This window comes from Tauraco erythrolophus, chromosome 2 (genome assembly GCF_009769465.1).
Source record: "Tauraco erythrolophus isolate bTauEry1 chromosome 2, bTauEry1.pri, whole genome shotgun sequence".
Lineage (NCBI taxonomy): Eukaryota > Metazoa > Chordata > Aves > Musophagiformes > Musophagidae > Tauraco > Tauraco erythrolophus.
In genome coordinates this window covers 32,707,779-32,837,930 of record NC_141466.1, presented here as the reverse complement: position 1 = coordinate 32,837,930, position 130,152 = coordinate 32,707,779, and the positions used below count along the sequence as shown (strand labels likewise).

Sequence of the window (130,152 nt, the reverse complement as noted above, 5' to 3'; positions counted from 1 at the left end):
AAGGCACTGGCTTAATTACTGTGTTGACAGGCTCAAACAGGGAACTTGCATAGCAAATCGTTTATGGGGAAAAAGGGACATCTGCAGTCTCCCAGCATTTTGTTTAGAATGTATTCTTGGATAAACTCTTCATGTAATTCTTGTTACATAGCTGTAGATACGTATTTTGGGTAATTAGAACAGTAGTAGTTTGCCAAGAGACTCTTCATAAAATATTTGTCTGCACATGAGAAAGAGGAAAAATACAATAGTTAATATTATACAATATTCAGTGTTTATATTGTGTTTTGTTGTCGAAGACATGCAGATTGAAAGCCCAATTATACGTTGTAGTCCATGAGTAAGACTGCTTTATAGCTAGCTGCTGCACGCTGCTGATAATGAAAAGGGATGATAACTTGTAACAATTGTTTGCCAGTTGTATTTTTAAAACTCAGCTTCTTGGTTTTTGTTGTGTTTAATGAATGTGAGGAAGACTATTGCTTATAGGAAAGTTAAATTTGCAAATATATCAGTTCTAGTTCTGGAATACTTAGGTATTTCAAAGACTGATTAAAACAAGGTCAGAGGAGCCAATGTGAGGTGTCGTAGTTGATAATTTCTCTGCTGCTGCTGCTCCTCAGGAAGATGTTTGTGTGTTCATTAAGAGACAATTGTTTATAGAAAAGCATCTTTAATAAAACCACCCAGCACATATAATGAATCTGAAGAATACGATCATTCAGTAGGTCCTCATTAACCAAAAAAATATTCTAATGTTTTGTTTACACAGTGTTTATTATTTCAGTGCATTGCTTGTTCCAGCTCTTCTGGAAGAGCTTCATAACAGAGTAAGGTGGAAAGACTTGCTATATTCTCTCCTCCCATGCATTTTTTTTCTGAGCAAAATTGATTTTTTGGAGAAGCCACAGAAACCTCCATGTAGCTGTATCTTTATCATACTAGCTGCTTTTCTAGAAAAAAATCCTGCATTACAAAACTGCAACACCCACCTTATTTTAAAAGATGGTCATAAATTTTATGTGTCAGTGACCTCTTAACTTCAGTGGCTCATGCTCCATACAGTTGAACTAGTTTGTTCTCCTCCCTCACAAGAGGGTACGTTACCAATATCCTGGAAATATTTTACCTCAGTCTTTTGCAGTTTTAAAAACGAACCAACCAAAACCAAACCCACCACACAGTTACAGAAGTTACAGACAGAAAATCTGCACATTAAATTACAAATTGAATGGGAATTTTCAGAAATAAACTATTTTTTATGAACTCATTATCTCATAAGATGCTGTTATAGAAGACTGATGTATTTCCCCGTCTCTCATTCTTCTCTAGCAGATGGGTCTGTAACATGGCTCTTTGAGCTGCATAGTTCGGAAAAAGGAGAGTAGTCCCCAAATGTTTTGATTCCAACTACAGTCTTCATTGCTCTGACCTTGTAATCATAGAATCATAGAAGGGTTAGGGTTGGAAGGGACCTCAAAGATCGTCTAGTTCCAACCCCCCTGCCATGGGCAGAGAAATCCTCCGCTACACCTCATCCAACCTGGCCTTGAACACCTCCAGGGATGGGGCATCCACAACTTCTCTGGGCAACCTGTTCCAGTGCCTCACCACCCTCAATGTAAAAAATTTCTTCTTTATATCTAATCGAAATCTGCCCTCTTTCAGTTAAAACCATTGCCCCTTGTCCTATCACTACACGCCCTTGTAAAAAGTCCCTCTCCAGCTTTCCTGTAGGCCCCCTTTAAGTACTGGAAAGCTGCTACAAGATCACCCCGGAGCCTTCTCTTCTCCAGGCTGAACAGCCCCAACTCTCTCAGCCTGTCTTCATAGCAGAGGTGTTCCAGCCTCAAATCATCTTCGTGGCCCTCCTCTGGACTCGCTCCAGCAGCTCCATGTCCTTCTTGTGTTGGGGACTCCAGAGCTGAACATAGTATTCTAGGTGGGGTCTCACAAGAGCAGAGTAGAGGGGCAGAATCACTTCCCTCGACCTGCTGGCCACGCTCCTTTTGATGCAGCCCAGGATACGATTTGCTTTCTGGGCTGCCAGTGCACATTGCCGGCTCATGTCAAGCTTCTCATCCACCAGCACTCCCAAGTCCTTTTCCTCAGGGCTGCTCTGAATCCATTCTCCGCCCTGCCTGTACTTGTGCATGGGATTGCCCCGACCCACATGCAGGTCCTTGCAGGACCTTGCACTTGGCCTTGTTGAACTTCATGAGGTTCACACAGGCCCACCTCTCCAGCCTGTCAAGGTCCCTCTGGATGGCATCCCTTCCCTCCAGTGTGTCCACAACACCACGCAACTTGGTGTCATCTGCAAACTTGCTGAGGGTGCACTCGATCCCACTGTCTATGTCTCCAACAAAGATGTTAAATAGCACTGGTCCCAGTACTGACCCCTGAGGAACACCACTCGTCACAGGCCTCCACGTGGACATTGAACCATTGACCATAACTCTTTGAGTGCGATCATCCAGCCAATTCCTTATCCACCGAGTGGTCCATCCATCAAAACCATGTCTTTCCAGTTTAGAGACAAGGATGTCGTGTGGGACAGTATCAAATGCTTTGGATAAGTCCAGGTAGATGATGTCAGTTGCTCTTCCCCTATCCATCAATGCTGTAACCTCATCAGAGAAGGCCACCAAATTAGTCAGGCAGGATTTGCCCTTAGTGAAATAATGGATGATATCCCTACAGTGATTCCTTCTAGACCACTTCAGGAGAACCTCTTTAAGCATGGCCTTCTACATTTCCAATTGCAGAAATACCTACTTAATCTTTTTTTTTTTTTTTTTGCAACAACTGAAATCCGCATCATGTCCAAGCATGTAGTTGAGAGCTGTCATACTTTGACATCTGTGGTGGAGTTAAGTGGAGGGACACTCGTTTCCAAGTTCTGAAGTGGGCTTTCTGGTGAGATGAGCGAGTTGCTTGATTCCCCCACAAGACAGGCTCTCAAAACTTCAGGCACTATTAGAATTTTTAAGATGTAATTTAGGATGAACTGTCGTACTTCTGAAAGCCTCTGATTTCCTTTGGAGTTTTGAATAGATCTGTTATTACTCATGACTTGATTTGCTCGAGTAGCTTAGCAACAAATGGCCGTTTGATATGAGTTCAACTTTTTAATCTAGATGTGATACTATTTGTCAAAAGTGGCTGAAGTGTAACTTTAAGTTTTACTTACATTGTTCTAGTGCTTGAAAGACTTGTTGCAGATTATAAATGCTTGAATGGATGGACATCACACTGAACATCTCAAATCAAGGCTAATTTATATTAACAAGTGAAAATGGTTTTTTGAAGGCAGTGATGCTCATGGTCTGCCTGTTTGCATTAGGTAGCGTCACAGCCTTGTGCAGCTGTTAAAACGGAGCTGCAGACAGTCTGGTTTTCTCTTTTAATTAACCTTTATTGCCGGTGATGTGATCAAACAGGCACAGTCCTGCAACTGTTCTGCGTTCCTGTGTGAGCTGGTGTTTATAAGGCATATTGCAAAGCAGCTTCTGTGACTGGTAAAACATGCCAGAGAAATAAAGTACTTCACATCTTCAGATGAATGCTTACAGCCCGATTCTTGAGTAGGATTCTGTGGAAGCTTTGGCTGGAAGAGTCTGCTGGGGAGGTGGTGCAGTCACTGCCCTCAGGGGCTTTCCAGACCTGACTGGATACAGCCCTGAGCAGCCTGGTCTGGACTAGAGACTTCCTGATGTTGCTTCACACCCAAATTACCCTTCGATTCTATAAATGCATACACTAAGTTACTTTTTCATGGTAATGATTCCTGTTAATCCATGGTTCAGTTTCATGCAGATTCTGTTGTTAGTACAACCCACCCATAGCGTTCTGAAGACCACATATCTCTGCTGTTTATCATAATTTTTTGCATCTGTATTCACTTAACCTGTTGTTTTGCAGTAAGGACAACAGCAGCAGCAGCTGTTTTTTTCTCCTTGAAGCATACAGTCATTGGAGTGTTGTAGCCGTATGTGTGTTTTTGTAATAAATAAGAAGCAACTTTGCCTACGGTGTTGGATTCCTGAACAAAATTTGTAAATTTGGATACTTGGCTATCCAGCACAATGTATTTTCTCCATAATGTCCCTTTACTTATGGTATGGTAGCTAGTTCTTAGGTAAAAAAGTATTTATAATAAGGAGGAATTCTTATGATTTAGAGTCGTATGGATATTCAGTGACTGTGTCTGGCTTTTTTAATGTGTCACTCTTTTTAATACCTGCAAATCAGATTAAGACTATGTATCATATGTAATGGTTTTAGAGGTAGAAATAGCTAATAGAAGGTAGAGAAGTATTCCTTAGGGATTTTTTTTCAAAAATAATTGATTTGCAATTTAAATAATTATGTCTTTGCTGAAAGTAATAGAATGCAGGTACTGTTTGTGTATGCTGATGACAGGTTTTTACAAAAGGAAATCCTAATAGTCCAGGACTGGAAGATGAGAGATTAGAGGTGAAAGCTGGCAGAGGCAGTAACAATCAAATAATATAGCCGGAAAGCAATGAGTTAGTTTATACTCATCTATTAAAAATAAGGGGGAGAAAAGTCTTATCAGTGAAGTCACCCGACTCAGCCGAACGGTTTTCCTTTGCTAAAGCAGTGAAGGATGAATCGTGTGCACCTCTAACGAGTAGGTCAAAGCGAAGACGACCGTGAGCAGGAGCCCAGGGCGATCAGCCGCAGCAAGGAGCTGCCGCCTGCGTTTCCTGGCGTGGCTGCGCTGAGCCTGTAGCTGGGTGCTGGGGGCAGGGGTGGTGCTGGCCCCCACGGCCCCTCCTGCGAGCTGTGGGCAACTCTGCTCAGTGAAGAGCCTTGAGGAGGTCCTTCAGCTCCTTAAAACTAGTGCTTTTTCATCTCTCTCTTGTTCTGGGTAAGTTCTTTACCACCTTGAATTGATTCAGCTTGCCAAGAGGAGTAAGACGAACATCAAGGCTGACACAAAGGGAAGCGCGAAGTACGTAGCTGGGATTGCTCAGATACTCATGGACAGTGTTTGTGAATGAAGAAAATGTAATTTAGTGGGAACATGACTCACGTTGGGGAATCACATCTTCCAGCCAGGACAGTCAGTTGCTGACTGGATGGCGACAAGTCTCTCTTGCAACGGGCTTTTTGGCAGCGTTACCGGCTGGACCAGGTAAGACTCTGAAAACTGGTTCTGCTCGGTTCTGGTAACCCATGGTCCTGCATGAACATTCCAGAAAGCACATGATGCATTGCTATTGTCTTCAGTACAGACAAAGCGTCTCTTACATGTCTTAACTATGCAGAAAAGACTGTCCTTGATCTTATATTACTCTTTCTGTAGGAATAACTTCTATTAACTATTTACAAATATCTTATCTCTGTACAAGGTGATCAGTTCTGTAGCAGGGACCACCCCTGGTGTTAACACATTTAAGCACACAGACTGGATGAGACACAATGGGAGCTGCCTGGGGGAATTTCAAAAACTGTCTCAAATTCCCATCCACTGAGCTCCTGTAACAATGAGTCAATTAATGGTGATGGTTCAGTTACAGAGGTTCAAGTGCACTGGGCGTGCACACAGGTACTGATACCCTGCTACACCACAACCGTAATTAAAAAGTAAACATTATTTTATGCTTAGAACTGATGTGCTGTAGCTCTTGCCACCCCCTGGTCAGGTAGAACCTGTCCTCTTGGCAGCAGCCAATTTTAGGCAAGATAACCCCATCACCAAGCTCGTCTGAGGCTTCCCTGCCCTAAGCTCCATGGTTAAAAGTCTGACCGGTTTGTCATGAGCCTAGGAAAAGTTTAATTCCAAAGGCAGCAGGAAAACTAGCAGCAGGCAAGCAAATGCAATAACATGTTCTGCTTTTCAATTGTGATCTAATCAATGGCTTTTTATGTGTGTGTGTGTGGGGGACATGTTCTGCAGTTAGAAACACACCAACATATGTTTTACACAGAAAACAATTATCTTGGCTGATAAAAGCACTAACTTGTAGCGATTTTTTTTTTCCTTTAGAGGATGATACTGAAAGTACCCTAACTGGTTTTGTCAAGAGTGTAGCTGTAGTCTGGGTGTATCTCTTTGGAGTCTTTCCATGACAATACTTGCAAAGTATTGTGAAATCAGGTTTAGATTTTTTTTTTTTGTAACTGTCTGCAAGGTAGATTTTTCCTGCACATTTATATTGTTTACAAAAATTCAATATACTACTAAAAGATTAAAAGTTTTATAGTTTTCCTAATCTTACCTTAAATGATCTTACTAACATACCTGTTTTCACGCAATCATTAGCAAGAATAATCTTGCTTTGTTTTATTCCTTTCTACAGCTATATAAATCTGCTCAGGGCAGGGCTATGTGATTTTCCTAAGCTGACAGCATAAATGTGGATAAATTTGGATTAAAAAAACCCAAACAAACAAAACTCTCCTTACCCCAGTCCTGTATTTCAACTTCTTAAGCAGATATTGTAAATATTAGAATTGTCAATAATGGGGTGGAAAAAACCCTCAATTTGTGTTTTTATAGAGCTGTCTTTGTGTGATTAGTGACTTAATGTTCTAGTCAGAGTCCAAATTTACTTAGTCCTGGGCCAGAATAGATACTCCCTTGCTGTCTCTCCATACAATCCTCGGCATATGCAATACAGATTCACTTCTTAATTACCTGCCTTTCATTCTTCGGTTTTCCTTTTATTGGCTAAATTTCATGTTTTCCCAAGATGAAGTGTCAGTTCAGGCCTGGATGCTTTGTTCCTATGGAAACAGATAACTGTCTTTTAACAAGCTGGCCATGCTGAGTTGCTGTGGCAACACAGGTAAGAAATTCTGGTAGGTGCAGAAAACTGTCAAGCTTGTGCCAGCTGCTAAGTCTGAGCATCTGGCATCTGCCAGGAGCTGGTGCTGGATGCTCCAGAAGGGAGTGTGAAGAGTTCCCTAGGATGCAGATAATGATATTAAACCTTAAAGCATCAGAATATTCCTCCCAGCTTGAACCCTTCAGCATTCAACTATGAAGAGCATGCTTGCCTGGCGTGTTTTGTAGCTTCCCAATGGATTTATTGCTTCTGTTATTGACAATTGGGCTTATAGAGGTCAAAAAGGAATGTCTGGCTTTTGTTGCCAATTTGCAAATGTTTCTAATTGAAATGTACATGCTGGCAATCCTGTCTATATCTATATCTGCAGGTAGAAAACAAGGTCCCATTGGAAGTATTTTCTCCTATTTGAAATAACTCATTTAAAAAGCACTGAGATAAGGTGAGGAAGGACGTAGTCATTGTGAATTTAAAAGCAAGTAAATGAAGAAGCTTGTGTCACTTGCAGAAGTTACTCAGCTATGTCTATATCCACCTGGCAGAAAATGGGGGTGGGAAAGAGACTCTAGGTTACGTGGCAGAGGAATAACTTCATACTGCTCAAAGTGACTAGACTGTCATGCACGAGAAGCTTTTGCCAATGCATGTTTAAAGTCAGGTTCTGTTAGTTAAAGCACATCATGATATGAACTTCCTCCTCACTAAATCAGAAGAAATGCCTGGCTCATCCCCCATAAAGATGCAAAAAAGTTGCTAAACCGATTGACCAGCTCAGGATGGGGAGAAGGGGATCGTCTTGCTTTCCCTTCTGGCCTTGTTGATCTCTGCTTTGAACTGTGTCCTTCTCGATCAAACGAAGGTCAGCGCAGAAGAATACAAAGCAAAATCTTGAGGCGAAGGGGAGACAAACCATTTTAGAAAGGAGTCATCTGCTTCAGTTAAAGTGGGGAAAACTACACCCCAAATGGTGATCATTGCAAGGAAAAGCATGCAGAAGGCTGGATGGTGCTCCCCTGATGCAGGCTCGTGGATGGTAAGGTAAGGGAGATGTGAGTGACAGCTCTAAATGTCAGCTGCTTGGGAGATGAGAGAAAAGAAATTCCAGAAAGGTTATAATCTAAGGGCTTCTGTATGCTATGAAATGGAAAAAAAAATCCCACTGTGTTGAATGTTCCATACAGTTATTAGTGGTCAAAATGATGAAAGGTCTCCACAGATGCTCTTAAACCACTGGGAGGACAGAGAGAGTATGTAAAACATAACTGTGTTAAGTTTTGAGGGCAAGACTTCTAAAAATTAAGAACCTGCAGGTAGGTACCTAAGTGCAGGGGCAGGAAAGCTAACTCTAAGAGGCACAAAGAGCAGCTGAGTGCCTCAGTGCCTACCAGCTTGAGTGATGTCTTAAGGAAGAGCCATCTCCTACCTCTGCAGCAGACTGAAGAACTGTTCAAAAGTGAATCCAATGCCTCCGATAGCTCAGGTTGTTCGGAGCAGCAGTGTGTGCTCCTAAATGCGAGTTTTAAGTAAGGTGGTCTTCATCTACTCTCTGCCCTTAGCCATTCAACAAAGATGAATAAATAAAAGCTGAGTAGGTTCTACATGGCAGTAGGTTTAAGTCAAAAAAAGTGTTTAAATAACCGTCTTAAACCCATCTACTGTCTCTTCAAGATTCTACACCATTCCTCCTAGGAAAAATAAGTCTATTAACAGGACTTCTCCAGTACACTTGCTAAATTAACAATGTTCTTTTTTGGTACAGAAAATCCTGAGACATTATTTTCTCATAGAGGATACTGAATTCTGAAATCTTAAATAATAGATTTCCTGGGTAGTAGAACTTACACGCAGAGATTCTTCTGCATATTTTGAAACTAGAGAAACAAGTTTAATAATTTAGTATCTTCCCTGTAGTTCTTTTCACAAACTGTAGAAAACTTGTCAGCAAAGCTTCAGAGTTCGCTTGCTGAATTACTGCTATATCCTCTTCTTGAGAAACAGCCAGGGACTTGACCAGCTCTCTCGAGCTTGCATCCTGGAAACCACGCAGCTCTGTGGAGGCTGCTTTGACTCTGTTCAGGCTCTCAGTGTGACAGATGCTGGTACTAGGGGACTGGTACTCCACTACCTTTGAACTTTTTGAATACAGTAAAGATGGACCCTGCCAAAATGCTTTTTCAAACCTTGCACTTCTTGCATCATACTGAAGAGTGGTCAGTTGCATGAGGAGAAGCAGAGGGCTCATCTCGCAGACCTCGAGGGCTGTAGACCAATAGTGGATACTGGAGAACACATGGAGTGTGCCAGCTCCTGCAGAGAGTCAGTTTGCAGAGCAGGTGTTTGGCCCACCATATGCTCTGGTTTAAGCAAACCACTCATCCCTCCAAAAGAGCAGACTTAGTGGATTTTGAGTCATATAACTTTGGTCTTCCTCTAATTAGAGTCAGTTTGTTCTTGCATTTCTCTTAGTTGGTGATGCAAGTAGCTACCAAGGTTTTGTCAAGTGTTTTACAGACATTTTAAAAAAAAAAAGTTGTTTTAAATATGAACTTATGAGGTTTCGGTTGCCTTTTGAACTCATCTCACAAGGACAACTTGAGAGATGTTTTACAAATCATACTGTTTACCCAATATTGTGACAAAATCTGGTTAATTTCAGTAGTAGTCTTTCTTGACTCCTTGCATATACAGGACTGAATTCTTTTAACCGGCTAAGCCCGTTTGAGGTAGGCACAAGTTGCTGAAAGGGTTTTACGTGCTGTGTGGGAGAGGAGGCACACTGGACCAGCTGGTTCTGGAGTTGTATCAATTCCCTTTCAGCAGGAAATTGTTTACCTTCTCTTTTTGCTGGACAGTAGCACTCAGTTGAAAGCATTTAAGATCTTCTCTGAGCTTTAGCTTGGATTGAAAGAATTTGTTTCTTTATATTTGAGACGTAGCCTCTCAAAAACTCCACTCAAGAAGACCTTTGATCAGGCCTTCGCAATGGTGTCCTGCAGAACCACAAACAGTCAATGAACAGGGACAAGGAAGGGAATTCTGCATCAAATAAGATAACCAGTTTCTGCTTATACAGGCTGTTAGGGTGAATTGATTTTCAGACTAGTTGTTTATACATCACTTTGTCCAGTGAGACTAATTTCTAGCTTAGCTTAGCTTACCTCATCACTACTGTTGTCTCAAAATGTGTCTCTGCACCTCCTCTCTCCAATTTAAAGGCTTCCAACCACCTCATTTACATGAATGTAGCTTATGTGCTCCGCGCACTAATGATTTGTGTGCAAGTCTCTGTCCCCTGTGACTAACAGGGTACTCACCGTTCCCCTCGGCAGCGCTCTCCTCTACCCCATGCTGCTCACTTTCCTTTCCTCTTCAGCTGAGTAATGGGTAAACAGAATCAGTTAAACTCGGATCAACTTCCTCAGACTTCAGTTTGAGGTCTCTTTCTACTTCAGATGTAAAGCTTGTGTGCCCTCTTTTTTTTTCCTATTTCAGTTTGTCTAAGAGAAGAAATAGCATCTCCCAGAAAAACAAGTCTTGTCAAGATTAAAAAAAGAAACCTGCATAACCCTTTAGCACAGCTTGAGGATGTAAGAACAAGGTGTCTTGCCTACTTAAGGGAGAGATTTGCCAATCTCTCTCTTGATAAGGCATTGTAATGAAGGTGTAATTTATTGCCATGGTTTAGCTGAAAGTGGCTAAACACCTCACCTCCTCCCCACCACCCCAGTGGGGTGGAGAGAAGAAAAGTGTAACAAAAGGCTCCACAGTGAAGATACTGAGATAAGAACAGGGAGGGATCAGTCACCAACCATGACCCCAGCCAAAACAGACTCTGCTTGGGGACAAATCAATTTCATCTGTTACCAGTCTCTTCAGAGAGGATAAGGAGAAACAAAGCCAGATCTTAAAAACACCTTCCCCCACCCTTCCCTTCTTCTTGGGCTTAACTGTGTTCCCGATTTCTCCACCCTCCTCCCTGCAGTGGTGCAGGGGGACAGGGAATTGGAGTTACAGGTCAGTTCATCACACATTGTTTCTGCTGCTCCTTCCTCTTCAGGGGGAGAACTCCTCACAGTCTTCCCCTGCTCCAGCATGGGGTTCCTTCCCATGGGAGACAGTTCTCCATGCACTTCTCCAAAGTGAGTCCTTCCCATGGAATGTAGTCCTTACCCATCAGCTTCAGAGCTCTCCAAGCCGCACCACTGCGGCCACCACCAGTGGAGTGAGGGTGGCCCAGCACAGGCAGCTGCCCACGCCCCTCCCACCTTCCTCCTCTCTTCACTGAAGGTTCTACATGGCGCAGGGCTTCTTTGTCCTCTCTTAAATAGGTTTTTCACAGAGGTGCTGCCTGGCTCCACCCTGGCCAGAGACTTGGAGCTGGGGAAGCTTCTCGCATCTCCTTACAGGGGCTGTTCCTGTAGCCCCTACCCCTTCTACTAAAACCCCACCACACAAACCCAGCACACTTATCTTGGTGAATACTCAAATCTGTGTAGCGTTACCTTGCATCCTCTTAGAAAAATAAGAGTACTTTTATAATAAAATGTGTCAGTGTATCTATGATTACTAAAGTGCTTTTCCCAGCCTAGAAAATACTTGCTTTGGAAAACAATTTCTTAAACATTCATAACTAATAAAGACCTGGCAACGAAACTTGTAAGTAGAGGCTGAACTTTTCTGTAGTCTCTTCCTGATTATTACTATGACTGCTTCAAAGTGGCTGCAAAGAGAAGTCAAGTGCGGCTCCTTTCCCTTTTCATTCTTTGTCAGAAACAAAGAAAGCCCATGAATCCTGGGCGCAATTGCTTATTTTTCAATTAGGAATTCTAATTTTGTCCATTCTTCAAGGTAGCAGAAAAATCAATGTGTTTTTTAATACCGCAAGCTAAGGATGATTAAAAGCAACTGAACTGCTTGAAATGCTCATGTTTTCTTTGGTTATTAACCTCTTAATGACTACTAGTACTACAAAGACACCCATTTCAGCTTCACCAGCCCATTGGTTACCACTGACAGAACTTACAGTGAACTCTACTTTGATATCCCAATGTGTCCTCCAGCAAAACTGGGCAGCAGAATTAATGCTCATGGTTTTGTCTGTGTTGCTTCATAGTATTTGGTTTTGTGGTGTCATTGAACTGTAGTTGTTACACCCAAAGCCATAAACTGAGACTGATGGACAGTTTGGATTATGCTCGAACACCTTAATCTATTAGAAGGCCAAACGGTGTATCAGAGCAGAACAGTGAGGTGTCTCGACCTGACAGGCGTGCTGTACACACCAGAGGTTTTTTTCAAGGTGTCTGGCTTTGATTCTAAGCATTAGTTTCTGTAGTTCAACCGTGAAACCAAGTTTATGCCATGAACCTGGAAAAGCCATATAGCCTTGCCTCTGCAAATGGCAGAGATCCCTTTGGCAACAGGGGATGTAGGTTTCTTGCCAGCTCCAGGGTGTTTTTTTTCCTTTTGCGGGTATGGCTATATAGAGATTCAGTAATTAGTGAATATTTATGGTCCCCAGAACAGATGTAGATATAGCAGTACAAGCAAGAGTTCCCCTGGATTTGAGGAAATTAAGAAATAATTACCAAAAGTGATTTGATACCCTAATGCTGGAACAACTGGATAGTTACCATAGTAATGAATATGTTGTTCAGCATAAGAGAGAAAATAGCTGGAACATGCCATGGGTGGTTCGGAACAACACTTAGTTCAGACAGCCCTCACTGGGAATGAAGCCAACAGAAGAATGTCATGTTTAATAAAACAGGACACTGCCAAGACCAGGGTATGTCTCAGGTGGGCAAAATCCTACAGAAAGAGGCACGGAATACAATTTTTGTCTGTATTCAGTGCACAGCTGTATTGCTAATGGCATGCAGTGGTTTTGGCAGTCCAGACGGCTTCCTAAGTGAAAGCGTGTTTGCTTTTATTTGCTCTTTCAAATAGACTGGTACCACGGCAGTGTTTGCAAATAAATTTTATGTACTCAAGAGAGCATGAGTGTGAGGCAAGTTCAGAATTTATATCCTCTTAAGCTGTGTACAGTGAAACCCAAAGACAATGAATTTTCACTTCATAAATAATGATTGCATACATTTTTTTAATGCAGCGGAATCCCCTCTTGGTAAAGCTATTAAGAGTTAATCTAATTCTGAGCATGGCAACAATGCTTGTGAATCGTGTATTGGGATGCTCACGCAACCTGAACACGAGAAAAAGGAGCTGACAGACCAAGACCCAGAGAAGTGGTGTTATATGGGAGTATCTCTTAATGTGTGCTCCTTGACAGGTGAGCATGCGCCTCGTGCAGGGTAAATCCATCGCTCAGGCACAGGGGTTTCTCCTTTCCTGTTATACTTTGGAGGTGTCTGATCCTGCAACCGCAAAAAGTCCCCTCGTTGCCTAGGCTGGGGCTCTCTGCACATTCAGCTCAATTCACATTGAGTCTAGGAAACAAGGATTATCCCCAATCTGATGGGGTTTTCTGACCTTGCTGGTGTTTTGTGAGGTCACAACATCAGCAGGACATGCCTCTTTCATCCTCAGTCCTGATCTTCTGCTCATATCTCAGATTCAAAGCTATGCTGAGAACTTGATTTAATGAAGATGCTTCAGTCTTCTCATACTTCCCTCATCAAATCAGCTGCTTGTTCCTCGTGAAATGGAAAACTGCTGGCCATCCCTCACCCAGCAGGTACTGGGGAGCTTTTCCAGGATGCCAAGAATGTAAGAGCCCTCTGACAGCATGCAGGGTCCTATGGGCTTAGCCTACTTCTACGTCTGCTAGTCATGCAGGGTGGGACCTGCATCCTGTCAGTGAACATTATGCAAACATCTTGGTAACCAGGCGCTAGGCAAAGATTTTAGTAGAAATAAGGTGGGTAGTCTCTTGGGAAGAGGGTCCTCAAAGACAGCCCTGTTGTAGAGAAGGCCTTTCCCCTGAGCTTGTTAAAGACTGCTTCTGTTAGCCTAAAGAAGATTAATGCTGTTGCTCAGCAAAGCTGCCTGTCCTGTTTCTGCTGGAAATAATCATTACTCAAGAATTTTGTAGGGCAGCTGTTGTACTCATTGCTCTATATGGTGGAAGATAAGGCTGACCCACACTTCTTCTTTGACACTGTTTTCAGAAAGGGATGATCCTGACCAAAAATGGATGCAGCCTATGTCTCGTGTACCTCAGCAGATACTTTGGCTTCAGACTCTTGTCCTATGAGGAGCGGCTGAGGGAGCTGGGACTGTTTAGTCTGGAGAAGAGGAGGCTCAGGGGGGACCTTATTGCTCTTTACAGTTACCTGAAAGGAAGTTGTATGAAGATGGGGGTTGGTCTCTTCTCCCACGTTATGAATGACAGGACGAGAGGGAATGGCCTCAAGTTACGCCAGGGGAAATTTAGGTTAGATATCAGGAAGAATTTCTTTACAGAGAGAGTTGTGAAGTATTGGAACAGGCTGCCCAGGGAGGTGGTGGAGTCCCCATCCCTGGAGGTGTTTAAAAACTGTGTGGATGTGGTGTTGAGCAACATGGTTTAGGGACCCTGACAGCGCAGGGTGAATGGTTGGACTCGATGATCTTGAAGGTCTCTTCCAACCAGACGATTCTATGATTCTATGATTTAAAAGCAAACTGAGGTACAATTGGTTCAGCCTACTTCCATGTCCACTAGTCACCCATCCCTTTGGAACTAAAAAATGCTCCTACTGTAAGGTTTAGTGAGTGAACTCTTCTTTCCAACTCAGGTTTGTGTGTTGCAAAGTTGAGAAAAGTTTTAGCAATGGTGGCACCAGCAACTAGAATGTGAACCCCTAGGCACTGGAAAAAAACTGCTTCTGGCTGATGCTGTGATAGTCTGTCCTAGGATTTATGAAACTGCTTAGTTTGAAAAACACTCCTTCTTTGGGGCAAGAAGCCTATTAGCCACTAGTAAGCAGGGCAGCATCCTTAAGTGTGGGAGACCTTCAGTCCCTTCTGCTTGTGGAGGAACAAGATAGGCTTGTCCTGCTTCTCAAAGCAGTTGTGGTCACTGAGCTGTAGGGCAGCAGTGACTACCCTGTGACCTTAAACCAGTCCAAGTGTGGCTTCTGTCCTGTGACTGTGCTGGCTTAGACGTGGAGAGCTACGTCCAGGTGAGGCACCATGTCTGGGAGTCCTTAGGGGATGCAATATTGCCTCATTTAGTGCCTTTTTGAGAGGGGCTGGCTCATGTGCGTCTATGGGATCATCAGCTAGCTCATTTCCTGCTGAGCACACCACTGATTTTGGTGAATCATTTTTGGAGAAACACAATTGACTGTATAGATGTCCGTGATGGGACTGAATGTACTACCCAGCACAGGTGGTAGTTAAAACTAGAATGAAACAGAAATGAGAGTGGCAGTGCTCTTATCTGAAGTTGACTTGGGCTCTTCAGTATCTGTCAGTTGTGAAAATATGGCCTTGAAAATGTGCCCACTGTCTTGTTACTAGCTTGGAATGACTTTGTGTGTTGGTCTCTTCCTCTCCCTCCTCAGCCTCCACTGAAGAGAAGGAAAGGCAGCATAATAGAGAAATACAGGTGTTGAGAAAAACATGAACAACCCCCAATTTCAGAGTGCCTCAGAGTATTGCTTGAAAAGATGCCAAGATAAATAACCAGAGAAAAGAGCTGAGCTAAATGTAAATGTTTTGACCAGTGAGTGTTATTTTGCTGACATGTTCACAAGGGTGTTTCGAGATGGGAATAAGATGCTCTAAGATGAAACTAGGCCCTGAATGCCTACGCTCTCGCTGTCACCAGGGCCTGCAGGGGACTCTTTTGATGAACATAAGCAGTAATTGTATTTTTTCTCCCTCCCCTCTTCCCATTGGGCAAAAAAATATATTTGGCATGACAGAATTTAATCAAATTGCTAATTCGTTTCAGATCTCCCCTGCTTCTTTTATGAGAATAGTGGGTTTTTCCAAGTCTAGGTTGCTGTTGAAAACAAACCTCAAAACTGTTTTTTAATAAAAACTATCTCATCTGTGAAAATAATGTCTTCTGTATTACTGAGGTATAATTGCCACAGACACTGTTAGAATGGCATAATTTAAGTGATTTATCTAAAGGAAGAAGCGCAACTAAAGATTGCAAGCATTCCCATTACTTAGGAAGTGCAGGTTTCTTAAACTATTTCAGTTCTTTGGTGGCGAGTGACTTCCCTCATCCCAAGGAGCAATGCAAAGTGTACACCCTTTGTACAAAGCATACTTGTCTGCGTGAACCCCTGGGAGATGTGGGTGCGGGGCCTTCGTTTCAGCTTTTATTGCAGGTAAGTACAGGGATCTGAATGTATATACGGTATTTGCAGAAAACAGGCTCTGTATACATCATCTTCTAAAGTGGCGTCTCTGCTAGTGCTCTGAGATCATAGTAAACCATGTTCTCCTGGAGCAGTGCCAGTAGGCAGTCTAGGGCCATAGCTGCCGGTAAGGCGTGTTTGGGCTGAGAGATGGAAGATTCGCTTCTATAATATGTTCCATCTTCCCTTCAAATCTGTTCTTGAATATTTTATTTTATTGCTGCTGCCAAGAAACTCTGATCCGTTCAAAGGGCGTGGAAGTCTGAGGTGAGCATCTTGTGTTTCCCGCCTGCCTATCATTGGTCGTTGGCCTCTGTGTCTCTCCGAGATCCAAAACGTCTTTATTCTGCCTTGCAGCTACACCTCCTGGAAAGCTGTCTTGTATTTACTGCAATTACTCTGTGTGTCTCTCTAACGCTCCTCACTCTCAGTAAGGTACTTAGCATAACAGAGCAAACGTGTCAAGACGGTGTTTAGGCTGCTCTTTGCTTCTACAACCTCTCATTGAAGAGTTGTCACTGACACTATGCACCTATTCTCGATGTCTGTACAAGCCACTTTCTAAAACATCTGGTAAATAAAATTACTTGGCTGGTATTGCCATTAGTTCTGTTCAAGAAACACCAGCTTGACATTTATATTTAAATTGTTATTTTACTTGCTGTGCAGCATGATACTCTTGTAAACCAAACTCTGGTAGCTTGCTGCTGAAGAATGACATCTGCAAGAAGTTTTCTTTTAGCTTATTTTTTCTGTCCTCTTTCAAGACAAGAATTTTTTTCCGAAGTGATCATTGTCCCGTATTGTAGACTAGTGAAAATGTCTTCATTGAGTCTTGCCAATCTGGAGCTCACTGTTCGGGTATTCTGTTCCTCAGTGAGCCTTCAGTGACGAGGCAAACCTTAGTTTGGGGTAGCTCTTCAACTGCCAAGGTTTTCCTGGAGCTGCTATCCCTTCTGATTTCTATGTTCCCTTCCATGCTGTAATTTTAACGACCTTCTCCAGAGTGAAGAGGGTGAGTACAGAACAGACCAGTCTGGACAAGGAGATGGGATGCAGGCAAGAAAAGGCTAAAGTAGTGAAAACATGCTGAATGCCAGGACACACACAACCTTTTTTCATCAGCTGGTTTTGATGTCTTCAAGACTTTTCTTATTTATTGTCAGTTGTATCCCCTAGTTATATCTAACATCTAACACGTAAACGTGCCATTGCTATTAAGTCAGGCAGTACCCAGACGCTGTCCATTAACTTGGTTGATAAATGATCCCATTCAGCAAGCAGATGAGTGGAAAACTGCTGTTTGTTATTAAATTGGATCAAAAATCTTCGTGTACGAATCTGCTAGCTGAAAAGCCCAAACTGTAAGATTTAAACATCTATGCATTAAATTTGGCATTGATGGATAGGCAAAAAAGATGCTTTTGCTGTAATAAAGCAAAGATCTAACAGAACTGCAGCTTCTTATTCTTTACGCTACAACTTAATAAAAATTTTCCCTCCCTTTGGGATGGAAAAATTGTAAGCTGTATAACATAGCCTGCTCCTTTTTAAGTGTTACGACATCCCTAACAGCAGGGGGGAAAAAAGGCTCATCCAGAAGCAAATCTAATATTACTCTCCCCTTCTGGGAGGGTAAGATTAGAACTTAAACATTTCTTCATCAGTTGCGTAGCAATGAAATCTGTTTGCTATCACATGGTGTGTGAGCCTGTGTTTTTCATTCAGCTTCTGATTACGAGTGCCCCAAAACTGGGACAATCATCACCATTAAGCATGCTGTAGGAAATGCAATTTCTTCTGCCCTACACATTCGCTTTTTTCAGTAATTGCCATTGGTTTTCTGCCTTCAAATAAAAGCATCAATGAACGGAATGCTGTTCTATCTTTATATGTAGCTGGGGGTGACAGAAAGGTGAGAGGCATGATTCATCTTCCTTAACTATCCAGAAGCCAAGTCTAGGGTGTTCAGCTCACTGCTGCTTATAGTCAGGGGGAGAAGGATGGGAAAGGGTGACTACAGAGCATGTTTCACCTGATTGCAGACAGACACGTTTCCACCAGGAAGTAAGTCCCATCTTTCCCTCCCCTTTCGCTGTAGGGCAAACCTAGATCAACTGTTCAACCAGATGCCTAAGTGTACTATTTAGATTAGCCCCTTCCAGAATACAGAACTGTAAGTTCTTGCTGAGATCATACCAGTGTTTCAGAAACATAGGCAACTCTATGCATCAAAAAAAAAGTTTTACATTTACCTACAACAACATTTTATTGTCTTCTTCTGTTCTTGTTAGGACACTATGGGGAAACAGAGGTTAGAGATACAGGGTATGGAGCATGGTGAGCTGAACAGATCTGGCATGGGAGCTCTTCTGGAAGCCTAATTTTAAACAGCATCTTTCCAACACAGGCCCCTCAAAGTAACATTCATCTCACATGGTGTACAGGTTCTGGCTGGAATGGACTCAGTTTTCTTCATAGCAGCTCATACGATGCTTTGTTTTGGATTTGTGACCAAAACAGTGTTGGTAACACACTAATGTTTCAGCTATTGATGAACAGTGTTTGCACAGTGTCAAGGCCTTCTTGGTTTCTCACTCTGCATATCCCCTCCAGACAGTGAACACACTGGAGGTGAGGAGGGGACACAACCAGGCAGATGATCCGAACTAGCCAAAGAGATATTCCATGCCATATAACATCATGCTTAGCAACAAAATGGACGAGAGGAGGTTTTGGGAGACAAGCCATCTTTTTTTTGCTCATGGCTGGGCATCGGTCCACCCGTGGGAGATGGTGAGTGATTGCTTTTGCATCACTTGTTTTGTTTTGTTTTCTTTCTCTCTTCTCCCACTTCTCCTTTGCTTATTAAACAATGTTTATCTTGACTCACAATTTTTCTTGCTTTTACTCTTCCTTTCTTCTTCCCCTGCCTCACTGAGGGTGAGAGGGGGAAGCAAGAGAGCAGTTGTGTGGTGCTTAGCTGCCTACTAGGGTTAACCCACAACACAACATTACTGCATTGAAAAGGCAGCTTCCACTTCAAATCAAGCTGTGTGAGTTTCTGGAGCCCTAGTTGTACATGCCTGTACAAGAATCAAAAAAAGTAGAAAGAGAAAAGAAGCTACCAGTGTTGACCCCAAGTTACAAGCCTCTATCAATATGTCTCCGCTGCCCACACTAAGCATTCTTCAGCTAGCACCAGCTGAGCTGGTAAGTACACAGAGCACTAGTTTATATCCCCAAAGCTGTGTCTGCATGGCACAGAAGTTGGCTCATTAGCCATGTCTCTTACTAAGGCTCACTATTGCTAACACAGAGCCACACCAGCAGGGCTGCAATGTTTTCATCTCACAGAGATAACTCATTCCACACCTAACAGTGTATGTTCTCCAAAGCATGGGGTAATATAGTAATCCTTAGCAGATCTTTGAAGCCATTGAAGCCCAAAGTCAGAGCTTCTGAAAATAAACAGGCCTGAGCATCTAGGCACATGAGTCTGGGTCCTATCCACAGCTGTAAACATTGACTTACAAAGCCCTGGTCTTCTTCTAGCACTAGCTGCTTTGAGATGACCAGTCTAGTCACGCCAGTATGTAGGCCGGAGTCATGCAGGAGCAAGAAAGAATGTTCTCAAGTATCAGCTGTTTTCAGCTTATGGTTTCTCAGGTACCAGCTGGTTTTGGCTCCTGGCTTAGCCATGAACTGCTTGGGCAAGATCCTTCAAATCTGTCTCTCAGCTCCACACCATCTGCTCCAGTGCTGTGACAGTGGCAGAGTGTCACAGAAAAGCTTATATCAGGCTCAAATAACCATATACATTGTGACTACAAATAATTTTCTCCTGTGCTTTGAAGCTGGCTTGCCCAAATTGCATGCTGAATGAAGGAGGATAGAGAGCTCTTTATCTCTTTTCCCCAGTCCAATGATAAATTTCCCCCCCTGTGGTTTCATTTTTAAATTGAGGCAATTTTAATCCATTGCACTTTCTCTGCACTTTTATTTCATTTTCATCCTCTTGGCATTTTCCTTTTACTCTTTTCTTCTTCAAAATTTGTCATGATTTTTACCATCTGATTAAATTTATTTAGGACTCCACCTATCACCTGTTTATTGCCTGACTCACTTGCTCCCTTTACTTTCCTACTATTTAATACTTTGTACTTAATACATTGTACTTCCCAGTTTAGGCAATCTTTTCTCCATCTTTCTTGGCTATTGTCCAGTATTTTGCTTATGAATAGATATCCTGATATAAATTCATGCCGATGTCATCCATCAATATTGAAAACCTTCCAGCCAGCTTCTCAGCCAAGAAGCAGACTTTGTGCCATCACTCCCCCAGTTTTCATTACTAGCTACTACTGTCGTGGCTGGTTCAGCCACCACATTTGTTTCTTTTCTGATACCAAATGCGAGGTTTGAAACAACTGTTCCCAAAGATATATATGTATCTCAAAAGCCGCAAGTAAGGAAAGTAAGTTCAAATCAGATCTCAGTGCAAGAGCATTTCAGTGGATTCTGTAACTGCCTGAACCCTTGCCGAATACAGATGATGTCTGGAGATGTCCTGAGAACTGTGAAAAGTCTCTGCTCTTGCAAACCAATGTATGGAGCCTCATCTATATCTTCTTACTGACAGATATGTCATCCTGCAGACTACATGTACTTGCTTAAGCTATATCTATGTTTTTCCTAAGAGATACTAGCTCATGTTCATTGATTTACTGTCATGGCCAAATAACTTCTGGTTGACTCAATGAACAGGCAGAATATTGGTCTTTTTGCACACAAAAAGCATGTGGACCTGTGTTTAACTGGCCTAATCTTCATGGTATGCATACTGGTTTTGGCTGGGGTAGAGTTAATATTCTTCATAGCAGCTCATATAATTCTATGGTTTGGATTTGTGACCAAAACAGTGTTGCTAATATAGGGATGCAATATAGGGATGCTTTCGTTATCGCTGAGCAGTGCTTACACAGCGTCAAGGACTTTTCTGCTTCTCGTGCTGCCCCATCAGCAAGTAGGCTGGGGGCGCACAAGAAAATGGGAGAGACACAGCTGGGACAGCTGACCCCAACTGACCAAAGGGACATTCCACACTATATGACATCATGTTCAGCATATAAAGTTGAGAGAAGAAGAAAGAAGGGGATAATGCTTGGAATGATGGTGTTTGTCTTCCCAAGTAAGTGTTATGTGTGATGAAGCCCTGCTTTCCTGGAGATGGCTGAACATCCGCTTGCTGATGGGAAGTAGTGAATGAAATCCTTATTTTGCCTCACTTGTGTTTGCAGCTCTTGCTTTTCAGTTAAACTGTCTTTATCTCGACCCATGAGTTTTCTCACTCCTACCCTTTCCCTTCTCTCCCTGATGCCACTTGGACAGAGTGAGCGAGTTGCTGTGTGGGACTTGGCTGCCTACCAGGGCTAACCCACAACATGTTGGCAGTGAAATTTCAAGTGAGCATTTGACAGATTAGCCAAAGCTTTCATGGTCTAAAGAGACTTTAAAGCGAGCTTGAAGCTATGTTTCAGACTTGGAGTGTAAATGTCAGTGATCTCAGGTTTGAGGTACTCAGGCTTCCTGTAACATCAGGCTTAGCTTGCAGCAAGGTCACCTTTTTGCATCATCATTTCAATGAGCCTGTTTGCTCCCAAAATCCAAGAAGTGTTCTTAACCATGAAATTGTGCTGGTATCTCCAGCCTTATATTCTCCCAACACATCGTGCTCTTGTGCCCTTGTTGCTTCTGTGAAGATGGTAAGAAAACAAAGTTTAAATGTTATATTCTTGTATTTGACTTGTTTTTTCTCCTGGAAAGTCACAGAACTACTTGATACCAGATGAAATCAGTCAGTGTAGCACAGTAACAGGATAAATCCACCAGCAATTTAACAGAGTTTACTTTCTCACTGCTAATGACAAACGATTTAATCATACTCACAAGGTAAGATTTGGGAACAGACTTTCTAGTGCATTTTTGTACTCCCTCCTTGGGATTGATGTCTGGGGTGTCTTTCCCTGGACACAAAGTGTAACTGTATTTTTCTACTTTGGGCTTCTCGTTCTCTCTTAGGCATGTTCCTATAACATTTCCCTCTGCGTTTGTCCCCCTGCCATTTAACCTCTACATGCTTCAGGACAGGGCGTGCCCTATTATATGGACTTGTACTATACTCCATACAATAAAACTTCAATATCTCAAGCTACTGCCAAGGCTTATGTTAAAAAAAAAAAAAAAAAAAAAAGGAAATAAAGAATTGAAGTTCTTTAACTTCATTTGGACTTCCTCAGCTCTCTTTTCTTGTATGTCAAGCTTTTCTCTTAATGTTGTACTCTACAAGCTCGGAGGACATTGGTCACTTTTCATTATCATAATGGAGTTATTAAAAGATGATAACTTGCTTACCAGAAACTTGAGTTATAAGAAAGATGTAGCGATATTACCAGTTTTGTTTTCATTTCCTTCCATGTAATCCAAAAACAATTCTTCTTGAAGATATGCAAAAGTGGCAAGAAGTTAATAATAAGCTCTTGCTGGCGAGAAGCATCTCAGCATTAATTATGTCTCTCATGAGGAGACTTCACACATATCACTTCCACCCACACTAATTATAAAAACAGTACTGTGAATTGTTTCACAGTTATATTCCTGACAAGCCAATGCCAATTTATGACTGTTATGTTCTTTTTAAGTACTAAAATCTTATTTTCTTTTGATGCATACAGATAAAACCTGTTAATTTTGTTACAAGACGTATACTATGATTCCATAAAGCTGCCTATTATTTATATTATTGAGCTGTTTGAACTTCATTCCTTTTTCAAAGACCAGCTAAGCATGAGTACTAGCCTACCAGGCCTATTGTCACTGGAGGGTCTTTTCATATTTGACAGTTTACATGTACCTGGTATTCAACTTTTAGTTTAGCTTTCTAAACCATGTGCTTGACTATATTATGTTCTTGTGGTACTGGGTTTTGTTTTACTCTTTCTTCAAAATGGTTGTCATGTGTTTGTCTGGAGTACATAGAGGGCTTAATGGTGCTGGAACCTGATGGCACCCACCTCTGTCTCTCGCTTTGCTGTCCCATTAAGTGCCATTTGAGAACAAGTTGCCAACGTGGATCTCAGTAACAGCGCTGACTTGGAAACACAGTGTTGCTTTTATTAGGTTTGGCAGAGTCAGTGGACTGAGTTTTTGACATAAGTGAGCTGAAGAGAGGTATTTTTTCCCCACCAAAGCAAGACCTTGGATGGATACAAAATCTCCTTATTGAGCATAGACTTATAAATGCCGTACTTGTATAGCCTCTGACACAAGAGACTTTTCACTGAAGTAAGGCTGCATGTTACCTATTGAGGTTTTCAACGCTGCAGAGCAAAACTTTTCCATACTGTGAAATAATCTTTGAACCATTGGATGATCCACGTGCCAGACCCTCAGTGAAGAAATGCCTGCATGTTAGCAAGTTCAGCCTTTTTGACTTACTAGCAAGCCCTCTATGATGGTGACAGCCTCCTTCAAAGCAGCAGGAATGAATACTCCTCGCTTAGTTGCTGGTAGAAAGTTCTGACCTCCCGTCCTTGTGCTGACCAGCAGGATTCCTGTATTGACCATCCTTGCTCTCCATGCTCTCCACGTGCAGAGATTGTTTGGCCTCTGGAGCATTTTAGTTCTCATCATACAGAAGATAAACCAGTTTGTGGTCTTCTCTCTGACACAGTTGGAAGCTTAAACGTACTCTGTTGAACTCAAGAGTCAGATTTGAAGCTGTCGAAAAATTCGAGGCCTCCAGGCGAAAGCACTTTGCCATTCAAATAGCACTTGCTTAAATATTAATAGCTATTCCTAAGCCCTATCCCAGTCCAAGCAGAAAGATTATTTCTTTGAAGAGTCATGACTCACAAAGATTAGAGGCTAAAAAAAATGGTTGTAGTGCAAACATATCTAGTTCTATCAAAGGGAAGTTTCCAAAGCTGAAGGTGGCGAAAAGCCAATATGTTACACGTAGACTTCAGTGAGCTGTGGTTTTATACCAACTGAGGATTGAAAATGAATTTTTTAAAAGAATTTTTTAAAGAGCAAAATTTTCATTGGACATTAAATGAGAGATGAGTTCTAAAGCTATGTTTGGTGTTTTAAGTGCCTAACAGAAATGGAAACTGTTAAAATTTTAGGAGTCTCTATCGATCACCTTGAGGGAGGGAGACAGTTCCTTCCCACCAAGGATCTAAATTTCTTTCACTTTAGATGGTGATTCACTCTTGATTGCTTATTTCTTCTGTACACCCACCAGTATTGGTGCGATGTGACAACTGCGTGTGTATCATAAACTGTTTTTTTTTTCTAATATAGTAAGCTGTATTTAAGGGGCTCCCCAAAAATGTGATGTGCTACTCTAGAGGAACATCCTTCTTCAATGAATGTTGTTGGTACTGTGACCATTCAGTATCTGTCCTGGTTATGTTGGACAGTTGCTGTTTCTGTAGAAGGGGGTGTGTTGGTCTATGAATTTTGAAGAAACCAAATTGCTGCTGTGCAATCAGCAGAGAATAAACACCTCCTTACTGTCATACTGTCAGCATTTTCAGAGAAGTGCTTCTTTCACCTCTCTCATGGCCGTCAAGGTACTTACCTTAACCAGCAGAGTCTGGTGACTATGGTTCATAACTGTACTGCATACTGAAAATCACAGACGGAAGAGAAAGCTGGTTTTCTGGTAGATACTGCTGCTTTCTTCCCACCCTTGGTTTACCCCTTACAGATCTACTCTGTAAGGAGTAAACGACTTCTCTCTCGTTTTTTGGAGCTACCAACCTTACAACCTTATGTCTTTCTAGTATCCACGTCTGTTTTAGAGGTATCAGCCACCTTTTCTTTCAAACCATTTAGTAGATCAACATAAACCAAGTTAAAATTTTGTTCAAATTGTACTTAGCTTTGAGGATGTAGCTTCTCCTTCAGACCAGAAGGGCTGTGTGCATTTTAACTTGCCTGACTGATTATACTGGTTTATCTAACTAAAGAAATTGTCTCTTGCAGCAAATGATGCCTGACAGAAAGCATTGTAATAATTTTTATGAAGAGTTCCGAGGTGGTTCAGTGATGCTATTTCTCAAGACGTGCAGCCCTGGCTGATCAAGATCCTCTATGTATAGACGTCCCTGCTGTAGCAGGGAACAAGTGACTGTGAATCTTCTAAGAGCAAACACATTTCTGGCAGAGAGTGACAACCACTGTAGGTAATGTGCTCTCCTCTACCAAGGAGGAGCCAGCAGGAAGGAAAATACTACAAATCCTAGGCTAAACTGAAGCTTCACAACCTGCCCTAAGGGTTGAGCATGAGATGACAGCCTTTGTATAGGGACCAGAGAATGAGTATCTGAATGTCATCTCTCTCATGCCTAAGGGAATGAGGAATTATTTTCATGTCCTGCCTTTGTGGTCTCCACCTCTCTGAGCACATGCCCATTTATTCTCCATAGGAGAGAAGGCACCACTCTCAGGCCCACCTGAGCTATGACTTGAGGACAGTCATAAATGGGAGATGATAAGGGAGAACATGGACTAAGCAGGACAGTGGGTGAAGTAAAGCCTATGACAATCTAAACTTCTGTGTCAATATCTGCTAGGCATGCCAATATTAATATGCTAGGCAGATCTTCCCATCAAAGTGAAGAATATGGATCTGTGAAAAGAGAACAGAACTGCTGCAGAGAGCGAGCTACCCTTCTTAGGAAGTCTGGGGATGCTTCCAGTGGAATGATTTCCTTCCCTCCAGCCTCAAAGCAGCCAGTTCCTTACAGAGGACACTTGAATTTCAGTGCAAGGGTCTGTGAGCATTTGTAAGCCTTATGTCTGAAGGCAGAACTGAACTTAGGGTCCTTCCTTCTGTTTCCATAGTGCCCCTGGAAAGACACAACTGCCTTGGCTTCCACTGCAGAACAGCTTCTCTGCGCAGCACAGAACCTGTACAGCACAAGCAAATTAGGTTTACCTGTTTCTCAGTCTGTAAAGTATATGTAACTTGGAACAGCTGCTGCTCAGGGCAGTTAGGCATACTCACAATTTCCACCAGTTGCTGTGGCTTATCAAGTACAGAAGGCGAACATGGGGCTCTGATAAGGCTTTGAACTACATGCTGTATGTAGTTCATCGAATTGCAGTGACACGGAGCAGGTTTTTGTGTTGTTACATACTGATGCTGGGCTTGGCAGGCACTGCGGATTATTTTGCTGAAGTATGACAGAACCGTAATCTGTAAAATAAACTAGGATGTAATGCCTGTGACTCACGAGTAGTTTTGCTGGAATAAAGCTGCTTTATATCCATCATAACATTTAGAAAACAATACCTGGAATTTATCAGAATGAAGTCTGCCTGTCCCTCTTCCTTTGCTTTGCATGCAAGAATGAGCTGGAAACCTTTGAAGGTTTCTTTTCCCCTCTACTCCTCTCAGAAACAGGAGCTGTTCCAGGAACAAGAAAAGACGCTCCATAAATGAGGGTGAAACATGATAGCTGAAAAGATTTTATTCTGTGATCAAAATACCAAGAAAAAGGGATGCTGTGCTAACATTAACAAAAGGACTAGACGAGAGGATCCGTATAGATATCTTGCCACAGGTGGGCAAAAGAGAATAGACTGGTACAGGATTAATCTAATAAATTAAAGCATGGACTACAAGTGTCGAAGGCAATTTATTATTTCTTTTCAGAGCTTAAAATGGACAGAGAGGTAACTGCAAGTGTTGTGGGGTGGGAATTGTCCAAGAATCCGATTACTATATTTGCTGGCTGTCAGAGCGAGGTCTTTGTTTTAACCACTGACAGTAAAAACAAGCATGGGTTTATTTGAAGCCTAATTATTACTTAGTATTTTAAAGGGAATTAGAGTATCTCTAACATTTATAAATCAGTTTTTAAATTAGATTACAAGTTTGGCTCATAAAAATAACCGCAAGTTACATGTAACATCTGCACTGTGTTCAGATAAGAAAATTAATCACATTAAAATGCCAATAAGCACGTATCAGATTGGGTAAGTGCTGGTTCAAACTTTAAACAGCTGTCAGTGGCGAGATGGCATAAGCATGAGCTTCTTGGATTTATTTTTTTGTATTATTAAAAGGTACTTCAGAACATTCAGTCTATAGAGAGAACACCACAGCCATAAAGAAAAGAGGAGTACATGCTAGAAATTTGTGATTCTGAAGAAGTTTTAAAGGACAAAACTGTCAGTAAAGGATGTAACTGCTGTTATGAAGGAGTTATGTCAGCTCTATGCCTCACTTAAAAGGAGAATACTAAGGATCAGTAAAGAGGTGATGTTTACCTCTTGTGTGGCTGATGCTGGAACAATGCCCAAGTTCTGATCGATCTTTATTGAAAAATTGAAATGGGTTACCAAAAGAAATCACTCTAAGAGATGGAGTGTTCAGGAATATGAACCTTACCCAAAGAATATTATAGAATCATGGAATCATAGAGTGATTAGGGTTGGAAGGGACCTCAAAGATCATCTAGTTCCAACCCCTCTTTCATGGGCAGGGAAATCCTCCACTACACCAGGTTGCTCAAAGCCTCATCCAACCTGGCCTTCAACACTTCCAGGGATGGGGCGTCCACAACTTCTCTGGGCAAACTGCTCCAGTGCCTCACCACCCTCTGAGTAAAAAATTTCTTCCTTATATCTAATCTAAATCTGCCCTCTTTCAGCTTAAATCCATTGCCCCTTGTCCTATCACTACACGCCCTTGTAAAAAGTCCCTCTCCAGCTTTCCTGTAGGCCCCCTTTAAGTACTGGAAGGCTGCTATAAGATCACCCCGGAGCCTTCTGTTCTCCAGGCTGAACAGCCCCAACTCTCTCAGCCTGTCTTCATAGCAGAGGTGCTCCAGCCCTCGGATCATCTTCGTGGCCCTCCTCTGGACCCACTCCAGCAGCTCCATGTCCTTCTTGTGTTGGGGACTCCAGAGCTGAACAAAATTACAATTAAACAATTACCATAAGAATATACCAGGAAACAACTTGCTTTTTAACACATGATGCTCAGAGCTTCGAATTCCAACTGGAAACGAGACAGCATTTTCAGTAGTTGAGCATAAGAGCACTGGAAGATGCTCCAATGGAGGAAGATGGATTCTCCTACCACTACTACGGGCAAGGAGGGTCTCTCAGTAGCTATTCCACTTGCACAACATGGAGGTTCCCCATAGTTTTTTTGCAACCTCAATTTAATATTAATTCCATCTTAAAAATTATCACTTGTGAAAGTGATATGGCTACAAGGTATGAACGTAGCTCCTTACTCACCAACTTTTTATTACTGTTATGTATATCTGTAGGTTTGCGTCCAACCTGCACGGGCGGCTTCTATTAAAACTTCACTCTCCTTTCATGGATGTTTTAGTTTTAACTTTTGTTTCATGCAGTAAGCTAGAAAAAACATGATTTCCCCTATAACATTATTTCTTTCAAAACATGACAAACAGAAGAACTCTGTTAACAGAGTTTGAGAGAAAATCAAAATCAATTTCTGGCGACTTCGAACCCCAAATTTGTAAGTACATTTGTCTGTCAACAGCACTGGGAAGCTGACTAGGGCAGCCTGCTCGTAGATCTGCAACCTTCAGAAGTTTTTTTGAGATCCTAGTACAGAAAAATGGTAAATTTGCTGAAGTTTGTTTCTTTGTACCATTTTTATTAACGTACAAATGCAACCAAACAACTTTATTCTTGTAACGTAATTCTACTTGTCATAAGTGGTGCAGGGAAGTCTCTCTGTTGCTTTCCATTTAAAGCACCACAGATCTGGAAGAACTGCAAAGCTCTTCAATCTGTAATAATGTTCCTTTTCAAGACTGCTTTTTTTTTTTTGTCAATTCTAACTCAGCTACAGTGAAGAGGGTTGTTTTTTTTCCCTTTGCTATTGCTTTCTAGATGGCTGCTAAACCCCAGGCAGCTACTAACTATACATGAATCTAAAGATCTGGCAAGTGAGAAGGACTTGCAGAATGAATTTCTGCGGAATTTGTGCTTTAATTGTAAATGGCAGTCTTTAGCCGTGTGTCACTAAACCCCGGGCTGATGCCGCAGCTGCTGAGCCATAAGAGGGCAGCTGCTGCAGATGAAGCTCCATCCTCATTCTGGTCAGCCAAAATGTGAATATCTGCGCTGCCTCTCCTCTTCCCTCAGCTGAATTCCTTTGCTTTTTAAAAATTCCCACTGCTGTCGTTATTAAGAGGAAGATATGCATGAAGAGACAGAAAATGAAATGACAGGAGGAACAGAAAAAAGATTGTGTAGCACTCTTATCTACACTTGGAGTTTGTGCACCTGAGTTCCACATCTCATCAGGAAAGAACACCACGTTTCTTCTGCTGCATTCTTGGCCATGTTGCTACTACTGAATAGTCATTAATTCTGCATTTTCATTAATAATGTTAGAAACGAAACTAAGAATCTCAAGAAAACACTACAATTCTCTTTCATTAGTCTAGCTGTGGTTTGGTTTTGTTTGGCCTCTTCTGCGTTTGATATAAAAGCTCTAAAATCTTTCCTTAAAGGACGAAGCACAGGAGGTGTGTTGGAAGTGGGGTACTGGCTACATGAGGCTTCTTTCTTTTAGAGAGAATTTGAATGTTTGGGGTTGGGTTTGCTTTTTTTTTTTTTTTTTTAAGGCTAAGAAAAATGAACAAAAGCCTGAGTCATTCTGCCTTTTCAACAGCAGTGGAATTAGCAGGAGATGGGAGGTTCCCGACTTGCCGTTGTGCTTATTCATTTTTCTGATCATAATCACAACAATGCATGAGCGTCAGGTCTGTATTTTTGAGATGAAGATGACAGCATTGATAGCTCTTATGACCGTGGCTGAAGAGAGACAGCACTGTCCAAGACCACAGTCCTGCCCAGAAAGAAACAGCTGAAAAACAGTGGTTTCACAGATGCTGTTACTTGCACACGACCTGCATTTGAGTGCAAGAAGACAAATGGATATGAACCACATAGAGAGGCTGATGCTAAAGAGTAAGTGCCAGAGCACGAGCAAGGATCCACCATAACATTTAAGGGTGGGTATTGCAGCAGGCCAGTGGCTTTGTTGAGCAGGTGAGTGAGACTTGTTTCCTTGCACTGGATTGCAAAGTCAAGTGATGTCATTCATTACAGCACTTACTGCCACGAAGATGATCAAAAGCCATGAAAATGGTGAAGGGACTGGAGCATGACGTAGGAGGAAAGACTAAGGGAGCTGTGATTGCTTAGCCTAGAGAAGGCTCAGGGTGCTCTTACCAATGTGTATAAATAACTGATGGTGGGAGTAAAGAAGGTGGAGTGAGATTCTTCTCAGTGGTGACCAGTGACAGGACAAGAGGCAATGGGCAAAAATTGCAGTAACAGGGAACTTTCATTAAACACGTGAAAAATGTTTATTTACAGTGAGGATGGTTGAACACCAGAACGGGTTGCCCAGACAGGCTGTGGAACCTCCATCCTTGGAGATACTGAAGATGCAACTCATGTCCTGAGCAATGTGCTCTGGCTGACCCTGCTTCAGCAGGCCTAGGCAATCTCTGGGTGTCATAGAATCATAGACTGGTTTGGGTTGGAAGGGACCTCAAAGATCATCTAGTTCCAACCCCCCTGCCATGGCCAGGGACACCCTCCACTACACCAGGTTGCCCAAAGCCTCATCCAACCTGGCCTTGAACACTGCGAGGGATGGGGCATCCACAACTTCTCTGGGCAACCTGTTCCAGTGCCTAGACGTGTGTGCTCCTGCGAGGCAAGTGACATGTTGGCTCCTGCCAACGGGCGCTCCGCCCCCGCCAGCAGCCGTGCAGCTCCCCGCTCCCTCCCCTCGACGCCCGCGGCCCCCGCTCCCGCCGGCCGGGTCGCCTCACGCCGCCTCACGCCGCCCGCTCCGCCGCCCGCACCTGCGGCCGCCCGCGGGGCCGCTCCCGCCCGCGCTGCCCATTGGCCCGGGCGCGTCACGTGGCCGCGCCACACCGCCCGGGCGGGCCGGGGCGCTGCGGCTGCTGCTGATTGGCTGTGGCGGGGCGCGGTCCGGCTCGCGCGGAGCCGGGAGGTGCGGCCGCTGCCGCCGCCCAGGCAGGTAGGAGGGCGGGGGCGGCTGTCACCTCCCGCCGGCTCCATCCCGCCCGGCTCCCCCTCGTCCCTGCCTCGTCCCTGCCTCGTCCCGGGGCGGCGGGGCGAGGACGGTCTCGGACTGCTGCGCTTTTCGCCCCAGACGGAGCGGCGCTTCGGGGTCTCACCGCGCCCGGGAGCGCGGGTGGACGTGCCCGGTGCGGGTAAGCGCGGTGAGGGGACGGCGCCGCGGCGGGGGGTGAGCGAGCGGAGGGCGGGGGGGACGGGACGGGGCGGTGCGGTGCTGCCTCGCCCTGCCCAGCCCTGCCCAGCCCATCCTATCCTCTCCCGCTCCGCTCCGCGCCGCCCCGCGGCGAGACCCGCCGCCGCGGCGGGAGGATCGCGGGCGGGTGGGCGCTCCCGGCCGGGCGGTGCGGAGAGCCCCGAGCGCGGCGCGGGGCGCCGCTGCCCCCGGTGCCCGTAGTTCAGCCCGCGTTAACAGACGGGATCGAAACGTGCACCTGCCGACTTTGGCAAGCCTTGGGGTCTGAAGCGCTCCTCTGATTTTACCGAAAATAACAAAACAAGCTTGAGGTGGCGCCGATCGTCTGGGTGGCGTGGGAAACGCCACATGCGGAAAGCTCGTGTCACGTTTCTGAATTTGTAACGGAGTGATTCCTTCTGGTGTTACGAAGCGTGTGTATTCAAAAGCAAAACAGCTAGAAAGCGCGTAGCTGTCTTGGAATACATGGAAAATTATTTTCAGTCCCTCAGATTGTTGTGTTGTGTTCTGCTCTGACTGCTGAGCATCGGGATGAACTTAAAAATTTAACCTAAAATGTTCTCCCCCCCCTTCCCCCCCCCCCCAAATGAGCAAGATAAGTTTGTAGTGTGTGTGTTGTAGTGTGATTTTTATTTTTTTTCTCTCCCTCTTCCCGATGACATGTCTATCTGTGCTTTCAGACTGGAGGGATGAACGTCTCTCCTCTGTGCAGCTTCAGATTACTTCTTCTATTCTCAGTCTTGCCTGCTTCCCTTTCCCCCATGTACTCGTCCCTAGTCGTCTGCTGATCCTCATGCTCCTTTTCCCCCCTCCTTTCCTTCTCCCTTAACAGTCTCTTTCTTAACAGTCATCTTCTTAACGGTCTGTTCCTCTGGTGAGCAGCCTCGGTTGACAGTGACTGGTATGACAGGCAGCTCAGGTCCCTCTCCTGAGCTGTCTGCCCTTCTTTCTGCTGGAGATGATCACCTCAATGACAAGCCGGCAAAACGTCCTTCCGAACAGTCCCTGTTCCCTGACGTTTGCCTTCCTCGTCCTGGCATATTGGCCTTGTCCAGCGCTTAATGCTGGACAGTGACTGGAAGCGTAGGCACACTGTTAGCTTGCCACTTCTGTGTCGGGCATAGTTGGTAGAGGGATGGGACAGCAGTCTTAAACTGCCTTAGCAAGGCTGGTCAGGCTTTGTTTGCGAGAACATTGAGGGACTTCTGTTTCCAGGTTTGTTTCCCAGCCTACTGCTCTGTTTTGGAGCCACTCCTGTCTGTTACTCTCATTTGAGCTCCCTGGAGGCTGTATACACGGGGATGCAGATGCACATAACTGCTGTGGGAATACATAAATGTTTTGGTTTCTGCTTGGAGATAAATCAGGTAATATTCTCAAATGCTGTTTGTTTTTTTCTTATCCATTTGGATTTCCTATTCAGGTTCCTAATCAGAGTCAAGATGTGAATAGATGGAAAGATGCTAGGGGAATGGCAACTCTCCATTGGTTGAGGACAGTCTGATCCCATTCCTGACGAAAACAATGTGACATTCTGGGTGTACTGATCACAACGAAAAATGTCTAAAATAAATGAAGCTATTGCAAGAGAATACCTTTTTTTTTTTAAAAAAAAAAAAAGGAAAAAAATATCCAGAATATTAAGAGCTGAACAAAGCAGTTTACTGCCTATTCTTTTGCTGGTTGTCCAGATACACTGTAGGGTGAAATAAGTTTTAAGGTGAAGCACAGATGATATTCTTGCAGCTTGTTCAACAAATTTCCAGTCTTTGAACCGATAATACAAGCTATTACTGGCAAAATTTTAGTACAAATTTTAGTATAAATAAATGAAGGCTTTATTCCACATGCGCATTGCAACGGGCCTTGGGTGTACTGCTTTAATGATGTCTCCTTGGTCTCTAGTTACTTGTTTATAGCCTGATGTAGCACAGAGACGTGGCAGGGATTAAGAATGGGAGAATTCCGATGTGTGCTTGTGAGTAGTGTACTGCTGTCTGATTTACCTGAAAAGAAATTTGTATTTGAGGTACTACAATAAATTGTTTGCTTCTTCAGCAGCACCGGAGGGAAGAATTAGATCTAAAGACAGGAAAAAAAAACAGTTCTGATTTGGAAGAATCCCAAACCAGTTTGACTTTTAATAAACGGCTTGCTTTCAGTGACTGAAATTCTCACTGAACTGATTAAGGCAAAATTTTTGCATTGTAGTGTACGCTAACTACAAAAGTTCGGAAAACGTTTGTCATTAAAGTGTGGAAGTCTTCAAGAAAAGCTGTAGTTTTTCATTTTATTTTATTAGTTCTTGAGGAAATGTTCTTGGTTCTCCTCCCCCTCTACTCTGCCTTGGTGAGGCCGCATCTGGAATGTTGTGTCCAGTTCTGGGCCCCTCGGTTCAAGAAGGACAAGGAACTGCTTGAGAGAGTCCAGCGCAGGGCCACAAAGATGATTAAGGGTGTGGAGCATCTCCCTTATGAGGAAAGGCTGAGAGAGCTGGGTCTCTTTAGCTTGGAGAAGAGGAGACTGAGGGGGGACCTCATTAATCTTTATAAATATGTGAAGGGTGACTGTCATGAGGATGGAGCCAGGCTCTTCTCACTGGCATCCAATGATAGGACAAGGGGAAATGGATATAAGCTGGAACACAGGAGGTTCCGCTTAAACATGAGGAAGAACTTCTTCCCAGTAAGGGTAACAGAACACTGGAACAGGCTGTCCAGAGAGGTTGTGGAGTCTTCTTCTCTGGAGATGTTCAAAACCCGCCTGGATGCGCTCTTGTGTGATCTGATCTAGGTGGTCCTGCTCAGGCAGGGGGATTGGACTAGATGATCCTTTGAGGTCCCTTCCCATCCCTAACATTCTGTGATTCTGTGTGAAATGTGATACATAAGTGACTTTTCAAACTGAAAAGCTCAAGCGTTACTTTGTGTCTCAGAGATTATGGTGTTACAGACCCTGTGTGGGTGAGAGCATAAACTGAAGATTTTTCCACCATAGCGCAGTCGAACCATGGCTGTGAGATACCCGAGTGTGGGAGTAACTCTGAACAAATGGTCTATAATACCTGGGTTGTTTGTGTTTGTGTTTTTTTTTCATCTTTGCCAATTTATCTTCTGCTGGCTTCAGCATAGACTAGGAATAAAATTATTTCTGCGAACAACTGAGAAGTGAAGAGGTGCTGTGAGAGGTGTGCTGTGGCCTGTGCTTCAGACCAGATGGACATTACGTGAAGATTAGAGTCTTTATTTTGTAATGGGAGAGGGGAAACTTACTCAGCCGCGCTGCTTGTCAGCCTCAGCGCTTTGGTGTTTTTTTTTCACTGATGCAAGACCAAAACGGAGCTACAAAATTAGGCCTGAACACCCTCATCTCATTTCTTGGCTGTGCAACCCTAAGAACAGCTGCTCTGCACTTAAACCCAGGGGCCGGCACGTCGCGACGGGGCGTCCTGCAGGTTTGGCGAGGGTAGCTTGTGCAGCAGCAGCACCTCGGCTGCGTGGCACGGGACGTCTTCAGGGCCAGGTAATTTTAGTCGTTAATCAGCGCAGAGTTTTGCAGAAACGATCCCGCAAGAGCAGTTTTTTCTTCAGCCTCACCCCTGTTAAAAATGGTCAGTTTAGGTGTGGTTATTTGAAATACTCCCAGGTGCCTCTTTTCTTGGATTCAGTTGTTCTTTTGGCTACACTGAGCACTGTGCTTCCAGTGTTTCCTCATGATTTGCGGATTAGCTGATTTGAGTAAATCCAGCCTAGTAACCCTATGCGTAGGGTAATGTGCATTGGCATAAATTCACAGGGAGATTTTGTTTTGGCTTTCAAATTTAATATCATCTTTTAGTTACAAAAAAGATGTAGTGTTTCTTCTGTCCCTACCACTGAAGCTGCATTTTTTTTTAATAGGTTCTTAACACAAATAGAAGGTATTTTGAAAGCAACTCTTATAGCTAACTCATCTTCTAATGGAGCCATTCCAGTTGACCTGCAGTGGGCAGATCAGTAAGAGTGTGGAGTGGGGAAGCTTTCCTTTCTCTCTACTAGGAATAAGGCATTGAATTAACAGACTTCAGGCTTAGCAAGGAAACCAAACCATCCCCATCTCAGGGCTGAGCTTTCTGTGGGAATAAAGCTAATAAACAGAGACATTTAATAAAATAAAAAAAATAAGACTACCTTGCCAAGCCAGGAAAATTCAGGAAGGTAGTGCAGGATGAAAGCAGAGGCATTCAGGGCAGGCCAGTTGCAAACTTGCTCTACAGTTTACTCTTACCTCATTAGTGGGTATGCCAGAGCTCTTTCATTTGAGGGTTTTCTATAACAAATCAGCCTGGGACCTCTGAAAGGTTGAAGGTTAAAAAATTTATAGTGTGAAAGGTTAAAATTGGCAGTAGTGTAACCAGCTGAGGGAAAGACAGTCTTTCTTTGGGAAAGTGTTGAATATACTTCCATGTACCATTGATGTCGGCATTTGTAGTGTTACAGGACTGCAAGGTCTCAGTACCTTAGTGCTTTCTGACAGGGTTTCTTCTAGTGTGGTTGGTCGTGAGGGAACGTGCCTTTTGAAGCTGCCTTATGTGCATGTCTGAGAGGAGGTTGACTTTTAGTGGGGAGAGGAAGATGGGCTGAGCAATGCCCAGAGCTCTCTCCTGCCCGCAGCCTGGCTGTGTCTGCAGCCGTGTCCGTGAGCCTGCTGCCCTCCAGAAGTAGGTTCAGTGGAGGTTCGGTAGGGGCATGTCTGGGAAAAGACTGTTGAAAGGACAATCTTCCCTCTTTAAAACGTGCTCGGAAATTTAAACCTGTTATTCAGATGCAGTTGTATCTCTTTCTTTTCTCTTTAGAAAAATAGACTTTTCTTTGCTTAAAAGGAAGGTTTAGTCTTGTTTTCTGCTGTGACTATAACAACTGTCAAGTTGTTTGGCGCTTTTTTTTTGTGTAGAGATGTATTATTTGGGTGGAAGGGTGAATTCTTGTAATATATCAGGTTTTGTCATCTGGAATGTCAAAATGAAATGTTTTCTGAGCTCAACTGAAGCTCAGCTTCATACAGATGATGCATTGATTTCTGCTCTAGCTACAAGATATAAATGGAATTATGGCTAATATCTCTTTATTATTTCTAGATAATACTGTCTCTTAAGACTGTATGTTCTGGCTGTAATTTTTAAGGCTTCGGTACTGGAGTTAAGCAAAGCTATTTGCTTCAGTGTGTTTTGGGAGCAAGTGGCAATAGCTCTACGCTAACTGTTCCATGTTCCTTTACTGTCAGTGCAGGAGTCAAACTTTTTAAGAGTGGGAGGAATGCATAGCTGCTTTGATGCCACGTTAGGCATAATTCAGCTGTCTTCTGAGACAAGGCTTATGAGTCAGTTTATATAATGTTTGCTTTATCTATTTTCAAATCTATACAGTTATCTGTGAACTCATAATACAGTGTGATTTCGAATTAGTTTCTGCTTAACTTCCAAGTGGCCCCTACTGAGATGAGCTGCTAAGCGGGTGTTAGTGCTTGTATATATCATTATTGTCTCTTGGGAAAATACTTGGCAAGCCATTTTGGTCTTTTATTTGTTAAATTTTACTTTAAAGTCGTAAAGTCATTGCTTTTAAATTAAGTACAAACAGTAGCGTTACTATTAGTATGCAAATTATATATGATGGTGTGGAGACCTCCTTTTACACTGCAGCACACGCAGTGCAAGGCATTAAGTGTTAGTACGTGGAAAATAAGACGTTTTCATGAGAATTTATATGCATGGTGTATAAGCAATTTATTGTTGGAGTCTAGTTTACATTGCATAGTCATAAGGATGATAAAATGTATGTTACATGATGTGTAATAGAGTGGTATGAGGCACAGGTGTCTGTAACTTTGTCATTTCTCATCCTTAGTTCCTAGGATAAGCAATGACTAAACTGGCATTTTTTTCTTACCATTGTTATAAAGTCCTTTGTGATGAATCCAGCATCATTCTTGCCATTTTAGTGCAATAGCTTATGCATATGATGCTGTTGGCGAGCATCAATCACGAACATAACTAATGTTAACAGTGGTACTTTCTTTTCTGTCCAAGAGAAGTGCCAGGTGTTATGCACTCACAGTTAGCATGTATGAATGGGCTGGTTTTGTTGTTTGGTTGGTTTTTTTTTTTTCAGTTGTACAGTCAGTTTTCAGTTATCTTTCTATTTTTCTTGCTAAATTTCACTTTTTTAGTATAGCTTGTTTTCCTCTGTTTTATTGCAGGCAGGAAGATTGGGTATTCCCCTGAAAAGACCACAAGTTTGATCTCAAATGCTGCACATCTACGATCTCGAGCATTAGCAAGGACCATTTGGTTAAGTATTTCCTGCAGACTCCTTTCTCTTCAGTGGTTGAGTGTGGCACATCTTATTCAAAGCAATAGCCATGTAGTAGGGTTTTATAAAGGTGGGGTCTGTATTACTTTTCAGCTCATGCAATGCAGAGTAAATGAGTTAGTGCTTGCTTTCCTTGTGGACTTCTTTCCCTCTGACCTCAACTCTTAGTTCTTGGGATGGAGTAAAAAGGAACGTAATGGTGGTGGGTGATTCCCTTCTTCCTCCATGCAGAATATTGTTGCTGGTATGGGGACTTACAGAGCATGGGAATAGCCTGAGTTGTTAACTTCTCATTGCTAGCAACTTCTGGGTTAATTGTACTGCCTAGCTGATGGAGCCGATGTGTCAGGGTGTAGCGCTCAGCTTTCTCAGGCTAGGACTTTTCAGTTTGCTACTTTTTTATCCTGTCTGGCTTTTGGGATTTTCACAGTTTGCAACAGGCCAAAAGTTTGTCCATTCAGTCTATGAAGACTGTAAAGTGCTTAGACTCTATGGCAGTAAGCAGAATGGAGTATGTAGAAAACAAATGTAGTTTTTGATTGAAAATTTATAAAGTTGGTTGTGTCTACCATATTGGTAGTTTCTTTTGCTCCAGAAATGAGCAGTACATTGACCAAATCATGTGGTTTTATTCTTGTGCAGGCAGGTCAGGTTTGGAGGTGGTTGTTGCTGGTTACATACAAGGCCAGTTCGAAATGAACCCAAACCCAGATTTGTCTTTGTGGCCCCAGTGGTGGTGTAAGCCATGATGTTGTGCTTCAGATACAGCGTGTGTCCAGTTTTGCCTTTACAGTGACTCAGTTTGAGAGGTAAGTGGCTGTAAGCATTGTGCAATGTGCTGATGATGTCCGGATTGAAACAAATAATCTAACTGCTGCAGTGTTTGATGCCCCACTGCTGCAGTTCAAAGATGTGGATTTTGTGCAAATATAGCCCAACAGTCAAACTGGCTTGCTCAGGTACTGCTGGCAGGCAAGCTGAGACCTTACAAACTTTCACATGGGTTAAAAATGAGTTCTCGTGAAGGTTTAATTCAACTCCAGGAGTTGCAGTCTTGTCTCCATGGGATATGTCTGCGTACCTGTTGACATCTCTTATCTGCAGAGACCAACCCAACGCTCCGGAAGGCAGCCATGAGCACTTGCCCTTTTTAGTTTCTGTGAGACTGACCTGCCTGAATCTCCCACTGAACACAGCCCTGCTTTGGGGTTTCTTGAGTGATCAAAAGGAAGCTTTTTGTTGCTTGCTTACTTGCTCCTGAAAGAAATGAACCAGGGTGAAGAAAGGCTGTCTGCATCTAAATGCATCAAAGTCAACAGAGGGGCTTTAGTGTTTCCCTTAAGTCCTGTGCCCCCCAAAAAAAACCTGCAACAGGTCAATTGCTTGGACTAATGCCTTGGAGCTGTAGGATGAATCAGTGCTGTCCACTCCTGGCAGAAAGAGTGCATCTCCTGGGAGAATTCCTTCCCAGAAGCCCTTATCTGGCACCCACAGTCCCTCCATGACCTGCTGCAGCCTAGCAGATACATGTGACAGGCTGCTAGTATGCCAGCTTATCCTGCTCTGCTCTTCTTTGGGAGATGCAAGGTCTTAATGTTCACTACTTTAGCTGTGCTGATCCTTGTTCCACCATGGGCTGGCTTCTTAAGTAGAAAAGGTTTACTTTAACATGTTTCAGGCTGAGGCTTTGGAGGCATTTGAACTGACAAAGCTTACAAGTGAGGTGCGAGCTAGTTTGGGGAAAAGTTTATGCTTAGCTGTACTGGATCATTTAGAGGTGTATGTTGTGTTTCCCACAAATCCTGAGGCAAAGGTTTAGCCTGAGAGCTGGTGACCTAGGTTTCAGTTAGCACACCTCTCCCTCTCATAGTGACTTGTCTACAATGGGAGTAAGTCTAGAAATGTATATAGTCAGTGGTGAAACACTGGAGCTAGTGTCTAGTGTAGTCCTAACCTAAGACTAAAACAGGACGTATTCTTTGTGCCCTAGAAGTGGCTATTCTCCCCATAAATCGTAAATAGACACTAGTGACTAGATCAGGAGAGAGATCTGCATGTGGCCCAATTAATCCAATTTGCCTGCGTTTGAGGTGGAAAAGGAAACATTTTTCAGACTGTTCATATACCCTATTCTGAAGTTTTCTGCCTGCAGATCACTGTTCAGCTCTTTTTATAATACTAAAAGCAAGGAGGTGACAATGAACATTGGTGATGCCATATGAGAAATATTTAAATGAATGACTTCTCTGGAAGGCTGTAAAAGAGAAAAGTAGTCCTTAAACAGGAATGTGTTGATAACATTTAGCAAGAGACACATCATCAACAAAACATTGAGGAGAAGGGAAAAAGATGGTGGGTACCCTGTGCAGCACCATGTAGTCTCTTAGGGCTCAGTCAGAAAATGAAACACAAAGTCTTGTAAGAGACAACTGATAGGGCTGAGATGGGACCAAACTGGGACAAGAATCTTAGGTTATTCTCTATGCCATTTGCTTTTCCCAGAAGGCAGCAGTTACCTTAGGTGATTAAACCCAAGAAAAACTCTGCCTAAAGCTTAATTAGACATTCTTTCTTTGCAGGAAATAAGAAGGTTTTCTAGTCACTGGGAAAGCAAAGGAGAAACTTTACTGATAACACAGTAATAAGTTAAGTCACACTTACCTCTTTCTGTCATGTTCTTTAAGGGTTGGAAGTAGAGGATGGGAAACATCCTCAGCCATGAACTGGGTTGTCTGTTACAACCATCTTTTTTTTTTCTTCTTCCTCTTCTATGCTTCAGGCTATTTATTCTCACTGGGAGCTTTGAGCGGCTAAAGGAGAGTGAGAGTAATGTGAAGCTCCTTATCTTAACCTAAGCAAATGGGGTTGGTCACTTCCCTTTCCCCCTTACTGTTGGCAAATTGCTCATTGTGAAAACTAAGTCGGTTTGAGTTGAGAAATAGCTCTGTTTCTTGTTTTAAAGCATTTATCACTTGCTAGTTAAGTTTTGGTATGGGTTTAAGGTTCTGAACATTTTAACTGTGTATGAAGTTTACTTTTTCAGGCATACTTCACTAGGTGTTTAAAATTGTTTTGAGACGTTGCTGCCAGCATTTACTCATGGTAAATTAGTTGCAGAAAGAACTTTTTTACAAATTTGAAAAGCTGTTCATGTTCCCTGGGTGAATGTGTTCCTCATTTTGTGCCTGATTCCTATTCTTTATGTATGGCTCTCCTAGCACTTGAATGATGTGCTTTACTTGCACAGCCTCAGCCAATCTAATTATCCTTGGGAAGGACTGAAGGTTCGGTTATTTTGAGTGACGTGGCTATTTAGGGCCCTTCTTTTCAAGAAATGTTATCTGGATTTCACTTTGTGCTCTGAGAGGTTTCATTGTCCACAGAACAACTAATTGCAATAGTTTTATGAACTGCATGAAGTCTTCACCCTGCTGGGTTTTAATCGAATACAAAACTACCCAAAGCTCAATTTGCTTTTACAAAAAGTATTTTGTAATGTGTTTCCAGTTGCATATCCTGACTCCAGCTGCTGCAGCAGACATTTTGCGCAGAGATTTGCTCTCTTTTGGTGTGCATAAAACTGTCTAATATTCTGAAAAAATTACTCTGCAAAATGCAAAACCTTAGTGCAGTGTTGTGGTAATGACAGAAATATCTATCAAGACGATTTAGTGATGCATAATGTTGCATTGTAGTTTTTGTTAATCCGTGGGGAAAATCAATCCTGCTTCATTTTCCTTCCACAGTGCCATATTGAAGCTCTTTGTTAGTACAGAGAAATTTAGGTTGGAAGGGACCTCTGGTGGTCATCTGGTCCAACCTCCTGCTCAAAGCATGTTCAACTAAATCAAGTAATTTTTTCCTTGTATCTAATTTAAATTTCCTGTTTCCCAATTTGCATCCGTTGCCTTGTGTCCTCTTACTCTGCACCTCTGAGATGAGTCTGGCTCCATCATCTCTGCACCTGTAGACTGTAACTGTAGATGGCACTAAGGTCTCACTGGAGTCTTCTCTTCTCCAGGCTGAACAAACCTAGTTCTCTTAGGCTCTCGTGCATCCTGTGCTTCAGCTCCCTGACCATCTTGGTGGCCCTCCACTGGACTTGCTCCAGTGTGTCTGTGCCTTTCTGTTATTGGGGATACCAAAACCAGATACAGTACCCCAGACACACTCTTAACCAGTAGAGAAGAATAAACACTTCTCTTGACCTGCTGGCTGCACTCTTGTTAATTCAGCCCAGTGTACACCTGGCATTCTTTTCTGCAAGGCATATTGCTGACTCATGTTCAGCTTGCTGTCCCTCGCAGGTCGTTCTCTGCAGAGCTGCTCCCCAGCGGTCAACCCCCAGCCTGTATTACTGCATCAGGTTATTCCCAACCAGATGCAGGACTTTGCATTTGCGCTGGTGATCCTCACAAGGTTCTTCTCACTCCCTTTCTCCAGCTTGTCCTCGTCCCTCTGAGTAGCAGTCTGCCCTCTGGCCTCTCGACTGTCTCCCACATAATCTGTGGAATCGCGACAAGTGCGCTCCATTTCACCATAATATCAGTTCCTGAAGGGTACCACTGATAACCAGCTGCCAGCTGGACTTGTGGATAATATAACCCTTTGAGTCTGGTAGTCTGGCCAGTTCTCCACCCAGATTTTCATGGCAGCATTCATCCTAAGCTGCTGAGGCTGGTGATCTTTGATATTTACTATTTTTGAGCTATAAAAGCAATATTCAATCTGAGAAGACTGGTTTTGATACTTCATATACTTACAGGCACCTCTGGAGGTGATTATAGGTTCTCTTCTTTCCATTGAAGAGAAGTTCTGCATTGACTGCTGGTTGGCCAGCCAAGACAGGGAAAGGAACGGGAGGGGATACGATAGCCTTGTCTGATGAGGCAGTGACACTGGATTTTAAAGAAACAGGTGAGAGAGGGCCTTTGTAAGCATGAGTGGCTGCTCTTGGGAGCAGCGAGGAGGAAGAGATCCCGTAAATAAGAAAGGTTTCTTTATCAAATCAAAAGATGCGCTTAGAAGTGTGTGTAGTCTCTATTAACGCATTTCGTATCCACAGGTATATATTTATTGAGGTGCAAGATGTCTGCCCTGAGGCTGATTTCTAACAGAACCTCCCAACAGGCCTTGTCGAACTCTGATTACACCTGGGAGTACGAGTACTATGAGTATGGACCAGTGTCGTTTGAAGGCCTGAAGGCTCATAAATGTAAGTTTGGTAGAGACATACTTTGTTGCAGCTGAGCTTCCCCGTCTTAAGGTTCCTGCTCTTCATTTGTAACTGATTATTGTACAAAAATACCCCTCTCAATTTTTTGGATTCTCTGCAATTAGAGCTATTACTCTGTTTATTAGATTATTACATTCGTTTATTGTTCTGTGTCTCTTTGTTGACTGCTTTTCTTGTGCATGAAAGAACTATGGATTTTTTGACTGTGGTAGAAATTTGTCAATACTGAGGAACATCACGCTATCAGGAACAGTTTATACCAGCAAATACAGCCACTGCTGCTTCTGGTGACTACTTGGTATCATCCGTGTTGCTTTGTTCTTGTTCCTGTTAATCCTAAAAAGGCATTGGCAGGCAGTGGTGGGCAGCCTTACTGCTTTTGTTTTTTCTTTGTAGAAAATAATTTTAAAGCTTTAAAAGATTTAAAACAAAAGAAGAAATTTCTCTTTCTGAAGAAACTTTCGTCATTGGGACTTTCTTCATAGAAAGAAAATTCAGCATTCTTCATGCTAAATTCAGCATTCTACTAATACTGGAGCTGTTTTACAGTAGCAGTAACAAGAGGAGGACAGGGATCAGAAATGAAAAATTAAGTAGGAATTAAGAGGAAATCTAACTAGGACAAGCTGGTACAGCTGGACTCACATTTATCTAAAATGGCTCTGACTTTTATGAAATGTCTTTCTTTTAGGGGAGATGGGTGTGAGTAAAAAAAAAAAAAAAGTAACAGAAACTCAGACTCCCTGGATGTGTTTTGCAAGGACTTTGCCAAAGAGAAGTAAACCATCTTGTTTCTTTGTGTGTGAGCTGAATATACTGTGAGAGGGTTTGAGCACCGGTCTTCAAAGTAGGGGGCAATGGTCTCCATCCAGTGCTGGAGTATCCAGAGTGGGATACATACTTTCTGCCTCATTCCTTGTGATGAGGATTCAGAGTGGGAAAGAGGAGTGCTTGCAGTGGGAATCAGTAGCCCAGAAAGGCTGATTTTCCTTGGCTCTGCACAGTCAGGAAGTTTTGTGGAGTTCTGTAAGGGTCAGAAGAAACTTGTTGAACTTCTTAATAACCTTTAGAAGAACTAAAGCAGAAGTTGCTTTTTAGCGTGAATTATACTTTACCTTTTTTTTCTCTCCAAAGTCTGATGATTACTGTCTGTATTTTTACACATTAGGTACTTGAAAAATGCAGGTTAGCTTTTATCATGTTTCTAATTTACATCCCATTCTTCCACTTAATCAGAGGCCAAACCTGATTACAAAGATTACTGATTACAGAGGTTAGCTGCAGTGTTATGTAAATGCCTTCTTTTTAGCTCAGTGTGTCAACAAGTGTGACGGGAGAAAGAAATATAAATGATAGTTAGCTCTGGATTGTGGAAGTTTCAGTGACAAAATGAGTCTTGGATTGCCAACGAAGTGATTGCCATGCTAAGCGTGGCAGCTCGGCTTCACTGTCTGGCTGTGCTGTCTGTAGAGCAGGAGGGTTCTGGACCACTCTTAAGAGAACGGGACAGAAGAAACAGCTGCTTTTCAGCTGGAACTTGATGTACTTATTGAGAGATTAACAGTAGTACGGAATCAGTGACCTAGGAGGTCCCTTCTGAGGTTTCAGGTTTTTTTTAACTGATAGATTGGAGTTGTTTCTGTTCACTCTGGTGTTCAGAGTGCATCCTCAGAGGGCTGAGTTTAACCTAGCAAAGGTACAGTCTGTGTCTTGTGTATGGCATGATATTTCTTGATATGTTTCTTGTTCTAGCTCTTTCCAACTGCGTTGAGACTGTTGAGGATTGTGGAGGCAATGGGGTCAGAGATTTAACTTCACTGAAATCCTAACCTGAGAAGGAAGGAGGAGAGATTACACTGGAGTTGTATTAAGAGGGAGACTGAATATTGACAAATCCTCGTTTTTTATTTATCGGCACTTTTTTTGGCCATGTAAAAAATCTTCACTTTCATAGCCTTTGGCACAGCTGCACGTAGGCTTAGTTTCAGCCTCTGCTGACAAAGATAAGTTTTGTAGAGGCAGATGTCACAAACAGTGAGGTTGTTGCTTTGTAGATGTATTACCACTTGGAAATACTCGATCTCCTTCAGGTATGTTCTTGTAACTTTTGTTGTAGTGGTGGAATTCAAATCAGTAATATAAACCGAGGTGAAAGCAATGAGAGGCTGCTTCAGTGATCTGGCTTACAATGTAAAGTTCAAATGGTGCCGTTGGCTCAGCCGTATGTTGTACAGTTGTGTTGTGAGCTGTAGTGAAGCCAAGGGGACAAATGGCCTGACCAGTTGTTGGGGAGGTGTGTGGTGCAGGGAGAAAATGTCAGTGGTACCACTGTGTTTAGAAAACACCAGCTCCTCCAGTCTAAGTACTGAAAATCAGAAGTGGCTGAGTAAGGCACTTCTTACGGCGCTGCTCTGAGAGCAGAAAGCACCTTTACGGTGGGATGGTCTTTGAATGCTGGTTGTTTTGTGTTGTGTTTTTTTGTTGTTGTTGTTTTCGTTTGTTTGTTTTTCCTTAGTTGATGATTTAAGTTTTGCAGCTTCATCAATATAATCTACGTGCATGTTTTTAAGACATCTTACTTGATCAGACTTTACATTCTGGCTGTTGATGCAGTTGCACGTCATTGAATCATGTCTGACTAATCGGAAGGTAATAGCTGTAAATGGTTAAATGGTGAATTTTTTAGCGGGAGTATTTCCTTTTAGATGCAATTTTGGGGTACTACAAAGTCTGGTAGGATGATAGACAGTCATGAGCTGTTGTGGATGAGTAAGGCCAACCACAAGATGCATCTTGAACTGCTGAATACAGGCTATACTTACAGAATGATACTGCAAATAATTTAGGGCTCATAATGCATGGAATTACAGAAATAAACTCATACCAGTGTGCTTTAAGCAAAAAGGAGTATTAAAAACTCTCCCCCTACCCTCCCCCATCATGGAGACCTATACTCGAACCACCCTCTAGTTAATTTTACAAAGGGTGTTGAGAGGGGGAGATGTGACAGAGAAGAGATGGAATAAACCTTGCAGTGAACAACTTGAAACTTAACCTCCTTAGCTTAACAGAGAAAGGGATTGAGGAGTGACTTAATTGTGATAAAGTATTTTCACAGGGAGAAAATCTCCAGTTGCAGCAGGTGCTTTGACTTCGCAGAGAAAGAACAAATGGTGTGAATTGATTTCCAGTTTCCAGATCTGCCTTTTAACATGAAAGATATTTCACAGTGGGAGTGTGATTAACTGTTGGGGTCAAGCACCAGGGAGCATAGCTGATTCCTTGTTTTCTGGTGTCTTTAGTCCTGTAGGAGACTCAACATGCTGCCTAAAGTTCTGTGCCGTGCTTGCTGCATTAGGTCAGAGAGATCATCACACAGCTCTACAGCCAGCGAGGATCTTTGAGGTTCAGTGGTAGCTGTGTAGTGAGGGGTTGCGGGTAGATCGGATACCTGTCCTGACCAAGACTTCCCTTTTGCATGTTTATATGTTGATTTTTTGAACTCTTACAGTGGAAGCTTTGAATATTTGCATTAAAAAAATGACTATCTGAAATGACAGGTTAAAAAGGACCGGTATACCATGGGTCCTGACCAGGTCATATTTTGGCTTGGTGCTCTGTAGCTTTGGACGATGCTTATCCATTGATTGTTGTCTGGAAATATGTTTGTCCCACTTGCACCTCTCAAGCTCAAATTGTGGATCAGCAGCAATTGCCGATCAATTTTGAAGTCATAAGTGGGCATAGGTTTGTTTTAAGTAGGACTGACAATTTATCTACAGGTCCATTTGCTATAAATGAGAAGAGTAGATACATTTTATGCACACAGGCAAAAAGCCACACTCTTCCCAATTGCTTCTATATTTGGCTATTGCATTGGTGTTTTCTTTGTAATTAACTCGTGGTTTGACATTTTTGTCCAAATCCATTTGACTCCTCTGACACTGTGTTGCAGTTTTCTGTATGCAAGTTGGAAACCCAAATTAAAAAAATATTCAAAAATGTCTTGTATATGTTGGTTGTTGATATTTGCTGAGGTAGCAGATAGTTTTGTCTGTGGTTCTGTTTATTTCAGAACCCTCTATCTTACCACTGAAAGAAAGCTAGAGCTTCCTAAACCGATGGTGTCAACGAAATCCATCAAAACACAGAAACCTAATGGTCTGGGGCAGAAATGATTTAAAATAGCAGGATTTCAGTTCTACAGGGACAGAGGTTATTGCTGAATATCAAATAATCCTCTCTTCTGAGTTGTAGCACAGAAGTTTTTTCCAAAGCAAAGCTTGGACATGGGCCAGGCATCACAAAGGGCGCTGCTTGTATTTTACTAATCAACAGAATTCAGTGTCTTCCCTCTTTCAGCTCGTTTCTGGTTTGTCCAGACATCAGTAAAACTTAGGCTAGAAATAAGAGCTTCAATGGCAGCTTTCTGTTTAAAAATAGATAAAGATAAATCTAATTGTCCTTCCTCTCTGCCATCCAGAAATAAGATGCAAAGACTTTTGGGATCTGCAGTCAATGCAGCATGTGGAAGGGAACTTTCTGCAAGTGCAGATGAAATACTGATCATCTTGTTTTCTCTTTTTCACCAGATTCCATTGTGATTGGATTTTGGGTTGGTCTCGCAGTTTTTGTTATCTTCATGTTTTTCGTCCTGACCCTGCTGACAAAGACAGGAGCACCACATCAAGAGTGAGTCTGAAAACTGGCATAAGAAATCCAGCCTGCTAAGTGGCGTGTTTGTTCTTTTGCAGCCCCCAGACAAGCAGTGACACTGCTGACATTTCACTGGCTCAGCACCATCCACTCCGTTCTTATGAAAGGGTGCCATCTATCTTTGTTTCAAGTAATCTTTCTTCCAAGCACTTCTAGAAGACCAATTCTGTAGAACTGTTATTAATGTGTTATTAATGTGTTATTAGAGGTGTTCCAGCCCTCGGATCATCCAGAGGAGGGCCACAAAGATGATCTGAGGGCTGGCACACCTCTGCTATGAAGACAGGCTGAGACAGTTGGGGCTGTTCAGCCTGGAGAAGAGAAGGCTCTTATTGCAGCCTTCCAGTACTTAAAGGGGGCCTACAGGAAAGCTGGAGCGGGACTTTTTACAAGGGTGTGTAGTGATGGGACAAGGGGCAATGGCTTTAAACTGAAAGAGGGCAGATTTAGATTAGATATAAGGAAGAAATTTTTCACTCAGAGGGTGGTGAGGAACCGGAACAGTTTGCCCAGAGCAGTTGTGGATGCCCATCCTTGGAAGTGTTCAAGGCCAGGTTGAATGAGGCTTTGGGCAACCTGGTGTAGTGGAGGGTTTCCCTGCCCATGGCAGGGGGGTTGAAACTAGATGATCTTTGAGGTCCCTTTGAACCCTAATCATTCTATGATTCTATGTATTATTATTATTATTAATGTATTTATATGTAATATTTATTAATGTAATATGAATGTAATATTAATATATTTAGCAGATATTCAGTAGGCATGCACTATGAGAAGGAAATAATAGCTGCACGTGTGCATTTTCATGCTAAAACGAAGTTGGTGGGTCGGCTGCCAAATAGGTGGCTTTAGATTACTTTTTTTCAAATAAATGGGGTCATTCTATGTAGGCTCATGTTATGAGGGCGTGGATCAGAGAAATGTGAATATTGACAGAGTATATACAAACAAAATGCAGTGCAGATGTTAAATTAAGGAAGTTAATTAAGAAAGTCTGGAGGGTTTCTGTGTGTTCAAGTCCAAAGGCAGATACTGGGAGGTAGATTCAGGTTGGATATTAGGAAAAGATTTTTTACCATGAGAGTTGTAGAACACTGGAACAGGTTGCCCAGAGAGGTGGTGGATGCTCCATCCCTGGAGACGTTCAAGGCCCGGTTGGATGAGGCCCTGAGCAACCTGATCTAGTTGGAGATGTCCCTGTTCCTTGCAGGGGGGTTGGACTAGATGGCCTTTGAAGGCCCCTTCCAGCCCTAACGATTCTATGATTCTATGCTTCTATGATTTACAAAATCTTCCCTTAACCCTGTAGCTCCCCTGCTGTCAGAGCGTCTTAGTTTCTGCTGAGAAATTCCAGTAGATGCTGAGGTACCGATCAGCCCACAGGTGTTTAACACCAGAGTCCCCTGAAAGTCACAAAGTAATCTTTTTTTTTTCCTCCTTGTTCTTTCCAGCTGATAAGCTTGTGCAGACCATGCCTTGCCTCAACTGTTTATCTGCATTTGCGCAGCACACAAGCTGTCAGTGTCCGTTCCTCTGAGAACGTTTGAACCCACATCTCCTCTCAGGCTTGTGCGCCGCAAAGTGGAAATAAAAAGCCTCTCTGGAGAGTGAGATTGCTTGCAGGCAGGTAGCAGTGATGAGAAGCTGATTGTGAAAGGCAGTTGTTAGTGCTTATCACTTCCGAAAGCAGCCTGCTTATCTCTGCTATTTAATCATGTGCAGACTGGCTCTGAAACTTCATGTAATAGCACATCTCTAGAGGTAGAGCTCTATTAGGGACGAGATGCATCTAGTGTGTACATATCGTGAGCCTCTCCTGCGCTCCTAAATCTTTGCTTCCAAGAGAAGGAAGCAGAGGCAGAAGAATTCAGCTTTCCAGAACTGACTTGCTGAATTTCATGGCTGGTATTTTTGCCTCCCTGCTCCCAAATTCAAGTCCTTGTAAGTGTTGGTGTGCTGCTTTTTTTCCCCGGAGATCTTGTTTCTTAGCTGAATCTGTATCCCATGTGAATAATATGAGAGGGGAAGAAGTGTTGAAGTCAAATGTACAACAAAGAGAATTTAATATGGAAATTTGTCAAAAGTTTGTACACTTGTGAAAACGTACTTTCAGGTAGCAGAGGGTTGTGGGCTATCTCCCACTGTTTCTGCTTTCTTCATTAATTTTCTTGGAACAGGTTGCCTAGAGAGTTTGTGAAACCTCCATCTTTGGTCTTCTACACCCAGATAACCTGATCTGAATTCAGAGTTGACCTTGCCTTCATCAGGGCATTAGGCTAAAGACCTCCAGAGGTCACTTCCAAACTGAATCTTGATATGATTTCTCTTCAGTTGCTGAAGAGAACCCAGTCATTTCCTTTAGGTGGTGTTTTGGTTTTTTTTTTTTAAACTTCCTGGCAGCTTTGGGAGCTGTGTGCTTGAATGCTTGCCCACTTACTATGTATGCTGAGTTGGCACCTTTAACAAATCTGAGCACTACTTTTTTTGAGATTTGGTAACTCCCTTTGTACAGTACTGGAAATAGAACATTCAGAAATATGCTAAGGGCAGTGAATACTGTTGTTTCCTCTTATTTTTGATACGCGTATATAAAAACTGGAGAACATAACTACCTGTAAAACCAGTGCAGATTGTGGTTTTAGTTTGCCTGCATCTTCTGTCTTTATCCCTGACTGGATTCTTCATGACTCATCATTTCATTAGAAATAGATCTTAATGGGGTTCCTAGGTTTTGGGAGAAAGCCAGCCTGATTGATGGATGTGTCTGACTTCAGTAAGTCAATTTGGCTGTTCTTCAAAGTACCATTAACGTGAGAGGTAAGTGTAACTGGGTTCAGATGGGTGAATCCAAAGTAGAATACTATGATTTTTCTAGTAGTGTGCTTTTCTTGGCTCAATATAAAGGGGTATGATAGCATGTACTTTTCAAAATTGTACAAGATGTTCAGAATTGGGCATGTTCTCAGATCAGAAGAAAAAGGTCATGATGGGGAAAGGTAGAAATTTAATTAGTTATGGGAATGATGCCCATTGCACTTTTGTTTGCTTGCATATTAGTATGTGTAGAACATTAGCTTGTGTGACAAAAAAATTTGTGTTGACCACCTTTCTGAATTTCTGCTTGAAAAGTACTCTCGTTCATTACTTGGGAGAAGATAGTACACTATGCTTCTTTCTGCTTTTTAAAAGGTCCTTAAAACCACGTTTGTGCAACAAATGCATGAGTCTGCTCATGTAACCTGTCTCTATACAAACTATTGGCTGGTGTAATCTCAAAGCTTCATGCAGCTATTGAGGCAGGTTGTACAACTACTTGCAGTAAAGGTGAAATGACAGGTTTTATTTTTTTAATATTATTTATTTATTTTTTAAGATATCAGTTGGTTTTGGTTAAGGATTCTGGGGTGAAATCCACTCAGAGAAATGCAGATCTACTGAAACAAAACATTCTACAGATAAGATGTATGTGTTTGCTGCAAACAGGAAGGTTTCTCAGGTTCAGGGTAGCACTTCTGGATTGGTGCTAAGGATCTGTTTAGATCCCCCAAATTCCCTTTGGGATGCCAAACCCTGCTATTTTGGAGGATTGGCTACTTTTTCCTTTCCATGGTTTGCCAACTACCCCAGGTCACTTCTGGGAGTGTTGAGAGAAGGGGTGTTTATAGAGGAATGCCAAGTGTCAGTCCCAAACCAGTATGCCCCTGTTAGAAAAATGGTCTGCACCCTGACGGTGCACTCAAGTCCAGTGTGCAGAGTCCAGAGCTTAATACTGAATCCAGAAGAACAAAGCCCAGCATCATAGGCTGGAAGATTCCTAGAAAAGGGAGTTGCAGTTAGTTCATTGGCAACTGCTTGTTTTGAGTGGTTTTCAGTATGTGTGATGCTCAAGGTGTCTGGCATTCACCTTCGTGCTCTCCTGTTGGCAGCTTCTGGGGCTCAGAGGGTCCTGTTGGCCCAAATATTGCAAAGGGGATTTGGTTGTCCAGGTGGCTGTGCTCCCTTCCACAGTAAAACTGGGGTTTCTGAGGCTGTTTCTCTTATTCTGAGTGTTCTGAAAAGAGAGGCACTATAAGGTATACTTGCATACTGTAATGAGGACTGTGCAAGTTTCTATTCTAGTTTAAAAAAGAATAATTCCTCCCCAAAATACAGAAAGATAGTGTTTGTGAAGTGTTAAGACTGTAAAGACTGGCAGTCTTTATAGTGGTTTTTAGTTCCAGCTCTTCTGATTTGGAAATCTGAATGTCATTGAGCGAAGTCAGTGGAAAAGACGGTCGGATGTCTGGACAACCAAGCACTCAAATTATGCCTTTAGTGACAGCAGTGTCTTAGAAAGATTTTCTCTATCAAAGGTTTTTCTCAAAGTGTTCTAAAAGCCATTTTTAAAAACTTGTTACTACTTGATACTACTTGATATCAAGAGGAAATGCTGAAGAGTATTTCTAAGCTCGTACAGTGAGCTGATTATTGAAGTATATTGATTACCAGAAGTGCCATTTAAGAGTGCTGGCATTGATAACTTATTCCCATGGAAAATTCTTACGACAAATCAAGACTTAAAATAGCTTCAGCAGAAAATAATAAACAGTGCTGGCTTTTAAGAGTCTGTTGTAGATAAACCGTAGAATTTCCTTTCTTCCTGATTGTAATGGTTACTGAAACCCAATTTGATGTTACGAACTCGAAAAGTTCTACTTTTGTGCTTACTGTGTTTTTCTTTTTCCTTCCCAGCAATGCAGAACCTTCTGAAAAAAGATTTCGAATGAATAGCTTTGTGGCAGATTTTGGAAGACCTCTAGAGTCGGAGAGGGTCTTTTCTCGTCAAATAGCTGAAGAATCCCGGTCACTTTTCCATTTCTGTATTAATGAAGTGGAACATTTGGACAAAGCGAAACAAAGTCAGAAAGGTCCAGGTCTGGAGAGTAATATCCACTTCCAGGAAGTTCCCAGGAGCAGTGGGCTGTTTGAGGAGGACCTAAATTGTCTTACAAAATTTAACATTCCTAACTTTGTGAACACTGAGCAGAACTCTTCACTATGTGAGGATGACCTCCTCATCTCAGAGCCACCAATCGTTTTAGAAAGCAAATCGGTCATGCAATCTTCCCATCGGATCCTTGACTGAAAAGTCTTTTACTTTGAGGTAAACATGCCTGTTACTGTCCAGTTAGAAGCCTTTCTTGGCCTTCTGGTATTTTGATAGAAGGTATTTCAGACCTGTGCTTTTTATTGTACATAAGACTGGCTGTGCTGACAAATCTCAGTTTAGACAAGAAGTGCAACACTGAATGTTTTACTCTGATGCCTTCCGTGGTCTAAACCTTTTGCCCAGCATTATTTTTGCTTCCCGTTTTGTTTTGTTCTTTGTTTTTAAATGGATGCTTATGTCCAGCTTCTGAAGGATACCATAATAATTTGTGGGGACTGTGAAGTCTGGAGCCTGGCACTGGGAGGTGTACGAAAACTCCTCAGCCCAGAAAAGTCTAAACCTCAAATTAAGACTAAAGTAAGGAATAAACAGGCAGCCCCTTGGGAGGTTCTGCAGTTTCTGCCTCTCCCAAAAAGACACCTGAAACTGAGCAGCACAAGGGATATCTGCTTGGCATGAACTTCAGCTTCTGTTTCCTACCTGCTTTTTGGTGCAGGTTAAACCCAACTTACAAAGCTTCCAGAGGGAATACCTTGCCTATGAAATTGTTTTGTCACAGTCTTTACAAAATGCTACCATCACCTGCTGCTGAGTAAAAGCAAATTGGTGCCTGTAATTACAGCACCTCTGGCAGCTGCCCAGTGATGACCTGGAATTAGTATTCTACACACAAACAGCTAAATCACAGGAAATCAGACAAAAACTATTCTTCTTTTGCCAACAGAGTTACTGTATGCAAATGGCGGTGGTGTGTTAAGCTAGTGTTATGCTTTGCTTGCAGGCTGAACCTTCCTATGCTTTTTGGCTCTATAAATGGCCCTTTTTTTGACCAGTGGGCCAGTGAAGGGCTAGCAGGCTCTGACTTGTTGAGAGGACCAGCTCCAAAAGCATAGCTGAGCTGTGCTTGCTCCATTTTCTTTTTGTACTCAGCTGGGATGGTGTTGCAAGCACAGCTGTTCTCCCAGGGAAAGGTTTGTTAAGGAATTGAATAGGTGTAATTTTAACCTTTATTTTTTGAGAGAAGGAACGAGGCTCTGAACCTTAACCGTTACTTAAATTACGTTTCAGCTTTCTTCGAGAGATGGGTAACTAATAGCCAAATGGTTTTAGAGCAAGCACATAGGATGCAGAGAAACCAGGTTCAAATCCTTTGCTGGATTTGGAGTAAGAGTGATCTGCAGGAAGTTCTTAACTGGAATGAAACTAGTGGATTCAAGATCCTGGGCCTAACTGGGTTTTCTTGAAACTAACCTGCTTTGTATACAACATGTTTGTGTCAGTGAAAATATAGCAATGCCCTGTTGTTAAATGTTCTTCAGCCTCTTAAATGCTGATGAATTCATTCTTCCTTCACCTGACAAATGGAAAAAACAGCTAAGGGGTTGTGCATTTAAAGAATACCAGGAGTGGGGGAAACCTCTTGTTTTCCTCTCCTGTGCCCTTAGTATAAACCACTTACATCTTAGATTTCCTGTTTTCAAATGTAATTCTCGCACTACTTCCTCATGTTTAAAGTAACAGGATTATACTTAAAAGAAAAGCAGAGACTGTTAAAAACTAGCAGATTGTTGTTGAAAATAGTTCCCAAGAGAAGGCTGAAGTGAACCCTTTTATAAATGAGCACAGTCGCATGGGCTGTGATGTAAAGTGTCCAGTATGCTGCTTCAGGTGCAGAGCAGGTCTCCTTTTACAGTATGTTCTTAACCAAAAGTATGAAGGCTGTAGCTGTGGACTTTCCTTTTCTCTTCCCAACTTCAGAAATTTGGGAAATCGGCCTTCTGAATGTGGCAACTGCTTCCTGCTGAGGCATCTCAAACAACTGTTAGCTACCTGATGGTCGAGCTTTGTCTGAACTGAAGCTTAATATTGCTCTTGCTAAGAAGCTCTGGGACTTCCACTAAATGGGGCTTTTATAGCCTGTTTCTGGATGAGTGAGCTGCCTTCAGTGGTGTTTGAGCTAGTCTTTTAAAATTTTTTTCCTTTGCCATGCTTGAAAACAGAATTGCTACTTAAACGAGGAGAAAATCTGTATAGAATCCCTCTCCTCTGCAATTGAGAAATGAAGTTTATTTTTAAAGCATTTAAAACTAGATTCAAAATAATGCAGGTCTGGTTTTAGAAAAGAAAAGTTTGCTACTTTCCATGGGCTAAACCTAAGCTTTTCTTCCACTACCTTAAATCTTTGTGGCTTTTCCTTCAGTGCCTAACTGCTACTTTGGGGAGAAAGGAGAAGTAAGTATCCATGTGTATGGATGCTGGTGACACTTAATGCCTAGATGAAAGTTATTTCATAAAATGATCAAGGGATAATGCCGTCTTACCTTACAACACATTTGAATTGTATTCTTAGTGTCCTTCTGAAGCATGTATTAATCCTGTAAAGGCATTTAAGTGTGTGGTTCCTGCTTCTGTTCCTCCCTGATGGTTCTACTTTTTCCATCTTACCTCCCTTCCATCTTTCAAGTCCTTCACACAGCTTTTTACAGAAAAACAACCTGGCAGTCCCCACTGCACAGCTCCCACGTGACTTCAGAAGCACTGTGGCAACAACACAGTCTCAATTCAGATTTTTGCTCTGCCTCTGCGTTAGAGCAGAGTCAAAGGTGAATGCAGAAACCTTCTGCAGTCTTCAAAAGCAGTTATTCTAAAGCTGTTCTTTATTTCTTTTTCCTTTTTAAGAACTAATAGACGTCATGTTTTGCCTCAAGGGAAAGGGGATTGGTATAATAACCAGCTTTACAGAACATGTTTAAAAAATTTATCTTTGTTTCACTGGGAAGTGAATAGAAAGTGTTTTGACCAGGGTAATCCTTCAAAATGAATAACTGGAATTTAATGGTTTGTTGAAAATGGAATTATTGCAAGTTTTCTTACTGCTTGAGCTGTTTCAGAGCCTCTTCTCAAAACTCACTATGAATGCATCACTTGTGCTGGATTTAACTTCATGGAGAGTTCCCCTAAGATAATTACATATGTTTCTTTGCATAAACATATACTGTATTCTGTAAGAAAACACTTACTCTGTCAAGTTACGTATTCCAGTTTTCAAAGGTGAATATTTGTGAAATGTTCTTCTGTGTAAACAACTTTTAGCTATGTACCTTTTTTTTAAAAAAAATAAATAAAAAAAAATGCCTGCTCACAGAGAAAAGAGAAAGATAAAACCATAAACTTCTCTACTGGAATCCAGTGATGTACAATCTCTGAGGCTAAAAGGTGAAGCAATGTGTATTTGTCATGCAATTTAGTATTTATGTGCCTGAGCTGCAGATCTTCAATACTTTAATACTGATGTTTTGTGCCACTCTGATTAAAAGAACTCCACAAACCCCTTCACAAGCTACTGGCAAAGGAGGAATTCAAGTGTACTTTTCCCCTTCTACTCTGCCCCATTGTCCTGGCAGTGAAAGATGACAAAGCTAAATAAATCAACTGGAGATACTGCAGAGCTGGACTGTACTTATTAGCCTCAGGTACTGACATGTAGCAACATGGCACAGAGTCTTTCACCACATGTTCTCCAACAGGAGAAAGAATTGGAGGCCTGTGCTTTCTTATTTTTGGACATGAGGTATGTAGTTAGCTGAATGAAAGGCTAAACGTTATGATTCAAAGAAGTCAGGGCAGCACTTGATGCTTGGCCACCCTTCCTTGCACAACTCCATTTGCACAGCAAGTGCTAGTATACAGATCTGTTTTCATTTTTTTTTCCTAGAATAATAGGTTAAATACTGGCTACAGTAACAGACTGCAAAATGTATTACGTACTATCAAGTAAAGTCTTCATCCATCAACCTATTTAATTTGTTACATGAACAATTGTGACATGTATTTCAGAAAACCTGAAACAGAACACACTGCTTGTCTCTGTCACAAATGCCATGATGAGATGTGATACTGTTCTGCACACCCTGTTTTATTCTCTTGAAGCAAATGTCTTCTCTGCAATCTAGGTCACTGAGCCACGCAGCCAGCTGCTCACTTGATTTCCTAAAAGCTTCAAACATGACAATTCAAATTACTATACTCCAGCTCCTTTGCTGTAAACAAATGAATTCCAGCTAAACATAAACATTATTTCTTTGAATCACTGACTTACAGTTCTTTTAATCCATTCATTATAATGGGTTCTGGAAATGCATGATGAAATAGTATGGCATAAGAAAAGGAAGAACACACAAGAGTGTATCACTCTATTAAAGATCCCACTGAAATCCTCAGTGGAATACAGTAAGAGGTAATGACCTCTTTTGTCAGCTTTTGCTGCATTTTGGGGTATTTTTCCCTTTCTGTACTGTTAAGACTGCTGGAAAGTCAAGAAGTAATAACTTTAGCAGAGAAGTTAAAACTTGGACCTTAGTTCTCCAAAAAGAACACAATTACTACAGCCACTGAAGACCAGAGATAGTCTGTTACTCCATGTAACTGAGTGTCCACTTCATGGTAAATGCCTAAAAACTGAAGATTGTGCTTCAGTGGACCTACAACTACATAAATATATTTGAGAACAAAATATAAACCATATTATAGCTTACAGTAATGGTAGATAATACTGTCCCTACTGAGTAAAATAGCCTCAAAGAGAGAATTTAATTTGAGATTCAATTCAAACTATGTGAGATACCACCATTTGCTGAGAACTGAATATAAGAATTTTAAAAGGTATTTGAATGAACTGCCTGAACACTAAGGCAACCCCCTCTTGGTGACCTAAGGGTTATAGGGAAGAGTTTCCAGCAACCAGAACTGCTTCCCCTAGGCTCTCCTGTCTAGGCAGTGCCCTAGCATACCTACATCCAAGACCTGGTCTCTCTGGGAATGCAAGGGTTACTGTAATTTAAAAAAATCTCACTTCAGGTCACACACTTGAACACAGTGTTACATGTATAGCAAATTGTACAGGAACTAAGTGGTAAGTTGGAATTATTAAATTTTATCCTTTTTATTTGCAGAACAGTCCCAAATCAAGAAAATACAGCATATTTACACAGAGCTGATATTTTATATACAAAGCACTATTGTATTTATACATTTCATGAATACAGAGTAATACTTCATTATTGGGGACAAAACATCCCTACTAAACCCACTGAAAAGATCTGAATATGAAACAGCCAGCCAAGATTACAATATTAATTGCCAACTGATGATTTTCTTTTTGTATCCTTATGTATGTGTATACACTGTCTCTCACTTTATGTTTGTGTGTGTGTGTATGCTCAAAAAAAAATAATCCTTGCACTGTTGATTACTGTCTGTGCCTGTATGGCAGAGTTTGTTACACTATTTTGTTCTTTATGCATGCTCAGTCACATGCTTGTATGAGCCAAAATGCATGTTGACTGCTGCTCTCTGAAGAAACACGATACATAAATACATATGACTTAACTGCTAGCTACAAAATAGTGTAACAAACTCTGCCATACAGGCACAGAATACAGTGTAGATTGTACAAAATTACAAGAGGGGACCTGAAGAGCACATTCTAGCTTTTATCTTCCTTTTGCCCTAAATAAATATAGCTGACTGAGCTACAATCTCAATATATGTGCTGTGGAATTCTTAAGGACTTGCAGTGCTGAGACTTCAGTAATTCACTGATTTCCTTGAAAACCTGTCCTTCCAGCCACTGAACAGCTATCTATCTAGAATTTTCTTTTCATGTGACTTAACTGCTTCTCCTTTTCCTATCCTTTTAGCAGCAGGTTTTTCTGCTTTTTTACAAAAAGTGTAATTATGACCCTCATCTTCCCTCCCCATTCTCGTCTCTGGAGCAAGGCAGCCCCTGGGGGTTCAGTGTTTCCTAAGGCAACATTTTCTAGACCACTAATTTTTCTTTTCCTTCCAGTTGGTCCAACATATCCCTGCAGTTGAGCTTTAGTACATTGTCTTCACGTTTAATTAGCCTCTTTATTCTGTAAAGATCATTTATGAAGATGGTACTCTGGCAAATCTGGGACAGCCCCTTGTGAAAATCTTACTCAATACAGCCTTCCCTTTAAAAGGGACACCAATAACTACCCTCACACTGTATTTTACAGCCTTTTTTCACATCTGCCCCATAACAATTCAGCGAGACCACTCTGCCATCATTCTTACCAGCACAGTTGGAAACATCTACAGAGTAAACAAAGAATAGATTAAATTTGAGCATCACCAGAGAACTCCTGCTCTGCTCGAGCCCCCCAGTCATTCACAAAGTTGAAAGAGGTCTTAAAGATAAGGGAAAGAACGTTTTATGAATTGGAAGGAGAGAAGCAAAAGGTAGGAAAAAGGATTTTCATGCCCTACCGAATTAAAATAACTCTAGACACTAAAAATAAAAGCCAAACAGCGTATTACTCAAATTGTTCACAAAGGAATCGCTATAAAACAAGTTATAAAAAAAAGTTACAAATATTCAGGCATGTTCTACAGTATCTGAAAAAGCATCATATGGAATTTTTCAATGGTAATTGAATTTATGGAATAACCTCAATATTCACAATATCTTTTAAAAATTGCACGTAACTTTATTACTAACAAAATATAAGACATACGAGTGGGCTGTTGCTCAATGCAAACCTACCTTTGGACCAGCAAGATTCCTGATAAATTGAATTACATTCTGATCTTACAATTGTTGCATAAATTATTTTCAATAGTATTTTCTATACATAACTTTGAATATTAAAATTCTGCTTCTCTAATCAACTCCTACCTAATCATGTCTTCCAACAGCTTTCTGGCATGCTGAATCCACCTGAATTAGGTGCAGGAATAACAACCCCTTGTTTCTGCAGTTCACGTAAAACATCTAATATCGAATCCAATTCCACTCGAAATTTCTCCAGTTCTTGATTCTTCCGCTGTGCCAGTCTTCGCCACTTCTCAACCTCATGGGTTTGCCTCGCTTCGCTGATATGTTGGGTTAGTTGGGTTGCCTGCAAATTAGAAGCAAGTTGACATTGTGACTTCCTAGTCAAATGCTCAGCCAATGCTGCCCTTCTGCAAAAATATGCCGCTCCATTTTATTTGACACTCCATCTCAAATCCCAAGGCTCACAGTAGGTGGAAACAATTTGTTCTGAATATTACAAGAACAATTCTGATAGCAATGAATTCCTTTAAGTAGTTGCTTTAATGACAGAAGGGTAGAATCCATTACTGACTAATGAGCCTCAGGGGAATCTAACTTATCCTCTCCAAAGCAACAATTAAAAGTTTGAATATTTAAGACAAAGCTGAGCATACAACATAAAACTCTCTGTAATCAAAACGAGCCTTCTGAATTGCCATTTAAACATGTTAATTAGAAGAACGCTCTGCAAGAGAAACAAACCAAATCTGAGTGACACATTGCATTGGGTTTGTGTGGCAGAGTTTTGGTAGCGGGGAAGGAGCTCCAGGGCTGGCTCCTGGGAGAAGCTGCGAGAAGTTTCCCAGGCTCCAAGTCAGACCTGCCTCTGGCCAAGGCTGAGCCAATCAACCATGATGGCAGCACCTCTGGGATAACATATTGAAGAAGAAAGGAAAAAAAAAAAACAAACCCCAAACCACTGGGGAAGCAGCAGCAGAGAGGGGGAAGGCACGGAACTGCCCTCAGCCTCCCGTAAGGTGGCCATCTGCGCTGGGCTGCGAGGCGCTGGACACAGCGGCGTAGCTGGTGTGCCTCGCATGCCTGCAAGCAGCCCCGGGCCTGGGAGGGGTTCCCTGCAGCCTGGCAGCATCAGCCAAGGGCCTTTGTTCCCCCTAAATCAAGACTTGGGGAGTGCTTCAAGGCTCCCTGCTCCCGGAGCACCCACTGGGCAGAGCTCATCCTGCCAGGGTTCATCGGGCCGGTTGAGCTCAGCACAGCAGTGGGGACAGTGCAGTGGGATGTGAGAGAAACTACTCTGCAGACACCAGGTCAGTGAAGAAGGAGCAGGAGGAGGTGTGCCAGAGCCAAGGTTCCCCTGCAGCCCGTGAGGAGACAGCAGGCAGCCCCCTGCCGCCCATGGAGATTAACGTTGGGGCAGAGATCCACCACAGCCTGTGGAGGACCCCACAATGGAGCAGGTGGCTGCGCCCAAAGAAGGCCAAGACTCCATGGGAAGCCCGCGCTGGAGCAGTCTGTTCCTGAAGAACTGCACCCTGTGGGAAGGACTGACACTGGAGAAGTTCATGGAGGACTGTGACTGTCACCTGTGGGAAGGGACCATGCTGGAGCAGCGGAAGAGTGTGAGAAGTCCTCCCTCTGAGGAGGAAGGAGCGGCAGAAAGTATGTGATGAACTGACCACAAGCACCATTCCCCCATCCCCCTGTGCTGCTGGCGGGGAGGAGGTGGAGAACTTGGGAGTAAAGTTGAGCCTGGGAAGAAAGGTGTTTTTAAGAGTTGGTTTTATTTCTCATTATCCTACTCTGATAATGTAGGATGTAGGTAACGAATTAAACTGTTTCGTCCCCAAGTCGAGTCCGTTTTGCCCGTAACTGGTGAGTGATCCCTCCCTGTCCTTGTCTCGGCCCTCGAAAGTTTTATTATGTTTTCTCCCGCCCATCGCACCGGAGGGACGACTGAGTGAGCGGCCGCGTGGTGCTTAGTTGCCAGCTGGGCCCAAACACGACACGTGTTCTGGGCTACTACTGTACTTTTAAAAACCACGAGTTCTATGAATTATCAGAAAGTATCCTGTAGTCACAAAGGTCTTAAGGTGCTGCAGATAAAAACTTGAATTAATTTTGACATGAATCCACATGCAATCCTATGAAATGGCCCAAAATAAAAAGTGTCACAAGATATCAAAATCTCCACACCACTATTAATTGTAACAGATTCTTTAAGGAATGCTCTGTGACTTAAAGGCCATAATTATCGTATTTGTAGTTTGATACTAAAGATAACCTGTTATTTCCTTGTTCGGCAATTAGTTTTTCTACATTGTTCATCTCGTTATCATTCATTTGGGGAACTGTTTGGTGCCTCACTGCACATGATTAAAAGTGCAAAACCAGGACAAACGAAACCCAAAGCTTAATACATAACAAAGCTAGCAGCACCAGGAAAGGTGAAATGACTTAGTAGTAATTGTTGCATATACTATTATTTCTATTTTTAAAAAATACATTACAAAACACCTTAGTAAATATAGGTTAGGCTATGAATTCAGTGGAGATAGGTCACAGACTAGGGAGTAGCAGACACTTCACAGAAATGGTAAAGAAATTCTCACATTTGTATACAAAAGCAAATAAATAGCATAAAAAAGTAACTATTACAGTTGCCTTTAGCAGGACAGAATGTGAACAAAAAAACCCAACTCATCAGTGGCAGCAGGGTTTATTCTTAATCCAGTGACTTGTTTTATGCATAGCTCTTTTTGAGAAGAAAATTAAATATTTGATGTAGAAATGTATGAGAATAAAACCTTCTACCACAAACAATTCTGTACATAAAAGTGTGTTCCTTGAGATCTAGTTTCAAAACTGTGGAACAAACTGCATGAACTAAGAACTACTACAGGCCTGATGATCTTGCACTTCAACTGCCTTTCTTTGACTTCATATATTTCAGTTAAAACATAAGTTAAAACACTAACAGAAGACAGTCATATATTTAAGTGTTCAGAAAAAAAATCTATATGAACTGGAAAACTGTTTCCAAATGATAGAAGCTCCCCAGATAGATGAAAAATCAGGATGGAGGCCATGACATAAAGTAAGATGAAAAAAATCAATGCAAAATTGTTTTACACATTCAAGGGATATAAATGTCAGATAGAAGAAGCTGTATCACAATGATCCAACCTTCAAAATGCTAAATTTTAATGCAGCTTTTCTAAATGGGACTTCTAGGACTAGAAAATAAAATTACAGTTCAGCTGAAGAATATATCATAGCCTAGCAAACTCTGCATTAAAAAGTCCTGTCAATTTTTCAATTGTGTAATTGAAATATGAGCTAACTGAATGATACAAGGGACTTGCAGATGTCATGTGGTCCAACCCTCTGCAAAAGCAAGGCCTCCTTAGATCAGGTTGTGAGGAAGTTACACACCTGATACGCGAGTCATGCACAAGTAATCTTAATTATCTCAGCAAGGATGTGCTGACTAGGACTGCATCTACATTCACTTGCATCAGCAGGCACCAAAGACAAAACCATGGCTGTATCAAAAAGTACTTGCTCTCCTGCAGTGCGAGCTAAACAACCTTGTGCAAATACCGTAAAATTACAGTTAAACTGATAAATTGCTCTTGAGAAGTAAATGCAGATATAGTCTGGCATACCTTTTGAATTTCTTGCTCTCTTTCTGCATGTCTGGTCTCTATGTGCTTGATTTTCTTTTCCAGGCACAAGAAATGTTTCATTTCAGGACTCTGGCTTTCCTTAGCCTCTCTCAGTTCTTCCAACAATTTTGTCACCTACAGTTCGAGAGAATTGATGAAAATTGTAATCATTGTGTTAAGTAGTGTATAAAACAGATTCCTTTCAAAGGGTATTTGCATTGTTTAATCATTCCATTCAAAAGCTACAGAAAGGAAGACAAAAAGAGAAGTGTCCTTTATTCAAAAGCTTAAACAGAGGCTCGGGGAGACTTCGATTAGGATCTTTCATTTGTAAGAAGTGGCCTGAGAACATGAAAATCTAGTCCTTTTTGATAAATCCAATAATGTTCATAAGATGAAGTGATTATTCAAATTTTATATTCTAAACATACTAAAAAAAATCATAGAGAATATTATGATTAGATATTCTAACAATCCCTTCTCACACTCTGGATAAAGACCAAATATAAAACGTACCAGTGTACTTCTAAGAAATAAATTAAGACACGCTGCTAACAGACATGATTACAAATCCCCTTTAGTCTAATAATTGCCACGTCAAATCAACTCTACCAATGACTTACAACTGATTTCCTAATCCTTGAGAAATTCAGGTAAGTTTTCTTATAAAGATCTATTGGTTTAGTCTCATTCTCTGCCTATTTTAAGTAACTTGATAATTCTTCATTCAATATCCTAAGTCTTTTTTGGTCACTTTCTTAATGTAAGTAAACTAAGTAAAAACTTTGAAATCTTTATCCTTTATTATAACCCTTAGCTCCCCCTTACCCTATATATCTGTGAACTGCTAACCCTCTTCGAGCACTCGAAGTAGCTGGAAGCACTGTGTAGTTCATAAGATGTTGTCACTCTTACTGAGAAGTGACTCCGAGATGGCTTACAATTATTTCCATTTTTTATCGTGGTTTTCTAAAATAACAAGGCCTATGTTATTACATTTTTGCCTGCCCATTATTCCAGCAGCTTTAAACTGGTGGACCAACTTCAGCCACATTTGTCAGAGCAGCAGAAGTCTTAGTTTCACATTTCTGTGAAAATGAGTGCTGCTGGTCTGCCAAGTTGCCCCACTGAAAGGAAGGGCTGGTGTGTGATCTCAAGTACATAATTAAATACAAGAAAAATTCTTGCAGGAATGATGTTATGAGGGGAAAAAAGCCCTAGGAGAAAATGGCCTCCATATGTTTTGCCAGCAACAGAACTGTGTTAAGTACAAAGACGTCCTACGTCCTCCAAAGCCGTGCAAGTTGTTATACAAGAGAAGTATATTGTTAACAAAAAACATCCGTGGACAGTATTTCTGAGATTAGTAATCAAATAACAATCTTCCAGTGAGCCTGAGAAAAAAAGGTTGCCTTTTTTGTGGTACCACTGTTTTATACATAGGACTCTCAATCCTACTACAAATGGTAGTGGTTTTCCCTATCATGGCTAATGACATTTGCAGGTTTGGTTGCCTTCATTTTTCAGCTCAACTTATTTAACCATTTAAATGCTTTAAACATATTTTATAAGCAGCACGGCAATCATGCTAGAGAGCAAAAACAAGGCTTTACTTCGACATTTCTCTCTGTGCAGTCTTGCAATGATTTTTGTAGCAAAGACATTCCCTTACATTTTCTTAAATGCCAGCACCTTGAACTCAGCCTATAACATGCGGGTCAGACAGGATGATCATTCTCTTAACCATCACTATCAGTAATAATCTGTAAAGCAAACAGGCATAGAAGAAACAAATATGTTGAAAAACATTGTACTCTTGCCTTGTTTTCCCAGGAGGCAGTATCATATATACTGAGATTATTGGAGTCAAACAAGCTTTCTATGGAAGGGTGACATCTATCATTAGATTCATAATATGAATTATTCTGCAAATACAGAGCTTGTTTAACAGGACATCTTTTTTCTCTCCCTACAAACCCTCACTTTTCTATAAATACTTCACAACAGAGGTGGAATTTTGCATGGATAAGATAAATATTGAAGGAGTTTAGAGAGATTAAGATGAATTATATTAAGCACGCACTAAATATAACACTGATACTTCCATCATTTCTTCTAAATAAGGGCAGCAAACAAGACTACATGTCTGGAGTTCTCAGCCCCTTACAGAATAGGAGATTTTTTTTTATTAACTCCTGCAGGTATTATCAAAATGAAGTTAAAAATCAGCAATGCTCATACATCAAGGAGATGGTGAATTAAGAATAGCCACAATGCTAAGGCAGGCTATATCCTCCTCCTGAACAGGAAGTGATTAAAAAAAAAAAATAGATTGGCAGCACCTTAAGAATGACAAAAGCATAGCCAATAGCTCAAAAAGCTTGAGCTATTCAGGTTGGATGTTAGGAAGTATTTCTTCTCTGAAAGGGTTGTCAGCCACTGGAATAGGCTGCCCAGGGAGGTGGTTGAGTCCCCATCCCTGGATGTGTTTAAGAATAGGGTGGATGATCTACTTAGCGATATGGTTTAATGGGGATTAGGGACGGTTGGACTCGATGATCTCTAAGGTCTTTTCCAACCTAGAAATTTATGAAATCTATGAAAAATGAAAACATGAACAAGTCTAATTTTCCGATTATATGCTATTAATAGAAGTAGATTAGGAAAAACCTAGAATATATCTCTCAAAACCCAGTGAATTTCAGAAGAACTATTACAACTAACCTTCTCTTAAGAGACTTCAAGTTTCACAGATATCAAAGGAGAAAACCAAGAATGTAATTGCCTGTCAGTTTTATGGCAATGATGAGAAAATGAAGACTTTATCTGAACAGAGGACTTGAAAACAGTAATAAAATATCCTCTTAATAAAGAAAAAGTCCTGTGGTCCATTTACTACCTATCACTACTCTCAAAGAAGAGGCTATGAATGCTTGGATTAACCTGCTGATCAATTGTTTCAGACAGATGTCTGACATTTCTAACATTAAAAATAATAATTAAAAAAAAAAAAAAAAAATCGAAGTAGGTCAAAGTTCCACCTTCCGTGCTGTGTTTTTCTCTTGTTCACGTTACAAAAATATATTGCATTCTCAGGTATAATTCATGTAGAAGCAACTGAGAAAGATACTGTTTCTAAGACTTATTTTGCTATATATTATTTGAAGCTTTACAAGGATGAAAGTGAAATCTTTTATTAGAATAAGATACCCTCAATCCAAATTTAAATATACCTCTTTTTGTAGGAGTTCCTCTCGCATTTGTGAAACTAGAAGGGCTTCCTGATGTCTCTGTTGTTCACTGATTTGTTCTTGGAGATGTTTTATTAGTATCTAGAAAAAGATAAAAACAGTTGCATTAACATAAATACCCATGACAACATGTGGAAACCTATACAGGAAAAATACACAAAAAATACAGTCAGTATTGCAGTACTGCAGGTATAATTGATGCATACGTTAACAATACTACCTCTAACGCGTGCATGTGTGCTATTTAACAATCCTCTACACGGATTGTTAAAAACAGTTAAATAAGTACATATAAAATATATATAAAAAAGTCTCAATCTTCAAGTTACTTTCCTCAATCAGAAAAAGTTCTGAAATAATCTGAATACAATATGTCTTTCTGCCTTCATACTGCGTGGTAAAAATCCCAAAATTTGAATGCACAAATATAATCACAGGTCCTGATCCTCATGGGGGACTTCAACCACCCTGGTATCTGCTAGAGGAACAACACAGCATGGCATAAGCAATCCAGGAGATTCCTGGAGAGCACTGAAGACAACTTCCTGACCCAAGCACTGCACTAGCATGAATATTGCCAGCTGGTCGAGGAAGGTGGTCCTCTACTCAGCTCTGTTGAGGCCACTCCTGGAGTACTATGTCTGGTTCCCCAGTGCAAGAGACATGGAGTTACTGGAGAGTCTGCAAAGGGCCCGTAAGATGACAAAGAGACTGGAGCATCTCTCATATGAGGAAAGGCTAAGAGATCTGGGACTGTTTAGCCTGGAGGACAGAAGGCTCAGGGGCATCTCATCAATGTTTACAAATATCTGAAGAGAGGATGCAAAGACAACAGAGCCATGTTCTTTCCAGTAGTATCCAGCGACACGAGAAGCAGCAAAGGGTACAAGCTGAAATACAGGAGGTTCTGTCTGACCATAAGGAAAACTTCTTTACTGTGAGGGTGATCAAGCACTTGTTCGACTCTTTAAGCCCAGAGAGGTTGTGGAACCTCCCTCCTTGGAGATATTCAAAAGCCATCTGGACATGGTCTGGAGCAACTGGCTCTAGATGATCCTGCTTAAGCAGGGAGGTTGGACAAGACGACCTCCAGAGGTCCCTTCCAATGTCAGCCATTCTGTAAATACAGTGGCACAGGCCTATTTTTAAAACAATAGATCCTATTGCAAAGAAAGACAAAGTTTATAGTAATCTAGAAAGAAATTCTTCACTCTGAGGGTGATGAGGCACTGGAACAGACTGCCTAGAGAAGTTGTGGATGCCCCATCCTTGGAAGCATTCAAGGTCAGGTTGGATGAGGCTTTGAGCAACCTGGTGTAGTGGAGGGTGTCCCTGCCCATGGCAGGGGGGTTGGAACTAGATGATCTTTGAGGTCCCTTCCAACCCCAACCCATTCTATGATTCCATGCTTCTATGAACTTTAATAGATATCTATATGTAATGAATGTATCTACTGTATCTTACCTCTTGCGTTGAAATTCTGCTGTTTAGTTCAGCAACTTTAGAAACAGAATGTTCCTTTGCATGCTGGCAAAGAATGTTCTCCACTTCCCTCTGATGGGAAGCTTTCAGAGATGCAATGTATTCTGCTGTGTCTTCCTGAATCCTGAACAGAGAGGAAAATAGGATACAATAAAGCAGCTACAGACAGTTCAAAAACGCAGCAAAGTTTATCACTCGAACATATAAAATATCAAAAATGTTGAAGGCAGCATATCTTTGAAATTTCATAATAAAACCTTGCAAAATAGCACCACCATTACTTCTCCTGCTCTGGAGGGATGACAGGGTGTAAAGCCTACAGCGTTGGATATGTGCCTCATTTAACTAGAGGCAGCTAGAATACAGAAAACTCAGCCAAACATCTTTTTTGGCTCCTCTTATAAAAAAAAGGAGGAAAATATGTACTTTAAAATCATAATTCAGCTGTCCTATTTCAGGTATCTATTTTAGAATACAAAGTGTTGCAATCTAAACGTGCCAGTTCTCTCTGCTTTGACTACGAAGGGATCTACGGGAGACGAGGTGAAGTGTAAAGTTTCTACAGTTGGTCAAGTAAATCCCACTGAAAGTATATCCCAGTTTGAAGGAAAGTACGGGTACCAATTATTAATGCTATACAACGCAAATACAAAGCAGCTAAGATGCAACGATTTATACTGAGATCTTCTTACTCAAAACCATGATGAATTGTAGCATTAATAAGAAGGATTAATACAGGTTTGCCTGTAGAAAGAATCACAACAGTGCACTGCTCTAAAAATAAGATAAATCAAAAAATCAAATCAATCACCCCTCCAAAAAACTCTCCAAAACCAAAACCGAACAGTAAAAATGAAATTTACAGAGAACATTGGCCAAGTATAAGATAGCTTCAGACATGTCTGACACGTTCACGTGTCACTTCAATCCTGTATCAGCCAACACTTTAACAAAGCTTTTAAAGGAACATATTTGAGCATTTACCTTCGTATGTTATTTTCAGAATAAGCCAGTGTTGCTTGAGACTTCACCCTCTGCTGGTTCATTTCCAGAGACAATCTTTCTAGCTTCTCTTTCAGCTGTGCATTTTCTTGCAGAACTTCCGAGAGATTAGAATCAGAAAAGGTATGTGGTTGGTATATTTTGTCATCGTTGAAAATGCTTAGAAAGGGTTCACTGTTGCTGGAATTCCTTTTATCCGTTGCTGAGGTATTCTTTTTCAAGATTTCTGCAGAGTTTTCCTTATTACCAGTTTTATTTCTCAAATTATTATCAGACAACATCACCATCCTTTCTTTTTGAAGTTTCTCTACAGTTTTTGTAAGGTCTTGTATTTCTCTGTTTTTGGTGACCAGTTCTTCGTTTAGTTTTAACAGTCTGTCTTTTGTGTTACCTTGTTTCATTTGAGAGTCTGTGGACTCTAAATCTTTATTATCCTTTTTACTTCTGACTTTTAACTGGGCATTTTGACTTTTAAGTTTTTCAATTTCTGCCTGAAGGTTTTTAACAGTGATCTGATGGGTTGTCTTTAGATTCTGAAGCTCCTGTTCGAGTTCTGTAGAACTGGCTTTATCACCGTTCAGCTTTGGTGCTTCACTCATAAATTTGTAGGCAAGTAGTTGCTCAAGTTCTACAAGTCTTTGTTCATACTGTATCTAAAGGAAGGGAGTGGGAGGAGGGGAAGAAAAAGCAGTTTCCTCAAGTGTACTTTTATTATTAGCTCTTCGTATTGCTCTTTAAAGTTACTGCACATCTGAAGCAAGATTTCACAAGACAGGATACACATCAGTACTACTAACAACACTACTCAATCAGTTTGGAGTGAAAAAGTTATTAGTGAGTGAAAAAATTATGTGAAGCAAACTTAAGTCTGCTGTAAAAAAGAATGACTCAAAACATTCACTACAAAGTAATCCTCTATGAATGCAGCAACTATGGAAAAGTAAATTGACAAGAAACTATTTCATTTTTATATAATTGAGTTCTCTTCAGATGTTACCAATGTGGACAGGCAAAGTAACACCTTACTTTAATACAGCAAGAAGTCTTTAATTTTTTAAAAATCTGCCATTAGGTATTTGCGATGTGTCAGTTTGCAAACATTACTGTCACATGCCTCAAAATTGTACTTCACATTTTTTAAAAACCATCTTAAAATATAACAGGACAGATTTTAATTTTTATTTATTTTTTAAATATAGAAGTATGAATTCAGAGAGACACAAAATCTATCTTCCCAATAAGCTGAGGAAAACCCAACCCTTCTTAGTAGCCTGGATAGCCTCTGAAGAAAGCACAATGAGTTATTCACATGGAGAAAAGGAGGAATAACTGGCCAATGCTTTCCTTTCCTGCTCACTAAGCACCTGTGCAGTTCATCTTTTCCTTGAAGTAAAATGTCAGACTTCCATGCTTCCTAACACAAGTCTTAAGATGTGCTCTCATGTAATTTTTGGACAGAATGTTTAGTGTTCCTAGACGTTCCCTGCAGAAATTCCCACTCCGCAGCCCTTTGAAAATGCAGCCTGTGGTACAGGAAGGAATTATGTAGGCAGCTACTCTGAGCCACAGGATGAAATTCACTTATCCTGACTGTAAGAATTAAATTATTATGCCTCAAGAACTTGTCCTCTCAGTTTCAATACTATCTAGCAATTTCAATGCTCTTTTTACCTCACCTGCTGAAGCTACTGAAATTCTAGATATAAATTCTTTGAATATTTTTTTCCTTGAATATGGTCTTTGCCTTCAGTTTTCACAACTACTTTGTGTTAGACCCCAGTAACCTTGTGACTGTTACTTGCGGAGTAAACTATTCGACAAGTCTCCACCTCTTACCTTTATTTTTTGAAATTGTTGTTCCATGGCACGGAGACTTTTTTTAGCTTCATCATCTTTACCTTCAAGCTCTGTTTCTAACTTTTTTATTCTTCTCTCCAAAAAATCAACTGTGTTTGTTTTAGCCGAAAGATCATTAGTTTTCTCAGCAGCAGCAGCAGCATAAATCAAAGCAGGCAAAGAGTTTGGATACCTTCTTTTTAGAATTCCTTCCATTTCTCTGATCTATCAAAAAGAATATTAAGTCAGAAGTCAAAAAGAATAAAATTCTGATGAAAAGGGAACTGAAATAAGTGACAATGTTAACAAACATCATTCATTTAAGCTGGGTGAAGAATGAAAACTAGAGATGCGTATGTTGAGAAATTTTTACATTTATGTTAGGTTTTTACAGAAAAGCAAGACTCATCATCTTTTACTGATGGATTTATACATGATCTTCAACAAAACACAGCTCTAGTCCTCATATTGTCTTATGTGAAACGGACCTTTTATTTACTTTCTTAGCACTGAAGTTGTATATGGCTCTTAATGCTGTTAAAAGTATTTGCTTCTTTTCTGGACTCACATTCACATTCTACTTTTCCAACTGTTAGAGAGATATTTCCTAACTGTATTGAAACTGTTCTGCCAATAACACATCATATGCCTTTTATTTTAGAGTCTGCAATAAAACAAAACTAACACCTCGCATCCAGGACTAATAACAAGTCCCTCTTTTATCTATGGATAAGATTCTTCACATGAGAATACTGCAAAGGCTCTTTCCCATTTGTCCCACAACCCTACTAAATGCAGCTGCCATCTCCTAAAATTCAGAAAAGCCCAGTTCCAGCTGACTTTTCCTCAGCAGAAACATGGATTCTAAGGTCTCTACTCCCCTAGTTGTCATGAATACTGTAGGAATCCAATAAAATTTAAACACCTACCCTTGAATCAACTTGGTTGAAATTGGTCATAATGTTAAAGGGTTACTGAACATAGACAAAAGAAGTCTTGGAAGATAAACGGCAAGCTTGTGTGTGCTTTTGCCCTCTTGCCCCTTTACAAGAAACTCCAAACAGTTTTTTTAATGCTAAAGGATTTTAAGAGAGATATTAGTAAATAGCTTATTAGTACGTAGTGGCAGAAGAGCCCTTTGTAAGTTAAGGAGTTGCAGCTTTTTGTGTTGAGTGTTCCACAGCACTCCCTTCCAACCCCAATCATTCTATGAATCTATAGCACAAGTTACTTTATCCCAGGGCTTCATTTAATGTTTTATCCTTATGAAAGAGCTAGTAGGCGTTGTAAGAGAACTTATCTGAAACAAAGGTTAAACAAAACACCGTTCTATTATTGCATACTTGACGCTCAAGATCCTGAATTCTTTTAGCATCTGCTGCTCTGTCTCGCAAACGTTTCTTCTGTTGCACACACTGATCTCCAGCTTCAGCTCTGAGCTTCTCAACCTATCCAATTCACGAGAAAATAAACTTTATATATATATATTCAGAGACATTGTCCTGTAGCGCAAAAGGAAGCATTTCAAACACACACAATATAATGGAAGTATTCTGCAACTTAAAACCTTAATTAAAGTAATTTCTATACTAACTGATTCTTCACGTTCTTAAACTAAGGTACAGCTTCAAGCCACTTGAGATCAAAGGAGCTGAAACTAGCTATGGAAATCTAGAAGAGAACTTCAACTCTGGGACTTTCTCATCTTCAGACCAGTAAATCTGCTTCTTTCTCCCATACTTCCAATATGCAGGCTTGGTTAATAAGCTAATGATATAAAGTACTACAGTATATTCCAGGAATTGAGGGTGAGTTAAGGAAATAGTTTGTGATTTACAAGGCTATGGTCCGTGATGATATGGAAACAGCCAAAAAGCAACGTTATGTTGCGCCTAAATAAATGCTGACTCTATCTCAGGAACTGGATAGATAACACTCCTAAACTCCCATAAAGTCTGGGCACGAAGTCTCAAAGCTTTAACCTAAATTGAATTTCCTACCTTTATCAGCCACTAAGATCACCGTACAGGGATATTACACCTTGTATAGCTGGAAGTATTCCTATTCTTGATTTCTCTCTCACATTGGCAATGTTAGCATAAGTAATGCTTTTAATGCTAGCATAGTTTGACTAATCTGATTGTTTCTATGAAGTCAAAGCTCTTCATTGTTTTTAAACAGCAGTCCATCCTGGAGAAAATGCAAATAAAAATATTTTCTTTCACAGCAATGATACGTTGATCTGATATGTTGATCAAAGTTTGATATGGTGGTGTTTAAGAGATCTCTTTCCCTGCCTGGTCCTTCAGAAGCACCTCCTTTCATCTGTCATCTCGCTAATAAAATACCATCAAAAAATTTAGAGATCAATTATATTTTATCATTGGTAAAATTCTTTATTTCTGTGAATCCTAAGTCAAATCTACTGACAAGCAGGCAATTAAAATCTCAGAAGCATTCAATATTCATGTATTAGTTTTGCTTGCTTTATATTTCAAGCTTTTTGGCGTTTTCCTCCCTATTACAGCAACCAGAGAATTTTTCTGAGAAAGAACTGGTACTTAAGAGAAAAAAATAAGCATTGCCTCTGCTACCATAGAGCAAAAAGGAGGAAAAGAGAATGACAAGGGCGATGTTCTATGTTGTTAACGTAACAATGTACTTCCTTTTCTTAGTCAAGAAATTTGCAGGTTTTTAAGGAAACGCATTACTTTTGTTTCCAGAAGTATCATCAAGATGTCCAATAGAAGCAAAAGCAGGCTTCAAGCTTTCTGCACTTGCAACTCTCACTGAATATGCAGTAGTATCAATTTTGCATATAAAGACTCTACATGTGATTTAAAGGCTATAAAGAGTTTTTACGTATTTTTTTTCTTGAAAAAAAAAGAGATTATTATGAAGGACAGAATTACATTATACTCATCACTAGAAAAGAAATAATTTTAAGTTCCAACTTCTTAGATACAGCTAGATATTACCACCTCAAGTTTTAGTTTCTCAATTTCTTCTCTTGCATCTTTAAGACGGGCTGCATCTTTATCCAGGAGATCTTGATTTTCTGCATACCACTGAAGTCTTCTTTTTAAATGAGTAATTTCCTGTTTGTATGATTCTTCCATAACTTTAAATTCATAAGACTTCTCACCTACAAAGACATTCTTAGTATTGTTTTATACTTTTACAAATACAAATTAGATATTGAAGAAGTAATTAGTCAACATTATCCTTCTCAGCACATGCATACATTTACTCTTTTGACAATCCTGTTACTGCAGTAAAATTTTAAAACCAGACCCTAATTAGGTTTTTAAATGCAACAGTATTTGAAAAAACCCTCTTTTTTCTTTCATTCATAGCAGTACTCAATGGTTCACATTTTACCATGGAAAGTATTTAAAATACAATCCCAGGGGGATGTGTTCTTGATCATGTTCTAGTAAACAAATTTTCAGTAACAACATGGATGACAATATAGAATATAAGCTTAGACATGTATTGACCGTACTCCTCCCATTTAGGGATCAAGCATTTTGAGAAGAGACATGGAGGCAAATATAGCATTTGTGATGTCTGATACTGGAAGTGAAAGAGTCCAGTTTCTGGCCCTCTCTCATTAAGAAAGCTAAAGTCAGACTGGAAAGAGTTCTGATAAGAATATTGAAAAAAAAAGTCACAAGGCCTAAGTTATAGGTAAAAAATGGGCAAGATCTAAATAGGAGACTAAGATGAAACACAGTAAATGTTTTCTTATGAACAGAGTTGTCATATACATAGAATCATCTGTTTTCCATGCCCAGGGGAAGATGGGCAAGAAATCAAACTGAATAGGCAACAACAAAGAGTTTGGCTGGATACAAGAAAAGGCTTTCTAATACAGTGTCAAAAGTACTGTAGCTTGTCCTTCACTGTATGCTTTTATTAGAAATTTAGACAATTTTTGGAAATGGTCTAGATGCACTTGACTAAGCAATATTTGAATAAGAAATAAGTTTCAGTTACTTTTTTTTTTTAGTGAAGCACACAGTAGGTAAAATTATTCAACAAAATTAAGGTGCTTTACCTGATGTGGATGCAATCTGGACTTTTGCTAAATCTCTCTCCTTCTTTGCTTGTCCCAAGTCTACTGCAAGAGCTTGCTTATCTTGTTTGAGACGTCTTATCTCTTCTTGTAATTTAGTTTCTTCCTTCTGAGTTTTAGAGAAAACAGTATAAGAAAAACTAAACACACATTGTCATGCAAAAAACCTGAACATGCTTTTTCACCACAAAATTATTAAATCACAACAGTTGCGTCAGACCACAGAGGTTTTCTAGTTTTGGTATTATTCTCAGGCTTTGCTGGAACAGAGCAAGGGAAAACTTAAGCTCACCATTTTCTGCATGCACTCTCTGTTTTGTTTGTTTATACATGATCACTAGCAAACTTCAAGACTAAGTAGGACAAAAGGTCTCAGTGCTAGTGCCACCCTCAAGATGGAGGCCCTTGATCCTAGAAATCCATAGGTACAGGAAGCAGCAACTAGGGGACTGAGATTTTTGGGCTAGCCAGTATATAGCCCACGTGTCTAGGGCCAGCAGGGGCCACCATGTGCATGTGTGTGTGTTAATGATAGCAAACTCCTATCCTGATCCGCTGAACAGGATCAGGCCATATGTGCTCCTCGTGTTTCCAACAGTGTTTGTATTTCTGTGGTGTGAGCAAAGGCTCTGCTCTCTGTTTTCTGTGTGTCTGATCATGTTAGTGTGGTCTGTGTGTCTCTCTCTATGTTTAGAGCTTGTGTTCAGTCATACAGGCTGGACCTAAGGACAGAGAAGTGTAGCAGCAGCACCTACGAGGCTGGAACTAGGGGAGCCCCTGGAGTCTTAAGAGCTCAAAGTCAGTTCTATCAGACCAGGAATGCCTCCATTGGTCCTGAAGCTCACTGGATCCGCATTCTCTTATCACCTACCTAATCAGTTGTTTTTTTAAAAAACACAAAAGAACAGCAAAGCCCGAAGAAGCAGCTTTTAATTTCTTGTCTAACTATCAGAGGAAGCATGTACCAGAACAGTCCCCCCACTTACATTAAGCAGAGCAACAGAAGTTCCTGAAAACCTTTAATTTTAACATGAAGCTTACTAAACATCCTCCCTGAGAACCACAAGCATTTGTAGGGCTACAAAAAAAAATGTTACATGAGTGAATAACAAATGATTCTTTCCACTCTGATATTCTTTTTTAGAACTTACTTGGTACAGAGCAGGGATAAACATTCTTCTTGATTCGTCTTACGTGGGAAAGCTAGAGAGGTATCACTACTTTCTGCAAGCTCTCACAAGGTATTTCAGAATTGCTAGTAAACATGGCAACACTGCACTTCTTTCAGTGAATCTGTGTTAGAGGATTACTTCTGAAAGTGCATTTGATGAGACGTTTGTGATATACAAGTCACAAATACAAGTGTGGCAAATAATTAATGCTGTAGAAGAGTAGCATGCTCCACTAGTTAATTTACATTATTAGTCTACAATATGGATGGTTATGTGTTTTTTGTAAGAACACATGAAACATAGTCTTGGTATATACCTACCTGTGCTGCTCGAAGCTCTGAAATCAATTCTGTGAAACTTTGATTTCTGGATGGTTCAATATCCTGCACAATTCGTGACTGGATATTAGTCTTCTCTATCTTTTCTCTAAACAGTGACAGCAAGAACAGTTATGCAATGTGGTGACCTGGCATACTAAAAGCCAAACACACACCACCACCACACCCGTCCCCCTCGAAATGGTACCACAAAGTCCATCCATGCAGGCTCAAAACAAAAAAAAAAACAAAAACAACTGTGCAATACCAAAAAATTTCACCTATAAAATGAAATCTTCTCACCTTGCACAAACTGTTTTTTTTGGGACTACACAAGGGAGGGAAACAAAACCTACTCTGCACCAGCGGCATCTACGGGCCTCTCCCAAGCAAAGATTTGTAAATTAGGAGTACAAGCAACTCCTAGGTTTTTTCCTCATTACTAGCACAGGATGCCAATCCTACAGGACCTACGGTGCAGTGAATCTAATGGTTCCTCCACTACCAGGATCTCTTGTGGCCACTGATCTACTATGTATCTTACAACAGCATCAAAACATTTTAACACGTGAGCAGAGCCACAATACCAGAACAAGTGTAGGATACTTATTACACATTCCCCAAATGGAAGACTTTAGTCTTCCCACAGGTCTGCAACATCAGCGAGATGACTAGGAATTAAGTGACCATAATCAACACAAATCAGTTCTCAAAAGAAAAAACAAACCCACGAACCCAAGAAACACTGGAAAACATACACCTGGCAGACTCTGCAGCGATTCTTCATAAATAAAATAATAAACACAGACGAAAACACTAGAGATTTTAGGTCAGATGTTTAAATGAGCCTACCTTAGGGCTATTAATTCAGACATTAAACACTGATTCTCCTTAAACATTCGTTCCTCATTTTTTTTGTTTTGGATTTGTAGCTCTTTCATTTGTTTGTATAATCTCTCATTTTCCTAAGATGAGACAGACAAAGTTAAAGAATGTTCATAACTTACTGTTTTATGCAGTTCAAAAACAATTGTCTATGGCTTCAGAACTAGATGATCTTTAAGGTCCCTTCCAACTCAAACCATTCTATGACTCTGTGACTTGCATAGTTTGCCTCCTGAAACAGTGGAAGCAAGCACTAAATGTTTTATTACTAAGTTCCCAAATTGGATATCTTTTGATTATCTTTATGCTGAAGTAGTATATAGTGACCTCTACAATCCTGTCCAAGCATCTGCTCGTTCTGGAGAATCTAGGCCAGCTCCTCTCCAAAGCTATCCCAGCTATATTCTAAAAGCACATACAAGTATAGGTGCTGACAGATCAGAGCTCAGCCTCCCCATGCTCCAATCCTGTGGACACAAACCTTCACCAATTCAGGATGCTCACAGCCATACTGGCAAGACACAGTACCTATACCAAGAAATGCTGCTGAGCACCAGCTGGAAGCTGGTGAAACTAACCTATTTAATTTTATAGCTGCAAGTATTCAAAAGGATTATTAAGCCTGCATTATCTATTTCTACACTTGACTACCGATGTTTATCATATCAGGCACACTAACAAGGTTTCTTTGAAATCAGCTGCCCAGATCCTGTGAAAAACATTTCAAAACCAGAACCCTCCAGATTTCTAATACTGCTTAAAAATACTAGTTTTCTACTGCATTTGGGGCAAAAAGTTCGCGGTTCTTCATTGGCCATAAAGTATTTTCCCAGGTCGCAACTGACAAGTCAGTGTAATTTAACAATTTAGAACAGTTACATGGAATCATGGAAAACCAGCTCAAACTAGACATGTGTGAAATACTTTTCAAATGTGCAATACATGTTTGCCCTTCACACCTAAATTCCATCACTTTTTAGATAGCAAGATACCTGTTTTCAACAGAAAAGTAGTAACCATTAAATAATTCTAGTTTTGAAACTGGCTAGAACACAGCTCAATATGCTGTGTGATATACCTGTTGATAACCTTGAATAATGACCTCTTGATCTTCAATTTCTTTTTGTATTTGTGTCAGTTTTTCTTCAGTGATGGGAATTGTTGCTGTATGATGGGTCCATCTCTTTTCTTGTGTCAGCTCTTCCATACTTCTTAGCTTTCAGAAAGAAAAAGAAACACAATTAATAAGAGAGTTCTGTTAGTAATATGGAATCCTCTACAAGACTACACTTCTATAATATAAATAGGTAAATCTTTCCATTAAGATATGAAAGTAGACCAATGAGCCTATCTTATTATTGGAGTTATACAGAAGCATTACCAAACAGAAACAAAGTATAAAATGTCTGGGAAAATTTAACGAAGTTTTACCCTCCCTCTTCTGTTCTTATGTATACAGACAGAGGGGTATAGTGGAATAAGCCTGGGAATATGCCATATAGACAAAACACAACACTGAAAAATGCATCAAAAAATAAACAATAGCTCAACATATACTACTTATCTAGAACAAGCAGTATCTGTTAATTTTTTTTTTTTAAGAGTGAGTTAAATATTTGCAAAAAACCTGCTGCAGAACTCTCAAAATGAAATATCAAAATAAAGGAACTCAAGATAACACAGTTTATCTCTGTAGAAAAAAAATAAATCTTAACTTATGGGTAATAAATGTAACCGCAGATATGCATTTACAAACTAGCAGTGTGTGTGTAAATCTGGATTTTCTGCTCGTTAACAACTCATGTAAAATAACATTAATTTTCAGAAGCAAATGTTTCTCCTCTTCCATAGTAATGCAATACAAGATGATAAAGTACCTTACTCTGAAGAACAAAGTTTTCCTGACCCAATCTAGAAAGCTCTTTTTCATGCTGTGTTTTCAATTCTACTATCTTTGTCTCTATTTCTTTCTCTTTTTGGGAAACTGTGCTGGTTAGCTGTTGAATCAAATCACGAGCTGTGTTCAGGTCCTCCTCTGCAACTTGCACTCGTTTTAGTAAATATAGTTCTCTGTCACAACTTTTGATAGGAGAAAATGATAAATCCTAGGGAAGAGAAAAATTCAGGGAAGCATTACATTGAGCTGACTGCTTACCAAAAATTCCACTCATCAATTTTATTTAACTGGTTTGTCTGGCTCTCAGCAAACACACAAGGCACTTGAAAAAAATCCAAACCCCTCAACATTCTAATAGCATAACATTCTGCATTTACTTTTATGAGCTACTTTCTCATTTCCAAAATATATATGAGGAAAATAAGGCAAAAAATCCAACAAGAAACAAACACCTCTGGTAGCTACATGGCTACCAGAGTTATTCTATGTATCTTATTTTTTGAAAAGCAGTAATGATTTAGGTATTCAATGAATAATTTTTTATACAGTTGATAAGGAAGAAGAAAAATCCATCATGGTACTGCAAATTCAGTCATCCTGGAGAAGTTGGAAAGTACTATTAAATATTCAATGCTATGCAAACAGGAAAAAAAAGCAAACAGTATTACTATTTAACATTCACAACAGAATACTTTTAAGTATAAGTTTAATTTAAAATCGTCCCATTTTCTACCACAAAATAGTAATTTTTAGAAATTAATAAGCATTCCAACTTTAAGTATATAGAACCACTCACGCAATATAATTATCCAAGCCACTGAAAAGCAGTATGGTTATACTTGCATATTTTAAAAGTAAAAACTAGTATTTGACTAAAGGAAAGTCTTTATTCAATATTTCAGCATTTGCTGATCTTGTGATAATTATTAGAAGTCTTGACAAAATAGGCTTGCAAACCAAGCTGCACATCCCATAATTAGGAGCACCACTGATTATTACTTACGTGCTGATACTGCCTGCAATAACCCACAGCCTGGTGTCCAAGATCATTAACAACTGACCGGCCAGACATAACTCTGCTAATACTTCCCTTCGAAGTTGGTTCATTTGTTGCAGATCTTATTATCCTAGTAGCAAATAAGGCTTCTTCATTTAGGCAGAAAGTAAAATAGAACAAAATTAAATTCAGAATTTAATGCCCTTTCAAAAATATCTCTTCACATGACCCACTCCTTAGTCATGTAAATTAAGTATTCTACAACCTAAATTTTTAATTTAATACAGAAACTTAGAGCAACGAGACATTATGGGAAATGCTTTTTTAAATGAGGAAATGATGACAAGATAAAACCCAAAGAACAACTGAAACAAGTAGGTGGATAATAAATCCTTCATGAAACAAGGTTAACCTCAGTCCTGTGCTCAAGAAGTGGCTAGTTATCTAAGTATACAGAAATACAACATATTTCAAGTTATGGTGAAGACAAAACAGCAATTTTCAACTTGGACCTTGGACTGCAGTTAGCATACGCAGACACGCAACATTTATTTGTTGCATCAAATAGCAACTTGACTGGAAATTAAAAATCAGGGAAGCTCCCCCTACAGAGTAACTAACAGACATGGAACTATCCACATCTTAGCCTTCTGAAACACAGATCACAGAATGTTAGGGATTGGAAGGGACCTCAAAGGATCATCTAGTCCAATCCCCCTGCCTGAGCAGGACCACCTAGATCAGATCACACAAGAACGCGTCCAGGCGGGTTTTGAACATCTCCAGAGAAGGAGACTCCACAATCTTTCTGGGAAGCCTGTTCCAGTGTTCTGTTACCCTTACTGGGAAGAAGTTCTTCCTCATGTTTAAGCAGATAAGTAACTACAACTGCCATTTCATTTCTGCCTATAGGAATCTAAGCTAAGAGCTCCTCCTTAGGAATGTCATACCTGAAAACAAACAGGCAATAATCATTTTCCAAATTTAATACTTTTTGCATTTCTCACACTATCCCCTCACAAAGGTGCTCCCTTAGCACTGATGATCAGGTGATTGTTTGATTCAATGTCATTCTCTTCCTTGCTTTTGAGGTCCCTGGAGAATGCATCCCCGTTAGATTAACTTCTGAAATCACCTGAAATTGCTATGGAGAATGGTTATAGTTGGAGAGGAAGAACATGTTCGAATGAGGCTAGTGGCCTCATTTTCTCAGGATTCATCATTCACTTCACCACCTCCATCTGGCTGTACACCCTCTTCTTCTCCAGTGAGGTCCACAGCAATGTACTGAGGAACTAAGCTCCCACAGTTTGACAGCTGCCACTGAAGCATCTCCCTAAGATGGGCAACATATTCCTAAACTACTTTTCCCAACGCTACTTGCAGGGTTTTTAAAAACATTACATGCTAGAAGCGTGCTAAAACCTCGGCATCTATACAGTTATTTTCCCATGCCTCAGACATAGCAAACATCATCTGCAAAGACACTAGGCTGAATTGTCTCATGAAACTCTTCAAAATAAAAAAGTTCAGTCCTTTACTTGCAACTCAGTTTTCACAGGACTACATTGGTATTTGCCTTTCCTTGGTGTTACAAGAGATATGAACAAAAAAATAGGCCTTTCTTTTAGTACTTTCTTTGTACTCTAGAAAGCAAAAATAAAGAGAAGAAGCTGAGAAGAGAAATTCAGTGTCACAGACAGAAGTTGGTGTGTCAGTAAATCTTTGCATTTACCATAATGAAAAATGGTAGATGCTTATTTTTGAACAACAGCTTTTTCTACTGTTTTGGTCCTACTGGTAAACAACAGGTAAGTCTCAAACATAGTGGTGGCATATGTGAGTGGAAATGAAACATAAATACAGTGCAAAGTTTTATTTAAAAGTCTCTCTTTCAGCAACTTCATGCTGATACAGAAAAAAATCAGTACTTAATTGCGTTTGGGTTTAGATTTCTTCTACAACATTCTGAAATGTGAATTGTCTGGGGTTTTTTGTTTGTTTGTTTGTTTTAAATGTGAAGCATGAACAGCAAAGCTCTCTGGCTTTTAACACTCAGACTTCTCACAATAGAATTACCTTTAGATCTTGCTCTATCTGCAGGACTTTTGGCTTTCACACTGGTCTTTTTGAAAGTTTCTTTTGGTGCTTTCTTTTCATTAACTGGAAAAGGCTGGTTTGAGAGTGAACTGGGTTTCCCATATCCAGAACTTCTAACCACCGCATGAGGACCATATGAAGATTTCTTTTTATGTAAAGGTGCTGGACTTCTGATATTCTTGTATAATATTGGTTTGGTTGTCATTGGCTCTGATCTTTCATTCTTTGAGGAACAAGACTGAAAAGCCTGTGATAGAACACTTTTGTTTAAAACAAGTTTTAGGCTTTAGTGTACTCTGAAGGTAGCTTTCACTACTAAAAGAACACAGAACCCATTACCAGAATTACACAGCTGTAAGACCAGGGGTGTCAGGAAGCATTATTTTGAACTAAATTAATAGTATGAATTTTACTACCTTAGAAGTATACGTAGTGCAAATATTTTGGACTGGCTGTTTAATTGTTTTGGGAAGTTGTATTACATTACAGGACCTTTAGCTTACAAAACAGGTAGCTCATGACTAAAGGCTAACCACAGTGAACACAGAAACCCAGCGACAAAGAGAGGAACAGTGGCAGGCAGAGGAACCCTACTAAACTTGAACATCAAAAACAGAGCAGGCAACTCCTAAGACCAGCAACTGAGAAAGCTTAGCCTGTTGGCCCTGGTGGGAAATCCACCAGCACGAGTCAGTCAAACTCTCTCCCTGCAACGCCTTGAAGACACAAGAGGTGATTGCCTAAAGGAGTGTAGGGCTAATTTAGGGAAGACAAGAAGAGAATTCGGGGATGCAGGGAGAAGATTTGGGATTGTGTAAATCTTGTTATGGAACATTTGAAAGAATTGTGAGAATGTGCAAAACTTACAGGATATTTAGTGAAAGGACAAAAACTGGGTAAAGGGAGAGATTAAGGTGGATTAAGAAGGAACAAGTGTGGGAAATACAGTGAAAATCAGAATAAAGAAGCTGGTGACATGACCAGGTTGCTGGACACTACACTTGTTTGACTAAGCCCTACATTGATCATTGCAGTCTCTCCTACATCCTTATTGAACTGCATTTCTAACTGTGTCCTCTCTGTAGGTACACTCTCTGTTCTGAATCTGTGTGTTTATACGTCTCTCCAATGGAAACACATGCTCAGACTCACTACTAGCTTGAGTTGGGGACCACAGCAGCCTTGCACATACTGGGCTTAGACAGGAAGAATGCCACTGGTCCCATAGTCCCCTGGATTGCGCTACCTCCAACAATAGCTATGGTAACGTGAGAGTTTCAGGAAAAACAGCAACAGACTCTCAATTTCTAAACATCAGAGCATAATCAAGTGACAGGCAGTTTAAAAAGCTATAAATTTTAAATGTATTTCCATATAGTAAAAATCTGGTTGATGTTACTTACTTTTTTAGTTTTGCTGCCTTGTGGAAACAGAGAATCTTGTACCATTTTTTCTCTTAGTACATCAGGCTTTACTTCACTGACCTGAATTTCTTTCTCAGTCACCCTCTGAAAGCTATCATCATTCACAGCTGTCTGCAGAAAGATGTTCTCTTCTCTGTTAAGTTTTTCAAGTAAGTTTGTCTCCCAAACCGTATTATTCTGGTGCTCTTTAAAGGGTGAGTGGCTGATGAGGTCATTTGCTGTGCTGTCTACCAGTTTCACAGGACTACAACAGAAAGGAATAAAGTCAAATATAGTAAGACTTTTGCCCTTTGCTTTTCTATCACTCTGGAAAAAGTGGGCCATTTTTCCTTTAAGTATCAGCTGTAATGACTGCTTGAACTTGAAAGAGCCACTAGGCTTCCTTTAAGAACAATCTTGAAGATTTAGTTATACAGATTCACTCCCACGCTGTAGAAGAGCCATTTCCCAGCAGTGACTGTTTTTATGGAGGTACCAAACTCAGCTACAAGATGAACACCTGCAAGCATGGAATTAATGCTAATAGAACAAAGAATGGTAATTTCTCCTGGGAGCAGCTATGCAATAAGCTCCCAAAATTCATTTGCTAAGCATAACTTATTTCTGACAGTTCCAGGGCCTGTGCTTTCTGCTCTAGACACACCATTGGAGCAAACCAGGAGGAAGAATGGAACACAGGTTAGTAAGAATCATGAGAGTAAGTCAAATAAGATTTGGTCTTAGATTATGGACATTGGAGAGCTAGGATAGGAATGTGGGCTGAAATCTACATCTGGAGGAGAGGAAAGAGAAGACGACTGGGAAAGCAGAGATACTAGCTGTGGTAGCTGTGAGAGTGAGGAAGCCTCCTCCAAATGATTTGACAAACATTTCTGCTATCACTCCAACAAAGTTGGGGAATCCTGGGTCTAAACCAATTAGCCCTGTACATTCATTCTACAATTCACTGAAAATGCCATTATGCCAGTGCAAGACATAATGAAATTTCAGTATTTAATCAGGGAAAAAGACAGATGAGTTATTTAGCAAGCTTTTTTTCACAAATAGTTAATGGACTTAAGTTATTACAATTCTTAAAATGCATTCTAAAATAAATACCTTTCAGGCTCCACATCAAAACCTCCAATATTATGTGAATATCCTTTAATCGGTTTCATCAATTCTTCCACAGTAGGTAAATCTAATTAGTGCAAAAACAAAACAACAACAAAAACCCCAGAACTTAGAAAAAATATTTGTAAAAAGGACAACATTTTAAAATGTTTCATAAATGGAGTATTAAAGATATAACCAGTTCACTCATTTTACATGTTTGTACGAGACGTGCCTGCCTTTGAGGTATTTACCTGATTCCATAGTTGACAAGTTTTTTGAATCGACATCGTTATTTTGGGAAACGCCTTGTACTAAGCATTCTGAGACTGCCATTGCAGAATCCTGCAGTTTTTGCTCATCAGTGTCTCCCAAAGACTGATCAATGTGATGGTATGCTTGGTGTAATGCTTCAATGTCACTAGTGACTTGTCCATAGGAAATGCCTGTGAAAAAAATGCAGGCTCATAAGGGACACTACAGGATTTTCTGTCTTGGGAAACATCCCACTGGAGCCTGCGTTTCAGTTACTAGCTTAGTCCATTATGTGGTGAGAATAGTGATTTTAGTTATGAAAAAATATATTTTAAAATATCATCTTTACTATAAAAATAAACAGTTGCCAAGTTAATTTGTACATACTAAATAGCTTCATCTACAGTTTGTATGCCTCTCCACCTGCCTCAATATTTCATCAGTACTAAAACTAACAGCATGCATGATACGACTATTTTAACAGTTGCCATTAGAGCCATACTCTGGATATGTGGCATACACCATTGTATAAAGTTTGGTAAGAGAATGTATTTTATAATTGTGCTCAATGTTATCAAAGAAGAATTTTAGTTATGATTAATAACCAAAGGAGACGATATTTAAAAATCAAACTGCAACATCCAAAGCAACTTCACAATAACCAAGTGTAAATAAATACATTATATATTTATAATATATATATAATATATATTACATATTCAGAAATATAACTTTTTTCCTGAAATATTTCCTTCTCCTTTCAAGATTTGTTACTAAAAGCCAAGGGCTTCTTGTTCACTGATAACCTAAGAATAAATGAAGACATCAAAGCCACCTATTCTACTAAAGTAAGATTTGTGGGTTGAGTTTTGTTGTTTGTTGGTTTTGGGTTGTTTTTTTGTGGTTTTTGTGTTGTGGGTTTTTTTTTTTAAGCAACCCTTACCTGCTTCATTCATTTCAATACCACTGACTTCTTCAGGTAGATAATGTTCTCTTAGAGCTACATCTGATGTTTCAACGGCTTTTTGAAGTTCTGTAGTTGAATCTTGTGAATCAAGTAATACAACTAAAACCAAGAAGACAAATGCTAAAGAAAACACATTTCTCTTATTTATACTCTGTCTACACTGGAATTAGAAGTACACCAAAGCTTATCTTGATGTACTAAACATGCAAAAAATGCTATACAGATTATTCTAATGCTACTAATGGTAAAGTAATTAACTCTGATTGAAAGCATCAAAATCTGAGTACTGAGTAGACATAGTGAAATAAAAAATTACATTGATGATCGCTTCGAAGTGATAACATGTAGATTAATTTTTAACCATTTGAGTCCAACAGACTTTCAGTAGAACACAATAAAATCAGGTGAAAAATATCAAAATAGTAAAAATCAGGTAAGAAAGTTTTTAAAAGTTACATTTAGTATTCTCCTACTGATCAAAGTACATGTTTTACCTTTAGCCAGCATGCCAGTGTTTGCTTCTTCCTAATAAAAATAAAGAAAAAAATATTACTTTTTGAATTTTAGAGGGAAAAAAAAAATCTGGACAAACTTAAAAAGTTAGTAGAAAACCTCTTAGAACTAAGCAGTTCTTCCTGCTCCAAGAATATGCACATCTCTCAAACTCTCCTTAGGATGCCAAAAGGTTCTTAACATTCTGTACTCCATAAACTCTCTCATAAGTGACCGGGAACTAACTGCTACTCTGCATAAATGGAATAATATTTTTGCACCTTCCTGGTTCTCTTATATTATAATTTAAGAAAAGAAAATAACTTAGCAGTAAGAATATTACACTTACATTCTATTTGTTCTTTTCAAACATTTACTAGAAATACTACTCTAATAAACTTACTTAAAAATAATTTTAAAGTCCCATTTACCTATTATAGATGAACACGTGTTACTCTATAGACTCCTTTCACAAATAAACAAATCAGAACACGTGCTCCAGGAATGTACCTGATGTGCTCCACATCAAAAGACCTGACTAACTTAGTCGACAGTAATATCCTCAAAGTTCATACAGTGTAGAGTTTGGGTCCTCTGTCCAAACTGCTTCTCTGTCCAAAACTACTTTCTCCAGTCTGTGTCACTTGCTGGTGCAGACACCACCTTAATAGCTCTGAGAGAGATTAATCACTACCCATTCTGAGGCTGACGCTCCAACCTGAGCTCATTATTTGTGCATTCCCATCCTCAGTTCTTAATGCAAAGGAGGAGTAAGCAGGAAACCCTGTGAAGAACTTAATCCTTTCAGTGATTTATCACAGGAAAGTGTATTTCCTTAATAGAACAATATAGTCCCAAGATCACTATATTCTTTTCTTTCAGATAGTAAACCCTTATATAATATGCACTATATTTACAGTTATACATTGCAGAGCTTTTACAATTCATGCAAGTAATACGAACATTTGGTAAGTTATACCTGTTCAGGAGGACTTAAATCAACTCCTGACATAATGTTTTGATTCACCTGACTTCCCTCAGTTTTAAAGGTAGGATTAGCATCTGTTTCTTCTTCAAAATCTTCACTGTAGCTGCCTGAAGAGTAAAATAAACATCAAACAGAATGAATATTCAATCAAGATAAAGCAGCAAGGGAAAGCTACTTCCTTTTCCCCAATCTCTCATCTAAGAACAGCTACTGCCATTATTACTTCTTTCACAAAGACAACATTAAGGTTTCAAGACTGAGTGTGGTACTAAAACTACAGTGAAAGTCACACATAATACCTCTAAATTCAAATGAAGTTTGTCTTATGATCAGATGTACTTTACCTCTGTCTCCTCAAGGTGTACTTGAGTTGACCCCTTTTATTCACTCACTTTCTCTCCCTTAGGGGTGAAATGACGCAATTCCCCCCAGTAGACAGAGTACTCAGTACATCCACCTTGACAACTCCAGCAGGTTTTAGGCTCGGAATCTGTAATTCTGCTTCCTCTGACCTGCTTCGGTGGCCCAACAGCCACTCTCGAGAATAAGCATTGTTTAAAAACACAAGTGTTTCAGAGAATGAATTTTACAAGCAAGCCAAATGCTTTTCCTTCAGTTACCTAGATCCTTCCACAAGTTCCGATTCCCTGTTTCCATATCTCCCCCACTCAGCTCCTATGGTTACAGGCTTCCCTGTCTGCATTATCTGTAATGGCTAAATCTAGAAGCATTGCAAAACACTGGTTTATAATATGGTCTTTCGGTGTTTTGTCACCAATACAACGGACGCGCAGTCTAACTCATATGTAAAAATTACTCTATGAAACGTCACTATTTGAGCATTCCCTTTGGTTTTGGACCATGAGAAATCCGATCAGCTGAAAATAGCTTTCTCATACTGACTTAAGAAATATACAGTGCTTCTACTGTTCCTGCACATGTATTATCCACTATTTCATTTGCTATTTAATGAAATAGCAGTTTGACAAAGACAGAACCAAACCATGCACAGCACACAGATTGGTCATTCCAGAAACTGTCTTCCTAAAAATCAGAAGTGTCAATTTCATAAAACTGACCATAACAATCAGGTAATTTCAATCATTTTGTTAGGAAAAAGGCTACAAAATGGTAGCGTTTCTGGTACAATTATCAGTAGTACTAACAGCCTACAGAGTAATCAAGCTTTCAAGGAGATTTCCTGTGGTTAAAGTTTACAAATACACCCTCTTTATGTTTAGGAAATTCAAGCCTGACAACAGGATCTCTCAAAATCTCAGCTAAACATATAAATATGAAAATATAATCTGTTGATTAAATTATGGGAATGATTCTATGAATACACTCTTTATCATGTACTTGCAATGAAGAGCGAACTAGAGAGAGATGACAAATGAAAGACAAATAAGCAAGACAGAAGGAGTGTAGCATGGCAGTTTGGGAAAAAAAAAATCAGGTAAGATTAATACCGCAGATTACAGAGATTAAACTCAGGAATGAAAAGATGGTACAACAATACAGATGACAGTTAAGACATTGAATTAACACAAACATTAAGACATATTTCAACATCAGGGTCGTTTTTAAATTGATAGTTGGGTTTGGTTGGTTTTTTTTCATTTCTGTTTGTATTTTAGGACATAATAGACTAAAAATCCACTTAAAAAAACCCAACAAAAACAAAAGGAAAAAGCACAAAGCCAAAAGCAAACCTCTAAAACTCCCTGTCTGAATAACAGCTGCACAGTCATAACGCAAAGGCCGCCTAAAAGACTGATGTGAGAACTACAGATAAATAAAAATCATTAACACAAATTACATTAGCTTTCAGATAAACAAAAACTCCACCCACAATGGTCAGGGTGATACAGGAACAAAAGTCATTTGGTTTACATAGTGCTCAGAACAAAAAAGTTAAGTGAGAATGCTGGACTGTCTTGTGAATCTGAAACCTAGAGTGAAGTTTTCTGACCGGCTCCAAAGGCAACACGGAGTATAGAAGAAGCTACAGGGTTGTAATATAATTTCCTTTTTCCAGACATTTAAATTACATCCTACTACAAACATGAAAATCCCATGCTATCCTCTGACACCTTGCTGTAGTGTTTGCATTTGAACTGAAGCACTAATCCACAGCTTTCATTTCTGTTATTCTGTTTAATAAGGTTCTCACAATTCTTAGTGTACACACAGCAATTAAAAAAACAACAAAAAAAGGTAAGAATTTTCAAATCAACAAATGAGAAAGATGGCATTACCAGATTTCTCTTCATGTGCAGATTCCTCTTCTCCTTTTTCAGTTTTTTCATTTCTGACAAACAAAATTTAAATTTCACTCTCTTCTTAGACAGCAAATAAATATACTTTTTTTTCTAGCTCCAAACTTTGATACTTCTTACAATTAGCAATAAAATTAAAAACCTGGCCATCATATCGAATCATAGGTAAGAAAGGCAGATAAATGTTAGCAATTATTAAAATAAATATTTAAGTTTTTACAACTGTCCATAGTTAAAATTCTCAATCTAACTCTTAAAACCACTCCCCTTCTGCATTCCCTCCAACATCTACATTAGCTTCTCAAAGAGGTTTGCTTCCTGTTTTAACCTTCTCATTCTGCATTAACAACAACAACAATATATATATACACACACACACCTGTCCTTTCTTTACCCTTTTCCCGTAAAGTTAAAGTTTTGTCCTTAACTAAAAGTCTCCAGAATTCTGACCGTCCAACTGTTTTCATGTTGGAAGTTTCCTTTGCACTCAGCATTTTTAGCAACAGCAGCCTAAATTGTCCCTTCATCCATTTCTGTCATACGTGTTCGAACTTATTTTTACATAACTGACTATAATTGGATTGCCCTAGTCTATGAAGATTGTGCATCTTTCCTCTAGATTCATTTGTAACATCATGTCTAAGGGGACACAGAATCTTTCTTGATCTACTTCCTTGGTATTATCAGTTGTTAACTCTTTTTAGTTACACCTTACAATTAAGAATGTTAAATCCACTTTTTACTATTGAGTTAAGCACAAGACTGAGTAGCTATGACCACTCATTACCAAGTCATGCTCTCACCTCACTCCTTTCTTTTATTTATTAAGCTCATTTCTGTCCTTGTCTTCAAAAAAGCCAAACCACAACAAATAAAAAACTGATTGAAATCACATAGAATGTTGTCCCACAAAATCTCAGTGGCTATACTCAAGTCATGTGCCCACTAATACAGTCCACAACGTTTCTTCCCTCTAAATTACCGTACAAATGGTGCTAGTATGACAGAATCATTGGAATCCAGCTCTTTATTTAATCTTGAATAATCGATAGTAGAGGAAGCTTCTCGTTCAAGTTTGGCAAAGAAGACCTCTTTTTCTTCTTGTTCTTCCAAGGTATCCAGTCCAACTCCCACGATACTTTGATTTGGCCCAGAAGCTAAAACTGAATCTAAATTTCAAAACAAAGAGTAAACTAACTGTGTCTGTGCTGTATGTCTGCATAGAATAGTCATAATAGTTAACAACAACTATAGACAGACTCATAAAATGTTAACAGTATCAAATCATCACAAACTAGTACTAGGAGCCTTCAGTCCACGAGACGCAGCTGACAGAAGTGAAGAATCCCAACTCGCAATGAATTAAGGTAAACTGCTTGTAATAGTAATTTATTTAGCACTAGCTAACTACATGAAATGCCCATGCTCTCAGTTCTCACCATTTGACTCCAGGCTGTCCCTACTTAAGGAGACAGCAACCCCATTACTTTTCTGACGCTGCACCTTTTCCACATGCATATTCTCACAACTTTCTCCTGTAGGCTGTGAAGTGTTCTGTATCTTGACAAAGCTTCCATTGGCTCCAAGCATTCCTAGGAAAAAAGTCGCAATATTCTTGACTAGCATCTAAACGCTATTCGTTTAACACTTCAGTTTTCTAGTCATCTTCTAAAACCACTAATTTTAATCTCATGTTGCAACTGTAAAGATACACAGTGTCACAAATCACATTCACCTAATTTCCATTTCTATCATGAGATATGTACATCTTGTTTAATTAGAGTTAATTAAGCTATTATATATTTTTTTTGCCATCCTTCATATTTGCACACAAACCTAAAGTTCAGCATGGGGGAAATATAACAACTGTAAAAATTGACTTATTGCTAATGTTACTCATGGAAGAAAATCACAAACACAAACTCTATACAGAAATTAACATTTTGTTTAATCTACTACCCCAGAGGAAGCACAACAGATTTTCGAAAACTGTAGCCATTGGCTTAGCAGCTACATTTCATCTGTTGCCAATAAAATGCTTTAAGGAAAAAAATAGTAACCAAAGTTACTTAAAGGTCACTGATGAACACCCAGTTGTTCCACTCTGTATATTTATACAACTACAACATGCAGTTGTTCTCCTTACTGTAATGTCATTGTTGTGAGGATTCAACATCACCTTGCCAACTTTATGTGTGAATTCTGCTCTTAGACAGAATGCTGCAATATCTACTTCCTTACGGAAAACTAAAAGCCAAATATTGCAGTGCATTACTAGTTAAAAAGCAGCACCAAGTCCCTTCTGCCTGCCCCTAAAACACACACATTTATACTTAGATTCTTTAGAGGTTCTCTTAGGAGAGAGGCTAGGAGTAAAGCTGCTTATGCATTTTATCCAATGACATACGAAACGATTCAACGGTTCTCACAGAAGGGAACAGACACCACGTCCGTCTTTTCCAACAGGAATCTCTGGTTGGTAAAATAAACTCAGAATTTTTTGTTCTGTCTGGCCGAGTGATGTTTAGACTGCAGCTGTGTCCTTGTACTGAACATACAAGGAGCAGTGAAGACACTGACAACAGCTCATTTCCTGCTGGCAGGAGACTGCAGGAGATGCGTGCATCAACAACCCTTCAGATCAAGAACACTAAACCAGTCTTCCACGTGCTGATCAAGTGCTTCAACTCTGGGCTGTTACTCTCTCCTCCATACAGGTCCAACCAAATCTCTTAAGAAATTCCTGCCTATATCACGACAATGGGGAATACTCTCCCTTCAGGGCTGAAAAGTACCCAGGGTGCGGCAGGGTGGAGAAAGCAAGAGCCTGAACACTTTTTCCTTCCCTACTGAGCCTCCTTGTTAAGAAGCAGAATAGTTTTTTTTCTTGATTTCAATGACAAAGGCCCTTTGCACGTTTTATTGGGAGGCTAAGTGCATAATATTCTACATCTTGGAAATTACTTCCAGATTCCTGCATCTAACTTCGTCTCTGTCCTCAATACAGAGCTTTGACTGACATGCCTCGCAACAAATAAATGTCAGAGACACTGACTACAGGTCAAGCTCCACACACATACGAAGTTAAAGCTAAAATAAATACATTTTGCTACTACATTGAAAAGTATAAAATGGAAAGCTCAATGTGCTGAGCAGAAGTGAAGTATGAATAGTCCATTTCTCTGGCAGCTAAATACAGTAATTTAAAGTACTTTACCCAGATGGTGCTCTATTCTAGTTATCAAGACAGCGAACAGGAGTCTGTTTGCAGCTGGGTCACAAGATTTTTTGCAATTTAGCCATAATCTCACCAGACCTCCAACATTCTATCTTTTTCAATGAGAATATGTTAGCAGAATCAAAGACAAACTGTCACTACCCTCCTATGTAAGATTTACAAGAAAGGAGATGGGAATACACTTCAGGAAAAAGACAATTAGAGCGCTTAACAGAACCAAATTTTAGAGAAAAACATTTTCCTGAGTTGTTTTATTTAAGTCATGTCAAATTAAATGAACTTTCTGAACAGACTTACATTGATCTTGAAGGCTTCATGGGATTTATGTAAACTGTCTAATATTTTTTATGTATTTCGCCAGTTCAAGCCAGACCAGAGCTTTCTTTAAAAAGCACCTTCCATAATAATTTGAAAATCAAATACTGTTTTGCAGCCATTGAGTTTTGCAATTCAGATAGTCGCAACTCCCAGACACACTCCAGATTACAGGCGATACTACTGTTATGAATGAGGGCAAGAATGTCTTTTTTACTTGCCCCACACTGAATTCTGAGAAATCTGTCAAACTTGGAAAAAATATCAACTTGGATGAATTTCAAGTTTCTTCTCACTGTGTTTTTTTGGCTGTTTGAACAGTCTTACTGATTTCTGTGGGGCCTGCGAGAGTTATTTATTTTTGGGGGAGGGTATTTGTTACTTTTCATAAAAACTTCTTGAAGCAGCAGTTTTCTCGAACTCCAAAGATTTCACTACCCATATCTTCACATGCAGTATTTTGTAAGGCTAATGATACACAGTATTCTTTTTCAAAGTCCTGTCACTTGAAATTAATTAAAATAAGAACCTGAGTTTCACTTAGAAAAATATTTCTAACTATCACACTCACAGAGATAACTCTAAAAACATAAATACAAAGGACCCAAACCTACACATAATGACAAACATCTATTTAAAAAGTAACTTCTCCTTAATTGACCAGGACGGTCAGAATTGAGCCGTTTTACCTGTTTAATATCATATAAATACAGTAAATTTGTTACCCCCAGAATTGTCTGGACTGTCAGAAGTGAGGCTTCCTTCTTCTTTGTTTAAGTACGAATCTTTCTTGTCCTTATGAAATTTTTCCAGCATTTTGAATTTAGACAAAGCCTTGCTGCGAGATGCACTGGAAGAAGGTTTAGGGGGAACTACTTTTAAGTGTACACAAACATTTACGAGTTTTTATATATAATAGACAGGGAACAAAGAGAAAAATAAGATGTGAGAATTCACGTTGACACTTTTGAAAAGTAATGCAGTTCAGTTTCTGTAGATTTAATTATCTATAACTAAACATTAAAATTAATACTTCTAACTTCTGAGAATAAAGCTTTTTTCTCTTTTTTATTTTTTAAAAAGACAAATTCCTTCTTGCTCCACGTATACCTTGCATTTAAATACACTGTTCTATGAGCTCCATACATTAACTGAAAACAAAGAAAACTCATAAAACTACTTCAACAATAACAGAAGCTTTGTACTACAGGTTTTGAAAGAAAGCATCTAGATCGGTTCAAAAAAAAACGTGGAAAAGCATAGGTACGTAAATTAGTACTGTCTTTTATCACTGCCAGGTACAAGAACGGCATGTTGTTTGCTCAAACCCTCGTGAGGACTTGCTTAGCAGCAAATACAACCAAACGCTTTGCATTCACATGAGTAGAATTAAGTTTTAGATAAGATTACTTATGCTGAAAACGGTGCTCTCTCATGATACTCGGATGATAGTCACACTACACACTTTGTATACCTTAGGCTAGACAGATGCATAGTATTAGAGTTCTCCTTGTTCAAATTGTCAGGGTGAAGAGGACTTCTAAATTGCCTAATGCAAAGAAAACTCTTTAGTTACAGGTGTTTCAAATTTACCTCGACACAAGAGAGAGCAAGAGTAGCCTAGAGGATCAGGCCAAAAACTTCCACTACCTAGAAACAAGACTATGAGGATATGTGACCAGAAGCTAACACAACTCAGACATCCAGGATGACTAAATGAAGCTCATGGGCATATGACACACGGTATGAAATCCATTCTGATACAATGCATGGGTTCTTTATTCGCTCAGCTGATGTCCAAGTCCACCAGTGTGGCATCACTTCTCTAGATTTATATTCTCCCACACTTACTGGGACATTAAAAGTGTTGACAGCATGCCTTCTGTTGTAAATAATGCAAACACCTGATGCGTTTCAAAACAGTAATTTGAAATAACTACCAAAGTTCTCCTCTTGCTTAATATTTCTAATATTAAGCCTAATTTGAGAAATAAATTCAGTTTCAGTGTTTATCTCCCAGACCGAGATGCTTTATAGCTATTCTATGCACACGAGGCTTATGAAAACAGGGCAGCACATATGCTCTAGAAAGCTAATATAGGGAAATGTTCTATAAGCTACACAGTAGATCACCAACGTGACCTAAAGACCAAGTGCCAAATATTTCTTTGTCATGGCTCTCCAAAATATTACTCATCTGCTTGAACTTATCACAGAATCATAGAATGGTTAGGGTTGGAAGGGACCTCAGAGATCATCACACCTTCCACTAGATCAGGTTGCTCAAAGCCTCATCCAACCTAGCCTTGAACACTTTCAGGGATTTAACAATTTAACACCAAAGCCATGTTTAAACTAGTACATACAAGTTAATTGCTATTGTCATTTACACAAAAGTATTTCATGGATCAACGTTTATAACTCTTGATCATTCTTTGGAGTTTCTCTTCAGATAGCATAAAAGTGACTTCACCTAAAAGGTTGAATCTGAAGTTACATTAACTAAAATAATCCTGCAGATTAACCAATTTATTTTGTCTTTCTTACACCAGCTGTACTGTTTCCATACCAGGGGCAGCATGCACAGAGCAGCCTATTGGTCAGCAGAGGCAAAAGAATTTCATCAATAGAAAAGAAGTAGAATACTTATCTGACTGCAGTCTTTGAAATTAAACAAGTAGAACAGTGAATATTAATATTTATTGAGTACAAAGACAGAAAGTGTAAGAGCTTTTCTGTTTACTAAACATACTGATTTTTGTTTAGATTTTCAAAGTTATTCCCTTCTCCCCGCTGGCTTACACTCAATACTGTCTGTCCTACTACATCACTATAGGTAGTAATGTGTGATGTAACAACAATTGAGCAAACGTTCACACAGTTATTAGTTTCTTCTGGAAATGACAAAGGAAGTAAGTGGCAGCTTGCTTTCAGTGAGACCACCAGTCAAATGGGCAATTTGCAAAGGATTTTCCATAGGAAACACACTAGTAATACAAGGCTGATATTGAATAAATATAACAAAACATATCTAATCAAATACCAGACTGGCAATCTGAATGGGGACTCTTTTGTTCACTATATTCCACTATTTCAGCATGGCTTTCCATCAGTTTCTTCTCTTTTCTCAGTTTAACAAATCTTGTTTGACAATCTTGAAAAGTAAGACAAAGAGCAATAACAGACAGGCAAGCAAGACAGGACAGGAATTCTTATTATCCAATTTCTTTTTATCATTTAAACGACAAAAGTAAGTAGAAAGGACATTAGTCAGAGGTAGGTCTTTAACCTGTCAAATATGGAAGACAGTATCTTGAATCATAATTTGCACATTTCAGTTTAAAACTGAAGAACAAAGAGTTCAAACGTGCCTAGAATAACAAGCTGAGTTATTTTAAAATATACTTTATACTTCTCAGCCAAATGCGCAGAAATAGTCTATGCTATCTACCATTAATCTACAAAACCACATGAAAACAGGCTATCAGTTTAAATTTCTACCTATGTCTGTAATAAGACGCCTTAGAAAAAACAATCAGACAACAAAGAAATGTATAGCATATATTTAGTCTTCCAGTTGTCTCTCTTTTTGACTTTCAAGAAAGCATGATATAGATACTGAAGTAACTCAAAATGGAAACCTCGAACTGGAAACAACTTGTCAGCTTGGTGCATTACTCAAACTAATTCACCAGACTTTGTTAATATAACGACAGCTCTATACAGGGCCACCCAAACACATCAACTCATACACATGGAGCTTGTATTTGTAACGCAGTGCCACACAGTTGGTGGAGGTAGGATTTTTACATTTACATAAGTTTGAATCATGATGACAAAACAGTTTAAAACTAGTAATTCTATTAGCTGACAGCCTGTTTATAATAAAGTCCTATCTGCAACCAACATGGAGGTTCAAGCCTAGAAGAACACACAAGGATCTCAACAAAATTTCAAATATGCCAATATTACACTTTTCAGAAATTAAATTCAGCTTATTTCCATAATTTTATCATCACAGCATTTTTTTTTTTCCTCCTCTGGACAGTTATTTTGCTATTTAGGACACATTCAATAACCTTACAAAAAGTTACAAATCCAAGTCACCATCTTCTCAGTCACCCTATGCAGTAACCTTATATTGCAACACTTCTGTGCCTTCATCCATTATTAATACATCTAAGCAACGTACTACATAACATACACCTGCAGAAGAACATTAGATCTTGCAAAAAAGTATTTCACAAAGTACTTGGAAGCATGAAAGACAGAGAGACACATAGGAAAAAGGAGCAGTTCTAGAAGCCTATCCACACTGAATTCCTTACAGTCACCTGACCTGTCATTTTAACACACTACAAGGATACCCACAGGAACTAAAAATCACAGCATAGTTTGCAGTGTATACACACATGTACAAATCCCCTTTTATGTATGGGATTCATCATTATCAGTTATAGCCAAATAAAAGTTATCTGCTGTCACATCTGCAGAGGAAACCTCAGTTTATACTGAAGGCGGCCAAGCTGGCCTCTGCAAAAAACTCTCTTTTGACTCTGAATTGCCCTACAACTAGACTTTATTCAGCAGAATGGAATTCATCATAGTACAGATTGCTTCTGCGCTACGCAGTTCCTCATCTATCACAGTACATACTAACACAACTGCTACCATTTGCGAGTGTCCAGTGTGACAAATACCGCCCTTTCCTCACTGAAGGATACAACCAGGAGCTCTGCTTCATGCCACAGAGCTATGCTCTTCTTGCCAAGACAGAACCTGGAAAACCCTCTAAGTAAAACTTGAATGCCTCTCTGCTTGGCAGTATTAAAGTATTAGGTGGGATATGGCTTACTGCATATGTCCCACAGCGCAGAATTCTATGCAGACAGTGGTGACAGAGGTGTAGCTGAAATAAAATTAATAATCTGGCTGGCAAAATAGTGCTCAGGGAAGAATTCAGGACACAGTTACATTTTCTAATTATCTTACTATTTATAACATATTTACTCTTCACAAGTTTCAATAATTTGAAAGCTACAAAAAAAACCCAGCAGAAACCTTGCTTACAGCTTGAATATGATCCCTTTTAAAAACGTACAACTACATTTGAGTTTTATATTTTACAAATGTGTATTGTAATGTTCTAAAGCACTTGCGTGGCAGCAAATTTGAAACCAAGACTATATGAAGTATGAGAAAGAACTAGCCTGACCCCCTGTGGCCGAAAAATTGCAAAACTACATTATTTACCAACATCATCCGAATCTTCCTCAGATATCCACCACGGCAGTGAATCCTTTTTCTTTGTTTCTTTTTTCCTGGGCTGTCCCAGTGTCTCAAGAATGCTGGATTTTTTCTTTGAATTTCCAAGTGAATCATCTGAAAGAGACTGAGTCAATTGCCTATGAGATTAAAGACAGCTTTTACATTTTCACATTGCTTCACTGTCTTTCAGCTGCTCAATTCTGGACTTCGGAGTTCAGATGCCCACCTTTTTTGTATACGCTGCTGTATATTCGTGTGGCACAATACTGCGTATTATAATGAGCCCGGTGCCAGAATTTGGACATGTTAAAAGTTAACTGCTTAGTAGAGTATATGTTCAAATGAACAGCATAATCAGATCTTTATCAATCACTTACAACATTTAAGAGCCAAAATCCTGACCATCCCTGAAGATGATGAAGCAGAGCAGGAACAGTTTTGCTTTGCCCTTGCTTCGTACATGAACAACATTACTAATATCCTAAAAATAAACCTTCACAAGCAACATTCTAGCTCTCAGCAAATGAGATTTCATAGAATCATAGAATGGTTAGGGTTGGAAGGGACCTTAAAGATCATTTAGTTCCAACCCCCCTGCCATGGGCAGAGAAATCCTCCACTACACCAGGTTGCCCAAAGCCTCATCCAACCTGGCCTTGAACACTACCAGGGATGGGGCATCCACAACTTCTCTGGGCAACCTGTTCCAGTGCCTCAGCACCCTCTGAGTGAAAAATTTCTTCCTTATATCTAATCTAAATCTCCCTTCTTTCGGTTTAAATCCATTGCCCCTTGTCCTATCACTACATGCCCTTGTAAAAAGTCCCTCTCCAGCTTTCCTGTAGGCCCCCTTTAGGTACTGGAAGGCTGCTATAAGATCACCCCGGAGCCTTCTCTTCTCCAGACTGAACAGCCCCAACTGTCTCAGCCTGCCTTCATAGCAGAGGTGCTCCAGCCCTCAGATCATCTTCGTGGCCCTCCTCTGGGGGAAGAAATTAATTTTATACTTTGTGTTCATGGAAATCAATAGAAATGCCAGAGCCATTCCTACCCATCTCTGTGTTTAAGGTTTCATATATATTAGTCATCCATGCCAATTTTGACTGATGGCTTAAATCAATGGAGAAAGAGTATGAACATCCTATGAATTTAAGTTACTGAAGAGTAACAACGAAGGAAAAGACCTAAAGACACTTCCTAAGACAACAGCATCTTTTTTGAAGCAATGCAGCTTTTTAAAAAAAACTGATCTCTGCTCTTTTCCTTTAATAAAGCTCTTTATGGCTTACAGAAGGCTCAGAGCCACAATTAGCTGTTCAGACACTGAACAAGGAAAGATACTCATTAAGCTCGTGTACTGCAACCTTATGTGCTACATATTCTTTGTGCTTAAACTCAGTAAACATGGGGTTAAGGGGAGTGGCATACTTCTTATTTTTATCTCATTTTTTAGCCATAATTGTTGAAGCCAATTGTCCTAAAGTGTCTTAAAGAACACAGTGAATAGAGTTAGCAAAACCATAAAGCATGAGAAACAAAGAATTCACATACACATCACACGGGAAAATTTCTAAAGCTTCCCTTTTGTCATAGTCACAAAAAAGAAAACGTGATAGTATAATCAGAATACTAGAGGCAACAGGATTGTAGGTACTTAATTTGCAAAACACAAGAGGATGTTTTATTAAAAGCTTCTGCAGTCCACTGCCTGATTCCTATTGCACAAAAAACACTACCATAAAAGCCTACCTTTACTATATACCTAATTCTTCAATTTATATCGGCCTAACAAGAACATCCATAAATAAAATGCCTATTATCCAAACCTACCATTTAAGGAAAAAATAATTATAAGAAAATGTTCTTATTAATATCTCTGACCAATAGCATCTTCAGAGCTTACAGTTTCACTTGAGAAAACTAAATGCCTGTCATACAGTCTCAGAAAGAAAATTTAAGTGCCCTGAGCCTTGCAGTTTAATAAAACACAATTTTAATAAATTATGAAACTGCTAGACAACAGCATGCACTGTGATTTCTTTAAGTTGGCTCAGTGACATATTAAAAAACAGCTTTATATTCTTAATAAATGTCCTATAAATAACAACTTCCTTACACTAGTCACAACACAAGTACTAGTGCCCTTGTCCCCAAAGGTCACACCGCCTCCTGCTAGCTAGAAGTACTGACAGGTGCTTGATGCAAGCTCTGTTATCGCTTGCTTGCTGTTTCTTTTATGACTAACAGTATCCTCTATCCTGCAAGCAGAACTTCAAGGATGCTCATACTCCTTAGGGTATTGTAACTAAAGAAACTGAAACTCCCACAGGTTGTTCTCAAGTTCTGGAAACTTTCTATGTCCAGCCATCTTGTCAACTGCAGATAGTAAAGTTGCAGCAGCTGGGAAAGAAATGCTGACACAAAAATACTAGTGCATTTTTCTCAACAGCGAAACTTACAGACAGTTTTTTTTTTTTTCTTTGAAAAAAAGTAAATAAATAAATCAATCAACCTTTTGGACCAGTAATGGCTTTTCAGTGCCAGTAAGTGGCACTGATTTCTTCCTTTGCCTCCTCTATAAAACAGTCTGTCAGCCTTTCAAGAGCACAGACATACACACACACACAAACAAAAGTGTCACTTGTTTAATCTCAACTTAAATAAAAGCCAAAAGAGTCAGTTTTAAGAACTGGGACAACTACATGGCACATAATCAGCTTACCACCTCCTATACACATGAAGTAACTTAAGAAAGTAGATAGGTCATACAGGATTGGATCTAAAACATTCAGACTTTCATGACCAGTTGTCCTAATTATTTAATGAAACGAGTCTTTTCCAATAAAACAAATCTACTCTAAATTATAGTTTTAGTAGAAAATAATACTTTCATGTATTTGATCTTTTAATAAAAATTAAAAATGTTTTTCAAACATGGTTTAATGTGTAGTGTTACTCTTCCAGGTACTATTCTACAGATTTTCTAATTAAGATAGTGCAGCCTTTCCTTTTGAAAGTCTTCCTTCTCAGCTGTCCATGAATATCAAGTGGAACAAAAGTAAACCTAGAAGAATAGAAGCAGACAATGGCTTTTTCCTAACTTTGCTTTGCTTGAAGTGCCATAAAAAAAGCAATTAATTGAAGTACTATGTATTAGAAAGAGCTCCTGACACTGCCTGTCCCAAGGAAACTTCACAGCCAACACTCAGAAAACTCAGGAGCTATACCAGTACGACAGATGATATGTAAATTAAAGTTACAACAGGGGAAGTATGCTAAACCAAGATACTGGTGGCAGGGAGTGGGAGGATCACAGGCACACAATGGAGGAGGAAGAGAAGAATTAGGAATGACAACAGGCCATTCTGGCAAGGAGTTGGGAATAAGTATAACTAGGCAGAGAAATCATTAAAAGATCTATCCTACATGCAGTAATTGTTGTTACACATTTGTGTTTCCTTCTGGGTAATGAAAAAAGCCTAGAAAGTCCTCTTCACTGATAGTTTTAAAGTTCAGTGCACATACCAAAACACTTTAGTTTAATCCTTATATTAGACTTGCATCCTTTGACTGTATCTACAGTCTTTCTTTTAACTTTGTATATAGTTTTAATTGCTAACATACATACAACCCTCCCCCCCAAAAAAAGGCAGCTTCACTATGAGTTATTTAAAAAGCAAAAACCATCCTGCTTCATTTCTTCTCCGAAAGATTTGTCTAAACAACATTAAGTCTTCCTCAGACTACTAAGAAACAGGTTTTGTTATTCCCACTCGTCGCCCCTGCTGTTACACTTTCAACACAAACATCACCTACACAGTGATTTCAAACAATGGAGTACACCAGCTTCTCATCTTTCTAACAATAAAAAGGCTGCACACCTTTTATAAAAAATAAAAGCAAAGTGAGGGACATAACAGAAGATGCATGCATGTAAAGTAACAGAGAGTAGATAACGTCATTGTTATTTGGGTCTGTATCTAGCTGGCAAAACATAAAATAATGCATATTTTTAATGGCTGGATTGGCAGTATATGTGTTTAAGCAATTTTTAAACACTTTACAAACAGTTTTAGTTTGAAACAATAAAAACCAATTAAGACATGAGTTGTTAAAAGTTACATTCTCTGGAACATGAAAAATACCACTTAAAATAATTCAATACAGCTATTTTGATTTTTTTTTTCTAACTTCAGCATTCTTAATGTGGGCAATAGCTGAGAAGCAAGAAGAGCATGTCAAATGAGGAACAAAATATCAGAAGCAATCATATGCAGAGTTTTGTCAGATGCACAAAATAAATGAAAGAATAAATCTCCTCTCCCCTCCCCAGAGCAACTGCCTTCATAAAAAAATGTAAGTAAAGAACTGTTGACAAAAATGCAGAGCCTATTTTTCTATGTTTACTAACATTAATAATTTCAGTGAATTCAAGAATGTTAACTCATTTACACCATCAAATTAAAGGCCAAAATCTACCTTTAAGTTATTTTGTGAATCTTAATTTTCAGATGGCATTTTGGTTTTCTATTTTCTCAATTTAGTATTGGTCAGTGAAGTTACAATTATTCTGTATCTGTAAAAACACCCACAAGCTGCACGGTGAAGGCAGTTACAGACATACCTGGGAAAGCTAAAATCTTCTTGAAAAAGAAGCATGTGGTTACTACAGATCTTCACTACACAGTATGAAGTACAACTTCTATAGGATCTGTGCATTTTTCACAAGTAATTAAATTGTAGCACAGCCTCTACGTCTTTAAACACACATTACATATAACAGAAACCCCAAGAATATTCTCTGCCATCATTGGCTACACTTACATACGGCAACAGCATCTAGTAAAGGCCTTATGTCTGCAGTGTTTACATCTTAGGGTTACCACACTGTGTATCTGATAGACCAGAAGGCAAATTCTGAAATTACAGGTCTATAGGCAACGAAAAAAACATACCAAGTTAGAGCATTTTGACCACTTCCAATAATTGCTAGCTTAAGTCATAACTCACAGACTTGCACGATTTGGCCTGTACTCAAAATCATCAAACACCATCAGGAAAAAAGGGATCGAATTAAAATTTTCTAATCACTAAAACATACTTTGTTTTGTTAGGACTAATACAAGAATTTTTAAATAGAATTCAGGGAAATTAGGTATTGCACAGAAAAATAAAGAAATTCTTAAAATGCAGCTTGCGCCCACATAAACGAAATTTTTTTTTTAATCTCATTTTCAGTTATATATCAATTTGAAGCTATTTGTATTTTGACAGAGAAAAGGGATGTGACCTTGCTCTGAAACATACCTCTTTCAGAAACTCTTCAAACTGCTCATCTAATTCTTCTTTTGAAAATCGAAGAGCCATAATCTCCAACTGGATGTTACCTTCCAAACAACTGAGTGTAAAACCTAAGATTTAAAATAAAAATAAAGCTAATTAAAAGTATTCTGAAATTAGAGGTAGCCTAGGGATTTGATGCTTTCATAGAGAGCTATAAGCAAAAAAAAAAATCTTGAGAGATGCCAAATTTCATTCCTCCCACTCCTAATCTAAATTATTTACTGAACAAGACAACTGATGCAAATATACCTGAATTACCCAATTCCTTATAATCAAAATACTAATTTCCAAAACAACAGTTTCAGCATTTAAATCTTGAGGGACAAATAAAATACTATTCTCTTCACCATCTTTACATTTTTCTTCAAAAGACATCTCTTAGCTACCCACAATTAAGCATTTTGTCAATGATCAAACACGAATCCACTGCCATACTATTTCCCATCCATTTTAAGGGCCTGTAATTCCTTTCTATGTTTCTTCTCCAAAACCGGAGACATCTGGCATAATAAGTTTTGTTTAATCATCTCTGCTGTGCTTAGGACTCAGTAAATAACAAAAGTATGAAAGTCTTTAAGATTACAGGACGACATTTGGTTTGATCTACCTTGACACAGAAAGCCAATGGCACCTGCCCCCCTCCCATTCCCAAAAGTCTATTGACTTCTCAGGTATAAAATATGCCCCACACTTAAAACTCTACAAAGCTTTCATATATCATACTGCTCAACACATATGGCCACCTTCAAAACTGCATATGTACAGCAGTATTAAACTACCCTAGCATCTTCCAGGCTGAGAAGTGCTATGTAAACACCAGAGGGCTAAACATTTGCAGAAATGTTTTTGCTATTAAATAAAACTTCTCCCAATATGGAGCCCTCTCAGTACACAGGACTGTTACCTACCTAGTAAATTGATTCTGACAGTCAAGTTGAGACAACTGCTTCCTGCTTTCACTCCTTATTCATCCACAGACCACCCGACGCTTTGGCAGTTAAAAAAAAAAAAAGTTATAGCAAACTGCCCAGACTTTGAACTGAATAAGATATCTTTATGTAAGCACTTGGACAATATCTCTGAAAACATGGTAAGAAGATTAAGAATGTTACCTCTCATGACACACGTAATCCACTATCCTTTCATACTTTTACATCAAAGAACACTAGATGCTAACCACTAGATGCTTTAACTGTTTACTAGCTGTGCCAACTACTTAAGCAAGTGTAGAATGCCTAATTCAGCCTTGCTAGAAAAAGAAACTGATTCTTCTGACATTATCTGTACTTCTGTCGAACGTATAATTACAGCTTTTGTAAAAACTGACAATATAAAACTCTTATTTTTCAGAAGGACAACAAATGTGTCAGACAATTTCCATAATAGAAGATTACAGGCAAACATTATCCTTCACAAATATACTTTACAGCCACAGCTTCAGAATGAGAAGCTCAAGAATTACTTTGCACATAAAACAAACATGTCACTTGTTGCGATATATGCTATAACACAGAAAGCAAAAATTTTGGCAAGGTATGGCTAAACGACAGGGATGAAGGTAAGCTTATACAGCCTAACACGCTTCATGTAATCTTCTAATCATCCCAGGGCTAGGACCAGCCGTGACCTGATCTTCCTCCTTCTCCGGCTTCCCCTAGAGCACATGCAGGGCTGGCACACGGCTGAGGCCGAGCAGCAGCCCTGGGGCCGGCGGGCCGTGCTCCTCCCAACCCCAGCCGCGACTCGGCGGCTCTCCTCCAGCTCCGTCCTCTCCCGCCCCGGGCCCAGCGAGCGCTGGCGAAAGGGTGCGACGGCCCCGGCCGCGCGAGGGCTCGGAGAGGGGCAGCCGGGCGGGAAGAGGAAAAAGAGCAGCCCCAATGGGGCACCACCAGGCCGAGCCCGAGAGCAGCGCTCGGCTCCGCGGCCCGAGGGGACGCTCCAGAGAGCGGCGGGAGGCGGGGGAGGAAGCAGCTTGGAGCCGAGCGCTGCCCTGAGGCCGGCCCGCCCGCCGTCCTGCCGAGGAGTCGCCGGGAGCGTACCTGGGCAGCGTCGGGCCCCGCTCAGCCACGGCCGCCTCCCTCGCTAGCGGCGCGGTTGCCTAGGAAACCCTCCCGGCCACCGTACCGCCCGCCAAAACTGACCGCGGGGTGGCGTGTCACGTGATCCGCCAAACCCGCCGGCTTCCCCCCCCCCCACTCCGCGTGGAAGACACGTGACAGGGGCAGGAGAGAACGGTCTCCGGCGGCCATTAGTACCGTGGCAAGGGTCGGGTCGGCTCGGGTCGGGTCGGCTCGGCTCGGCTCGGCCCGGCCCGGCCCGGCCTGGCCCCGGCGGCTGGAGGCGGAAGTCACCGCGCGGTCACGTGGGGCGTGCCGGGCTTTCGGAGCGGAGCGGCGCGGCGCCGCCTGCTGTTCGGCGGGCGGGCAGCGCCGGCGGAGAGCGGGGCGGGGGAGCGCAGCCGGGCGGGCAGCGCCGCCGCCGCCCCTCAGCGCTCACCTTTTCCACCGTGAGAGGTCACGCCAGGATAACGCGGCGGCTCCCGGCTGCTGCCCGCCGAGCCAGCGGGGCCCGCCCGCGCATCTGCCTCCGGCGAGCGGGGGCTCCGAGCGAGACGGGGTTCGGTGGGGGAGGCCGGTGCCGGCCCCGGGGTTGCTCCGTCCCCTCCGCAGGGACGGGCCCGGGGCCTTCTGGCCATCTGCCCTCGGGGGGCCGCAGATACGGGGCGCAGCTTTGGTTCCCCCCGCGCTGTCAGTTCTCCTGAGCCAGGAGTTTGCTGCGCGCCGCGTTTCTGCGTTTGCGCAGGAGCCTGCGGATAAAGCGGGGGAATTAAAACTAAATTCAACTTGTTTCTCCGTTCTCTGGTTATGTCAGGCCCGTGGAGACGACCAGCCTTGTTCCTGTTCACAAACCCTGTGGGGCTAAAGCTGTTGGCCACTTGCAGCCAAAATTTCTTCGTGGACTCTCTGAAAGGTGCTCTTCTCCAGAGGTCCTTCAGCTCATCTTCTGCAAAAGCAAGATGGAAAGAGCTAAAAGTGTGTTTCTTTCCCTAATGCAAAGGTCAAAAGCAAACCATCCCTTCTTACTCTTGTGCAGAAATCCCCTTCTAAAACTTTTCTAATGTTTCAGGCTTAGATGTCGACTGTTGTGCTTTTAATACATTTTAGCACATCTCTGGAAATGTTTAAAATATGCAGAGAAATTAATGACCCCTGTTTCCCTGACCACTGTCTCTCAAATAACCACAGAACAATTGCAGTCTGTGCTTGCATGTGCTCTCCAGCTAGGGTCTGTCAGTTGTGTTTGTTGTGAGAGTCACGTTGCTTTAGGAATTTTTACGCCAGCATTTAGTAAATGGCAAAATAAAACGAGCTCACTTAAGAATACAAATGAACATTGTTCACACACACACACACACACATTTTGATTCTCTGTTGAGCAAACTTGGAATGAAAAGATTTTGAAAGGCAGTTTTCTTCGGCAAGTGTTGGATACTCATCGCAAGTGAGAAACTAGTTAAAATCCTGTTACTGTCTCTAATTTCCTGTTAGCTCAAGAGATAAAGACCGTGCTTCCAATATGGCCTTTATGTATCCCAGATTTTTTTATGCAAGTATAAATTGCAGTTTAAATTCAAAGAAGCAAAGAAGTACAGGCTCTGTATTTTCCACCCAAGTCTATAGGAATTACTTTGCTAAAAGTGCTGCGGCACTTCTTTCGATCAGACTTTTTGTCTGCAGATGGAGTATTGTATTTCCATTTGCGAAGTATGGGTCATTTATTTCGTCTTTGTGTGCAAGTTTTGCTGCTGTCTATGGGAAATGTGGGAGCTGATCAAGGATGGGATGCCCACATAAACTGATACACTAGAACGATTTGTTAAGCGTGACAACCTACTGCTGGTGAAAACATCGGTTTCCAGCGTTTGCTCTTTTCTCTCGTCTCATGAAAAAGCATGGAGTGAGGCATGAGCACTTAAAGAGAAATATGGAAATTAATTAAGGGATGTCAGTCTGATGCTGCATGCCTTGATCCTGCCCAGATTTAAGCCAATGCAAATTTTGCTTGTTAACTTCAAAGTGATAGCCGTGACATCATTCATTGATCATGAGAGTTACTTCATATATAATCAAGTAATCACATCAAGGGCTCAGTCCTGCAAGCTGCTAAAAAACTGTTGCACATTGAAGCCTTTCTGTTTGCAGAAATATGTTCAAAGAGTGTTGTACAAAGTATAGAAAAACGTGCAGAAGGATCAATGCTGTTGGAAACCTCAGTGCCCATATGGGAAGGAAAAAAACCCAAACCACTCTTGATGACTGTGGTGGAGAGGAGGCATTGCCTGGTGTTGAAATGTCATCCAGTGCATTCAAATGACATGCACAATAGCCACTTAAAAGATTTTCATTTCCTTCTAATGCCAACCAGTTGGAGCAGTTTTCCCAAGAGCTCTTAGCAGTGGAGCTTAAAAAACAGAGAGCAGGGCTAGCCATGAATTTCAGCCAGGAACGTGGCAATTTGGGCAGCAATGCTAATAAAGCAGAAGGGCGGTCACAAATTCTGAAATAGATCCTGCTGGACAGAACCCCAAATTATAAGTTAAAATTCTGACTCTGCTGATGTGGGTGGGAAGCCTTTACTGGCTTTTATCAAACTAGATTTTGCCACTGTAATCATTGACTTCTCATTTAAGTGTGTGGCATGTGTACACTTAACACTTTTTTTTTCTCTAGATTGCCAAAATATAAGGCTTCACATATTATTATAATAATTTCAAACAATTAATGGTAAAATTAAAGGAGATGAAATATCCATAGTTTTGTTTTTGCACATCTAATTTCAGATTCAGATCATCCATAAATGTCAATGGGGAAAAAGACATCCAATGAAAAAGAAACAACACGTCTGCCACATCCACTTTGGCTGCAGCATTGCATTAGATAGTATTTCAGTACTGAACTTGCAAATATGTGAAATATGAGATTATGATAATAAATATTTAGCCATATTCTTGGTTATGTTTTTTTAAAGGTTAACAGTTTCATACTGAATGAAAAGCAAACAAACAGTGGTGAATTAAGACGTTAAAACTGCATTCTCTGTGCATACCCACTGTGATAATACTTCCTTACATGACTATGCAATAAAAACCCTTTCCAGTATACGCATTGGAAAAAGGAAAAGCCTTCCATAAAAGTACAAGTTGCACAGAAAATGGAAATATTATGTGAAATTGTATTTTGTGCAAGAAAAAACAATAGTCTGGCATTGTTAAATTAGGATTAGTTATAAAATAGTTCACCTAACTGTAGTTGCAATTTAAAAGATCATTTTTAATACTTTCACTTCTGTTCCACTGCAGGTCGTATTTTCTTCTGCCACTGATGAACTGTAGTCCTCAGATCCCGAGGGCCAGATTTATGATCGACTGCGTTACGGTACTAGCCTGAGCTCAACTTAGCATCTCACCCACCGGGTCTTTTCCATCATACAGTTTCTCCACAGGCTGAGAACTAAACTGTCTGTCGTGTTTCAAATTATTCCAGAGGCTTAGACCAGTTGCTAATCTTATTTCTGCTTCAAGCTTGTGTCCCTTGAACGGAGCTGCAAGTTCAGAAGCTTGGCTGTCACGTTGCTGGCCGTTTCCCGGATTCTGGAAGTTAGCAGACATGCCTCATTTCTCAGACTTTTTGAAAATGGATCCTCCCTTTGGCTCATTTGTGTAAATGCTTAGTTGCCTTAATGCTGTGCCCTGTGCTGCCAAGTTTTCAGTTCCTCTGGAAGAGGGGGAGTGCAAAGTTGCTGTAATTACTGACTGCAGGAGTAAACCCTTCCCCATCTTTGAAAAAACTGTGCTACTGCCAGCAAATGTGAGCAGTTAAAAGTTCCTTCAAGAGGGTGAATGTTTGCAGTCAGTAATTATAGCTGCTTCTCACTCTCTCAACTTAAAAGAAGTGCATTTGCCAACATTTAACCCTGCTTTTTCTCCTGTTTCCAGAGTGTCTGTAAACTTGTTGGGAAACATTGCTCTGCTGCATAATCCAGCCAGTGGAGCAAGATCCCTCCTATTAAGAACTTTCACTTTTGACAAATCCTGGGTAAATTATTGTGCAAATATAGATACAAACATGGCTGGCTTGACCAACTGTAGCATATTTGAACTAGCCTCATGGTCCTGCCCTATGGCTACCGCAAGTCCTTCTTTGCCCATGAAAATTCTCAGTACTTGGCATCAGGCAACACACCTACGACTCCTACTCTACATGGGATTGAAGAAACAACCTGGGTTGTTTTCACCCCAGAGTCGTTTGAACTGCAAACCCTCATCTGTCATGAATATTCTCCTCTGTATATATAAAGTTTTATAATAAATTTTTCTCTGTATATGAAGACACACCGCATATCTTTGGTTCAGAAAAAATTAAGGTAAATATTTTTATAAAAAATTCTTAGTGGCTTAGGGAAGATTAAATTTGGAAAACTTGGCAAAGAAAAATTAAGTGTTCTGATTTATTCAAATTTTTCAGATCTGTAAAATCTCTCATTAATCCTGACAACATATCTGCTTAACACTGGCAAGAATATTAGCTTTGCATTTCAGTTTTTCACTTGGTTATTTTTAGTTCTTCTGAAGCCTGGGAAATAAGAAATATAACCGCTTTGAACAGTCTGAAAGAGCCAACTCTAGCAGGGCCTCTGAATCTGATTAGATAAAACAACAAAGAGGTTCTGTTAGGGCAGAGGCAGGAAGAACTAAGGTGGGTGGCAATATCTGTCATAACTCAGGGGAAATGTAGCCTCAAAGCACTCAAAAGTGGGTGAAAAAATAACATAAGCAATAGACAACTTTCCCACATCTTAGGTCACTCTCCAAATGCAGTTTGAAGAATTTTCTCTGCACTCAACTCTTTTTTTTTTTTATTTTTAAAGTACAATAAACAGCATATGCGTGTGTGTTTATCTTAAAAAGCTAATTCAGGGGAACATCATTTCTCTGCGGATAAGTATCCGAAAAAGTGCAGTATGGCAAGTGCAATTACATTTGTTGGTACAGAAACAGCGTAAGATCTTGAGTGATAGATTTGCAATTTCAACATTTTCCTCTGAAAGTGAGGTAGCTTTAGGATCGCCACAAGAGATTTCTCCCTAAAATACAGCTAGTCATAACATCACATTTTATCCTACTGTCTGCAAAAGGATCAAACTGTTGTGTTTAGTGCACCTGGGAGGTCTTCAGGGGTTTTTTGGGTCGATTTAAAAATGATCTGTTATTGGAGTGGTGGGAACCTGGAACACCCACTTGGCCGAGGATTGTACTTCTCTACTTTTAGTGCAGAATGCTTATTTTGGGTTGGAGTCCCTGCTGAAGTGAAGAGGTGGAAAGAAAGATGTGTGCATCTTCTCAGGAAAACCAGTCAAAATGTTTTCAAAGTTGCTAATGCATCCGCAGTGTTGAGATTTGTCTCTGTTAAGAGACTGGGAGCACTCCGTTTGCGAAGCCCGCTACTGATGGTAGTGATGGCTGCAGCTGAGGAACATAGTGCTTGTTCCTCCTATGGAGATGTGTGAGAACAGTCCTTCCAACCTGTTCTTCACCTGTGTGTAAGTGCTGGCATTTCACCAGTAACTGTCTTCCTGGGGACAGACATGGAGTATAGTGCAGGTGCATGTATGTCCATGGTAACTAATGCTAATTTGACACCAGTTTGGATCAGTGGTGAAACACTGGAACACCAGAGACGTGGTAGATGCCTCCTCCCTGGAAACATTCACAGTCAAGTTGAATGGGGCTGAGCAACCTGATCTAGTTGAAGATGTCCCTGCTCATTGCATGGAAGGTTGGACTAGATGACCTTTAAAGGTCCCTTCCAAGGCAAACTATTCTATGATTCTATGATTGCGCCAGTGGTTCAGCCCCTTGTGCCCGAGGGCTGAGGGTGTTCAACACATACGCGTGGCTCTTTGCACTGAAATGGAGCGGTGGAGCTGTGAGCACTTGAGTGTGGACTTGATGGAAGGGTCTGCTGGACTCTGCAGTTTCTGGAAAAAGGTTGGCTGTAATTATGCTGCTGAGGTAATAATTTCATTAAGCCGTCAGTTTCTGGACAAGATCCTCTGCTGGCTTGAAGGGTCATGACTTTCTTGATGGATCACTTGCTTTGCCGTATACTAGCCTACCTTTTTAGAAGGAAAATTTGGAATGACCATTAACTAATTTGCCAGAAGTTTGATTTAACTTTTTAACCAATAATGTATTCCACAGTTTTCCTGACTTTGTGTCTGCCATAAACAGTATTCCTGTGAACCAAATGGTTTGTTCGTCGTATTTCTATGGTGTCTTCAGCAGGCTAAAGTTAGTTACAGCATGCATTTGGACAGGAGAGCTGGAGAGTGAAATTTGTGCCAATTACCTTTTTCCTCAGGCTTTTTTTCTCATTATAACTTCATCCTAAGTTCATCTTCCCCACATTTTTTATTTTCTTTGAAATTGTGCTGTGAGGTCCACTCTTACGTTCCTGCATAGGGAATTGAGCATCAGGTCTTAAAAGCTAAGGGGACAAAATCAGATCCTTGCCAGGAATTGTTGCCTATACTAGTTCTACTCCACCAACTCATCCACGGACTACCCAGATGAATGTGTAGGAAGCCCTTTTACCCTAGTGAACGGAAAACAGGTAGATGGACTCATACGGATACCCTTTTTTGTCTTTGGCCAGTGAAAGGATAAACCCCTGCTAACTCAGGTTCACACATAATAACAAAAACCCTGGGATGTGTTAACCAGTATCGGTGTGGGGGACGGGGTGACTATTACAAGTCTGTTCTCTGTGTGAAGCAAGTTCACATGTTTGATGATGCAAGGCCGCTGTCTCACTCATCATTCTCTTGCTCATGGAGACACAGGCCTTGGTCCCATGCTCTTTGTACAGATGTTGTTTGTATAGGGCTGGAGAAGTCAGAGAAATCTGGGGTCAACTTCTCTACTGCCACATCCCCAGCACTGCTTGGGGCCATCGTGGTTAGGTGCAGGTCCCTCAGCTACAACACATTTATGGGACACCACCTTTGTTGCTCTGGGCTGGTGGTGCTTGACAGAGAGGTCTCATTGTCCACCAAGCGAAGCAACCTTTCTGAAGTCAGCACGTGTCCTCTTTTTTGGACTCTTTTTTTCACACCTGGGAAGAAAGATAATCTAAACTGATTTTCTGTGTACAGAAGACAAAAGCCACCTGGATAGATAGGTACTATGGAAGGGAAAACCTCACCGCTCTGAAGCTCTCAAATGTGGACAGGCAGAAGATTTTTTTTTTTTTCTCCACTGTAAACAGTGCTTTAGGTAGGGATATGACCTGTCATTGCTTAGAGATTTCCAGCAGCTGAACATTTGGTGTCTGTCTGCCACCCACCTAGTACCAAAAATGCCACCAAGAGATCGGCTTGTCGAAGGTCTAAAATGGTCCTTAAAGCTTAGCCTTGAAGGACTATGACACCTGCTTTCCCGTGTCTTCTCTTTCTCTCCATATCTACCCCACTAATCACCTATTAGCTCCTAAGGTACCAGAAATAAACACCAGCAGCCCCAAGGTTCAGACAGTGTATATTAAGACCTGTGAAAACCACCCTTTGCAAGCACTTGCCTGGAAAATAATACCTAGCTTAAGGATTTAAAACCTAGTGAGGTTCTTTGTTGTTTCAGGCTTCTGGGAAGTGATCATTTTCTTAATGTGATAAGAAACTGAAACGTTTTCAAAGAAAAGACACTTAGATGTGTGGCCTGCGTGGATTAGTACGACTGGGAGCTGTGGTTCCACGAATCCCTTAATTACGGCAAACCTTCCCTTGCGAGCTGCTATGTTTACTTAACAGAATATTAAGCTACGATTTTTACGTGTATGCTAAAGGTATTTAGGTGTCACCGTTTTCTTGCAATCTAATAATATTTGATTTGATTTTATTTAAGTTAGGGTAAGCTTGGGCTTTTTGTTAATTTCCTCCACACCGAGGGATAAAATAGCCCGGTGTGAAAGCCTTTTAAGATTCCACAATATTGTTTAAGCATGGCATCTGCAACTAATAATAAAGACTATGCAACTTTGAATGAAAAAAAACTGTCCAATTATCATGGCAATGGGAAGATGGTTGACTCATCTTCAGCAGTTTGGTTTACATGTGTGGGATTGTGTTTTGGATGGAGCACTCCAGAATAGCAACACTCCATCAAAAACACAGTCATGCACCTGTACTCCAAATGGCTGAATAAGGCAAAACACATGTCATCCGAACACTGTGAATCAAATTAAAAAAAAAAAAAAAAAAGAAAAGAAAGGAAAGGAAAGCTGGAAGAGAAATAAAGACAAGTACCATAACATTGGTGTGTGTGAAGACTTGTTTCTCTAAAGCTCCCTGAGTGATTTATTTATCGCTAAACCTCTGTTCGCAAGCCATGTTTGATTTTGCTTGATGCTGATATAGACACTGCAACTGGATCTTATGGAAAGGGCTGCCAGCGACTGTTTGATCCTGATAAATTACAATAACAGGCACAATTTACAATGAGAAGCTATTGCTGCTTCTGGCCTTAATGTGAGAGGAGGTTTAAAACGTGGTGGGCCAAAATTCTCCTTACCCGGTGGCCCTCTCGGACCGCTCACAGAAAAGTGTAAGAGAGCCATTGAGCCGAAGAAGATTACATTCACAGCAAGAGCCAGGCCCAATTTTATTTCAAAGGTGAGCACGTGTGTGTGTGTGTATCTGCCTGCATTTGGAGCGGAAGAAATGTTGTGGGGAAAAGAGGCACCAGAAGAGCGTATAATCCACATGTTTGGAAACTCGTGTGTTAACTGAGCAGCCCGTTACCCCCGTTCCTTCTACATGTGCACACACACACAAACACGCACCCCCCGCGACATTTATGCCTGCGACGCATATGCGTTGTGAATATTGAAGTATTTGCTTTGGAAAGTTAATTGATGACTGGCTGCTTATTTGATCTTCACAGTGTCGAGTTCAAAACGTAATAAGCGATAAAAAACACCCAATAGTTGGACATGGAAAGAGGTGCAAATTCAGATGGGGATGTGAAGTGATAGGAATCAGACCCCCCTGCGTATTTTCTTTGCAGTAGCATTCCCAGACCCCTGCCCCTGATTTCAGAAATGTATACAAGTCACAGTCCACACCCAGGAGAGTAAAGCCAGATTTCTTAAGATATTTCATTGCCTAGAAGCTTTTCATAATCCCCTCAGATGCTTTTTTTTTTTCCTTTTTAGGGGATTTTGAGTCTAATCAGATTAGCATACACATTCTTACTGATGTGCCAAGAGTTAGTTGTCCTGGAGGTTGGTCGCTAATAATCCAAAAAAGATACAGATTAAAGAATGGAGTGAAAGGGATGCTGCAGGGAAAAGAGGAACAAGAAAAGGATATGAACTACATGTCTAGAAACTCGTGTGTTCTCTGAGCACCTCATATTGGTGGTGCCTTCTACAGGCAAGTGCGTGACAATTTCACGCACTTTTACTAGTGAAATGTTGAGAAAGGCTGCAGAAGGTCTCTAGAAGTAATGGTGAAGTTCAGTGGCTCTGACGGATTGTTTACTAGACTTCTGAAGGACTCCTAACAGTGGATCCTGCCCTTTGGGGAGTGTTCAATGAACCAAAACTGTGCCATAGCTCTTGCCCAACCTCACCTTCAGTTGGTTGTCTCATCCAGCTACTGTCAGGCTCACACAGGAAGTGTCCAGAGAGGATCAAAAGTTTTCCTCTGTTCACGGTATGGTTGTCTCTCACCCCAACATGTGTACGCACTTGCATGTGAACAGCAGAAGCTGTCCCCAGTTTTCCTATATCCACAAACCCAATTTGACTGTGTCCTGTGCCACCTATAGCCTTAGACAAATAAGCTCTGCCATTCCTTTGTTTCTCCCCACCTCGTTTCCCATTTAAACACATATATACCTTTCACTAACCATTCCTCCTATGAAGAAATGTGTGTATACATGCATCTGCCACCCTCTCTCCCTGCCTCTGCTCCCATAGTTTTCATACGGTATCAGTATTTCCCATGTCATCTGCTGGAGAGAGGCAGGCAGAGCTGCTGCACATGTTTGAAAAGTGAGTGCATCTGCGTGATTATATGTATGTGCACACACTTGCTCTTGTGTATAGGTGCATCCCTGTCTCAAGGAGCGAATGGTTGCCCAGCCCATGGAGAACAAACCGAGAGAGGTGAGCACGGACTTGTGCTCCTGTAGCATGGAGCACAGGCTGGTTGCAAAGCCTTAGAGAAGGACTGAGTATGAAATATAGGTCATGAATAAAAAGGAGATTGTGTTTCAGGACAAAAGAGATATATGTTGCTTTAATTCTAAATATAGACAAATGTTTCATTTCAGTGTCTATGGTCTCTGTGTGAAGGGGCAAACTACATGAGGAAAAAGAAGGTAAGAATCATTACTTAAGAGGTGACCATTTGTATTAATTATTCCGTAGGAAATTTGGGTGCCAAAAATTAGGTTCGATAATTCCAGACCAGATGCAAATATTATACACTTAGCAAGGCATATATTAGAAACTGGAACTGGACATGACAAATCAATCATAGGAGAAAAAGAGTTGAAGTCAAAATATTCTGAAACAAAGATTGGCCTGAAATTAGATTAATGGTTGCAAAAAGCAACCTGAATATTCAAAATGAGGACACTCTATGGGAAATGCGTTAAATGGATCTTTTTTTTTTCTGAGCATGGCCACTCAAATTGCAAAAAATAGCAGAATTTAAGGGGTTTTAGGTTTTTTTCAGTTGGTCCATAGTGGAAGAAGAAGCATGTTTGTCATTCCCCTACACTTCTGAGGGGTGTAAGTGACGTATCCACAGCTTAGTGGGTTCCCAGAGTACACAGGGTGAAGGTGACTGCACATCATGTAGTTCGATCTCCTGTCCATCAGAAGTATTGTGGTACTGGGACTGGTAACTTTTTTGACTGTGACCTATATTCTAGGAGAGCAGCCACAGAGACATTGCCTCCTCTAGTAACTGGTTCCAGTCAGTAATAATGATTACTCCTTTTGCTAAAAATCTGTCTAATTCATTAAGTTTGGCTTGAGCCTTCCACTTATGAGACCATCCTCTGCTAGGTTAAAGAGCTCTGGAGTGCACTCTATTTCATCTCTGTGAAAGTACTCATACATCGAAGCCAAACCACCTCTTAATCTTCTGCTCGACCAGTTGTGACTTGAGGCAAGCAGAATGGCTTCATACAACTGTGGGAAGCTACTCATTTCGTTTTAAACCAGCCTCTATGATAATATAACAGCGGCATGTGCAAGTCACTGTCGTTTACCCTTCCACCTGCTTGCGCAGACTCCAGCCAGCAAACGCAAACGATGAGAAAGCTAACGACCAGATACAGCAGAGTTGGCCTTGTGCAGTCCCTCCATATGTCAACTTTGCTTCAGCTGAGCCTCTGTTGTCACAAGCCTTGTTATAGGTTTTAAGAGAGAGCTTTCCGCGTGTCCCTTCTCTCTTCTCTGAGCAGCAAAGCACCTCACGTAGTTCAAATTTCATTGTGAGCTGTGTTTACCAAGTTGTCAGAGATAAGCCGGGCTCTGGAGGCAAATGTTAGCGTGGGGAACAGAAATGCCAGCAGTGAGCACATATGGCACTGTTTGTACTCTTAAGTTTGAAAGAACTAAACAAGTTAACAAATACAGATGTTTAAAATCAGTAAGAGTGTTTAATGAAAACAAACAAAATACTGTAGTCTATAAAGCAAAACCTGTTTTTCTTTTGCTCCTTTTGACCAGCTGGGATTAGTGTTTTCCTGAGCCCGTGCCCTCCTTTGACATATGGGACGTTTTTGAGGGACGTTAGTCCCAGCAGATGCTGGGTGGCGCTTGGGTGGATGCCTCTGATTTTTAGTTAGTTAATAAATCAGCTTTTACAACCATGTGTATCCTATGATTTAACACATGCGTAACAATAATACTGGATTAGGAAGAACAAACTGTTTCACTGCAAAGGATATTTTATTTCTTAGTAATATTGCATACAATATGAGCTTTTCTGTAACATAAACAAAGGATTCATGCTCTTTTTTTCATTTAGCCGGTGCCCTTCATCCCCATGGGTCAAATTGTACTCGGAATTGCATTAGCACAAACGCAGAGTACCTCCGCTGAGCTCAGTAAAACTCTTTCCATTCACTTCAAAGGGTGCTCTTCAAACCTCACGCAGCCTGCTTTCCGCAGGCAGCAGCAGCCACTTCCTGCCCAGTAAACTGCCTAAGTGACGTTCCCTCAATTAGAAAGACTCATGTAATGCTTTACCTAATCGGAAGGTCAAGTAGTGTCACGTCGCTTTCCTACAAAAATCTTTTTCCTATGTGTCCTGCTCTTGTTTTTGCAAGGAAAACTTTCTTTGTAATCTTCGAGCGCCTACTTCAGATATGCGCTAAGCTACTAGCACACATGACATCATCCTTGGCTTCAGCCTTTGAAAGTGAAATAGTATTTGAAAATATGAAATTCTGGTAGCAATGTCACACCCAAAGTCGAAGTTTAAAACAAAACTGACAATAAAATCAACTGCCAGGAAACGGACTATTTTTTAAATTAGACATCTGTCATGTCAGCTCTGGGTTAATCTCTGGAGCCAGCTCAAGGATGGATGAGGTAATATTTGCACATGTTATGGATAAGATAGAATGAAAATAGATTTTTTAATTTATTTTTTTTTTTTGGCTAATGTGCTACAAAGATTATAAACCTGATGGGTGGAATCAGTACAAGCTGTGATTGAGGGGTTATGTGTGAAGCAGCAGATTAGAATGGTTTTAACATGTTGCATGACGGTCTCTGAAAGTCCCGGGCTATGCACAAAGTGTTGTGAACAGGGGCACTCACAGGAGGTAGGAAGATAAGTGATAAGTGGAGGGTTGACATAATTCTGGAAAAAGCTCTCAGAGCCAACACATTTAGTGGATAAGTTTAAGGACTTGGTCTCGTTGTGTTAGTTATGAGTGCCAGAGAATGAGGCTTAACAGGGAGTCAGGACTTGGTGACAGAGCCAGCTAAAAGATGGCTGACCGTTAAGTTATAATGCATAAAAGAAAACGAAACATTGAATCATAGCCTGTTATAATAGCAACCGCTCTTGCTATTACTGAAACTATCTGAGAATTTGTTTTTGTCTGTGTTAACAGTATTTAAAACACACGCGAATTACAGCTGGGGAAGGGATTCCATTAATTCCTGTTCTCTGTGTTTTTTGTGACAGCTTTTCCTAGCCTTTGTCCACGCTGTTCTTTAAAGCATATTCCTGGCAAAGGCCAACATTTGCTCAGCGTTTGCACCAAACTGCCTGTGAAAGGTTGACACATGCAGAAACTCTCAGAGGCACAGCTTAGGAAGTGTGGGTCTCAGGTGGCTTCAATCTACCTTGTTCTCCTTTTTGGTGGCCTCAGTGGTCTTCTGCATAATCTTAGCGGTTCTGGAAACCAAGTTAAGTTAGATCAGTCCTTTCCAAGAACCTGCCCAGGGGTCCATGCGGCAGCCTTGTCGGTAGTGAACAGCTATGAATTGCTGGTCCTTTGATCTGTTTCTCCACACCGCTGGAGCCGCTTTGCACCTCCTAGAAGTGTGCAGCAGCAGAGGTGAGAGAGGACTGCAGGGTAAGGTCCACTCACCCACAGGCAGTGAAGTGAGTTTTGTTGTATCTTTTGTGCCTGTTTCCCTCATGTCCTCCACTGGAAGAGGACTGAAGGACATACAAGGGGCAGGGAGAAAAAAATGTGCATTTCTGCAGGAATGTGAGGGCCAGGAAAATAACTGAGATGTTACAGGGAAACCTTCTAGCAGCCTTCCAGTACCTAAAGGGGGCCTACAAGAAAGCTGGAGAGGGACTTTTTACAAGGGCACGTACTGATAGGACAAAGGGTAATGGCTTTAAACTGAAAGAGGGTAGATTTAAATTAGATCTAATAAAGAAATTCTTGACTCTGAGGGTGCTGAGGCACTGGAACAGGTTGCCCAGAGAAACTGTGAATGCCCCATCCCTGGAAGTGTTCAAGGCCAGGTGGATGAGGCTTTGAGCAACCTGATTTAGTGGAAGGTGTCCCTGCCCATGGCAGAGGGGTTGGAACTAGATGATCTTTAAGGTCTCTTTCAACCCAAACCATTCTATGATTCTATGATGGGTCTTTGAAGCTGAGAATAGAAGGTCTGTCCACAGCCATCTCCATTCCTTTGAGAGATATGCAGACAAGAGGCAGGTTTTGTTCAGTAATATCAGATTTATGAGTGTAAGAGCTGAACTTTCTCTCAGGTATTTTTGCCATGGGCAGTTGTGAGTATTTTGCAGTCTTCTGGAAACTCCACAGTCAGGGAAGCTGCAGTCCTTATACTCAAGCGGCCATTATGCATGCAAACATAGTATTTATATGAGCAGCATTGCGTGCTTGTCCATGAATGACATAGCTGATGCTGCAATATACTGATCAAAATGCATCGGAACAATGAAAATATTGACTTTCTTGTACATCCCACTCTACTACCTTTACTTCCAACCTGACAGCTGTGAAGAAACTAGAAGAGTCTGCTTTTAGAACTACACTTGTGAGGTCATCATTATTATCACAAGAGATTGCCAAGAATCCCCAAACTGTTGAGGAAAAGCAAGAGTTAGCCCAGACAACAGCATGACTGAAGCTCACAGTTTAATGTCAAGAACATTCGTTCTAAAATTTATATATCTGCTCTCCAGCTAAGCAATAGGTCTGAAAACTGTTTAGCTGTGTTTAGGGCAAGCACATTGTGCTGCCTAAAAATGCCAGAGGATGCTAAGGTGTCAACCAGCAACAGGTGAAAGGGCTTAATGCCAGCCCTGGCTGCGGATGTGGCTCAACCAAGTAGCTCAGCTTTCCTCAAAGAAGAGCACGCTGAAAACTCTTATAGGACCACACAGAAGAAGACACAACATAGAGCATTTTCACAGCCAGCTGCTACTCTGCACATGAACAGAAAGAATCAGTGCTTGTGAAGTTTTTTTATTTTTCAATGGAATATAAAAGGAATATACAATATTCACTACATCCAAAAGACAATCACTGCAGAAAAGGTGAGGTAACCATGACTGGGATTGGGAAGGAATGGAAGTGAAAAGATTTTTAAAAGTTGCACTTCTCTATTTTTTGTTTCCCTAAGAGTCTCGGGTTTTTTCTGCATTCATTTTGACTTGTGGAAAGCTGTTTACATGATATTTAAGCTGTATACCTCTCTGTGATGAGAGTTACACAACATATATGTTAATCTATGCAGGTGTTTATAACCATAAATGCTACTTTTGTAGTTTGCCGAGCGGAAAATACACCCAACAGCATCTTCCTGAACCTGTAAATAAACTGTTTTCCAGAGCAGCCATCAAGCACATCATGAAAGGAAATGGTAGAGTGATTCCACTGACAAGAGCATGAGAATTATTACGAACCAGATGTGAAACAATACAAACATTAGTGAAAAGAATACTTTCTGTCTACCCAAGCATGACAAAGCTTCAGAAAACACGTTGATACTGATTGGGTGTGCAATGAAAATAAGTATTCGATCCTCTGGCTGGAACTGCAGGCTGAAGTTCTTCTAGACGAGCTCACGAGTGACACGTCATTGGTATGAACACCAACCAAATGCTGCTGCTCATCTCTTCGATCAGGGCCAAGCTTTTCTTACAACTCCGGCACGCTCCCCGTGGGGAAGGAGCCACAGCATCCTACCTGGGCATCCAACCCACACCTCCTTTCTGCTCCTCAGCCACAGCTCTGTCATGAGTCCCGGCAGAGCCTGGTCCTGAGGTGGCTCAGCAGGTTTACACCGCAGACACGGAGGACTCCATCCAGTGCTTCAACCCTTGGCGTCTGGCGCTGTTCGCGATGCCGCAGGGTATCTCCCTGAGGCAGCTGGCTGCCACTCTGGAAGGGGACACAGGGACATGGGGTGCGGTGTGTTGTGCATCACATCTGCCAGCCTGTCGAGGATGTCTCAGAAATGTCAGGGCATTTGGGATGGCACCAAGACCTATTTTTGTGCAACCGAATCACGCCCTAGGTGTTTCACGCAGCAGTAAGACACGGCCAGCTTGGATTGTGAATGTGAATAGCAACGCTGTGCTATGGGTTATGGCTGAAGGTTGAAAATAGTGTAACCCTGGCATTTCAGAAACAGAAGATAAGGTTTCACTCTGGAATTTACCAGGATACTGGTGCTAGCATGTAAATTATGCAGAATAATCGCATTTTATCTATTTAACCGAGATTAGAGCTCTTCTTTATCAGCAAATGAAGTATTTGCCAACTGACCAGGTTTCTGTTGAGACTAGGCGAGGGCAAACTGATATGATTATAATCTAACACTTTTTTTTTTCACCACTGATGCTTCATGTGACAACTTCAACAGCCCATCTGGCCTCAGTTGGTGGTTTTCTAACTTGCCAGCATATTGTGATAATATTATTTCAAAGTAGTTGCATCACTGAATATCTTTCAAAATGTGAAATGTTTGTAAAAATATATATCCCTGTTTCAGCTTATGTGATCCCTGCCATCCTTTACCTACCAGAACTGTGTCATGCAAGCTTTTATTCTGTTATTAAAAGGGAGATGTAAAGTCATGTGGCCATCCTATCACAAGCTTCTGCCAGCTGTAAACCTCATCACAGTTCCTGTAAAGTACATTTCCACAGATCAAGTTACTGCCAGGGAAGACTTTAACAATCTTCTACCCTACTTTCAACCAGCAACAATTAGTATTAGCAAATGGTCCAGGCCACTGCCTGGAATCACATATGATTTCTATTCAAGAAAGACAAACTTTTATTCAAACCAGACCCATAAGCTAAACACATGAGTTTCCCTGCTTAAAATAATGAATCTGAAGTAGTTTCTATCATTCATTTTAAAAATCACTCTCACATTTGGAATCAAGTTGGCTATTTTCCCTTGTCTGTATTAGCCATCTGGTAAGGGTGACTTTTCTAACACTGGTGTCTAGGGCTAGGATTTATTCTTTTTTTTTTTTTTTTTTTAAATACCTTTCCCTTCTCACTTTATTTTTTTCATTTTTGGAGCTTGTCCTTGTAATATGGTCAAAACTCATCCTATCTTTGAAAACAGAGAAAAAAACCCACAGATGGCATAACTTCCTCTATAAGATTCTTAATATATTTTACAGTCAAAATGTAGTTTTGTATGTGATGATTTAAGAAGGCACACACATGCTTTCAGGTCATTAAAGTGCATTGTAAAAATAATAGAGACACAAAGGGCTTATTCTCAAGAAACGATGCACACCCTCTTCTCCATGGAATATTGAAGATCTGTTTCATTTTTCAGTATAAGGCAAGTTCAAGATGCTATTTCCTTACCACATACCTCAGCGGTGCATGACCCCAAGAATAAAAAGTGAGGGGATTTACATGCAAAAGAAAAATCTTGGCACTTCTTAACATTTTGCTCCTCTTCCTAAATAAAAGACCTTCAGAACAAATCCTCTTACTGCTGTTGGAAGGGGGTTGCTGTGTCGGACAGCATGTGCCTGATTCTCTGTGGATGCTGGGCAGAGTGAGACCGGGAGTTTGTTCGATGCTGCCTTGCAACAACCATTAGTGAAACAGTGTGTAGCTAAAACTGCCCTTTATCCACGCTTGATGACTTGGTAAAAATACAGAGTACAAGCCTCTGAAGTAGGAGACACCTAAAAGACAAAACCGAACCCCTTATGTGGTGGAAAAACATGACATCTCCCAGGAAGAAAACACCTGGTTTCCAGTGAAAACAACTCCCACTGATTTTATTCCAGGATTGCCTTGGCCCAAGGCTGTGTTAAAAGCAGCCAAGCAAAAGAACAGGCCGGAAGTCGCTGTGTGCAGATGTCTGCAACTAGGTGATGTTCAAGATGCCCGGGATTGCTACTGACAGTCTTTTCTCTGTTGTTGTCACATGGAAGTGTGAGTCTGATGAAAACCCCAAAGGCTCAGCCTTTTCGTAGGAACATGGTCCACCCTGTGATATTACAGCCACTAGCTTAAGGCTGGTACTTTCCAGAGCCAAGCTTTGGTCCACATCATGAACAACTGTCTGGAGGAAACTCCTCTTCCCCACTGAAAGGAAGAGAAACGTATTGATATGAAAAGGAGAAGCGACAAAAGGAGGTAACTGAGAGGACATCGAGATGCTTACATAGCTGTGGAAGAGAGATGGTATGTGTGTTATTGATGCACTAACTCTAACAGAATTGGAAGTAAAATCCAAAAGCCAGTTCAATCAGAACATTTTTTCCAATTAAACGTACCCCAAGACCTCTCACCAGGTACATTTTGGCAGAAGGAGATTGTCTGTATTTTACCACCTCCTTTAAAAATATAAAGGATCTTGATACACAGAAAGAAGGCTCAATACATTGCCTCTCCACGATAGTGTATTTCTGATTGCGGTTGGTCTTGGTTTACTGTCTGTCCTGGCAACAGTTGAGGTCTGCTCTCTGTGAAGGTGTTGGTTCCCCTTGAGTGAACAAATGGGAAAGAATTCAGTTTTTACCATAAAATCACTTCTACCTGTATCCTTGCGCTGTTCACAGCAGATCAGCAAGACAAATTCGATGAGAGTCTGAGGTAATCCATATGATAATTCAACAAAGCAGAGCGTAATGAAATTTGGTAACTAGCAGACTAATTTGGCAGTCTTTGAAGGCATGCCTGGAGGTGAAGCAGCCTGTGAAGACAGGTAGTCCTTAGCTCAGGCGAGGACCCATGCTGCGCACATGAAAGAGTCTATGACAGTCTTCTGCAGCTTCCATGTGTCCCACTGCTTGTCCGGGCTGCCTGGTGACACCTCCCGCTATGCATTGACCAGCAGCATGTCTGGCATGACAACAGCAGGAAGAGGCAATCTCCCCGATTAGCAAATACTTTAAAAGTGTTTAGAAGTTTTAAAAAATCTTTTCTAAAGGTGAAATAGTAAATAGATGTACTGTTCATAGAGAAACATGTGGTAAGACTAGGAAGGACAAGCACTTGCCACCAGTGCTCTTGAGCCACACAATGGTTCGTTACTGAGCAGCCATTGCTAGCTAGCCAAATCATTTATTTACGAAGATCTAGTCCACATGTCCCTTCAGGACGATGCTGTTTGACTGTTCTCACCATTTTTACTGGAATTTCCAGCTCCAGAGCTGTCACAGACAGAGAAGGAGTTGAAGAAGATCCACCCAGCACGTACTCCTAGGGAAGATTCTTCTTTTCAGGCTGTGACTACTGGTCCAGAGCATCAGTCCCGCCTGCAAAGAGTGATTTTTGACACAGCAAATATACCTGCCCACATCCTCTCCTGTGCTCCACTCAGACCTGGGGTGAATTAGAAGCGTGGGGCAAGCGCCATCACATACAACGGCCTGTTTTCAGGTGTAGCTGTCTAGACCATTTCCTTGTGGCTTTGGCTCAAGAGGAGCCTTTTCAGTGTGATTGCTGGAGCATGCATCCAGAAACGCTGGGCTTTCTGCAGGTGATGCAGGGGGTGCATTTCATGGAGTTCTCGAGAATTAAGCGTCAGAATATTTCCACTAGAGTCCCCTTCATTTGTGCTCCACTGGGGACATTACACCTTGCTATTTGCAGCAGAGCGAGGGGTTTAACAGTCACCACCAGCCTGGAGAAACTGAGATGAAACGTCCCTGTGGCCAGGAGCTGGCCCTCGAGCAGGCTCCCTCACGGTGGCCATCACCCTGCCTTAGGGCTGTCACCCCATGCTGGAGTCAGCAGAGGGGGCTCCTGCAGCAAGGCAGCCCCCTCCCTCTGCCACAATCCCTATGTCAAACCATGTGCCCGATAGGAAGTATTGGTTTATAAATTATTAACCGCAGTCCTCCCGACACACTAGCAGGCTCACATCTGTGGACGTTTTATGGAAAAGACAAGTAATGGGAGAAGGTGAGATCTTCAAAGTGTCTTGTAACCCAAGAAGGTCTGTACTGGATAAGCACAGGAGGCAGCAAGGGATTACAATAAGTTGTGTTTGGGCTACAGCGAGAGCCCCTGCTCTTCAGGCCGGTGTTTGATTCCTTGGGCCGGCACAGCGCCTTTGTGAGCAGCGACTTTCCTGATGGTGATGCGGAAGGGAAACCCCAGAGGGAATATTTCAATGGCTCCCTCTCCATTTGGGTGGGCAGGGCACGGCCAGCCCCTGAGCATTTGCTGACACTGCTGGTTGCCGCAGGATGTGTGGGAATGTACGGGGATGTAGGGGGGACGGGAGGAGGGCTGCAGCAGAGGGGTAGCACGGCTAAGGGTCAAGTGCAGAAAGGGCTGCCGCTGGAAGGAGAGGGAGGATAAAAGCAGAAGGAAAAAGTAAAAGAATAAAAGGAGGAAATACTCCAGTGTCCCCAAACACCTACTGATTTTTTGTTAGTTTTATACCGTGATTGCTTTTCTGGTGGTTTTAAAAACTACGTGCATGCCTTGTGTATAGGTGCAAAAAGGAGGTTGTAGGCATGCTTTGTGATGGGAACCTCAGAGCCTGCTGTACAGGTATTAGACTAGTTTGGTGACTTGGAAGTACTCCCCACCTTGATGACCTGGAAGATTTGCTGTAGACAGCTGTATTTTAGGTACTTTGTCATCTTGTTAAGCCGGTTAATGCACCGGCTGGGTGACGAATACTTCTTTCTGGGTGATGTTTTTCTATTCAGTTATATTTTTGCCGTCTTCAACAGGAAGAAATTACTTGACCAGTATAGTTATGGTTTTTTTCTGCTATTAAACCAACTTTGATAAATACAGTCTCCTTTGCCTGGTGCAAATGACTGGCTCTGCCTTCCTATTCTTTTAACCACTTCCTTAAAATACACTTTTCTGATATGGCTTATATGTCTCCTTTTCAAAGAAGCATTTACAGATTGGAGGAAAAAAAAAATACCCAAACCAGCTTCCAGAACCTTATAATGAGCAAGGCTTGTTCCAGGACACTTTTATTTCCCCTTCTCTTGACCCATCTCTCCTATCAGGGATGTATCTACACCTTTTCTGTTTCTCCTTACAGGTAGACTTGTCTTCTCCTCCTGGAGCCCTCTGACTCGAGGAGGATGCGGGCTGTGTGTGAGAAGATTCATCTGTCCCTGCAGACAGGGCCTGTAGTTGGAAAGCTATTTCAGCAGTGACCTTTTCTTCTGCTCCACAGTAGAGCCTCCAGCTCTGTGAACAGCAATAGCCACTTGCATCGAAATTGAGGTAGGTCAGCACTGACATGTAACAGGATATATTGGAAAAATAGCTGCAAGTCAAGGAGTGTGTGATCATTGGGTAAGAGCAGGATTGTCTAGTGGATCTGAGGAGGCTCAACTCCGCTATATCCATTGCTGTTGATGGTCTTTATAAGTGCAGACTTAAACAAATAATAAGGTGGAACACCAGCTATCCATTAAAGAAGGGTTGTTTCAGCCCTGTTTATCTCTGAAATTCCTTGGATTATCTTCACCAGTGACACTATTAACTTATCTTGCCTTCAAACAACCGCAAATCAGAGCATTTCCCCAGACCTAATTCCTCTGGATATTTCATTATCCAAATGAGCCAGACTGTGTGAAGTGGCTTTTTGTTCCCTGGATTCATGGGATTAGCCAGGAGGATGTGTGTTGTGTGGAGTTAGGAGAAAATGGTATTTTAAGCCTTTGCAAACATGCGACACCTTTAGCCGGAGTCATTTCGGTTTTACCCACGCTCTCGTGGTGGATCCAAGCGGACACTTACAAAGCCTGTAATTGTAACATTGCAAAGTGAAAATGCAGATTTTGCACGTGGAAAACTTTTCTGTAGCTGACCCAAGGGTGCCAAGTTGGCAACACATGACAGCTAAGGACATTTTTTCCTCCACATTGTTACAGAGTTGACCTGATCCCAGAGCATCTCCCCCTACACCTGTGGAATTCAATGGCAGAATTCCCGCGCTCTGGCCAGGATGAGGCCCTTGAAACCAAAACCTCTCAATCGCTACACTATTCCCACTGAATCTGAGGACTGCTCACACGCATCGAGGTTTGTTTAATGGACTGCATTAAAGGACTACTATGTGTGCTCAACAAATTGCAGGATCAGCCTGCCTGCCAAATGACTAATGTAGGACTGCAGCTGCTTGACTTGGCCAAATTCAGAGCATACGGACAAAAGTTGCTGTGAAATGGTGATTCTACCCTCGGGAAGTCTTTGGACTCTGACTCATATGTGGCAGCGGATTAATATCGGGTGGCTGAAGAGGTTCTTGCCCCTCACCATGTGCTCTGGCTGGACGAGGGGGCTGCCTCCCTGGGGAAGGTACCACCACCAGCCCGTGGGCAGCTCCTGCCCTGCTTATGGCGTTGGCAGGGGGGGCTGAAATTCAGGCTAATTTCAGACTGAAGTTTGTGACTGTTTTGTCTTTTTGTTGAGCTCTTCCAGAATGGCTGACTTTTTTTGCAGTTCAGAGAGGGGAAAATCAAGTTAACCCAAACGTAAAACATTCTGAGATTTTTGGTGGGTAGCAAGGTAAAATCCTAAAACTTTAGGGACAACTATAGGTCTGAGGACTTTTTTTACCATTATTTAAAAAAAAACCACAAACAAAACAGAAGGATGTTTTGGAATGAAGTCTCCTGTTTTCATTAGAAAGAATAAGAATATTAGTTGTAAAATGTCACTGTGAACAGTTAGGGTTTGAGTGGGTTTTTTTAAACATTTCTCAATCTATAAGCAATTTGTTAAAAGCAAAATGTGGTTTATAAGCTGTGTGTTCGTAACCTTGATGTGTTCATAAACCTGGTGTTGTCAGGTCCACTTTTATGCAAAAAAAAAAAAAAAGAATCAACCAGCTAAATGAAATAACCCTCCCTTTTATTCTTTATTCTGAAGTAAAAACAATGCCAAAGAGCATTTTGATGCTCCTCCTATGGCAAGTCCCTGATCCAGCTGAAAGCTTAACTACCTAACTTCTAGCACCAGGTGTATGTGTAGGTCTTTGTCTACTGTTTTATCAGTGACAACCTGAAATCTTAGCTCAAATCTTAGAAGGATTTTGCTTGATACGAAATTACATCAAATCAAAGAAAGTACAAAGAAATTAGTCAAATTACATCCTGTTCATAGACTATTTGCAAATAGAACAACTAAAATCATTAACTGGGCTGTTAGCTATGGCTACACCAAGGACCTTGAGTTTTATGAATTCAGGGTAGAATTCATACCTATGGATCAATGGTAAATATTATTTTGGTGTCAAAACCATTTTTTGCAAAATTTAGTTTAGTGCTTATCTAGTATAGAAGACAGTGATTGAAATGTTTTTAATTCCATAGGCTGTTGGTGAATTTAGTCTCCAGATAGTTGCAATTCTGTTTGCATGCCCTACATGAAATTGGCTGTTTTACAAAAGACTTATACAAATCCTAGAATTCCTGGCTTGCAAATGGACTGGAATGAATTATGACCTTGTCCATAATAGCGTGTTATCCTAGTTGTTGTGTATAAAATTAACTAAAACCCTGAGTACAGAAAAATGCCTTCAGCCAACCCTTTTCTGCTACTAGGGTCTCTCTAAGAGACCATGTTTTATTAACTGTTTCAGCTCCTTGAACTTCCAAGAAATGTAGCGGCTGGAAAAGATCAACAGATTTTCTGATTACTACAAAAGCCTTGGCTTTATGAAACTGGATCCTTTTGTTTTACCAAAAACCCACCACATAAACCCAACATGGAAAACAATAGGAAAACTTCCATATTGGTTTTTTTCATTGTTAGTGGACAGATTCTCCTGGGCTAAGCAGCACCATGCCTGTGCAGTTACATCATGATCAGCAGAGCCCAAAAAGTGAAAGAGTTGGGTCTATTCCAAGCATATTTATTCCTGGGGTGGTTATATGAAGTCTCCATACGTAGGAGAAGTGAGGAATCACCATGGAGCCTATGTGACACAAATGAAGATTTGGATTCTTGAGTCAAATCACAGAAGAAAATCCCGTATTTAGGGACAGATCAGAACTAAACAGGGTGTTCAATAACTGAACAGCATTAAATGCGCCGAATAGATGAAATCTGTATTCTGGGGAATAGTTCTTACCACAACAAGAGATTCTGTCTTTATTCCTTAGAGACTGAGGGGAAGAACTGGGGATTATGTATCACTTAAATGTGCCACACACATTGTCTCTGAACACTCTGGTGAAGAGGAAAGCGCTTTCTAAGGTCATGGCTTCCCC

At 40.7% G+C, this 130,152-nt stretch overlaps 2 protein-coding genes across 2 annotated transcripts; one reads left to right on the top strand and one right to left on the bottom strand.

Moving 5' to 3' along the window:
• The first annotated feature begins 42,955 nt into the window (after positions 1–42,955).
• MRAP2 (melanocortin 2 receptor accessory protein 2) lies at positions 42,956–52,944 on the top strand. The gene is made up of 3 exons (XM_009988557.2): positions 42,956–43,082; positions 47,696–47,795; positions 52,551–52,944. The coding sequence occupies exons 1-3, from the start codon at positions 42,956–42,958 to the stop codon at positions 52,942–52,944; spliced, it is 621 nt and encodes a 206-aa protein (XP_009986859.1).
• A 6,543-nt stretch (positions 52,945–59,487) lies between these two features.
• On the bottom strand, positions 59,488–104,867 carry CEP162 (centrosomal protein 162). The gene is made up of 29 exons (XM_086631329.1): positions 104,800–104,867; positions 103,856–103,959; positions 98,534–98,672; positions 96,324–96,434; positions 94,006–94,155; positions 91,167–91,319; positions 90,710–90,896; positions 89,707–89,759; positions 87,440–87,555; positions 86,463–86,493; positions 85,945–86,067; positions 85,001–85,192; positions 84,753–84,834; positions 83,634–83,898; positions 82,210–82,477; positions 80,137–80,279; positions 79,114–79,341; positions 78,315–78,452; positions 77,204–77,316; positions 76,355–76,460; positions 74,845–74,971; positions 73,766–73,929; positions 72,128–72,232; positions 70,785–71,009; positions 68,931–69,601; positions 67,929–68,070; positions 66,447–66,545; positions 63,214–63,348; positions 59,488–59,891 (listed from the first exon to the last, which is right to left on the bottom strand). Exons 2-29 carry the CDS (start codon positions 103,913–103,915, stop codon positions 59,673–59,675), a joined length of 4,545 nt encoding a protein of 1,514 aa, XP_086487455.1. The 5' UTR covers positions 103,916–103,959; positions 104,800–104,867; the 3' UTR covers positions 59,488–59,672.
• Positions 104,868–130,152: the final 25,285 nt, after the last annotated feature.

Bases quoted from the DNA above. Each gene is read 5' to 3' on its own strand.
- CEP162 (XM_086631329.1), bottom strand. From the start codon at position 103,915: ATGGCTCTTCGATTTTCAAAAGAAGAATTAGATGAGCAGTTTGAAGAG. The intron at 78,453-79,113 runs GTACTTTATCAT...TCTTTCTGAAAG, and splicing joins ACTTTGTTCTTCAGAGTAAG to CTAAGAAGTATGGAAGAGCT. The intron at 72,233-73,765 runs GTGGTAATATCT...TGAATTGGATAG, and splicing joins TTGAGAAACTAAAACTTGAG to GTTGAGAAGCTCAGAGCTGA.
- MRAP2 (XM_009988557.2), top strand. From the start codon at position 42,956: ATGTCTGCCCTGAGGCTGATTTCTAACAGAACCTCCCAACAGGCCTTG. The intron at 43,083-47,695 runs GTAAGTTTGGTA...CTTTTTCACCAG, and splicing joins AGGCCTGAAGGCTCATAAAT to ATTCCATTGTGATTGGATTT. The intron at 47,796-52,550 runs GTGAGTCTGAAA...TTTCCTTCCCAG, and splicing joins ACAGGAGCACCACATCAAGA to CAATGCAGAACCTTCTGAAA.